Here is a 144,179-nt window from a genome sequence, read left to right as displayed (position 1 = left end):
CATGACTTTACTAAAAATACCCACGACTAAAACATAGCCTTAATCGTGATCCTGTTTCTAACCTTAATGCATTTATTTAGAACACATGTTTTCAAAACCTCCATTATTACATTTGATTCAGATGAGGGCCAGATCCTCATAAATCAGTATAGTTTCTGAAGCTCTGCTATAGTTGACTGTGGTTGCACAAGCACACGTCTTATGTACTTAATTAACAAATGAATGATTGAGATCATTGCATTCTAAACACATATTTCCAGAGTCTCCTTAGTTATTTGTACAGGTAATGACTCTTTCCTGGTCAGGTGCTGATGAGGTTGCCATCTACCTACATTCACTGACCCAGGACAACGAGCCAGAGATGAGCCAGATGGACTCCCAGAGGTGGTCAGAAAGGTAATTGTTACTTCTTTAGAGGAGAATGGTCCACATTGTGGGGAGTGTGTGCGCGCACGCTTATCTAAATAATCGTGTTGTCATAGGTGTGACTTGGAAGCATTGTAAAACTTGACATCATTGGCCAAATCCAGCCTCATATAGGTTGCAAGAGAGGGATTCTAGGCCCAGCCATTCCCATTATAAAACACCTTTTCTTCTGGTTGATAGGAAGGGGGAAATTTTTGCTTAAACATTTTTAACTAAATGTTTTTTCATTGAAATGTGCTGCATTGTCAAACCGAAATGTATTACGGAGATGTATTGATTCGACAAAGTTTTTGCTGAGCAGGAGGAGACCCAAATTGAAAGCCTGATGTTTTTGATTCAATTTCATTTTATGAAAGTATTTGAAAGGCTTATGTTTTCATTCCAATCTAGAATAAAACAAATTGTGAAACTCGAAAGGGGTCAAAACAGAATTGTCTCCCTATGGCCGGCTCTATTTAGAACAAAAGGAGAGACATCGTTTTCAGATGGAAATGATTTTCCAGTTAATGGTGTCCCTTTAAAGGAAAAAGAGAACATTTGCTTGGGGAAAACTCTTTTTGCCATTTTAGTAGAGTTGCTGTTACACAGATCCACACCCTTGCCTGAGTTCACCTATAAAATTCTAGAACGCAAGATAGTCCTAATAATTCCCCATTCTGTTATTCAGTGAGTAAATGCCATTTTACTTTCTAAATTATTACCCGCTGTCATCTCCATCTTGAATTGAGCAAGATCAGATTGATTGGAACAATAAAGTAATTTAATCAACTGTGGTTAATGGCTGTTGTTTATTTTTCAGGCTTTGCTGATATTCCTACTGGGAAAACTAACCCTGTGTTTTGCGCAGAACAGCGCTAAACCTAAAGACCAGTGCCCGTCTTGCTGCTCAAAGCCAAAATTTGTCACCATATGGCCAACGTTTACAAAAAGGCAGGTCAGCTAATTTTGCCAAGATCTCTAAACCGACAGCTGGTGGCAGCAAATCACCAAAGGTAACTGATCGTCAAAATGTATCTGAATGTGCAGGGCCTGGGAAATCCACATAATGTATTTATCTCTCCAAGTGAGTTTGAAGATATGCCGTGTTATTCATACCTCCTTTATATCTGCCATGAATATAGTGAAGACAAGGTCATCAATGTAAATAAAATGAATAAAGCTTGGCACATAACAAAGATCTGGGCATAATGGTAAACTTAAAATTGTTGGTATGATCAAATCTGTGATCTCATGCCAAGTGCTCATTAACTTGGTAAATGGGAATGAGGTCAATCTTCCCACTTCAATGCTCATCCCAAATATTTGATTATTTCTTGAAAGGCCTGGATGCCTAGAGCAGGGGGTGTGTGCGCGTGCATATATGGATTACACGCAAAAGCACTCAAAAATTCGTATATGCTGGAATTAAGGCTCCTTGTCCCAATCTCCCTGCTCAGCCAGCCCCAGTTCTCTTAGACTCATAGACTTTAAGGTCAGAAGGGGCCATTCTGATCATCTAGCCTGACCTCCTGCACAACGCAGGCCACAGAATCTCACCCACCCACTCCTGTAACAAACCCCTAACCTGTGTCTGAGTTACTGAAGTCCTCATATGGTGGTTTAAAGACCTCCAGGTGAGAGAATCCTCCAGCAAGTGACCCATGCCCCATGCTGCAGAGGAAGGAGAAAAACCTCCAGGGCCTCTGCCAATCTGCCCTGGAGGAAAATCCTTCCTGACCCCAAATATGGCAATCAGTTAAACCCTGAGCATGTGGGCCAGACTCACCAGCCAGACACCCAGGAAAGAATTCTCTGTAGTAACTCAGATCCCACCCCATCTAACATCACATCACAGACCACTGGGCATATTTACCTGCTAATAATCAAAGATCAATTGCCAAATTAATTGCCAAAATTAGGCTATCCCATCATACTGTTCCTCCATAAACTTATCAAGCTTAGTCTTGAAGCCAGATATGTCTTTTGCTCCCGCTTACTCCCTTGGAAGGCTGTTCCAGAATTTCACTCCTCTAATGGTTAGAAACCTTCGTCTAATTTCAACTCTAAACGTCCTAGTGTCCAGTTTATATCCATTTGTTCTTGTGTCCACATTGGTACGAAGCTTAAATAATTCCTCTCCTCCTGATATTTATCCTTCTGATATATTTATAAAGAGCAATCAGATCTCCTCAGCCTTCTTTTGATTAGGCTAAACAAGCCAAGCTCTTTGAGTCTACTTACATAAGACAGGTTTTCCATTTCTTGGATCATCCTAGTAGCCTTTCTCTGTCCCTGTTCTAGTTTGAATTCATCCTTCTTAAACATGGGAGACCAGAACTGCACAAAATATTCCAGATGAGGTCTCACCAGTGCCTTGTATAACGGTACTAACCCTCCTTATCTTTACTGGACATATCTCACCTGATGCATCCTAAAACCGCATTAGCTTTTTCATGGCCATATCACATTGGCAGCTCATAGTCATCTTGTGATCAACCAATACTTCAAGGTCCTTCTCCTCCTCTGTTACTTCCAAATGATGCGTCCCCAATTTATAACCAAAATTCTTGTTCTTGATCCCTAAATGCATGACCTTGCACTTTTCACTGTTAAATTTCATCCTATTACTATTACTCCAGTTTACAGGGTCATCCAGATCTTCCTGTGTGATATCCTGGTCCTTCTCTGTGTTAGCAATACCTCCCAGCTTTATTAGCACATTCCCACTTTGTTCCAAAGTCAGTAATAAAAGATTAAATAAGATTGGTCCCAAAACTGATCCCTGAGGAACTCCACTAGTAACCTCCTTCCAGCCTGACAGTTCACCTTTCAGTATGACCTGGTGTAGTCTCCTTTAACCAGTTCCTTATCCACCTTTCAATTTTCATCTTGATCCCCATCTTTCCAATTTAACGAATAACTTCGTGGAACCGTATCAAGTGCCTTACTGAAATCGAGGTAAATTAGATCCACTGCGTTTTCCTTTGTCTAAAAAATCTGTTACCATCTCAAAGAAGGAGATCAGGTTGGTTTGGCACGATCTACCTTTTGTAAAACCATGTTGTATTTTGTCCCAATTACCACTGACCTCAATGTCCTTAACTACCTTCTCCTTCAAAAATTTTTCCAAGACCTTGCATACTACGGATGTCAAACTAACAGGCCTATAGTTACTTGGATCACATTTTTCCTTTTCTTAAAAATAGGAACTATGTTAGCAATTCTCCAGTTGTCCAGTAGAACCCCGAGTTTATTGATTCATTAAAAATTTTGCTAATGGGCTTGCAATTTCATGTGATAGTTCCTTTAATATTCTTGAGTGAAGATTATCTGGGCCCTCCAATTTAGTCCCATTAAGGTGTTTGAGTTTGGCTTCTACCTCGGATGTGGTAATATCTACCTCCATATCCTCAGTCCCATTTGTCATCCTACCATTATCCCTAAGCTCCTCATTAAAGACTGAGGCAAAGTTTTTGTTTAGATATTGAGCCATGCCTAGATTATCCTTAACCTCCACTCCATCCTCAGTGTTTAGCGGTCCCACTTCTTCTGTCTTTGTTTTCTTCTTATTTATACGGCTATTGAACCTTTTACTATTGGTTTTAATTTTGCAAGGGCCAACTCTACATGGCTTTTGGCCTTTGCCTTTCTAACGTTATTCCTACATGTTCTGACCTCAATAAGGTAGCTTTCTTGCTGATCACTCCCGTCTTCCACTCCTTGTAGGCTTTCTGCTTTTCTTAATCATCTCTCTGAGATGCTTGCTCATCCAGCTTGGTCATCAACTCCTGCCTATGAATTTTTTCACTTTCTTGGAATGCAGGCTTCTGATAGTTTCTGCAACTTTGACTTGAAGGAATTCCAGGCCTCCTCCACCTTTAGATCCACAAGTTCTTCAGTCCAATCCACTTCCCCTAACGAATTTCCTTCATGCTTTAAAGTTAGCCCTTTGAAATCAAAACCCTAGTCCCAGATCTATTTTTGTTTATCCTTCCATCTAGCTTGAACTGAGTTAGCTCATGATCACTGAACCAAGGTGGTCCCCTACAACCATTTCTTCGATGAGGTTCTCACTACTCACCCAAACCAAATCTAAATGGCATCTGTTGATTCTTCAACTACTTGGTAAAGGAATCCATCAGCTATCACATCCAGAAAAATCTGAGCCCTATAATTATTACTAGCACTTGTCCTCCAGTCTATATCTGGGAAATTAAGGTCTCCCATAATCACACAATTCCCATTAATGTTTACTTCATTAAAAACATGAGAGATCTCTATCCATATCCAAATCAGATCCTGGTGGTCTCTAGCTAGCCCCAAGCACCTCAGGGGAGGTTCTAGTAGCTTTCTTTCCCATTGTGATTTTTGCCTACATAGACTCTGTCTTATCCATTCCATGACTTCTTATTTCTTTACAGTTAACCTCATCGTTGATATACAATGTTACTCCACCACCTTTGCCTTAATTTCTGTCTTTCCTAAACAGCACATAGCCTTCAATACCTGTACTCCAGTCATGACTACTATTCCACCATGTTTCTGTTATCCCTATAATATCCGGTTTCACTTCCTGCACCAGAAGCTCTACTTCCTCCATTTTGTTACCTAGGCTCCTCGCATTAGTGTACCAACATCTTAATTTTGCCATTTGGCTTCACTGACATTCTTTACCTGGTTAGGCACAGACATTCTACCCCCAGTATCACTTATTAGACTGGTATCTACACTACCCTTCCTCCTTATTTCCATTCTCCGACCCATGGCTGTATCCTTTCTTACTTTGTTTTCTTCCCTCTCAATGCTAAGAAGGGAGATTACCCTTTATGGGAATTTTGGAGATTACCTGGACATCTCCCAACCATCTTCCCCAAATTCCTAGTTTAAAGCTCTATTAATCAGTTGTGCCAGCCTCCATCCTAGAAGTCTATTTCCCTCCTTACTCAGGTGAAGTCCATCCCAAGAGAACAGTCCTCTGTCAATGAATGCTTCTCAGTGGCCATACATCCCAAAGCCCTCCTTATAGCACCACTGCCTGAGCCATCTGTTGATCGCCATAATCTTTTCACACCTTTGTTGCCCTTCTCTAGGAATAGGCAGAATCCCACTGAAGATCACCTGAGCCTCAATTTCATTAAGCGTCTTCTTCATTTTCTAACTCTGCAAACCTGTTCCTGAGCTCTATTTCTCCTTCACTGGCCTGTCTTTTTCTCTGCCTGGTTCTCTTAGTCACGTGCTTCCACCGTCCACTTTCCTCACCCAGCAGTCTCCCCTCAGAATTCTTTGGTCCTGCTTCCATCTGCAAGACTGAGCTTTTCCCTTCAGCCTCCTCATGTCTTTGCTCCATCATCCGCTCGAATCCCCTTCTAAACTCGACAGAGTTTCCACCTGCATCTCCAGTCCTCGGATCTTTTCTTCCATCAGCTCTATCAGGCGGCACGTCAGGCAGACGAAACTCTTTTCAGGTACCCCCTCCAGGATCATGTACAGGCAGCAGCTTCCATATCCAGTCAGCCTCATTCTGTCTTTCACTGCTGCCTCTGTATCGGTCATAGCCTTCCCACCTAAAACCTGTAAGTCCAGGAAACACAAACCAAAGCAAACCACCACCACCTACAGCAAAACAATCCCCCAACAGGCACCAGAACGCTGGCAGAACACCACCCACTCCCTTCACTAGCCTGTCAATTCCTCTCCTTAAGTCTCTTAGTCTCCCCTGCAAATTCCCCCTACAAACTCCCTTCTCCTCCTCCTCCTCTTAGCTCTGTGTCTTCTCTCAGTGTCTCTCTACATTCCTTTCCCCCTTCCCCGGCCTTCTCTCATAGTCTTCCAGTCCTAGCATTGCCTACCAGCTCCCTGTCCTTGGCCCCCTCCCCGCACTCCCATTCCAGTCCCAATCTTGGCATACTCCTTGTCCCAGTCTGCCCCTCCCGCCCCTGCTCCTCCATTTGTCTTTTGTCCCCTCTGCATTTGAGTCCAGTATCTTCCTCCATCAGCATGCTTGTGCAGCAGCTTGGAGGGGTCATTGGGAGTTTATTGAGAGAAAAGTTCCTGCTCTCAGTTCTGGTGCCTGGACCAAAGCAGCTGGGAAGAACTGTTGCAGGGAAACTCTGGCTTTGATCCTTAGAGGCCTGGGCTGGAGCATATCAATTGCTCTGCGGGGTGGCACAGTGTGCCGTGTTTTCACATCCAGGAGCTGTGTGGAAATGGCGCATGTGCAGTCAGTCTGTGGGGAATAGCTCATGCACAATTTGGTTAGCACTAAGAGCTGTGCGAGATTCAAGTATACTCAGCGAGGACGAAATCTTCAGAGATTTTAGCTGCTACAAGTCTAAGAATTCTCTCTGAGTATCTGTGAACTGTGATTTTTTCAGGTTTATAATTTGGCCAAATGTGGGCAGGTTTTCATGGGGATGGCAAAGCACATTCTCTGCACAAAGGCCACCCTGCCAAATTACAAGTCCCTGCTCCAACACATGGAGTTTTTTAAAGAAAAGTTGCCAGAATATTTTAATATGAGAAAAATGTAGATTTCCCTAGCCTTGGTCTTGGGAATAGCTTAACCATTTTGGCTGAAATTCTGCCTCTGTCCCCCACCCCTGAAAATTTCAGCCCAAGCAATTAAAGTTTGTAAGTTAGAAGCAGCAGAAAACAGGGTCTTCTTGTAATGGGAGGAGTCAGGTACCCTTAATAATAATGGTCCTATTAGCTTGCCAGTAATATATGTTGGTAACAATTCTGTTTTTACTGGCACTAGAAGGATAAGCCCTGATGCTCACCTCTCACACAGGACCCACATCAGTGTAAATGGGATGAGAATTGGGGCCAATTACCTAGACTATCAGAAGCTTTGCATTCCAGGATTTCAATGGTCATGAAGCACACATATATAACTACTGAGTTTTTAGCTAACTGATGCTAAAATCATGTCAGAATTTGGTGAGTGCAGGGAAGCTAGGAGTGCAGAGACAAGGACGATTGTAATAGCAGTGGGGACTGGAATTTGAGAGAACCAAAAATGTACACATTGTGAAATTTTTCAACAGTTTTACAAAGCTAGTGTTGACCATCACAACAAACATATTGTGAAGGTTATGTTAAATATTTAGAATGACATGACATTCTCCTGAATATTTCATAATACGTCTGGACAGGATATCCTCTGCAGGCCAGTGTAAATGCTTCAGGACTAAACAACTTTTTCAAGTGCTATCATATTTACAGAGAGAGAGATAAACTATAGGACATTTACAAATTCATTATGAAATATCAGTAATTAAACTTAAATTACATATCTCAAAATACAGTTCTGCAGATTAGTGATTGAGCAAGAAGAGACTAGACAAGGAACTCCTGTGTACTACTCCTTAGCTTTGCCTATACCTTGTTAAATTATGTGATTTGTGATTTGTAAAGCATGGATGATAATGCCCATTCTATCTTGAACATGGTGAGAGTAGGTAGTTGCTGTAAAGCATTCTGCATAGCGCTGTTGTATTTTCAGGTGATAACTATAAACATTGAAGATTCTTGCTTTTAGCGTGTGTCTGCTAATTCATATTATTCAGTCGCTTGGAATGGGTCTTTCACTTCCTGCTGGTAATTAACAAGGTTCTCCAATACCACTAAAGCATGAGAATTTTTCTTTGTATTGCAGGTAGATGATACTCATCAGTGCCAAGCAGAAACAGCTATTGAACCCATGGAATCTAGTTCAAGATCTTCTCCTTGCATGAAGAAGCAAAACACACAAGCTGTTGTTGAGAACTTGAGGGAGAATCTCAACACACACCAAGGCAGATGTTCCTTGAGAGCACACAAAAACTTCACACCTTGATCAAAAGCTTCTGTGAACAAGACAAAAACTAGTAATGGTACAGTAAACCTGAGTAGTATAAGTGAAGTATACCATGGAAACAAACCCTAACCGCACCCTTGACCCCTTAAACTCTGCCCCTTGGACCATAAACCCCACTCACCTGTCACCCAGAAGTCCCGCTCCGGGAGTATTAATCCCAGGGTCAAGATGCCACATGACCGAGAAGCAAGGTGTGTCACGTGACCATCCTCTACCACTCAGGAAGGGTTTCAGCCACTGAGGACCACCCTGGAGAGGAGATTTGACCAATCAAGGCAAGTTCTGGGGTGGAGTGACCCATCTCTGGATGTGGGTCATGTGACCCTCTAAGAACTCCTCCTACTTCCTCTACCAATCAGGATGGGGATCACCTGATAGGACCTCCCCTCAGAGGAGATTTGACCAATCAGAGTGAGTTCTGGGGTGGGGTGACCTGTTTAAAGTGGGTCGTGCTGACCCCCCTCTAAGAACTCCCCTCCCAACGCCCTCTGCCAATCAGAGAGCAGCACCATTACCCCCATGGGAGTCCCAGCTCCGGGCAGAGGAGGCCATCTCTGACCAAGGACACGTGTTTTAGAAATTGTGGAAGGCTACTGAGAGAAACGTGGACTCCTTTACCACCTCATGAGAACTTGGACTTTGTTTTAACCTCCGAGCACCTTTTAGAGCTTGTGTGGAGAAAGCGCTACCTCAATGGATGTTGTCTCAAGGAGGACCCTTGACTCCAACTGGTTGGGTTCTTACACTGTTTGTTTTCTGAAAATCTCTCAACAGCTTAACGATGCTGTGACAGTACCTCCTATACGGCTTTTGACAGTACTCTCCCATAAGGCTTTATGGAAATAATGCTTAGAATGTGTTTTATGGAACTATGCTTAGAATGTGTTTTATGCTATATATGCCATGTAACACATCTCCATAAAGGTTATGATCTAATGAATGTATTAATCCTATTGGTATGCATGTATCATTTTGTATTCAAAGTTATGAATGTTGGCTGTGTACCGCTTGATTTCTAAATAACCTTAGTAGAGCATTTGGTCAGTTCCTGGGGAAAGGAATGTTGAAATTAAGTACCTAATCAAGAAACACTGAAAGGACAATGGATCTTGGAATGCTCAATCCACATAAGAAGTCTACTTGAGGAAGTTCAAGGTAGTATGTAAACAATGGATGCTCCTGTAAAAACTGTGAGTCATGCATGGACATGTGGCTTGCCCAAGTGACTCCAAAACTCCATCTTGGAGCTGGACTTGGCACTGGAGTGAGGAGGGGTCTCCACCCCAAGAGAAAGTCTATTTAAACCCCTAGGAGAGCCCTCCATTTTGGCTTCAGCTGGCTAAAGAGACAGCCCCATCTCCTCCCTGGGATACTTGAAAGAAATTGGAACAAAAGACAGTGAGTGCAGGGGTGAGTGATTGCTGGACCCAGGCTAAAAGGAGATTAGTCTGTAAAAGGAGCATTGTGGAACTGGTGAGGATCTTATCTGTATTCAGTTTGATTAGATATAGATTTGCACATTTTCTTTATTTTGCTTGGTGACTTACTTTGTTCTGTCTTTTTACTACATGCATCCACTTAAATCCTCCTTTCTGTCTTTAATAAAATCACTATTTACTTATTAATTAACTCAGAGTATGTATTAATACCTGGGGGAGCAAACAACTGTGCCTATGTCTCTATCAGAGTTATAGAGGGCAAACAATTGATGAGTTTATCCTGTATAAGCTTTATACAGGGTAAAAGGGATTTATTTGGGTTTAGACCACATTGGGAGTTGGGCATCTGAGTTTAAAGATAGGAACACTTCTGTTAGCTGTTTTCAGGTAAACCTGCAGCTTTGGGGCAAGTAATTCAGACCCTGGGTCTGTGTTGGAGCAGCCGGGAGTGTCTGGCTCAGCAAGACAGGGAGCTGGCAGGGAAAGCAGGGCTTGAAGTAGTTTGGGAACATCAGGTGGCAGCTCCCAGGAGGTTTCTGTGATCCAGCCTGTTACAGTGGCGTAGTCAGCAGAATCTGTGCACATCTGATTGCTTTGAGGTACTGGTAGTGATTTTAAGTGAGTTTTGAGTGTGGTCGTGGCTGAAGAACAGCCCAAGTGGTTACTGGTTTGTTATTTTCTATTTGCTTATTTTGGGTAAGGGAAGTAGGGACAGAAAAGGAAGCAAATAAAGTAAGAGACAAGATCTGAAGATGCTAAAACTGCACAGGGTGCAAATTGCCCAGAAAGGCTGAACACTGGGCACTGTGAAAGTCTCTGTTAATGAAGAATCCTGAGCTGAGTGCATCCACTTTCAGTGAACTGCAGAGGATGTGGCCCAGAAGAAGAAAGCAGGAAAATGACTAGCAGTGAAGCTGCTTACAAACTAGAGTTAGCTAGACTGGAAGCAAAAGAGAAAGAAAATGAACATAAACGACTAATGGAAAGGAGGAGGCTGCCCACGAGAGAGCAATGGAGGCAGAGACAGCAAGGGTGGAGGCAGAAGCAGCTTCCCACAAGAGAGCTATGGAGGCAGAGACAGCAAGGATGGAGGTAGAAAAGCCAGGGAAGAGGCTGTCCACGAGAGCTATGCAGGCCCAGAGAAAGGCCCAGAAGCATGAACTGGCTGTAACGGAGTCAAAGAGACAAAACCCTCCACCTGCTGGCTCCACTTCCCAAAAATTCATAAATAGAACAACTGTGTCCACAGTATGAGAATCCAGCGAGATCGCGAATATTTCATCACCTTCAAGAGACTGGGCACCCTGCATGCCATCCCTGAAGATCAAAAGATGACCACATTGATAGCAAAATGGACTGGTAGAGCTCTGGACATATTCAGTAAGATGCCTATTGATGATGCTTCAAACTACAGTAAATTTAAGGATCTGGTTTTGAAAGAGTTTCAGATTACACCTGAAACCTACAGGTGAAATTCAGGAGTCTTAAGAGGGATCTGGATTGAGTAATGTAGTTTATGCCAATGAAATGAGAGATTTGGTAGACAAGTGGGTGTGGGAAGGGCATTACAAGCTTCCAAGGGATGTGTGATCTGGTTACTCAGGAACACTTCCTGAATATGGGCAGGGAAGATGTAAAACAGTATTTGTGGGACAAAAAGGTAAATGCAGTGGGTGAATTAGCTGGGTATGCAGACTCTTATGAGCAAGCACAAGCTGCAATCAAACATAAACCACTGGGAGAGGGGTACAGGGTTGGGAAAGCAGAATCACCGTTTTACCCTGGGAAAGGAGGCTGGGGAACCTCCCAATTCCCCTGAACTCGTCCCAAATTTCCTGTGCAAGCAGAGGAGCCCAAGAGGTGCTATGATTGTAAGTCAACTGAGCACCTGAGGACTAAGTGTCCCTTTCTGAGTAGAAACAAGCAACACATGAAGCTGTGGCTTCTCAGAGCCAGGCTGTGGCCTCTTTCCACACTGGATTTGTAAAGCTTGCTTCCACACAACCAAGCAATGAGCATATGCATGCTGTTAAAATGAATGGTGCAGTGCTTCTTGGACTGAGGGACACAGGTGCTGAGATTTCTGTGGTCAGGAGGGACCTTATCCAGAAGAAGGATCTGTTGCCAGGTAAAATGGCAGAATTAGAGCTGTTAGCGGGTTACAAAGTCTTTGCACCTTTAGCTAAAGTACACATGCAAACTAAGGATTTGCAGGCTGAACCAACTGTTGCAGTGGCACCAGGGGCGGCTCTAGGCACCAGCGGCCAAGCGCCGGCAGAGCGGCATCCTGGGAGGGCGTCATTTGGCTCGGTGGAGCTCCCGCCGGCATGACTGCGGCAGGTCCGCTCGTCCGGGCTCCAGTGGACCTGCCGCTGGCATGCCGGCGGGAGCTCCACGAGCCAAATGCCGCCTCCCAGGATGCGAGCCGCGGGAAGGGGACCCGGCGGGACTGGGAGGGAGGCGCGGCGCTCCGCTGCTTGGGGCAGCGTGATTTGTAGAGCCGCCCTGGGTGGCACACAATTTTGCACCGTTTCTATTGGGAAACAATTTCTTTAGTGTGGCAGAATCTGTCCCAGGGCTGGTTAGCAGTCGGGGTCGGTGCGGAGTGAAGTCACATGGACTGCTGGGAATAGGAGGTGTCTCCTAGATTCCTCTGCAGCAGTAAAGAATGCAGCTTTGGGGCAGGGATGGTTGTGGCCAGTTTCTGTAGTCCCGGGGCTCAAGGAAAGTTCCAGAGGAGGGGCTGGATGAAGGCAGCTCCTGTCCCGTAATCATCTCCCCAGGGAGGGGAGGAACCACCTTGTAACAGGGGGGCCACCACAGCTGCTGACTGCCAGGAAATTGCAGGTCAGCAGAGGGCAGGACCTGCCCTGGGGTGCATAGAGAGGTGTGTGCCAAAGGTGGAAGTTGTGGTCCTGGTGACCACAGTGGTGGAAACAGACCCCAAGATCGCTGTAGCTGGAAGCAAACCCAACCTGAGTGAAAAGGGGGGAATTTTGCTGGCCAGTGAAAAGTCTGCCATAGCTGGTAGCTGTGAACCCACAGTTGGACCAGGGTCACCTTCCTTTCGGGGACACAGGAGTGTCTGACCCAGAGGGGAGCCCAGAGAGGAAGCCCAGATGGAAGGGGGCAGAGAGTCCGCCCACCTTTTGTGGGAAGGACTTTCCCAGGAGGAGGGTGAAAGTTTGCATTTAAAATGCCAGCCCCTTCTCCTATGGTTCATGTTGTAAAGAAACCTGAGGTCAGATCTCCTGAACGGGGAGTCCATCCAGCTGGCCTGTTGGGAACAGAAAGTGGGGTGCCCAAGGGGTCCAGAGCCCCCCATTGAAAGGTGGTGTTCTTGCTGCACCTGTAAGAGATAAAACTCTCTCTCCAAGATGGGGGTGGTGGTGGGAATCTCTGCATGGGTGGCACTTCACAAGGGAGTGCGGTCCAGCCCAGAGACATTCCAGAGGGAGGGGCCGAGGGCAGGCATGGTGGCAGTGCACCCTCTCCTTGGCAAAGGCTCAACCACATGCCTGAATTAAAAGCCTTCTCCAAAGAGGCAGAGTGCCTACCAGAGGCTACAGAGAGCTGGGAAAATGCAATAGACACTAAAGGAGTCAAACTGAGTGAACGAAGCCTGTCCACCGTAGATTTGCTGTTAACCTTGTGTCTTTTGCTAATTCACCTATGGGATAAAACAAAGGAATGCGTACTAGTGTTAAACCCTTTAAAGATGTGGGACATACCTGCTTTGTGGAAGACACTGTTGTACATGCTAGGGATGGTGACAGGAGAGCCCCACAAGCAAGTTACTTTTCAGCCTACCCCTGTAAACAGTCTGGAAGCTTGGAACAGCAGCAAAAGCATAACAGCCCCATGCTGCTGTGTAGAAGGGGAAACTGAGGCACACTGCCTCATGGCATTGGTGGCTAATTGCCAAAACGCCTCCGCTGTAACAGATATCGCTGTCTGCGTTCTGTTAACAATACTAAACCCCAACCTGTTTTCTGGCATCTGAGGATCAGGACCCCCAAAACTGGCTAGGACCCTTAGGAATGACATCATATGGTTTAAAGGTACTTGAAAGGAGTGTAACCAAAAACAAACAGGGATTTTACATGTACTGCCTCCGCGATGAACAGTGTCCAAATCTCTGGCAGTAAGCTCAGGGGGAGGGTGTGACGGTACCTCCCATAAGGCTCTATGGAAATATGCTTAGAATGTGTTTTATGCGACATATGCCATGTAACATATCTCCATAAAGGTTATGATCTACTGAATGTATTAATCCTATTTGTATGCATGTATCATTTTTGTATTCAAAGTTATGTTGGCTGTGTATCGGCTTGATTTCTAAATAACCTTAGTAGAGCATTTGGTCAGTTCCTGGGGAAATTAAGTACCTAATCAAGAAACACTGAAAGGACAATGGATCTTGGAATGCTCCAATCCACATAAGAAGTCTACTTGAGGAAGTTCAAGGTAGCATGTAAACAATGGATGCTCCCTGTAAAAACTGTGAGTCATGCATGGACATGGGACTTGCCCAGGTGACTCCAAATCTCCATCTTGGAGCTGGACTCGGCACAGGAGTGAGGAGTGGATCTCCACCCCCAAGAGAAAGTCTATTTAAACCCCTGGGAGAGCCCTCCATTTTGTCTTCAGCTGGCTAAAGAGAGAGCCTCCACCCCCACCCCAGGATACCCGAAAGAAATGGGAACAAAGGACAGGAGGTGTGAGTGATTGCTGGACCCAGGCTAAAAGGAGATTAGTCTGTCAAAGGAGCATTGTGGAACTGGTGGGGATCTTATCTGTATTCAGTTTGATTAGATATAGATTTGCGCATTTTAATCTGTATACAGGGTAAAATGGATTTATTTGTGTTTAGACCCCATTGGGAGCTGGGCATCTGAGTGTTAAAGACAGGAACACTTCTGTTAGCTGCTTTCAGGTAACCCTGCAGCTTGGGGCAAGTAATTCAGACCCTGGGTCTGTGTTGGAGCAGATGGGAGTGTCTGGCTCAGCAAGACAGGGTGCTGGGGTCCTGAGCTGGCAGGGAAAGCAGGGTAGCAGTAGTCTGGGCACATCAGGTGGCAGCTCCCAGGGGTTTCTGTGATCCCACCTGTCACAGATGCCTTTCTAGAGGCCTTTGAGAACTTACATGTCGGTAGCCCTGTGGGAGTAAGTCTATCATGCATAAGCTGTTTTGCTCACGTCTGAGACACAGATCTCAAGAGGGAAATCTGGAAAAGGACAAAATGGACTTCCTTATGGTAGGGGTCACCCCACTAAAGCTCCCAACTTCCGGGGGGGTGTAATATAGTTATTTAACAGAGCCGTCTGTGGAGACATAGAATCATAGAACTTAAGATCAGAAGGGACCATTATGATCATCTAGTCTGACCTCCCGCAAAATGCAGGCCACAAAAGCTGACCCACCCACTCTTGAAATAATTCTCTCCCTTGACTCAGCTGTTGCAGTCCCCAAAACCTGGTTTAAAGACTTCAAGTAGCAGGTAATCCTCCAGCAAGCGACCCCTGCCCCATGCTGCGGAGGAAGGTGAAAAACCTCCAGGGCCACTGCCAATCTACCCTGGAGGAAAATTCCTTCCCAACTCCAAATATGGCGATCAGCTGAACCCCGAGCATGCGGGCAAGACTCTCCAGCCAGACACTCGGGAAAAAGACTTTCAATATCCCAACATTGACCCTCGGTACTAATTACCAGTGGCGGCACGTTATTGACCTATTGACTAAATAGTGTTATCCTATCAAACCATTCCCTCCATAAACTTATCAAGCTTAAACTTAAAGCCAGAGAGGTCCTTCGCCCCCACTGTTTCCCTCGGTAGGCTGTTCCAGAATTTCACTCCCCTGATGGTTAGAAACCTTCGTCTAATTACAAGCCTAAACTTCCCGACTGCCAATTTATATCCATGTCATGTACCATGTTTTACTCACACAAGTATGGAGCGGGGGACACATTCGTATTGACACATTTAAATAAGTTTTATTAATCGCCTGCTTGAACACAACCTTGTGGCGCCGCCTGTAAAAATGGATGCCATGACCCCTACCATAAGGGAGTCTGAGCTGGTTCCTGTTGTCAGTAGCTACTGGTGTGATGCTCCCTGCAATGGACACAGATCAGTCAGTGGTGGGGATTTCCACTGCACCCTAGGCTGGACAAAGATGTGCTCTCCGGTACGTATTCTTATACACAGGTGCAGAACAGATTACTCATCACTCCTGATGCATTGAGGTGCAGCCCCTTTGCGCATTACTGCCTTTCTCCTGGCACAGGTCGTTTCGAACAAATCCTTCCATTATACAGTCTGTCCATCATATTATCCTTTCCTATTGTCTATTCATCATATTGTGCTTTTATACTGTCATTAGGCTGGGTCTGCCTGTTCCTTGTTATCTGTGTGGGATGTGTTCGTACCCAGCTGTTCTGGTGCTGTTTTGGCATACGTTCCTAAGAACATAAGAACGGCCGTACCTGGTCAGACCAAAGGTCCATCTAGCCCAGTATCTGTCTACCAACAGTGGCCAATGCCAGGTGCCCCAGAGGGAGTGAACCTAACAGGCAATGATCAAGTGATCTCTCTCCTGCCATCCATCTCCATCCTCTGACGAACAGAGGCTAGGGACACCATTCCTTACTCCATCCTGGCTAATAGCCATTACTGGACTTAACCTCCATGAATTCATCCAGTTCTCTTTTAAACGCTGTTATAGTCTTAGCCTTCACAACCTCCCCAAGTAAGGAGTTCCACAAGTTGACTGTGCGCTGCGTGAAGAAGAACTTCCTTTTATTTGTTTTAAACCTGCTGCCTATTAATTTCATTTGGTGACCCCCTAGTTCTTGTATTATGGGACTAAGTAAATAACTTTTCCTTTTCCACTTTCTCAACATCACTCATGATTTTATATACCTCTATCATATCCCACCTTAGTCTCCTCTTTTCCAAGCTGAAGAGTCCTAGCCTCTTTAATCTCTCCTCCTATGGGACCCTCTCCAAACCCCTGATCATTTTAGTTGCCCTTTTCTGAACCTTTCTAGTGCTAGAATATCTTTTTTGAGGTGAGGAGACCACATCTGTACACAGCAGCTGAAACCCTTCCTCTTCTAGCAGCCCTCTTTTTGCCAATTTCTGTGAGCAGGGCCTGCCTCTGGCTCACAGCCTAAATTTGCTTAGCAACATCTTGACCCTTACTTCAGATCAGGCCTCAGGCCTCATCTCACTACAATTCATTCTTCCATTTTGTCCTTTTCCAGATTTTCCTCTTGAGATCTGTGTCTCAGGCATGAGCAAAAACAGCTGAGGCACGATATATTTTTTCCCACGGGCTACCGATGTGTAATTTCTCAGAGGCCTCTAGAAAGGCATCGTCAAGCTGTTGAGAGATTTTCAGTAAAGAAACAGTGTAAGCACCCTACTGCTTGTTGTTAATTTATGCAATCCCTGGTTCTTCTTCGAGTGATTGCTCATATCCATTCCATGTAGGTGTGTGTGCTCCGCGTGCACTTTCGTCAGAAGACTTTTACACTAGCAACTCAGTGGGTCGGCTGGGCGCCCCCTGGAGTGGCGCCACCATGGCGCCGGATATATACACCAGCCGACCCACCCACTCCTCAGTTCCTTCTTACCGCCCGTGTCGGTCGTTGGAACAGTGGAGCGCGGCTTAGCTGACCTCCACTTCCCTAGCTACTCATAGTTTCTCTCGTTAATTATAGTTCAGATTTCTATAGTAGTATAGTTAGAGTATTTAATTCAGAGGGTTCGGGATTATCCCTTCCCCACACCCGGTGCCGGGTACGATGCCCAGTCCACAGGGTTTTAGAATGCTCGGCCGGCCACAAGCCGATGCCGACAAGAGATCCTCTCCTAAGTACCTTGAGGAATCTTACCTAACAGATAAGTGCCGCTTTTGTAAGGCCTTTAATCCGAGAACAAAAGGGGAGCGGGACTTTCATCTCAAGCAGCTCCTGAGGGAGGCAGCTCTTGCTCCTCTGCTCTCGGCACCGAGCGCTGGTTAGTCTTCAATGAGCGCTCCCTCGGCACCGGATCGCCGGTACCGCCAAGGCCTCTCGGCACCGGCCGTCGCTGGCTCCGGCGCCCACTCGGCATGGATCCTCTCCTGGAGTATGAAGAGGCACAAGATTCTTGCTGCGTCGAGCCGCCTGCTCTGCAGCCCGAGCGCTATGCTGGTCGGATCGCCCGGCACCGATGTCTGCCGCGGCACCGACAATATCCACACCGTTAACTCCGGCCATGCAAGAGCCGTCGAGTCCGGTGCTGGAAAGCTCCCCGGTACGAACCGTGGTCGAGCTCGCTATTAAGCTGCATCAGAGCCGCCTGCTCCGCAGCCCGAGCGCTCTCCTAAGTTGCACTGCCCGGCACCTATACCTGCTGCGGCAGCGACGGTATCGGCACCGTTCACTCCGGCCATGCAAGAGCTGTCGAGTCTGGTACCGGAAAGCTCCCCGGTACAAGCCGTGGTTGAGCTTACTCTCCAGCTGCGTCGGAGCCGCCTGCTCCGCAGCCTGAACGCTATACCAACTCGGTCTGCCCGGTTCTGATACCTGCTGCGGCACCAACATTATCGGCACCGTCGACTCCGGCCACGCAAGAGCCATCGAGTCCAGCACCGCCGGTGCGGGTTATATTGTCGATCGGCAAGCCTGCCTTGCTCAGACCACCCTCCGTCGGCACCTCAGAGCAGCAGCGTTCACGATCGCGGTCCCGCAGATGTTCTTGGTCCCGTCGCCAAGCCAGGTGCCGGCACCGCTCACGGTCCTGGCACCGTTTTCCATTTCAGTACTGGTCGTACTCGCGGCACCGATCAGCGTCCCGTTCGCCGACCTGGCACACTCGGTGCCGATCCAGCTCCTGGCACCGCTCCAGGCTCTGGACTCCCGTAGCCACTCCCGGCATCCAGCCTCGAGATTTCGGTCGACCTCCTGGCACCGCTCCGGTCGCAGGTCCCATTTTCGCTCCCGATACCAGTATGCCTCCCGGTACCGATCCCCGGTACCGCGTTGAGACGACATCAGCTAGAGAGGTAGACTATGCCCAGGGCTTTTAGCTCCTCCATGGCCATCCATTCGGGTGTGCACACCAGAGTCTCCCACGTGCCCCAGGGCCAGGACCCTAACCCCCATCAGTGGCTACCCTGTATGTCTCGGGCGTGCCGTCAGGCCAAGGGCCTACCTGTGATCCGATCTCGCTCTGTTCTGTCAGAGCACTGGGTGCCAGAGGCGACGGTTGGCCGTCCCCCTCCGACCGGTATGGAGGAAGCCCAGTTCAGCCACCGGATTCCCACATCCCACCGGATCAGGAGGTCGTCCAGGAGCGTGAGCCCACACAGGACCCACTTGTCCCTGGCCTTTCTTCTTCCTCCTCCCCACATGAGGCGTTGGCAGGAGCGTACTCCTTCGGCCTCCCCCTAATCGGCTTGGGGGCCCATCAGGACCTCCCGAGACGAGTGGCGTTCACTATGAATCTCCAAGTGGTCACTATCCCGCCCGTGGGCTCGGGAGTCGAATGCGTGTGCATGGTATCCTCCAGGGGTGACGGGTACCTATAGGTACATCTTTCCCCTGCTCCCTTGCCACTTAGTCCGTCAATAACATGCAACGCCATGGCCGACATGGCCTAAATTCAAGGAGGCTAGGCAAATGGACTCCCTGGGCCATAAGATGTACTCGGCAGGCGCCCTACAACTTCGCCTTGCAAACCAGCAAGCCCTGCTCAGCCGTTACTATGGGCGGCGCTGGGAGACTTTACAGAGTCGGTTTCTCTGAACTTCTGTCAGGGGTTTGATGCCCTCCTGGAAAAATGGAACGAAAGTGGTGAGAGCTTCCCTCCAGGCCTTGTTGGATGTAGCTGACTCCGCAGCCACGACTCTGGCCTCGGGTGTGGCCACGAGGCACATTTCATGGCTCCAGTTATTGAGCCTCCCCTCGCAGCTGCTGCACACTATACAGGACTTGTCCTTCAATGACAAAGGCCTGTTCTCACAGCTGACCCTAGGCTGCAAGGCCAAAGGACAGCAAGGTCACTATGCACTCCCTCTCGGCCAGGGGGGGCAAGAGGGGCAATTTGCCCCAGGCCCCGCGTCCCGCAGGGGCCCCCGTGGCTCCGGTTGAGCTCCCGCTGGCATGCCGGCGGCAGGTCTACCGGAGCCCGGGATGAGTGGACCTGCCACAGGCATGACTGTGGAGGGTGCGCTCGTCCCGCAGCTCGGCTGGATCTCCCGCAGGCATGACTGCGGCAGGTCCCGGCGGGAGCTCAACCGGAGCCAAATGCCGCCCCCCAGGGAAAGGGCCGCCCCTGAGCGGGGGCCCCCCGCCGCCGAAGACCCCGGGCCCCCGGAATTCTCTGGGCGGCCCTGCTCTCGGCATATGCATACCGATGTCTCACCGCCGACCTTTCCGCCCAGCCTCACTGCCCTTACCCTGCGCCTAGACAAAGACAGGGCTTTGCCAGCAGGCGTCGTTGAGGCAATCGTAGGCGTTGGTCGGGACCCCAAAGGGGCCAAAATCAGGGTCCTCCTAACCACCAATCGGGCAAAAGCCTATCCCTCCTCGTCCATCTTAGGCACCCCTCTCACAAGCAATTCCTTTTGCAAGACGTGCGGACGCTCCTCACCATCGGAGCTATAGAGGAGGTCCTAAGGACGAATGGGGCAAAGGGTTCTAGTCCCTCTGATTCCTGATCCCCAAGGCGAAGAGAGGTCTCAGACCTACCCTAGACCTGCGGGAGCTCACCAAGTTCATGATAGACCTGGAGTTCCGCATGGTGTCCATGGGACCGTCATCTCATCCTTGCATCCCGGAGACGGGTATTCCGCCCTCGATATAACGGGCGATATTTTCACGTCGCCACTTATCCTCCACACAGAAGGTACCTCCGGTTTGTGGCCAACCGTCATTTCCAGTTTACGGTCCTCCCGGCTGGCCTCTATACAGCCCATGTGTATCCACAGTGTCTGGCTGTAGTCGCCACCTCTCCGCCACCGTCGGATACACGTTCTCTATATCTAGACGATTGGCTCATTCCAGGGACCACCGGGGCCCAAGTTACCACTCATGTGGGCGTCGACAAGGTCCTATTCCTGCGTTCAGGCCTGATGATCCATAAAGAGGAATCCACCTGATTCCCACACAGGGAATAGACTTAACTGGGGGCCACCCTGGACTCCAGTATCGCACAGCCTGCTTACCTACGCCTTGGTTTCACGCGATGGTAACCATTGTACAAGGTCTATGGACCTTCCTGACAACTGTGGCTTGAACTTGCCTAGGTTTCCTGGGTCACATGGCTGCCTGCACGTTCATAACCAAACATGCCAGGCTGCGCCTCCGTACACTTTAATTGTGACTCACCTCAGTGTACCACCCGGCCAAAGGTGACATGGTCATGGTCGCCTCGATCCCCCCGAGCGTCCTAGGCTCCCTCGACTGGGGGTCGACGCCCTCCCTGATGTGTGCAGGGATGCTGTTCCATCCACCTCACCCTCGGTGGCCCTCATGATGGACGCCCCATCTCTCGGCTGGGGTGCTTACTTGGGTCAGTTTCACACTTAAGGCCTTCGATTGGCTCACCAGCTGGCCTTGCACATCAATGTCCGGGAGTTGAGAGCAGTCTGCCTTGTGTAACAGACGCTTCAGCAGCACCTGCAAGGCTGTTGTGTCTCGGTGTTCACAAACAACACAACGGACACGCGTTGCATAAACAAGCACGGAGGAGCACGGTCCAGCTCCGGGACTCCTGCACAGCCCAATTGATGGACCTGGTACCGTCCTTTCTCCCAGTGGTCCGGAGCACTCTGGCTGATCGCCTCAGCAGATCCTTCCTGTCTCTCAAGTGGTTGATTCCGCCGGATCTTATCCATTCCTTTTCCGGAAGTGGGGTTTTCCCCGCATAGTCCTCTTCGCTCTTGCGAACGGAACGAGAGGGAAGTTCTGCTCATTCCAAGGCCTCTCCCCGGGCTCGATCTTGGCTGCTTTTCTGATGCCGTGGGCGAGCCCTCTGCTGTACGCTTTCCCACCGTGCCCGCTGGTTCACAGGGTCCTGCTAAAACTCTGCAGGGACAGAGCGCACGCTATCATGATCGCTCTGGCGTGGCCTAGGCAGCACTGGTACACCATGTTACTAGACTTGTCGATAGCCAACCCTATTCCCCTGCCTCTTTGCCCAGACCTCATAACGCAGGATCACGGCAAACTTCACCACCCAGACTAGCAATCCCTGCATATCACAGCATGACTGCTGCAGGTCTAAACCGATCGGAGTCACGTTGCTCTGCCTCGGTTCTACAGGATTCTCCTGGGTGGTAGGAAGCCTTCCACTTGGTTAACGTATCTGGCCAACTGGAAGTGTTTCTCTTGCTGCTACGAAACACAATGTTTCTCCCACCGAGGTTCCGATACATTTCATCTTGGATTACCTCTGATCTTTCAAACATCAGCGCCTGGCGCGATTCATCATTAAGGGCCTCAAGGGCTTGGGGCATTTATACCCCCAGTTTTGCTGCCCCACCAAACCTGGGTCTTCAACCTGGTTATAAGCAGTCTTATGCCTGCCCCATTCGAGCCACTGACAACATGCTCGCTGAGATACCTGTCCTGAGAGAGAGTTTTTTCCTTGTAGCCTTTGCATCGGCCAGACAAGTCTCCAAGCTTCAGGCTCTCACGGTGGACCCACGGTGCACTATGTTTCGCAAGGACAAGGTGCGGTTGTGATCACGTCCGGCCTTCCTCCCTAAGGTGCAGTTGACCTTTCCTATCATCCAGGATATCTTCCTTCCGGTCTTCTTTCCGAAGCCACATTCATCGCGAAGGGAGCACATTTGCCCTCCCTAGACGCCGTAGGGCGCTCGCTTGTTATGTCAAGCGGACAAGCCCTTTCGTACGCCCCAACTCTTCGTTGTCTTGGCAGACCAGATGAAGGGCCTACCTGTCTCCTCCCAGAGGTTTTCATCTTGGATGACGTCATGCATTTGCACCTCCTGTAACTTGGCCCATGTTCCATCGAGCCACCTTACTGCTCATTTGGAAAGGGGTCAGGCTTCTTCTGCTGCCTTCCTGACTCACATACCCTTCCAGGGGCTATGTTGTGCTACTACCTGGTCCTCGAACTGGACCTTTGCCTCTTTGGTCTAACTGTCCAGAGATCATGCAGCCTTTGGCTCAGCAGTTTGCATTCTGCAACATCTCACTCCGACCCCACCGCCTACGTAAGGCTTGGGAATCACCTACATGGAATGGATATGAGCAATCACTCGAAGAATAAAAGACGGTTACTCACCGTTGTAACTGTTGTTCTTCGAGATGTGTTGCTCATATCCATTCCACACCCACCCTCCTTCCCCACTGTTGGAGTGGCCGGCAAGAAGGAACTGAGGAGTGGGTGGGTCGGCTGGTGTATATATCCGGCACCATGGTGGCGCCACTCCAGGGGGCGCCCAGCCGACCCACTGAGTTGCTAGGGTAAAAGTCTTCCGACGAACATGCACGCGGCACGCACACACCTACATGGAATGGATATGAGCAACACATCTCGAAGAACAACAGTTACAATGGTGAGTAACCATCTTTTCCTAGCCCCATTACAGCCCATCCTCGACCGTCGCTTCTTAATCATTCATTTAACCGAGCGACGTCTTTTCCATTCACCTTGTCTGCCGGTGACTCCCCCAAGCCATGATCACCTTCCACCTCGAGGGGGGTGGACAATGAGAGGCCTTCACACTAATTGGGATGCCTAACAAAGTTTTCGGGGTCGGATTCCAATGTATCCATCATCGTTGAGTCAAAGGGTCCTCCTTGGAACTGTCACCGAGGTAGCGCTTTCTCCACACAATTCCAAAGGTGCTCGGAGCTAAAACAAAGTCCAAAGTTCTCAAAGGGATGGTAAAGGAGTCCATGTTTCCTCTCAGCAGCCTTTCCACAACTTCTAAAACATGTGTCCTTGGTCAGAGATGGCCTCCTCTGCCCAAAGCTGGGACTTCTGGGGCAATGATGCTGCTCTCTGATTGGCAGAGGGCGTTGGGAGGAGTTCATAGAGGGGTCACACAACCCACTTCCGAACAGGTCACCCCGCCCAGCACTCACTCTGATTGGTCAAATCTCCTCTCAGGGTGGTCCTATCGGGGCGAACCCCATCCTGATTGGTAGAGGGAAGTAGGTGGAGTTGGCGGCAGGTCCTTCCCTCCGAGAGAGACCCGCTGCTGAATTGCCGCCGAAGACCCGGCCCTGCCCCAGGCTCCCTGAATCCTCTGGGCGGCCCTGTTTCTAGCTGTCACAGTTCCTCAACTGTGTATAAATCCACTGACTTTGTTTGAGAAAGATCCAGGGTGGAAGCCCTCCCTATTAAAACCCACACCGCCTCTGTCACTGCTAAGCAGTTCTTTACATGCACCTGGGATGGCCACTGCTCTTTGGTGAATCGGGCCAGCCCCAGTGTGTGTCAGGTAGAAATCCTGAATGAAAAAAATGGGAAACCCTGGCGAAAATGGTTTCATTCTTCACAGCTCAAAGTATGGAAGGATAAACCACCTGACCCTGTCTTCTCCATCCTATTGGCCACCCATCTTGGCCAGCAAGAAGGAACGGCTTTGGGCCATTGGAAAATAAGCATCAAGTGGGCTGGTCAGTGCCTACCCCGATGTTAAGACAGGAAAAGGCCAGAAAAATCCTTGACTTGTTATGCCCACCCTCACGTAGGTCACCGCTTCGTGATCACTCTGTAATATTGATCCCAGATTCTCCCAATATATACGGGGGGAGCGTGGGAAGTTTTTCTCTCTTCTCTGCCCCCTCACAGGGCCCATCCATGAGCCATGACATCCTTGTTCATAAGTGTCTGGAGTCTCATGCTGTCCAGGCTCTATGCTGTACCTGTGACCCCTCTGAGCCTCTGGAGGTGCTTGCCAGCTGGAGCCCAGGAAGCTAAATTGCTGTGCCACATGCATGGATTCTGTGGGAATGGGAGCAACCCCCTGGCCCTGCAGCGTCACTATCAGTTCGAAGGAGACAAACACACTCAGTGACAGCCTCCTGGGTGGTGAAAGGTGCAGTGTAGCCTTGGTTTCCTCTGCTGTTTGGGGAACAACCATGCCCCTATGTGTCATCATTGTCATTGGAACTCAGACACCTCCGTTACCTGGAGAGGAACTGCAGCTGTCTCTGATCACACCAGCAGGCAAGAATATCACATGGTTCCTCGTAAACTGCTGAACTGGACTTTAGCTGCACATGACTTGATTCAGCAAGGTCCCCCAGACTGGACAGTTCCATTAAAGGACACACATTGTGACAAGCTCATGCCAGCAATTTGGTGTAAATTCTATAGGCACATTGCCATTTCAGAGAGATTTCATGAGCCCGGTTTGTACAGAGTGGATTTGGGACAACAACAAAAAACAGCTTTAAATTCCAACCCTCTGATCACAAACTGTGCTCCTTCTGACATTTAAGAGCCCCAGTTTCAGGACGCCAGGTGTTAAAATTGGATCAACAAGAACATTTGGTTCTTCCACCTCAGACTTCTCTGAAGGAGGGTCAAATCCACTTAAAGGGCATGAATAGCTCTCACATTGCACCTGCATGCTCTCCTGATTGAAACTAGCCATAAGGATTGGGATGAATGGGTAACCTGGGAATATTCTCACTCTTCCTTCAGTGTTATCCACGCAGAAGGGTCTGTTATTGTCTATGTTGGCAAAGCAGGTATGTGTGTAAGGACAAGATGTAATATTGTGTTGATTAATGGGCACTGGGTCCAACCCATGGGGCCTTATGCTAATCGCTGTTTCTATAATATAACCATCATTGTTGGTTGTGATATTACATTTACTGTGCCTATATGGACTGTACAACAGTTAAATCCCTATCCTGAGCTCTACAAGGAGGTTTCTCCCATTTCACTGGGAATGGGTCTCGTTGCCATTAAGGTAAAAACACAGGCCATCACTCTTGGTGGGAGACTTTGCTTGGGTGGAGCCCCAGTGCAACAGGTCTTTTAAATCTCATGCTTCACCCCATTTGGTGATCACTGGTTTCCAAATTATACTAGCAATTGGTCTGATTCTGCTGGTTTGTTGGATACAACGACTGATGCAGCGGCTGCAATGGATGGAAGATCAGACCCGGTACCACGGCGTTAAGGATGCGATGGGGATACTCACTCAGTGCAAGTACCCCATCAACGGGGGGACTTGATAGCAGCCAGCTCTGTGTTTTGGGGAACCAGGGCACAGTATCTAGCCTGTCTGACTCATGAAAGACACCCCCCTCCAGTCTCTGTTTGAGCCAAAACCAATCAGAGAAAAGGCTTGCAGAGAACAATGAAGGGCATTGGGAGACACACCTAGACCCCTCCTAACAAGGGTGACAAGATTAAGACATCTCTATTTGCATACAGAATGAAGAACAGAGACAACTCCTCTAGCCTCATCTGCATGAAAGATGGGACAGGGATTAGCATAACGAATGAGGAACAGAGAACCTCACTAAACTTTGAGACCAGAAAAACAGGGACACAGTGCATCATGGGAATCCCTGCTCCAGGTGCTAATGAACCTACGCCTGCACACACTCAGCTTAGCAATTATCAGACCAATTCTAGTAATAAATCTTCAATTGATATCCCAAAATACTGAAGGAGCCTAGTTGCATTGTGAGCTCCCTGGAAGAAAACACTACCCATAGCCAAGAGTGATCAGTTCCTATTGTCTAGCTTAAAAAAACCCTTGAGTCATCAGTTTACCCACAAAGAAATCTAGTGTTCTCCCTTGAACTACTGTATTTTCTCTACAAAAACCCCATACCTGTGCCCAAGTCAGTGTTCTGATGTATAGACCCAAACTCTGCATCAGTTCCACTTGGACACCATCTCCTGACTGATCATGTTGAGGGCTCTGCCAGTCTCCAGCACTCAGGACCCAGAGCTACCACCATCACCTGGGAACCCCGACCAGTTCAAGCCTCATGGAGTGGGTGAGATTTCTCTCTCTCTCTGTTTTCTTTTCTACCACAGGTATTAACCTTTAAAATGTAACTGTTATATTTATTTAGCCCTCCTTGTGCAGTTATCACTATTATTCAATACATTACTTTTATGGTTCAGCTGGTTGCTTCTCTCTCTCTCTGAATTTTACTCTTTTGTGTTTTCAGCTTCCCCCATTAATTCTGCAGCAACGCTTCCTTTACCTAAGCTAAAGATCCCTGTAGCGCCCAAAAATACTGTGGGCTTTGCTCATTAAGTGGGTTACTACCAGTACAATTGTAACGTGAAAGTGGGATAGGGACGTGTTAAACTTGGGGCACATAAGGGGGAGGGGCAGCTGAAAGTGCTGCTCAACCCAGCCCATTGAGTACAGTGACACATGAGGGGATCAGCTGGAGGGTGCTGATTGACCCGGTCCACTCAGTCTTAGTGTGTTCATCTAATTCTAGGGCTGGAGGAACCCAGCCCTGGGGAACCTAGGTCCTGCAGGGTAGCTCCATTGGGAGGGGCCTTGCAGAAGGGAAAAGTAGAGCTCCATATGAACACACAAATGACATAAGCAGCATATTAACAGATTTACAGCACCCTCCTTCCCACCCAGAAGAGTGACCTAATAAATGGGCATAGCCCAAAGTAACGGGCACATCTGGTAACATGACCATCTTGGATAATAGCCAATGATGGACCCATCCTCCATGACCTTATCTCATTCTTTTTTGAACGCCTTGTATAGTTTTGGACTTCAACACCCCTTGCCAATGAGTTCCATAAAGTGACTGTTCACTGTGTGAAGAAGCATTTCCTTACATTTGTTTTAAAACCAGCTGCCTATTAATTTCATTATGTGACCCTGGTTCTTGTGTTACATGAAGGAAGCAATAACTCTTCCTTATTCACTTTCTCCACTTATCATGATTTCTCAACATTTGCCATGACAACTACAGCCCACCTAGTAACTTAGTTCATTCATGCCCAACAGTACACATATCTAGCTCTCAACTGAATTAAATGCATTTACCAAACCTCATCCTATGCTGCGTTTTGAAGCGCCGCTATTCAAAGGAACACTGGGCTGCCCTGTTGTGTACACCACTGCAGCAGTTAATGCTAACTATACATCGCACTGTTCACAAGAATTTACTAGTCCTGTAAGGATTTTTCTTGAGAAGGCGAAGAAATGCTTTAACGCCGTCCATCTTGCTGATTTTTCTGCTTCGCTCTATTGTCTGCTGCTGATATTGATTGCACGCACCTGTGTCACATGTACATTGGAATATAATTCCACATAGTCCTACAATCCTTAGAAGATGATCCGAGAGGGAAGTAGAACATGTACTAAACTGGATTTTCTTTGCATTAGGAATTACAAAGGTGCTCATTTTACAAATGAAAACTTGTCAGAACAAGGTAAATGTGCTCTGTCCTGAAGAAAAACTTCTTATTGCTTCTCAGTGTAGATTACAGCCCTTCTTGGCACCATCTCTATAGATTTGCCTCTGTGACTGGTTTTGCCTGCCTGCTTCGTGTTCCCGTTCATTAGGACTTAGGCCAACTTGACCCTTGTAATGGCTTTAATTCCCTTCACTACTATGAAGGAAAACATGGCCTACCTAGCAACAGCCTTATTAAGCAAGATCTGCTGAGGCTTTCAATCCTCTGTGGAGAGTTCAGTTGTTCAAAACAAGTTTTTAAATTTTCTGGTGATGCTGATGAGTATTTGGTTGTCTTCTATAAAATGTGGATTATATTATAATCTCAACCATGATAGTACTGAAATTGATTTTATAAACCCTAGGTAAATTCCTGGATTTGCAGCATAATGGAACTGGTAAGACTGCGGTTCCAAAGATGGTACAGTTCTATATAAAACTTTTCAATGTATAATGTGCTCAGAAACTGAACAGCATTTTGAAAAGCTAGCGTGGTAACTTTAAAACAATTCAGTGTCCTCAAATGTGTTTGCATTGTTTTGTCTTCTTTGCATGCCTGACAAGCTGTCAGATCTTTATGCAAATGCTTCTGAGATTGATCTGTGCACTGCAAAGCCCACAGCCCTCAGTGTTCTGGGCCCACCCCACTCACTGGATCCTTTGAGTCTGCAGCTTCAGCTCTGAAGGGTTAAAATCCACGTGCTGTTTGCATAACAACATGGTACACCTCTACCCCGATATAACACGACCCGATATAACACGAATTCGGTTAGAACGTGGTGAAGCAGCGCTCTGGGGGGGGCGGGGCTGCGCGCTCCGGCGGATCAAAGCAAGTTCGATAGAACGCGGTTTCACCTCTAAGGCGGTGAGATTTTTGACTCCGAGGACAGCATTATATCGGGGTAGAGGTGTATATGGATTGCGTCCGCTTAGAGGCCCAAAGTCCAGAGTCTGGTCAAGAGGCCAGAGGCCTAGCAAATAGTGATCAGCTACGAGAAAGCAGAATAAACAAAAGATAACCTTGGCCCTAGGTCATTAATTTGTTATTAATGCAGATTTCCATGGAAGGATATGACTAATACTTTAATGGCAGAATATGGCCCCAACATTCTCATTAGCCATCCTTAGACCTGACAGGTACATCTTAATGTCTCCAAAGAAACTTAGAGACAGACTATTAAAAAAAGACCTGCTGAATGAATAAAATGAGGTTTAAAATTAACTTTGTAAACCAAATACAGTAGAACTTGCTTATATTGAACTCAGCTGTAATGAAACTTCATGTAAGTTTTGCCATTGACGTCAAAAGGATCTAGGGTCTGACTTTTTTCCAAAGTCTCAAATTGCCTCTATGCATTTCAGTGAATTTGCACTCCTGCTACACAGAAGCTACTCTATGTTTATAGGGCCAGATGGCATACCCCCCAACACACAGCCTGAATCCTATACCATAATGCATTTAAGCATATGTGGAGCTCTAAGTGTGTGAATAGTCCCATCAAAGTCAAGGAATTTGTAAGGAAAACATGGCACTCTTCCAAGTTGCAAAGGCAAAACCCACTTCACAACCACTACTTCAGTACCAGAGCTTCACTCCTGTTCACTGGCAGGAAGATGGTGCATAGATATGACTGCAGGTAGGAAAAGATGCCCAGCTTCTTGTCCTGCCTTGCTGCCAAGCATCCCGCCTCCTGTGTGGTTAGGTCTGGGATGCTGTGTTTCTGACAGGGGTCCCCAAACTGTCTTGCACGGGGAGGGCAGTAGAATTTTCCCCCATAGCGAAATCCCACTGTGGTAATCCTTTGGGAACAGAAATTATCACCAAATGACCAAATAAGTATTAAAACTGCACTGCAAGCCTGTTATCAGGCTGAGCAGAGACAGAAAGGGAGGAGAAGTTGCCACAAGTGAGCCATGAGAGGACTAAGGGGGAGTCACTAACTCCAGACTTCATGCAACTGCTTTTCATTAAGGGTGAAGGACTAGCCTTTCAGACAGGAAGTGCCCCTGCACTTGAAGGGGAATAAAGGAAGTGCCCCCCCAAGAGATGGGGCTATTTTGGCAGTCAGGCCTTTTCCTGTTACACTGAAACAACTCTGTCGATGGTGATGTATTTTTGTGAAACAACCAAATTTCCCCACAGGTATGTTCTTGTCATATCTATATTTAGATTGGCTAAAGCTCTTTGTAGTAGGAATATGTTTGTTTGTTTATCATGTAACTTTGACTTCTTCACCTGCACTCTTCCCAACCATCCATCTCTGCTGAACCTACTTTTAGCATATCCCACCTTTTGAGCAGCTTTCAGCAGACACTGTATATGATTGATTTTGCCATTCTGCCAGTAATATGTCCCCTCACTCTCTCTGTAATTAACATGTAATAGACAAGTTTTGACAACACTTTCCTGTACTGTTTTACTTCCCTGTGTTGCACACTTTAGAACTTCTGAGTTTGTGCAGATTCTCCTTTTAGATTCTCCTGTTGTAACCCCTCCTATTATTTAATCCTGTCCATGCTGGGTGGTGGTATGTTTTGTCAGAAGTGAGCTGCATTCGAGTGTGTTTGTTCAGTAAAGTTCAGAACTGCTACAATCCTGACACTTCAAACTGTTCAAATGTCAGCTTCAATTCTGAGGGAAAAATGATCACACACAATATTCAAACAGTGTGCGGTGCCGGTTACAACAAATGCATAGGAGGTCATGACTCTACAGAATAGATGCAGGAGCGCTAGAAGGCCTCAAGAAAAGGAGTTCCTCTACACAACAATTTTTGTTGTACCCCACCAACGGAAACGTTGTTGTTCTTTCTGGATTTTAAAAAGCCTCTCATAAAAATGCCACATCTGGTAGCATTAGCGCTGAGTGCAGAGAAAGTGGGTGCCACGGCACAGCTAGACTCCTTTCTAAGAAAGCGATAGACGTCAGTCAAGAATGTTACCAGCGATTGCCTCATTTGGAAAGTGATAGCTAAAAAGTGTATGCAGTTGACAGATTGATGGTCCCTAATGGGACTGAACTAGAAATGAACTCCACTTCACATGTGTGGGTCCCCGCCACTCCCTGGGAGTGTGCTAGGGTGACCAGATGTCCCGATTTTATAGAGACAGTCCCAATCTTGGGGTCTTTTTCTTATATAGGATCCTATTAACCTCCACCCCATCCTGATTTTTCACACTTGCTGTCTGGTCACCCTAGGGTGTGCACATGTGTGTGGGTACCAGCTGCTCTCTTCTCCCATCATTGAAGCAGGTGTGCAGGGTTACTGCCCAGGGAATTGCAGGGCACCAGTGGACATGGGGCTAGCTGCAGGCAGGGCAAGGGGTGCAGCAATGGCTGGAGACAGGGGTGGGCTGGCTGGCTTCAAGCAGGGCCATAGGGGGGTGTGGCATAGATTGGCAGTGCTGAAGACAGAGGAGTGCAGGAATGGCTGGCTTCAGGCAGGGGGCGTGCAGCAGGGGTTGGCTGGAGACAGGGCAGGGGGTGCAGGTACAGGGGGTACAGACCACCCGGTATGGTAAGTGCTCCCTCCTCCTCCTTCCCCCACCAGAGTAACAGCAGCCACCTGGGGCTCCCCTGCTTCCACAGCCCTGGCCATGTACACAGCTGCCGGAGCCCTGGGGAAGCGGCGGGGCTCCAGTGGCTATTTAAAGGGCTGGGGCGATAGAAGCAACGGGGGCCACGGACTTTTTAAGTAGCCCACAGATCCCAACAGCCCTACCCCATGGCTCCAGCAGTGTGGCAGTGGTGGCAATTTAAAGGGCCCCCAGGCCCTTTAAATTGTCCCCTGGAGAAGCCGGGCCACCCCGGTACAGTGCACTGACTCTTGCCAATACACCGAACCGGGGCTTGGGCGCAAGACCCTCTTAGGGGCAGGGCCCAATTCAGGGGAATTGGTTGAATTAGCCTAAAGCCTGCCCTGCCAGTATATCCAGGACATTAGTAGCACACTTTTCCCCCACCAATACCTAGTAGTTGCACTGTCATCTCCCATAGCTACTTAGGTTGCAGCTTTATTGTTAAACCTAAATTGGGAAGAAAGACGACTGATTCAGAACTTCTTTAATGGTTACTTTATCGCTAAAGGGTGTAGTGGGGTGTAGACTTGGAGAGAGGAAGGTTTCTATGATGTAGGCAAGATCAAGTATTTTATCCAAAACCAGAATACTAATGGCGCTGGTCTTCTTGGTGTCTGACCTTGAGCTATTGTCAAAAGTTTGAGGGTGACTCGTCTCCTTCCTCAAATTTTGGTTGAGGATTCTATTGATAAAGGGATTGGCCTCAAATACCTGGTTGTAGGACTCTGCCACGGTGTAGTTTTCATCTTGGATTGCCTGGTCCTAATTATAGTAAAGCATGCACTTTAGTCTTTGTAATTATATGTTATAACTCTGTTGCTTTTATGAAGGCAGGAGTAAAAGAAAAGTAAGTGCAATATTTTCATACTAAACTAACGCTGAAAATGTTCATATTTTAAATCTGACTCCTAATCTTAATTTTTGATTAATTTTCTTATGGATTTATTTATTATGGTGGGATACTGCTATAGGGAAGTACACTTCTCCTATAGGTCATAAGGATCCTATCTGTCTGAAACTGGCTGCTCTTTCTTTCTTTGATCTGCAGAGTGACTGATGCTTTTCAGACATCAGTTGTGGGTACAGAAGGGTTTCATTGCATCTTCTCTCTTGGCACCAGCTACTGTTCTCCCTTCTTGTTGTATTGATAGTGGGTGTGTGTGTGTCTCTCCTTTCTTTAAAATCATATATGCTAGGGACAGTCTTGTCCTCTTCTCCTCTCCTGATGTCAGTGTAGATGCAGGCGGTGCAAAATGTACTACAGTCATATAGTATCTCAAATGCAAAGCTACATTTCAATGATCTGAGGTTTGAAGAACAATGTGGAACTAGCTGTTTTACGGGATGTCTCGATTTCATTCCTGTAGTAACATAACTGGTGATAGGAAAGCAGGGAGAGAGAGAGAGGTGTGTGCTCTGCAAGGCTGCTGGCCACGGGGCCAATGGGTGTGGGTGGGCTGGGTAGGATCGCGGGAGTCACATCTCAGGGATCTGCCCCGCTACCCAGCACTGCTCCAGCTATGAGCTGTCTCCACTGCCTGGGACCTGTGGGGTCCCACCTGCCTCCCTGGGGGAAGAGCCACCTGGGACCGGTGCAGAGGCTGGGCCAGTCTCAGCCACTCACAGGGAACAGTCGGGGAGGGGGGAGGCTCAGCTGGGTCCTGAGAGAGCCTGGTCCAGGTAGGCTCTGCTCCTGCTCCAGCCTGGCTGCTTCCACCACTCCCAAGAGGCCAGAGTTATCCTGCCCCAGGACCAGTTCTGGCTGTGCTGCCATCTCAGCCTCGCAGCCACAGTCACCTCCCATCAGGGCCGGCTACTGTGGCTGGGGGCTAGGGTTTGGGAGAGTAGGACTCTAGGGGGTCTGGGTAGGTGCTGGACACTGGGGTGGGAGATCTATGTGTTGGGGGCCTGTCAGTGGGGAGATCTGTGTGTGTGGGGTGCTGGGAAGTGTGGGGGTCTGTGCGGGTCACTGCAGTTGTGGTGGTGGGGGGCACTGGACAGTGAGGGGATCTGTAGGGGGGCTCTGGGTGGGAAGGTGTGGGGCACTGTGCAGTTGTGGGAGGGCTGTGGGGGGTCTTCAGCTGGGGAGCACTGGTCAGTGAGAGGATCTGTGGGGGTTCTGAGTGGGTGGGGGAGTGATCTGGGAGTGCACTGGGCAGGGGTTGTGGGGGTCTCTGGATGGTGCAGCACTGGCTGAAGGGAGTCAGAGGGGTTCAGGGCAGGGGATTTGTGGGGGTCTCTGGGTGGTGTGGCACTGGGCATAGGGAGTCGGAGGGGTGCTGGGCAGGGGGTTTGTGGGGGTCTTTGGGTGGTGTGGCACTGCGCGTAGGGAGCCAGAGCGGTGGTGTGGCACTGCGCGTAGGGAGCCAGAGGGGTGCTGGGCAGGGGTTAGCATGGTGCAGCATGGGCCCACTCCCAAGGGGAAGAAGCACAATGGCAGTGCAGGGCTGGGCTGGACAGCGTGGGTCTGGTTTGTAAACAGTGCCCTTGTACTGGGCTGGGTGGAGTGGGGCTGTCCCTGCCGTGCCATGACTCATATCCCATTGCCCCAAGTCAGCCCCTCGCTCTGAGGACTCTGCCCCCATGCCTCATGTCCCCATTTCCCCCAGGGGGACCCACAAATATGTTTAGCACCGGGCCCACAACAGGTTAATCTGGCCCTGTTTGGGGTGCAGGCTCTGGGATGGAGTTGGGGGTGCAGGAGGGTTGCAGGCTATGGGGAGTTTGAGTGACGGGTGCAGGCTCTGACCTGGGGCAGGGGATTCGGGTACAGGAGGGGGTACAGACATGTGGGCTCTGGGAGGGAGTTACCAAATCGGCACGTTGTATAAGAGAAAGGAGCTGCAGGGATTTCATATAGACATAGAAAATGATAGAAGACACTTTTACATAGTCAAAATGTGAGAGGCAGAGTTTGAGGGAGGGGGCGTCTGTACAATATTTCCCGCATTCAGTCTCCTGGCTGGAGCAGTAACAGCCCCGCAGCACTTGTACAGGATAGAGAGGAGCCGCGCTGTCTACCCTTTGACAGTGTAGGAATCGGGCTGCCTGTGCCTTTAAGACCCAGCCCCAGGAACCCGCCCCCTGCTCCAGGGCTGACACGGGGCACAACTGAAAACAGCCTGTGCCCCCCCCCCCCAGCCCCGACACCCCCAGATCTGCGAGCGCAGTAGGGGGCTCATCCCGAGGGGCCACTGTCCCCCCCACTACCCCCTCCCTAAACGGGGGTTTTGTCCCCGCACAGGGTCTGGCAGCGTCTCCCCTGCGCTTAACCACGGCTACCACCCCCCACCCCCGATTTTTCCCCTTCAGCCTCTCTCCTGCCGCTGCCCACAGCAGCTTGACCCCTTCTGGCCAGTAAATTTGTGTCCCCCCCTCAGACCCTGGCAGTCCCCCCGCTGCGATTTGCCCCCTTGAGCATTTTAAACCTCCCCAAAGAGCAGGCAGCAAATGGTGAGTAGAAGTGAGGGCAGAGAGAGGGCAGTGGCGACAGCGCAGGTTACTGGGCATGCTCAGTTCGGCCGCGCATGCTCAGTGCAGCCAAAGTAGCGAATCGGGCGCGGTTCATGTTTCTGTCGGTACAAGCGGTGCGTCTGTTCTAACTGTGCACATCTGCCCCCCCCCCGCACCCCACCCGGACTGACCCTGCAGCTGGGCTCCTACTTACCTCAGTGGGACTCTTGCCTAGAGATCAGCTGCCTGGCATGGTGCCTACAAAGCCTGCTGGTCTTGGCTAGACAGGCGAGAAGCTGCGCCTGTTCCTTTCCTTACGTCTTTCTTTCCTTCCTCTAATGCCTATTTCAAGGGCGGGGGGGACATCCCCACAATACAAGTTGCTCAGAAAGCTCTGCCAGCTCTTCACCCTACTTCACCTCAGGGCAGTGCCCGGGCGAGGGGAGTGAGGCACTTGCCTCAGGTGCAGAAACTGGCGGAGAAAGAAAAAAAAAAAGCCGCTGGCCCGGAGATATTTATAACCCAGGTGATCCCCCTCCCTGGCCCCACCTGCTGCCCCCCCACGCCTCCCATGAGTGCCCCCGGCCCCACCTGCTGCCCCCCCCACGCCTCCCATGAGTGCCCCCCGGCCCCACCTGCTGCCCCCCCACGCCTCCCATGAGTGCCCCCTGGCCCCACCTGCAGCCCCCACGCCTCCCATGAGTGCCCCGGCCCCACCTGCTGCCCCACGCCTCCCATGAGTGCCCCCGGCCCCACCTGCTGCCCCCACGCCTCCCATGAGTGCCCCCGGCCCCACCTGCTGCCCCCACGCCTCTCCTGAGTGCCCCCGGCCCCACCTGCTGCCCCCACGCCTCCCATGAGCCCCCGGCCCCACCTGCTGCCCCCACGCCTCCCTGAGTGTCCCCCGGCCCCACCTGCTGCCCCCACGCCTCCCATGAGTGCCCCTGGCCCCACCTGCTGCCCCCACGCCTCTCCTGAGTGCCCCGGCCCCACCTGCTGCCCCCACGCCTCCCATGAGAGCCCCCGGCCCCACCTGCTGCCCCCACGCCTCCCTGAGTGTCCCCGGCCCCACCTGCTGCCCCCACGCCTCCCATGAGAGCCCCGGCCCCACCTGCTGCCCCCACGCCTCCCTGAGTGTCCCCGGCCCCACCTGCTGCCCCCACGCCTCCCATGAGTGCCCCTGGCCCCACCTGCTGCCCCACGCCTCCCATGAGTGCCCCCGGCCCCACCTGCTGCCCCCACGCCTCCCATGAGTGCCCCCGGCCCCACCTGCTGCCCCCCCACGCCTCTCCTGAGTGCCCCCCGGCCCCACCTGCTGCCCCCCCACGCCTCCCATGAGAGCCCCCGGCCCCACCTGCTGCCCCCACGCCTCCCTGAGTGTCCCCGGCCCCACCTGCTGCCCCACGCCTCCCATGAGTGCCCCCGGCCCCACCTGCTGCCCCCACGCCTCCCATGAGTGCCCCCGGCCCCACCTGCTGCCCACCCCACGCCTCCCATGAGTGCCCCCGGCCCCACCTGCTGCCCCCACGCCTCCCTGAGTGTCCCCTGGCCCCAACTTCCTCCCACCCCCACGCCTCCCATGAGTGCCCCCGGCCCCAACTGCTGCCCCCACGCCTCCCCTGAGTGCCCCCGGCCCCACCTGCTGCCCCCACGCCTCCCTGAGTGCCCCCGGCCCCACCTGCTGCCCCCACGCCTCCCATGAGTGCCCCCGGCCCCACCTGCTGCCCCCACGCCTCCGCTGAGTGTCCCCGGCCCCACCTGCTGCCCCCACGTCTCCCATGAGTGCCCCCGGCCCCACCTGCTGCCCCACGCCTCCCATGAGTGCCCCCGGCCCCACCTGCTGCCCCCACGCCTCCCATGAGTGCCCCCGGCCCCACCTGCTGCCCCCACGCCTCCCTGAGTGTCCCCGGCCCCAACTTCCTCCACCCCACGCCTCCCATGAGTGCCCCCGGCCCCACCTGCTGCCCCCACGCCTCCCATGAGTGCCCCCGGCCCCACCTGCTGCCCCCACGCCTCCCTGAGTGTCCCCCGGCCCCAACTTCCTCCCACCCCCCTCCTTCTGGACAGAGCAGCTCCATGCTGCCTCCCTGCAGCAATTGCTGCCGCAGGGTCCTAGTGCCCCCCATTTCCTGACCCTGAGCCTGCCCTTCCACCTCAGACTTTTCATTTTCCAACGAGACCCTCCAGCAGCACAGAGCCCCTCTCCTCCGCCCGCAGTCACTGCTCCTGCCCCATGCTGGGCAAGAAGGCAGCCCCATCCTCGCCCTCAGTGAGGTTACAGTCAGGGGCAACAGCAGGGGCAGAGGCGCATGCAGCACCTCCTGGCACCCACCACAGGGGAAGTGAGGGAGATTCCTGGACCTGAGAGGGTCCTAGGAGCCAATGCAGTGACAGTGGTGGAGGTGAATGTGCTGCTGGGGGGGCAGGAAAGGGGGGCTCCTCCCCCAGAGCTTGCTGCTGCCAGCAGGGAAGGGCTGGGAGTCCTCCTCTGGCCCCTGTCCCAGAGCAGCCTGCCTGCACCCCAAACTCAGCCCCAGCCCTGCCCCACCCCAGAGCCCACCCCCCCAGTCAGAGCTTTCCCCCTCCACTGCACCCACTGCCCCCACCCCCAACCCGGCCACGCCAGTCCCAACCAGAGCCCTCAGACCCCGGCATGCTGCCCCACTCCCCAGCCCTGAGCCCTCCCATTCCCAGCCCCAGACGGAGCCCTCACCCCTACACTCGCCCTGAGCCCTCCCATTCCCCAGACCTCCCATTCCCAGCCCCAGACAGAGCCCTCACCCTGAGCCCTCCCACACTCCAAACCTCTCACCTTCAGCCACAGTCCTCACCCCTGCACCCGGTCCCTCTGCACCCCTTCCATCCCCAAACTCCCTCCCAGAACCTGCACCCCCACCCACCCTACCCCCACCCACCCCCCAACACACGTCCAGAGCCGGCCCCCCCATCCCCAGCCCCAGCCTAGGGCCTGCACCCCAGACCGCCTCCCTCACCCAAACTCCCTCCCAGAGCCGTGGGCAGAGTTTGGGCAGAGCGGGTTCTGGGCACCACCAAAATTTCTACAAACCTGCCACCCCTGATCCTGGCTGCAAACCTGAACTCCCAGCATTCTCAGGACACATGCTGATCCCTAGTGGCCACTGCTGATATCCAGCACCTCCCTCCTCTCTTAACCTGTGAGTCCCTCTCTGCATTGGAACTAGACTGGAACCAAAGACCATCTTGGAAGCAACATTACCAGCCCAAGCAGTCAAAAATCATGAGTTGACCCCCCCAAAATCACAGGTTTTACTGCCGCCACTTCATTCATTCTTCGGCGGCAGGCCCTTCCCTCCGAGAGGGACTGAGGGACCTGCCGCCGAATTGCTGCAGAAGAGCCAGCCCTGGGGGAGGGTGCAATTTTATATTCTTGCCTGGGGCTCAAAAATACCTAGTAACGGTTCTGCATCAGGGGTCTCAAACTCAAATGACCATGAGGACTAGTACATTGTCCTGAGGACTGCATTTACTGACACACACCCCCCCCATGCCTCCTTCGGCCCCACCCCCATTCCAACCCCTTCCCCAAAATCCCCCCCAACTCTGCCCCCTCCCTGTCCCCAGGGGGTGCAGGAGGGGTGAGGGGTGTGACAGGGGGCTCAGGGCAGGGTGTGGGGTGAAGGAGGGATGCGGGGTGCAGGGTGAAGCAGGGGGCTCAGGGAAGGGGGTCAGGACCGTGGATGCTGGGTGCGGCAGGGGTCTCTGGGCTGGGGGTGGGGGTGCCGCTGGGGTTTCTGGGCTGGGGTTGGGGCCTGGTGGGGTGCGGGGTGTGGCAGGAGGTCGGGGTGCAGCAGGGGGGTCAGGGCAGGGGGTTGGGGTGCAGGAGGGGTGTGGAGTGCAGCAGGGGGTCGGGCCAGGAAGGGTGTGGGGTGCGGCAGGGGGTCGGGATGCAGGAGGGTGCGGCAGGGGTTGCTGGGTGCGGCAGGGGTTTCAGGGAAGGGGGTCAGGCCAGGAGGGGTTCGGACAGACTGCGATCTAGAAACACATGCCATTGTGCCAGTACTCACTTCTTATTTACAGACCCGGTGCCCTCTCCTCGCTTCACAGGCAGGCATTTTTTCAGGGCTTGGGGAGGTGTTGTTTGACTAAATGGAAAAAGAGAGAGAAGAAAGGCCCAGACCCAGGATGGGTTTGCTGCTGCTGTGCTCAGATTCCGCGCGGAGCGGAGCCTGGCGTTCTCCCTGTCCCTGGAGAGGTGTGTACGATCATGTGTGTGTGTGATCACCCTGTAAGAGAGAGATCGCTCTGTGTGTGTGCGATCAGCCTGTCTCTTGTGTGTGATCATGACCATGGCTGCGTGTGTAAGATCACCCTATCTGTGTGAGATCAGTGTGTGTGTGTGTGTGTGAGAGAGAGAGAGATCACCATCTGTGTATAATCATCCTGTGTGAGATCGCTGTCTGTGTGTGTGAGAGATCACCGTGTGTGTGTAACCCCGTGAGATCGCCATGTGTGGGATCACTGGGTGTCTGTTATCACGCTGTGTGTGTGATTCGCCCAGGCACCAGGTGTGTGTATCAGCCTCTTTCGGTGTGTGGCTGCCAGTCCCTGAAGTGTCTCTGTCACAATCTCAGTGTGTTTGTCTCTTTTGGTCTGTGTGTGTGTGTGTGTGTGTGTGTGTGTGTGTATCTGCGTCCCGCTCTCGGTCAGTGTGGGCGGGGGCCTGTCTTCTCGGCCCTCTGTCTTTCTCTCATGTGCATCTCAGCCCCGGTGCCTGCTTCTCACACGGTGTCTGTGCCCCCTGCTCTGTCACTTTGTCTCAGGCACTGGGCATGGGGTGCCTGACTCTGGGTGCAACTGTGTGTGTGTGTCCTTGCTCTCCGCCTCTCTCTGTGTGTGTGGGCACCCGCTCCTCTCCTCATTCTCTTTCTCCCGGTGTACCCCAGCCGCTGGGCGCGTCTCCCCTCCCTCCATCCTGCTCCAGCGCCAGGAGCAGCTGCACCTCATCTCGGTGAGCTGCTCGGCATTTCTACCCGGCCCCTTCGCTCAGCCGTGCAAGGACCAGGCTGAGGCAGATGCTGCAGGGATGAAGCGGGGAGAAGGAGGTTAAGGGAAGAGGTCCGCCTAGGAAAGATAAATCCCAAACTGGTGGGCGCTGACTTGGGAGCCCCCGGGGGAGCGCAATGGGGTGGAGGAAAAGCCAACAGCCACCCCCACCACCGAGACACAAGACCTGCTCCTGGTCTTCGCCACGGCCCCTAGGGGATCTTCCTCCCACAGCTTCCCCAAGGGAACTTTTGAAGGGGACGAAATATCACTGTAGCGAGCAGAGAGCCCTCAGGCCAGGCTTGGGAAAGTTTGAGTGTAGTGAGCTCCCACATCCCGGGGACCCCGTCTATTTCTTCCTCCGCCGCAGCTCTGCGTTGTAGTCTCTGAGTCGGTACTTTGCTGGGAGGAGTTTATCACCTGGGATCAGAGAGTCACCGCTTGGTACCTCTCCCATACCATGAACAAGCTTCAGCTTGCTTCCCCTTTAAATCGGCACTATAAAGGAGAGACTCCGCTTCCACTGAGCTTTTAGCCCTTGAGATGCGCGAGATTATTGTTATGTTTGTCACAGACTGATCTGAGGTCTCCTGGTTATCTGTCACCTGTGACATTACCCTTGGGTCCCTTTCACAAGTGGTTAATTGGTGGATGCCCCTGCAGGGTAAAATGTATGGCTACAGTACCATCCATCTGCCACCCTTCCTCCCTGGCCAAAAACAAAAAAAAGAACAAATACAAATATTCAAGAAGCAGGAATAATAAATTGGTTTGGGTCACAAACATTTGAAGCCAAAGGCTGTCTCCTTAAAACTGCAGAAGTACGGCATTCCTCCCATAGTTCATAGGCCATAATCCTCCTTGAATCAGAAACACTGTCCCTGAACTGACTTATTTTAATGCCTCTCCCTATTAAAGTGACATCATACAATTGGACAACTGGATACATTGCTGAGTTCCCCAGAACTCTGATTGCAGCAGTATCCATCATGCCAGTCTTCTCTAGGGCATTTGTGTCTCTACAAGACTCAGTGTATAACTGTAAATCTCATCTGCTGTTTCAGTCTGAGCTTTGCAGCTCACTGGCCACCACTGTGGCCTAGCAAAACAGTTGTTGAGTAATAAGAGACATTGGGCCAAATCCTAAAAAATCCAGTTGCAAGTTGTGCTTAAATCACACAGTACCGTTTCCTTGCCTTAAGAGCCCAATCCTGAAACAATACAAAACAGGGAAGTAACTTCATTCATGCAAGTATTTTACTCAGATTTGTCACCTGCGTAAACTGACTCATTAGCTTAAACAATTGCAGGATTGGGCTCTAATACTACTGAGGAAAGCAAGGGTTTGCAGGGTCAGGTCCCCTTTTAGTAGAGAATCCAGAGAGCCTGGGGGGTCACTGCTTATTTACATGACCCAGCTCTCTTCCTTTAGCGCGTGGAACATTTCATACATAAAACAGCACCATCTTTTCCCCACTCCCCTAAGCCTGTACAAATGCTTTCTGTTCTTCTCATGTGGCAAATAATCATTTCATAGGATTCCTTCCAATCCCTGTGGGATAAAGAGCATGAACACTTTCTTCCACACAGTGCTGAGACAGTAAGGAATAATATGGAAAATAGTACCACATGCCTTTCTTTAGTTATCTAACTATTTTGAATGGGATTCTTTTTCCTGAGTCCTTACAAAGTGCTCAAATGGGGCCAACTCCACTGCCCATAATTTGAAATCGGTGGGAACCTTCCAACGACTTCAGTGGGTTTGGATCAGGCCCTAAATCAATACGTTTTGTGAAACAGGTAGAACCTATTTTGATTACCCAAGAAACTCCACTCCAGGAATGACTGTATTGTACCCACAAATCTGATACCTGAGAAGCAGGCTCTAGGAAATTAATATCAATCTGTCAACTGCATACACTTTTAGCTATCACTTTCCACCTGAGGCAATCGCTGGTAACATTCTTGACTGACGTCTATTGCTTTCTTAGAAAGGAGTCTAGCTGTGCCGTGGCACCCACTTTCTCTGCACTCAGCGCTAATGCTACCAGATGTGGCATTTTTATGAGAGGCTTTTTAAAATCCAGAAAGAACAACGTTTCCGTTAGTGGGGTACAACAAAAATTGTTGTGTAGAGGAACTCCTTTTCTTGAGGCCTTCTAGAGCTCCTGCATCTATTCTGTAGAGTCATGACCTCCTATGCATTTGTTGTAACCTGCACCGCACACTGTTTGAATATTGTGTGTGATCATCGCTATGGGGGAAAATTCTACTGCCCTCCCCGTGCAAGACAGTTTGGGGACCCCTGTCAGAAACACAGCATCCCAGACCTAACCACACAGGAGAGGCGGGATGCTTGGCAGAGCAAGGCAGGACAAGAAGCTGGGCATCTTTTCCTACCTGCAGTCATATCTATGCACCATCTTCCTGCCAGTGAACAGGAGTGAAGCTCTGGTACTGAAGTAGTGGTTGTGAAGTGGGTTTTTTTGCCTTTTTGCAACTTGGAAGAGTGCCATGTTTTTCCTTACAAATTCCTTGACTTTGATGGGACTATTCACACACTTAGAGCTCCACATATGCTTAAATGCGTTATGGTATAGGATTCAGGCTGTGTGTTGGGGGGTATGCCATCTGGCCCTATAAACATAGAGTAGCTTCTGTGTAGCAGGAGTGCAAATTTACTGAAATGCATAGAGGCAATTTGAGACTTTGGAAAAAGGTCAGACCCTTTTGACGTCAATGGCAAAACTTACATGAAGTTTCATTACAGCTGAGTTCAATATAAGCAAGTTCTACTGTATTTGGTTTACAAAGTTAATTTTAAACCTCATTTTATTCATTCAGCAGGTCTTTTTTTAAAATAGTCTGTCTCTAAGTTTCTTTGGAGACATTAAGACGTACCTGTCAGGTCTAAGGATGGCTAATGAGAATGTTGGGGCCATATTCTGCCATTAAAGTATTAGTCATATCCTTCCATGGAAATCTGCATTAATAACAAATTAATGACCTAGGGCCAAGGTTATCTTTTGTTTATTCTGCTTTCTCGTAGCTGATCACTATTTGCTAGGCCTCTGGCCTCTTGACCAGACTCTGGACTTTGGGCCTCTAAAAGCGGACGCAATCCATATACACCTCTACCCCGATATAATGCTGTCCTCGGGAGTCAAAAAATCTCACCGCATTAGAGGTGAAACCGCGTTCTATCGAACTTGCTTTGATCCGCCGGAGCGCAGCCCCGCCCCCCCCAGAGCGCTGCTTCACCACGTTCTAACCGAATTCGTGTTATATCGGGTCGTGTTATATCGGGGTAGAGGTGTACCAAGTTGTTATGCAAACAGCACGTGGATTTTAACCCTTCAGAGCTGAAGCTGCAGACTCAAAGGATCCAGTGAGTGGGGTGGGCCCAGAACACTGAGGGCTGTGGGCTTAGAGACGATCCGAGAGGGGAAGTAGAACATGTACTAAACTGGATTTTCTTTGCATTAGGAATTACAAATGTGCTCATTTACAAATGAAAACTTGTCAGAACAAGGTAAATGTGCCTGTCCTGAAGAAAAACTTATTGCTTCTCAGTGTAGATTACAGCCCTTCTTGGCACCATCTCTATAGATTTGCCTCTGTGACTGGTTTTGCCTGCCTGCTTCGTGTTCCCGTTCATTAGGACTTAGGCCAACTTGACCCTTGTAATGGCTTTAATTCCCTTCACTACTATGAAGGAAAACATGGCCTACCTAGCAACAGCCTTATTAAGCAAGAGCTGCTGAGGCTTTCAATCCTCTATGGAGAGTTCAGTTGTTCAAAACAAGTTTTTAAATTTGAAGGGGAATAAAGGAAGTGCCCCCCCAAGAGATGGGGCTATTTTGGCAGTCAGGCCTTTTCCTGTTACACTGAAACAACTCTGTCGATGGTGATGTATTTTTGTGAAACAACCAAATTTCCCCACAGGTATGTTCTTGTCCTTCCATACTTTGAGCTGTGAAGAATGAAACCATTTTCGCCAGGGTTTCCCATTTTTTTCATTCAGGATTTCTACCTGACACACACTGGGGCTGGCCCGATTCACCAAAGAGCAGCGGCCATCCCAGGTGCAGAAAATTTAAAAACTTGTTTTGAACAACTGAACTCTCCACAGAGGATTGAAAGCCTCAGCAGCTCTTGCTTAATAAGGCTGTTGCTAGGTAGGCCATGTTTTCCTCCATAGTAGTGAAGGGAATTAAAGCCATTACAAGGGTCAAGTTGGCCTAAGTCCTAAAGAACGGGAACACGAAGCAGGCAGGCAAAACCAGTCACAGAGGCAAATCTATAGAGATGGTGCCAAGAAGGGCTGTAATCTACACTGAGAAGCAATAAGAAGTTTTTCTTCAGGACAGGGCACATTTACCTTGTTCTGACAAGTTTTCATTTGTAAAATGAGCACATTTGTAATTCCTAATGCAAAGAAAATCCAGTTTAGTACATGTTCTACTTCCCTCTCGGATCGTCTTCTAAGGATTGTAGGACTATGTGGAATTATATTCCAATGTACATGTGACACAGGTGCGTGCAATCAATATCAGCAGCAGACAATAGAGCGAAGCAGAAAAATCAGCAAGATGGACGGCGTTAAAGCATTTCTTCGCCTTCTCAAGAAAAATCCTTACAGGACTAGTAAATTCTTGTGAACAGTGCGATGTATAGTTAGCATTAACTGCTGCAGTGGTGTACACAAAAGGGCACCCCAGTGTTCCCTTTGAATAGCGGCTCTTCAAAACGCAGCATAGGATGAGGTTTGGTAAATGCATTTAATTCAGTTGAGAGCTAGATATGTGTACTGTTGGGCATGAATGAACTAAGTTACTAGGTGGGCTGTAGTTGTCATGGCAAATGTTGAGAAATCATGATAAGTGGAGAAAGTGAATAAGGAAGAGTTATTGCTTCCTTCATGTAACACAAGAACCAGGGGTCACATAATGAAATTAATAGGCAGCTGGTTTAAAACAAATGTAAGGAAATGCTTCTTCACACAGTGAACAGTCACTTTATGGAACTCATTGGCAAGGGGTGTTGAAGTCCAAAACTATACAAGGCGTTCAAAAAAGAATGAGATAAGGTCATGGAGGATGGGTCCATCAATGGCTATTATCCAAGATGGTCATGTTACCAGATGTGCCCGTTACTTTGGGCTATGCCCATTTATTAGGGTCACTCTTCTGGGTGGGGAAGGAGGGTGCTGTAAATCTGTTAATATGCTGCTTATGTCATTTGTGTGTTCATATGGAGCTCTACTTTTCCCTTCTGCAAGGCCCCTCCCAATGGAGCTACCCTGCAGGACCTAGGTTCCCCAGGGCTGGGTTCCTCCAGCCCTAGAATTAGATGAACACACACCCCACCCCCTAAGACTGAGTGGACCGGGTCAATCAGCACCCTCCAGCTGATCCCCTCATGTGTCACTGTACTCAATGGGCTGGGTTGAGCAGCACTTTCAGCTGCCCCTCCCCCTTATGTGCCCCAAGTTTAACACGTCCCTATCCCACTTTCACGTTACAATAGTACTGGTAGTAACCCACTTAATGAGCAAAGCCCACAGTATTTTTGGGCGCTACAGGGATCTTTAGCTTAGGTAAAGGAAGCGTTGCTGCAGAATTAATGGGGGAAGCTGAAAACACAAAAGAGTAAAATTCAGAGACAGAGAGAAGCAACCAGCTGAACCATAAAAGTAATGTATTGAATAATAGTGATAACTGCACAAGGAGGGCTAAATAAATATAACAGTTACATTTTAAAGGTTAATACCTGTGGTAGAAAAGAAAACAGAGAGAGAGAGAGAAATCTCACCCACTCCATGAGGCTTGAACTGGTCGGGGTTCCCAGGTGATGGTGGTAGCTCTGGGTCCTGAGTGCTGGAGACTGGCAGAGCCCTCAACATGATCAGTCAGGAGATGGTGTCCAAGTGGAACTGATGCAGAGTTTGGGTCTATACATCAGAACACTGACTTGGGCACAGGTAGGGGTTTTTATAGAGAAAATACAGTAGTTCAAGGGAGAACACTAGATTTCTTTGTGGGTAAACTGATGACTCAAGGGGTTTTTTTTTAAGCTAGACAATAGGAACTGATCACTCTTGGCTATGGGTAGTGTTTTCTTCCAGGGAGCTCACAATGCAACTAGGCTCCTTCAGTATTTTGGGATATCAATTGAAGATTTATTACTAGAATTGGTCTGATAATTGCTAAGCTGAGTGTGTGCAGGCGTAGGTTCATTAGCACCTGGAGCAGGGATTCCCATGATGCACTGTGTCCCTGTTTTTCTGGTCTCAAAGTTTAGTGAGGTTCTCTGTTCCTCATTCGTTATGCTAATCCCTGTCCCATCTTTCATGCAGATGAGGCTAGAGGAGTTGTCTCTGTTCTTCATTCTGTATGCAGATAGAGATGTCTTAATCTTGTCACCCTTGTTAGGAGGGGTCTAGGTGTGTCTCCCAATGCCCTTCATTGTTCTCTGCAAGCCTTTTCTCTGATTGGTTTTGGCTCAAACAGAGACTGGAGGGGGGTGTCTTTCATGAGTCAGACAGGCTAGATACTGTGCCCTGGTTCCCCAAAACACAGAGCTGGCTGCTATCAAGTCCCCCCGTTGATGGGGTACTTGCACTGAGTGAGTATCCCCATCGCATCCTTAACGCCGTGGTACCGGGTCTGATCTTCCATCCATTGCAGCCGCTGCATCAGTCGTTGTATCCAACAAACCAGCAGAATCAGACCAATTGCTAGTATAATTTGGAAACCAGTGATCACCAAATGGGATGAAGCATGAGATTTAAAAGACCTGTTGCACTGGGGCTCCACCCAAGCAAAGTCTCCCACCAAGAGTGATGGCCTGTGTTTTTACCTTAATGGCAACGAGACCCATTCCCAGTGAAATGGGAGAAACCTCCTTGTAGAGCTCAGGATAGGGATTTAACTGTTGTACAGTCCATATAGGCACAGTAAATGTAATATCACAACCAACAATGATGGTTATATTATAGAAACAGCGCTTAGCATAAGGGCCCCATGGGTTGGACCCAGTGCCCATTAATCAACACAATATTACATCTTGTCCTTACACACATACCTGCTTTGCCAACATAGACAATAACAGTCCCTTCTGCGTGGATAACACTGAAGGAAGAGTGAGACTATTCCCAGGTTACCCATTCATCCCAATCCTTATGGCTAGTTTCAATCAGGAGAGCACATGCAGGTGCAATGTGAGAGCTATTCATGCCCTTTAAGTGGATTTGACCCTCCTTCAGAGAAGTCTGAGGTGGAAGAACCAAATGTTCTTGTTGATCCAATTTTAACACCTGGGGTCCTGAAACTGGGGCTCTTAAATGTCAGAAGGGAGCACAGTTTGTGATCAGAGGGTTGGAATTTAAAGCTGTTTTTTGTTGTTGTCCCAAATCCACTCTGTACAAACCGGGCTCATGAAATCTCTCTGAAATGGCAATGTGCCTATAGAATTTACACCAAATTGCTGGCATGAGCTTGTCACAATGTGTGTCCTTTAATGGAACTGTCCAGTCTGGGGGACCTTGCTGAATCAAGTCATGTGCAGCTAAAGTCCAGTTCAGCAGTTTACGAGGAACCATGTGATATTCTTGCCTGCTGGTGTGATCAGAGACAGCTGCAGTTCCTCTCCAGGTAACGGAGGTATCTGAGTTCCAATGACAATGATGACACGTAGGGGCATGGTTGTTCCCCAAACAGCAGAGGAAACCAGGGCTACCCTGCACCTTTCACCACCCAGGAGGCTGTCACTGAGTGTGTTTGTCTCCTTCGAACTGATAGTGACGCTGCAGGGCCAGGGGGTTGCTCCCATTCCCACAGAATCCATGCATGTGGCACAGCAATTTAGCTTCCTGGGCTCCAGCTGGCAAGCACCTCCAGAGGCTCAGAGGGGTCACAGGTACAGCATAGAGCCTGGACAGCATCAGACTCCAGACACTTATGAACAGCAGGGTGCTGGCACACCAGTGGGATGTCATGGCTCATGGACGGCCCTGTGAGGGGTCAGAGAAGATAGAAAAAGTTCGCTCTCTCCACAGGTATATATTGGGAGAATCTGGGATCAATATTACAGAGTGATCATGAAGCGGTGACCTACGTGAGGGTGGGCATAATAAGTCAAGGATTTTTCTGGCCTTTTCCTGTCTTAACATCGGGGTAGGCACTGACCAGCCCACTTGATGCTTATTTTCCAATGGCCCAAAGCCGTTCCTTCTTGCTGGCCAAGATGGGTGGCCAACAGGATGGAGAAGACAGGGGCAGGTGGTTTATCCTTCCATACTTTGAGCTGTGAAGAATGAAACCATTTTCGCCAGGGTTTCCCATTTTTTTCATTCAGGATTTCTACCTGACACACACTGGGGCTGGCCCGATTCACCAAAGAGCAGCGGCCATCCCAGGTGCATGTAAAGAACTGCTTAGCAGTGACAGAGGCGGTGTGGGTTTTAATAGGGATGGCTTCCACCCTGGATCATTCTCAAACAAAGTCAGTGGATTTATACACAGTTGAGGAACTGTGACAGCTAGAAACAGGGCTACCCAGAGGATTCAGGGAGCCTGGGGCAGGGCCAAGTCTTCGGCGGCAATTCAGCAGCGGGTCTCTCTCGGAGGGAAGGACCTACCGCCAAATGCAGACGAAGAATGAAGTGGTGGCAGTAGAGCAGCCTAAGTACAGCCGATCGCGGCTTTTTTCTTTTTCTTTTTTTTTTGGCCCCCGCCGCTTGTGGCGCTCGTACTCACCGGCTGGCGCTCCGAGGCTTTGGCAGCACTTCAGCAGCAGGTCCTTCACTCGCTCCGAGTCTCCCGCGTCACTGAAGGACCCGCTGCCGAAGACCCGGAGCGAGTAAAGGGCCCACTGCCGAAAACCCAGAGCAGCTTGCGGGGCCCCTGCAGGGCCCGGGGCCTGGGGCAAATTGCCCCACTTGCCCCCACTCTGGGTGGCCATGGCTAGAAACTGAACCAAATTTCTCAGCACCTACACTCTTGCTTGCTACAGGCAATGATTCATTCTGAGCTAACTCAGTCAACTCACTTCCACACCCTTCAGTTGCAGCAAACTGCTTGCAAAAGCTACATGAGGTTTTAGACAACGGACATATCCTCCATCAGCATAAGCTGAGAGCATGGGTGGCAAGTTTGTAGAAATTTTGGTGGTGCCCAGAACCCGCCGCCCAACTCTGCCCCCCCAAACTCTGCCTCCCATCTGCCTAAGGCTTTGGGAGGAGGTTTGGGGGTAGGTGTGGGGTGCAGATCCAGGGCTGGGGATTAGGGTGCAGAAGGGGTGCAGGGTGCAGGCTTTGGGATGGAGTTTGGGTGCTGGGTGCAGGCTCTGGGCTGGGGCAGGGAGTGGGTGTGCAAGAGGGGGTGAGGGGTGCAGGCTTTGGGATGCAGTTTGGGTGCAGGCTGGGGGTGGGGGCATAGGAATGGGTGAGGGATGCAGGCTCTGGGAGGGAGTTTGGGGGTGGGAAGAGGTGTGTGGGAAGGGGGAGGGGGTGCACCCTCTGGGAGGGAGTTTGGGGATAGGAAGGAGTGAAGGGGTGAGGGCTGTGGGGCTGAGGATGAGGGATTCATGATGCAGGGGGGGCTCAGGGCTGGGGCTGAGGATTAGGGTGCGGGGGATGAGGGCTGGGGCTGAGGATTAGGGTGCGGGGGGATGAGGGCTCTGGCTGGGGATGAGGATTTGGGTGTGTGTATGTGTGTGTGTGTATCTATCTATCTATCTATCTATCTATCTATCTACCTAGTTTCTTGTCTGGTGAAAAAAATTTCCCTGGAACCTAACCCCACCCATTTATATTAATTCTTCTGGGGAAATTGGATTTGCTTAACAACGTTTCACTTCAAGTCATATTTTTCAGGAATGTAACTACAATGTTAAGCGAGGAATTACTGTACTGCAATGTTGCACGGTAGCAAAACATGGGTGCTGACAGAGGAGCAGGAACTGTCTGGAGAGGGTGATGGAAAGAAGAATTCTGGGAATTTCAATCCACCACAAAGTCCCCAATGAAGAGATCAGACAGCAGAGTGGAGTGCTGGGCATTGTTGTTGAGAGCATGCATAGTAGAATGCGATAGGCCTGGCATATAGTGAGGCTCACTGACAATCGATGGACTGCAGCTGCACTCGGCCAAACTCCAAAGAGATGGGAAGATGTTATCATGAAAAGACATGGCCGCACATGGAGAAGGAAGGCCATGATACGAGAAGAATGGAAGACGTGTTGTGATCGGCGCAAATGAGACGACGGCTGAAGGACTGATCGATCAAGGTGAATTTCTAGTAATAAATAGTCTCAAAAATGTGTTTTGGAAATTTAATGAAACATTGATATACAGAAGGAATACTGCTAATGTAATGTGTGGTTTGGTACTTAACTGAATTTCTATTAAATTTTATTTCAAACAAGTTTCTACACAATTATTTACAGAACATTGTACAACAATCACCTATATTAACAACATGTTGAGAAATAAAAATGGATCTGTCCATTCATTCAACACAGCTTTACTGACATAGTTATCAGTAAATGTTTAACAAGATGTGTAAAAATGATTTCGTGTTGAAAGTATTATACAAATTATTTTGACAAAAAATAGTGAGCATATAGTTTTCATACCCCTCTAAGAATTCCTTCCACTGCCCTCTACCCATCAAGATGGGTTTTGTCCCATTAGCAGTGCCCTGAGAGGAGATTTGACCAATCAGGGTGAGTTGTGGGGTGGGGTGACCTGTTCGGAAGTGGGTCGTGTGACCCCTCTAAGAACTTCTCCCACCATCCTCTACCAATCAGGAAGGGTTTCAGCTGCTGGGGACCACCCCAAGAGGAGATTAGACCAATCAAGGCAAGTTCTGGGGTGGAGTGAGCCATCTGGAAGTGGGTTGTGTGACCCCTCTAAGAACTCCACCTACTTCCCTCTACCAATCAGGATGGGGTTCGCCCCGATAGGACCACCCTGAGAGGAGATTTGACCAATCAGAGTGAGTGCTGGGGCGGGGTGACCTGTTCGGAAGTGGGTTGTGTGACCCCTCTAAGAACTCCTCCCAACGCCCTCTGCCAATCAGAGAGCAGCATCATTGCCCCAGAAGTCCCAGCTTTGGGCAGAGGAGGCCATCTCTGACCAAGGACACATGTTTTAGAAGTTGTGGAAAGGCTGCTGAGAGGAAACATGGACTCCTTTACCATCCCTTTGAGAACTTTGGACTTTGTTTTAGCTCCGAGCACTTTTGGAATTGTGTGGAGAAATCGCTACCTCGGTGACAGTTCCAAGGAGGACCCTTTGACTCAACATTGATGGATACGTTGGAATCCGACCCCGAAAACTTTGTTAGGCATCCCAATTAGTGTGAAGGCCTCTCATTGTCCACCCCTCGAGGTGGAAGGTGATCATGGCTTGGGAGTCACCGGCAGACAAGGTGAATGGAAAAGACGCCGGTTAAATGAATGATTAAGAAGCGACGGTCGAGGATGGGCTGTAATGGGGCTAGGAAAAGATGGTTACTCACCATTGTAACTGTTGTTCTTCGAGATGTGTTGCTCATATCCATTCCATGTAGGTGTGTGCGTGCCGCGTGCATGTTCGTCGGAAGACTTTTACCCTAGCAACTCAGTGGGTCGGCTGGGCGCCCCCTGGAGTGGCGCCACCATGGCGCCGGATATATACACCAGCCGACCCACCCACTCCTCAGTTCCTTCTTGCCGGCCACTCCAACAGTGGGGAAGGAGGGTGGGTGTGGAATGGATATGAGCAACACATCTCGAAGAACAACAGTTACAACGGTGAGTAACCGTCTTTTATTCTTCGAGTGATTGCTCATATCCATTCCATGTAGGTGATTCCCAAGCCTTACGTAGGCGGTGGGGTCGGAGTGAGATGTTGCAGAATGCAAACTGCTGAGCCAAAGGCTGCATGATCTCTGGACAGTTAGACCAAAGAGGCAAAGGTCCAGTTCGAGGACCAGGTAGTAGCACAACATAGCCCCTGGAAGGGTATGTGAGTCAGGAAGGCAGCAGAAGAAGCCTGACCCCTTTCCAAATGAGCAGTAAGGTGGCTCGATGGAACATGGGCCAAGTTACAGGAGGTGCAAATGCATGACGTCATCCAAGATGAAAACCTCTGGGAGGAGACAGGTAGGCCCTTCATCTGGTCTGCCAAGACAACGAAAGTTGGGGCGTACGAAAGGGCTTGTCCGCTTGACATAAAAAGCGAGCGCCCTACGGCGTCTAGGGAGGGCAAATGTGCTCCCTTCGCGATGAATGTGGCTTCGGAAAGAAGACCGGAAGGAAGATATCCTGGATGATAGGAAGGGTCAACAGCACCTTAGGGAGGAAGGCCGGACGTGGTCACAACCAGACCTTGTCCTTTCGAAACATAGTGCACCGTGGGTCCACTGTGAGAGCCTGAAGCTTGGAGACTTGTCTGGCCGATGCAAAGGCTACAAGGAAAAAACTCTCTCTCAGGACAGGTATCTCAGCGAGCATGTTGTCAGTGGCTCGAATGGGGCAGGCATAAGACTGCTTATAACCAGGTTGAAGACTCAGGTTTGGCGGGGAAGCAAAACTGGGGGTATAAATGCCCCAAGCCCTTGAGGCCCTTAATGATGAATCGCGCCAGGCGCTGATGTTTGAAAGATCAGAGGTAATCCAAGATGAAATGTATCGGAACCTCGGTGGGAGAAACATTGTGTTTCGTAGCAGCAAGAGAAACACTTCCAGTTGGCCAGATACGTTAACCAAGTGGAAGGCTTCCTACCACCCAGGAGAATCCTGTAGAACTGAGGCAGAGCAACGTGACTCCGATCGGTTTAGACCTGCAGCAGTCATGCTGTGATATGCAGGGATTGCTAGTCTGGGTGGTGAAGTTTGCCATGATCCTGCATTATGAGGTCTGGGCAAAGAGGCAGGGGAATAGAGTTGGCTATCGACAAGTCTAGTAACATGGTGTACCAGTGCTGCCTAGGCCATGCCAGAGCGATCATGATAGCGAGCGCTCTGTCCCTGCAGAGTTTTAGCAGGACCCTGTGAACCAGCGGGCACGGTGGGAAAGCGTACAGCAGAGGGCTCGCCCACGGCATCAGAAAAGATCGAGCCCGGGGAGAGGCCTTGGAATGAGCAGAACTTCCCTCTCGTTCCGTTCTCGCAAGAGCGAAGAGGACTATGCGGGGAAAACCCCACTTCCGGAAACGGAATGGATAAGATCCGGCGGAATCAACCACTTGAGAGACAGGAAGGATCTGCTGAGGCGATCAGCCAGAGTGCTCCGGACCACTGGGAGAAAGGACGGTACCAGGTCCATCAATTGGGCTGTGCAGGAGTCCCGGAGCTGGATAGCTCCTGCAAAGAGGAGGACCGTGCTCCTCCGTGCTTGTTTATGCAACGTGTCCGTTGTGTTGTTTGTGAACACCGAGACACAACAGCCTTGCAGGTGCTGCTGAAGCGTCTGTTACACAAGGCAGACTGCTCTCAACTCCCGGACATTGATGTGCAAGGCCAGCTGGTGAGCCAATCGAAGGCCTTAAGTGTGAAACTGACCCAAGTAAGCACCCCAGCCGAGAGATGGGGCGTCCATCATGAGGGACACTGAGGGGTGAGGTGGATGGAACAGCATCCCTGCACACATCAGGGAGGGCGTCGACCCCCAGTCGAGGGAGCCTAGGACGCTCGGGGGGATCGAGGCGACCATGACCATGTCAGCTTTGGCCGGGTGGTACACTGAGGTGAGTCACGATTAAAGTGTACGGAGGCGCAGCCTGGCATGTTTGGTTATGAACGTGCAGGCAGCCATGTGACCCAGGAAACCTAGGCAAGTTCAAGCCACAGTTGTCAGGAAGGTCCATAGACCTTGTACAATGGTTACCATCGCGTGAAACCAAGGCGTAGGTAAGCAGGCTGTGCGATACTGGAGTCCAGGGTGGCCCCCAGTTAAGTCTATTCCCTGTGTGGGAATCAGGTGGATTCCTCTTTATGGATCATCAGGCCTGAACGCAGGAATAGGACCTTGTCGACGCCCACATGAGTGGTAACTTGGGCCCCGGTGGTCCCTGGAATGAGCCAATCGTCTAGATATAGAGAACGTGTATCCGACGGTGGCGGAGAGGTGGCGACTACAGCCAGACACTGTGGATACACATGGGCTGTATAGAGGCCAGCCGGGAGGACCGTAAACTGGAAATGACGGTTGGCCACAAACCGGAGGTACCTTCTGTGTGGAGGATAAGTGGCGACGTGAAAATATGCGCCCATTATATCGAGGGCGGAATACCCGTCTCCAGGATGCAAGGATGAGATGACGGTCCCATGGACACCATGCGGAACTCCAGGTCTATCATGAACTTGGTGAGCTCCCGCAGGTCTAGGGTAGGTCTGAGACCTCTCTTCGCCTTGGGGATCAGGAATCAGAGGGACTAGAACCCTTTGCCCCATTCGTCCTTAGGACCTCCTCTATAGCTCCGATGGTGAGGAGCGTCCGCACGTCTTGCAAAAGGAATTGCTTGTGAGAGGGATGAGGAGGGATAGGCTTTTGCCCGATTGGTGGTTAGGAGGACCCTGATTTTGGCCCCTTTGGGGTCCCGACCAATGCCTACGATTGCCTCAGCGACGCCTGCTGGCAAAGCCCTGTCTTTGTCTAGGCGCAGGGTAAGGGCAGTGAGGCTGGGCGGAAAGGTCGGCGGTGAGACATCGGTATGCATATGCCGAGAGGGAGTGCATAGTGACCTTGCTGTCCTTTGGCCTTGCAGCCTAGGGTCAGCTGTGAGAACAGGCCTTTGTCATTGAAGGACAAGTCCTGTATAGTGTGCAGCAGCTGCGAGGGGAGGCTCAATAACTGGAGCCATGAAATGTGCCTTGTGGCCACACCCGAGGCCAGAGTCGTGGCTGCGGAGTCAGCTACATCCAACAAGGCCTGGAGGGAAGCTCTCACCACTTTCGTTCCATTTTTCCAGGAGGGCATCAAACCCCTGACAGAAGTTCAGAGAAACCGACTCTGTAAAGTCTCCCAGCGCCGCCCATAGTAACGGCTGAGCAGGGCTTGCTGGTTTGCAAGGCGAAGTCGTAGGGCGCCTGCCGAGTACATCTTATGGCCCAGGGAGTCCATTTGCCTAGCCTCCTTGAATTTAGGGGCTGGTACCTGTCGGCCATGGCGTTGCATGTTATTGACGGACTAAGTGGCAAGGGAGCAGGGGAAAGATGTACCTATAGGTACCCGTCACCCCTGGAGGATACCATGCACACGCATTCGACTCCCGAGCCCACGGGCGGGATAGTGACCACTTGGAGTTTCATAGTGAACGCCACTCGTCTCGGGAGGTCCTGATGGGCCCCCAAGCCGATTAGGGGGAGGCCGAAGGAGTACGCTCCTGCCAGCGCCTCATGTGGGGAGGAGGAAGAAGAAAGGCCAGGGACAAGTGGGTCCTGTGTGGGCTCACGCTCCTGGACGACCTCCTGATCCAGTGGGATGTGGGAATCCGGTGGCTGAACTGGGCTTCCTCCATACCGGTCGGAGGGGGACGGCCAACCGTCGCCTCTGGCACCCAGTGCTCTGACAGAACAAAGCGAGATCGGATCACAGGTAGGCCCTTGGCCTGACGGCACGCCCGAGACGTACAGGGTAGCCACTGATGGGGGTTAGGGTCCTGGCCCTGGGGCACGTGGGAGACTCTGGTGTGCACATCCGAATGGATGGCCATGGAGGAGCTAAAAGCCCTGGGCATAGTCTACCTCTCTAGCTGATGTCGTCTCAATGCGGTACCGGGGATCGGTACCGGGAGGCATACTGGTATCGGGAGCGAAAATGGGACCTGCGACTGGAGCGGTGCCAGGAGGTCGACCGAAATCTGGAGGCTGGATGCCGGGAGTGGCTACGGGAGTCCAGAGCCTGGAGCGGTGCCAGGAGCTGGATCGGCACCGAGTGTGCCAGGTCGGCGAACGGGACGCTGATCGGTGCCGCGAGTACGACCAGTACTGAAATGGAGAACGGTGCCAGGACCGTGAGCGGTGCCGGCACCTGGCTTGGCGACGGGACCGAGAACATCTGCGGGACCGCGATCGTGAACGCTGCTGCTCTGAGGTGCCGATGGAGGGTGGTCTGAGCAAGGCAGGCTTGCCGATCGACAATATAACCCGCACCGGCGGTTCTGGACTCGACGGCTCTTGCGTGGCCGGAGTCGACGGTGCCGATAATGTTGGTGCCGCAGCAGGTATCAGAACCGGGCAGACCGAGTTGGTATAGCGTTCAGGCTGCGGAGCAGGCGGCTCCGACGCAGCTGGAGAGTAAGCTCAACCACGGCTTGTACCGGGGAGCTTTCCGGTACCAGACTCGACAGCTCTTGCATGGCCGGAGTGAACGGTGCCGATACCGTCGCTGCCGCAGCAGGTATAGGTGCCGGGCAGTGCAACTTAGGAGAGCGCTCAGGCTGCGGAGCAGGCGGCTCTGACGCAGCTTAATAGCGAGCTCGACCACGGTTCGTACCGGGGAGCTTTCCAGCACCGGACTCGACGGCTCTTGCATGGCCAGAGTTAACGGTGCGGATATTGTCGGTGCCGCCGCAGACATCGGTGCCGGGCGATCCGACTTAGCATAGCGCTCGGGCTGCGGAGCAGGCGGCTCGGACGCAGCAAGAATCTTGTGCCTCTTCATACTCCAGGAGAGGGATCCATGCCGAGTGGACGTCGGAGCCAGCGACGGCCGGTGCCGAGAGGCCTTGGCGGTACCGGCGATCCGGTGCCGAGGAGCGCCCTTGAAGACTAACCAGCGCTCGGTGCCGAGCGGAGGAGCAAGAGCTGCCTCCTCAGGAGCTGCTTGAGACGAAAGTCCCGCCCCTTTGTTCTCGGATTAAAGGCCTTACAAAAGCGGCACTTATCTGTTAGGTGAGATTCCTCAAGGTACTTAGGAGAGGATCTCTTGTCGGCATCGGCTTGTGGCCGGCCGAGCATTGTAAAACCGTGTGGACTGGGCCCCCCTATGAATTAAATATTCTAACTATACTACTATAGAAATCTGAACTATAATTAACGAGAGAAACTATGAGTAGCTAGGGAAGTGGAGGTCAGCTAAGCCGCGCTCCACTGTTCCAACGACCGACACGGGCGGTAAGAAGGAACTGAGGAGTGGGTGGGTCGGCTGGTGTATATATCCGGCACCATGGTGGCGCCACTCCAGGGGGCGCCCAGCCGACCCACTGAGTTGCTAGTGTACAAGTCTTCCGACGAACGCACGCCGCGCGCACACACCTACATGGAATGGATATGAGCAATCACTGAAGAAGAACCAGGGATTGCATAAATTAACAACAAGCAGTAGGGTGCTTACACTGTTTCTTTACTGAAAATCTCTCAACAGCTTGACGATGCCTTTCTAGAGGCCTCTGAGAACTTACACATCGGCAGCCCCGTGGGAAAAAATATCGTGCATCAGCTGTTTTTGCTCATGCCTGAGACACAGATCTCAAGAGGAAAATCTGGAAAAGGACAAAATGGAAGAATGAATTGTAGTGAGATGAGGCCTGAGGCCTGATCTGAAGTAAGGGTCAAGATGTTGCTAAGCAAATTTAGGCTGTGAGCCAGAGGCAGGCCCTGCTCACAGAAATTGGCAAAAAGAGGGCTGCTAGAAGAGGAAGGGTTTCAGCTGCTGTGTACAGATGTGGTCTCCTCACCTCAAAAAAGATATTCTAGCACTAGAAAAGGTTCAGAAAAGGGCAACTAAAATGATCAGGGGTTTGGGGAGGGTCCCATAGGAGGAGAGATTAAAGAGGCTAGGACTCTTCAGCTTGGAAAAGAGGAGACTAAGGTGGGATATGATAGAGGTATATAAAATCATGAGTGATGTTGAGAAAGTGGAAAAGGAAAAGTTATTTACTTAGTCCCATAATACAAGAACTAGGGGGTCACCAAATGAAATTAATAGGCAGCAGGTTTAAAACAAATAAAAGGAAGTTCTTCTTCACGCAGCGCACAGTCAACTTGTGGAACTCCTTACCTGAGGAGGTTGTGAAGGCTAGGACTATAACAGCGTTTAAAAGAGAACTGGATAAATTAATGGAGGTTAAGTCCAGTAATGGCTATTAGCCAGGATGGAGTAAGGAATGGTGTCCCTAGCCTCTGTTCGTCAGAGGATGGAGATGGATGGCAGGAGAGAGATCACTTGATCATTGCCTGTTAGGTTCACTCCCTCTGGGGCACCTGGCATTGGCCACTGTTGGTAGACAGATACTGGGCTAGATGGACCTTTGGTCTGACCCGGTACGGCCGTTCTTATGTTCTTAGGAACGTATGCCAAAACAGCACCAGAACAGCTGGGTACGAACACATCCCACACAGATAACAAGGAACAGGCAGACCCAGCCTAAGGACAGTATAAAAGCACAATATGATGAATAGACAATAGGAAAGGATAATATGATGGACAGACTGTATAATGGAAGGATTTGTTCGAAACGACCTGTGCCAGGAGAAAGGCAGTAATGCGCAAAGGGGCTGCACCTCAATGCATCAGGAGTGATGAGTAATCTGTTCTGCACCTGTGTATAAGAATACGTACCGGAGAGCACATCTTTGTCCAGCCTAGGGAGCAGTGGAAATCCCCACCACTGACTGAGCTGTGTCCATTGCAGGGAGCATCACACCAGTAGCTACTGACAACAGGCACCAGCTCAGACTCCCTTATGGTAGGGGTCATGGCATCCATTTTTACAGGTGGCGCCACAAGGTTGTGTTAAAGCAGGCGATTAATAAAACATATTTAAATGTGTCAATACGAATGTGTCCCCCGCTCCATACTTGTGTGAGTAAAACATGGTACATGACATGGATATAAATTGGCAGTCGGGAAGTTTAGGCTTGAAATTAGACGAAGGTTTCTAACCATCAGGGGAGTGAAATTCTGGAACAGCCTACCGAGGGAAACAGTGGGGGCGACCTCTCTGGCTTTAAGTTTAAGCTTGATAAGTTTATGGAGGGAATGGTTTGATAGGATAACACCATTTAGTCAATAGGTAAATAACGTGCCGCCACTGCTAATTAGTACCGAGGGTCAATGTTGGGATATTGAAAGTCTTTTTCCCGAGTGTCTGGCTGGAGAGTCTTGCCCGCATGCTCGGGGTTCAGCTGATCACCATATTTGGGGTTGGGAAGGAATTTTCCTCCAGGGTAGATTGGCAGTGGCACTGGAGGTTTTTCACCTTCCTCCGCAGCATGGGGCAGGGGTCGCTTGCTGGAGGATTACCTGCTACTTGAAGTCTTTAAACCAGGATTTGGGGACTGCAACAGGGAGTCAAGGGAGAGAATTATTTCAAGAGTGGGTGGGTCAGCTTTTGTGGCCTGCATTTTGCGGGAGGTCAGACTAGATGATCATAATGGTCCCTTCTGATCTTAAGTTCTATGATTCTATGTCTCCACAGACGGCTCTGTTAAATAACTATATTACACCCCCCCGGAAGTTGGGAGCTTTGGTGGGGTGACCCCTACCATAAGGAAGTCCATTTTGTCCTTTTCCAGATTTCCCTCTTGAGATCTGTGTCTCAGATGTGAGCAAAAACAGCTGATGCATGATAGACTTACTCCCACAGGGCTACCGACGTGTAAGTTCTCAAAGGCCTCTAGAAAGGCATCTGTGACAGGTGGGATCACAGAAACCCCCTGGGAGCTGCCACCTGATGTGCCCAGACTACTGCTACCCCTGCTTTCCCTGCCAGCTCAGGACCCCAGCACCCTGTCTTGCTGAGCCATGCATGACTCACAGTTTTTACAGGGAGCATCCATTGTTTACATGCTACCTTGAACTTCCTCACTTAGACTTGGGATTGTGCATTCCAAGATCCAAGATCCTTTGTCCTTTCTTCATTTTTATTGAATAGGAACTGACCAAATGCTCAAGTAGACTTCTTATGTGGATTGGAGCATTCCAAGATCCATTGTCCTTTCAGTATTTCTTGATTAGGTACTTAATTTCCCCAGGAACTGACCAAATGCTCTACTAAGGTTATTTAGAAATCAAGCCGGTACACAGCCAACATTCATAACTTTGAATACAAAAATGATACATGCATACGAATAGGATTAATACATTCATTAGATAATAACCTTTACGGAGATGTGTTACATGGCATATGTAGCATAAAACACATTCTAAGCATATTTCCATAGAGCCTTATGGGAGGTACCGTCACACCCTCCCCCTGAGCTTACTGCCAGAGACTTGGACACTGTTCATCGCGGAGGCAGTACATGTAAAATCCCTCTTTGTTTTTGGTTCCACTCCTTTCAAGTACCTTTAAACCATATCATGTCATTCCTAAGGGTCCTAGCCAGTTTTGGGGGTCCTGGTCCTCAGATGCCAGAAAACAGGTTGGGGTGTAGTATTGTTAACAGAACGCAGACAGCGATATCTGTTACAGCGGAGGCGTTTTGGCAATTAGCCACCAATGCCATGAGGCAGTGTGCCTCAGTTTCCCCTTCTACACAGCAGCATGGGGCTGTTATGCTTTTGCTGCTGTTCCAAGCTTCCAGACTGTTTACAGTCTGAAAAGTAACTTGCTTGCTTCAGTTTACAGGCTGAAAAGTAACTTGCTTGAGGGGCTCTCCTGTCACCATCCCTAGCATGTACAACAGTTTCTTCCACAAAGCAGGTATGTCCCACATCTTTAAAGGGTTTAACACTAGTACGCATTCCTTTGTTTTATCCCATAGGTGAATTAGCAAAAGACACAAGGTTAACAGCAAATCTACGGTGGACAGGCTTCGTTCACTCAGTTTGACTCCGTTAGTGTCTATTGCATTTTCCCAGCTCTCTGTAGCCTCTGGTAGGCACTCTGCCTCTTTGGAGAAGGCTTTTAATTCAGGCATGTGGTTGAGCCTTTGCCAAGGAGAGGGTGCACTGCCACCATGCCTGCCCTCGGCCCCTCCCTCTGGAATGTCTCTGGGCTGGACCGCACTCCCTTGTGAAGTGCCACCCATGCAGAGATTCCCCACCACCCCCATCTTGGAGAGAGAGTTTTATCTCTTACAGGTGCAGAAAGAACACCACCTTTCAATGGGGGGCTCTGGACCCCGTGGGCACCCCACTTTCTGTTCCCAACAGGCCAGCTGGATGGACTCCCCCGTTCAGGAGATCTGACCCTCAGGTTTCCTTTACAACATGAACCATAGGAGAAGGGGCTGGCATTTTAAATGCAAACTTTTCACCCTCCTCCTGGGAAAGTCCCTTCCCACAAAAGGTGGGCGGACTCTCTGCCCCCCCTTCCATCTGGGCTTCCCTCTCTGGGCTCCCCTCTGGGTCAGACACTCCTGTGTCCCCCGAAAGGGAAGGTGACCCTGGTCCAACTGTGGGCTCACAGCTACCAGCTATGGCAGACTTTTCACTGGCCAGCAAAATTCCCCCCTTTTCACTCAGGTTGGGTTTGCTTCCAGCTACAGCGATCTTGGGGTCTGTTTCCACCACTGTGGTCACCAGGACCCCAACTTCCACCTTTGGCACACACCTCTCTATGCACCCCAGGGCAGGTCCTGCCCTCTGCTGACCTGCAATTTCCTGGCAGTCAGCAGCTGTGGTGGCCCCCCTGTTACAAGGTGGTTCCTCCCCCTCCCCTGGGGAGATGATTACGGGACAGGAGCTGCCTTCATCCAGCCCCTCCCTCTGGAACTTTCCTTGAGCCCCGGGACTACAGAAACTGGCCACAACCATCCCTGCCCCCAAAGCTGCATTCTTTACTGCTGCAGAGGAATCTAGGAGACACCCTCCTATTCCCCCAGCAGTCCATGTGACTTCACTCCGCACCGACCCCCGACTGCTAACCAGCCCTGGGACAGATTCTGCCACACTAAAGAAATTGTTTCCCAATAGAAACGGTGCAAAATTGTGTGCCACCCAGGGGCGGCTCTACAAATCACGCTGCCCCAAGCAGCGCGGAGCGCTGCGCCGCCCTTCCCCAGTCCCGCGGCGGGTCCCCTCTTCCCGCGGCTCCGGCATCCTGGGGAGGGCGGCATTTGGCTCCGGTGGAGCTCCCGCCGGCATGCCAGCGGCAGGTCCACTGGAGCCCGGGACGAGCGGACCTGCCGCAGTCATGCCGGCGGGAGCTCCACCGGAGCCAAATGACGCCCTCCCCAGGATGCCGCCCCAAGCGGGCGCTTGGCCCGCTGGTGCCTAGAGCCGCCCCTGGTGCCACCGTTGCAACAGTCGGTTCAGCCTGCAAATCCTTAGTTTGCATGTGTACTTTAGCTAAAGGTGCAAAGACTTTGTAACCCGCTAACAGCTCTAATTCTGCCATTTTACCTGGCAACAGATCCTTCTTCTGGATAAGGTCCCTCCTGACCACAGAAATCTCAGCACCTGTGTCCCTCAGTCCAAGAAGCACTGCACCATTCATTTTAACAGCATGCATATGCTCATTGCTTGGTTGTGTGGAAGCAAGCTTTACAAATCCTGTGTGGAAAGAGGCCACAGCCTGGCTCTGAGAAGCTGCAGCTTCATGTGTTGCTTGTTTCTACTCAGAAAGGGACACTTAGTCCTCAGGTGCTCAGTTGACTTACAATCATAGCACCTCTTGGGCTCCTCTGCTTGCACAGGAAATTTGGGACGAGTTCCAGGGGAATTGGGAGGTTCCCCAGCCTCCTTTTTCCCAGGGGTAAAACGGTGATTCTGCTTTCCCCCAACCCTGTACTCCTCTCCCAGTGGTTTATGTTTGATTGCAGCTTGTGCTTGCTCATAAGAGTCTGCATACCCAGCTAATTCACCCACTGCATTTACCTTTTTGTCCCACAAATACTGTTTTACATCTTCCTGCCCATATTCAGGAAGTGTTCCTGAGTAACCAGATCACACATCCCTTGGAAGCTTGTAATGCCCTTCCCCCACACCCACTTGTCTACCAAATCTCTCATTTCATTGGCATAAACCACATTACTCAATCCAGATCCCCTCTTAAGACTCCTGAATTTCACCCTGTAGGTTTCAGGTGTAATCTGAAACTCTTTCAAAACCAGATCCTTAAATTTACTGTAGTTTGAAGCATCATCAATAGGCATCTTACTGAATATGTCCAGAGCTCTACCAGTCCATTTTGCTATCAATGTGGTCATCTTTTGATCTTCAGGGATGGCATGCAGGGTGCCCAGTCTCTTGAAGGTGATGAAATATTCGGCGATCTCGCTGGATTCCTCATACTGTGGACACAGTTGCTCCCATTTATGAATTTTTGGGGAAGTGGAGCCAGCAGGTGGAGGGTTTTGTCTCTTTGACTCCGTTACAGCCAGTTCATGCTTCTGGGCCTTTCTCTGGGCCTGCATAGCTCTCTCGTGGGCAGCCTCTTCCCTGGCTTTTTCTACCTCCATCCTTGCTGTCTCTGCCTCCATAGCTCTCTTGTGGGAAGCTGCTTCTGCCTCCACCCTTGCTGTCTCTGCCTCCATTGCTCTCTCGTGGGCAGCCTCCTCCCTTTCCATTAGTCGTTTATGTTCATTTTCTTTCTCTTTTGCTTCCAGTCTAGCCAACTCTAGTTTGTAAGCAGCTTCACTGCTAGTCATTTTCCTGCTTTCTTCTTCTGGGCCACATCCCCTCTGCAGTTCACTGAAAGTGGGATGCACTCAGCTCAGGGGATTCTTCATTAACAGAGACTTTCACAGTGCCCAGTGTTCAGCCTTTCTGGGCAATTTGCACCCTGTGCAGTTTTAGCATCTTCAGATCTTGTCTCTTACTTATTTTGCTTCCTTTTCTGTCCCTACTTCCCTTACCCAAAATAAGCAAATAGAAAATAACAAACCAGTAACCACTTGGGCTGTTCTTCAGCCACCGACCACACTCAAAACTCACTTAAAATCACTACCAGTACCTCAAAGCAATCAGATGTGCACAGATTCTGCTGACTACGCCACTGTAACAGGCTGGATCACAGAAACCTCCTGGGAGCTGCCACCTGATGTTCCCAAACTACTTCAAGCCCTGCTTTCCTGCCAGCCAGCTCCTGTCTTGCTGAGCCAGACACTCCCGGCTGCTCCAACACAGACCCAGGGTCTGAATTACTTGCCCCAAAGCTGCAGGTTTACCTGAAAACAGCTAACAGAAGTGTTCCTATCTTTAAACTCAGATGCCCAACTCCCAATGGGGTCTAAACCCAAATAAATCCCTTTTACCCTGTATAAAGCTTATACAGGATAAACTCATCAATTGTTTGCCCTCTATAACTCTGATAGAGACATAGGCACAGTTGTTTGCTCCCCCAGGTATTAATACATACTCTGAGTTAATTAATAAGTAAATAGTGATTTTATTAAAGACAGAAAGGAGGATTTAAGTGGATGCATGTAGTAAAAGACAGAACAAAGTAAGTCACCAAGCAAAATAAAAGAAAATGTGCAAATCTATATCTAATCAAACTGAATACAGATAAGATCCTCACCAGTTCCACAATGCTCCCTTTTACAGACTAATCTCCTTTTAGCCTGGGTCCAGCAATCACTCACACCCCCTGCAGTCACTGTCTTTTGTTCCAATTTCTTTCAAGTATCCCAGGGAGGGGGAGATGGGGCTGTCTCTTTAGCCAGCTGAAGCCAAAATGGAGGGCTCTCCTAGGGGTTTAAATAGACTTTCTCTTGGGGGTGGAGACCCCCTCCTCACTCCGGTGCCAAGTCCAGCTCCAAGATGGAGTTTTGGAGTCACTTGGGCAAGCCACATGTCCATGCATGACTCACAGTTTTTACAGGGAGCATCCATTGTTTACATACTACCTTGAACTTCCTCAAGTAGACTTCTTATGTGGATTGGAGCATTCCAAGATCCATTGTCCTTTCAGTGTTTCTTGATTAGGTACTTAATTTCAACATTCCTTTCCCCAGGAACTGACCAAATGCTCTACTAAGGTTATTTAGAAATCAAGCCGGTACACAGCCAACATTCATAACTTTGAATACAAAAATGATACATGCATACCAATAGGATTAATACATTCATTAGATCATAACCTTTACGGAGATGTGTTACATGGCATATATAGCATAAAACACATTCTAAGCATAGTTCCATAAAACACATTCTAAGCATTATTTCCATAAAGCCTTATGGGAGGTACTGTCAAAAGCCGTATAGGAGGTACTGTCACAGCATCGTTAAGCTGTTGAGAGATTTTCAGAAAACAAACAGTGTAAGAACCCAACGGTTGAGTCAAAGGGTCCTCCTTGGAACTGTCATTGAGGTAGCGCTTTCTCCACACAAGTCTAAAGGTGCTCGGGGTTAAAACAAAGTCCGAAGTTCTCATGAGGGTGGTAAAGGAGTCCACGTTTCCTCTCAGTAGTCTTTCCACAATTTCTAAAACACGTGTCCTTGGTCAGAGATGGCCTCCTCTGCCCGGAGCTGGGACTTATGGGGTAATGGTGCTGCTCTCTGATTGGCAGAGGGCGTTGGGAGGAGTTCTTAGAGGGGGTCACACGACCCACTTCCAAACAGGTCACCCCACCCCAGAACTCACTCTGATTGGTCAAATCTCCTCTGAGGGAGGTCCTATCAGGGTGAACCCCATCCTGATTGGTAGAGGGAAGTAGGAGGAGTTCTTAGAGGGATCACATGACCCACATCCAGATGGGTCACTCCACCCCAGACCTTGCCTTGATTGGTCAAATCTCCTCTCGGGGTGGTCCCCAGCGGCTGAAACCCTTCCTGAGTGGTAGAGGATGGTCACGTGACACACCTTGCTTCCGGTCATGTGGCATCTTGACCCTGGGATTAATACCCCCCGGAGCGGGACTTCTGGTGACAGGTGAGTGGGGTTTAAGGGGTCAAGGGGCAGAGTTTAAGGGGTCAAGGGGTGCGGTTAGGGTTTGTTTCATGGTATACTACTTATACTACTCAGGTTTACTGTACCATACAGTTTTTGTCTTGTTCATTTTGATCAGGTAGTTTTTGTGTGCTCAAGGAACATCTGCCTTGGTGTGTGTTGAGATTCTCCCTCAAGTTCTCAGCAACAGCTTGTGTGTTTTGCTTCTTCATGCAAAGAGGAGATCTTGAACTAGATTCCATGGGTTCAATAGCTGTTTCTGCTTGGCACTGATGAGTATCATCTACCTGCAATACAAAGAAAAAAATTCTCATGCTTTAGTGGTATTGGAGAACCTTGTTAATTACCAGCAGGAAGTGAAAGACCCATTCCAAGCGACTGAATAATATGAATTAGCAGACACACGCTAAAAGCAAGAATCTTCAATGTTTATAGTTATCACTCTGAAAATACAACAGCGCTATGCAGAATGCTTTACAGCAACTACCTACTCCTCACCATGTTCAAGATAGAATGGGCATTATCATCCAGGCTTTACAAATCACAAATCACATAATTTAACAAGGTATAGGCAAAGCTAAGGAGTAGTACACAGGAGTTCCTTGTCTAGTCTCTTCTTGCTCAATCACTAATCTGCAGAACTGTATTTTGAGATATGTAATTTAAGTTTAATTACTGATATTTCATAATGAATTTGTAAATGTCCTATAGTTTATTCTGTAAATATGATAGCACTTGAAAAAGTTGTTTAGTCCTGAAGCATTTACATTGGCCTGCAGAGGATATCCTGTCCAGACGTATTATGAAATATTCAGGAGAATGTCATGTCATTCTAAATATTTAACATAACCTTCACAATATGTTTGTTGTGATGGTCAACACTAGCTTTGTAAAACTGTTGAAAAATTTCACAATGTGTACATTTTTGGGGTTCTCTCAAATTCCAGTCCCCACTGCTATTACAATCGTCCTTGTCTCTGCACTCCCTGCACTCCCCACCAAATTCTGACATGATTTTAGCATCAGTTAGCTAAAACTTCAGTAGTTATATATGTGTGCTTCATGACCATTGAAATCCTGAATGCCAAAGCTTCTGATAGTCTAGGTAATTGGCCCCAATTCTCATCCCATTTACACTGATGTGGGTCCTGTGTGAGAGGTGAGCATCAGGGCTTATCCTTCTAGTGCCAGCAAAAACAGAATTGTTACCAACATATATTACTGGCAACGCTAATAGGACCATTTATTATTAAGGGTACCTGACTCCTCCCATTACAAGAAGACCCTGTTTTCTGCTGCTTCTAACTTTACAAACTTTAATTGCTTGGGCTGAAATTTTCAGGGGTGGGGGACAGAGGCAGAATTTCAGCCAAAATGGTTAAGCTATTCCCAAGACCAAGGCTAGGGAAATCTACATTTTTCTCATATTAAAATATTCTGGCAACTTTTCTTTGAAAAACTCCATGTGTTGGAGCAGGGACTTGTAATTTGGCAGGGGGTGGCCTTTGTGCAGAGAATGTGCTTTTTGCCATCCCCATGAAAACCTGCCCACATTTGGCCAAATTATAAGCCTTTGAAAAAAATCACAGTTCACAGATACTCAGAGAGAATTCTTAGACTTGTAGCAGCTAAAATCTCTGAAGATTTCGTCCTCGCTGAGTATTCTTGAATCTCGCACAGCTCTTAGTGCTAACCAAACTGTGCATGAGCTATTCCCCACAGACTGACTGCACATGCGCCATTTCCACACAGCTCCTGGATGTGAAAACAGGGCACACTGTGCCACCCCGCAGAGCAATTGATATGCTCCAGCCCAGGCCTCTAAGGATCAAAGCCAGAGTTTCCCTGCAACGGTTCTTCCCAGCTGCTTTGGTCCAGGCACCAGAACTGAGAGCAGGAACTTTTCTCTCAATAAACTCCCAATGACCCCTCCAAGCTGCTGCACAAGCACGCTGATGGAGGAAGATACTGGACTCAAATGCAGAGGGGACAAAAGACAAATGGAAGAGCAGGGGCGGAAGGGGCAGACTGGGACAAGGAGTATGCCAAGATTGGGACTGGAATGGGAGTGCGGGGAGGGGCCAAGGACAGGAGCTGGTAGGCAATGCTAGGACTGGAAGACTATGAGAGAAGGCCGGGAAGGGGAAAGGAATGTAGAGGAGACACTGAGAGAAGACACAGAGCTAAGAGGAGGAGGAGGAGGAGAAGGGAGTTTGTAGGGGGAATTTGCAGGGGAGACTAAGAGACTTAAGGAGAGGAACTGACAGGCTAGTGAAGGGAGTGGGTGGTGTTCTGCCAGTGTTCTGGTGCCTGTTGGGGTTGTTTTGCTGTAGGTGGTGGTGGTTTGCTTCGGTTTGTGTTTCCTGGACTTACAGGTTTTAGGTGGGAAGGCTATGACCGATACAGAGGCAGCAGTGAAAGACAGAATGAGGCTGACTGGATATGGAAGCTGCTGCATGTACATGATCCTGGAGGGGGTACCTGAAAAGAGTTTCGTCTGCCTGACGTGCCGCCTGATAGAGCTGATGGAAGAAAAGATCCGAGGACTGGAGATGCAGGTGGAAACTCTGTCGAGTTTAGAAGGGGATTCGAGCGGATGATGGAGCAAAGACATGAGGAGGCTGAAGGGAAAAGCTCAGTCTTGCAGATGGAAGCAGGACCAAAGAATTCTGAGGGGAGACTGCTGGGTGAGGAAAGTGGACGGTGGAAGCACGTGACTAAGAGAACCAGGCAGAGAAAAAGACGGGCCAGTGAAGGAGAAATAGAGCTCAGGAACAGGTTTGCAGAGTTAGAAAATGAAGAGGAAGCTTAATGAAATTGAGGCTCAGGTGATCTTCAGTGGGATTCTGCCTATTCCTAGAGAAGGGCAACAAAGATGTGAAAAGATTATGGCGATCAACAGATGGCTCAGGCAGTGGTGCTATAAGGAGGGCTTTGGGATGTATGGCCACTGAGAAGCATTCATGGACAGAGGACTGTTCTCTTGGGATGGACTTCACCTGAGTAAGGAGGGAAATAGACTTCTAGGATGGAGGCTGGCACAACTGATTAAGAGAGCTTTAAACTAGGAATTTGGGGAAGATGGTTGGGAGATGTCCAGGTAATCTCCAAAATTCCCATAAAAGGGTAATCTCCCTTCTTAGCATTGAGAGGGAAGAAAACAAAGTAAGAAAGGATACAGCCATGGGTCGGAGAATGGAAATAAGGAGGAAGGGTAGTGTAGATACCAGTCTAATAAGTGATACTGGGGGTAGAATGTCTGTGCCTAACCAGGTAAAGAATGTCAGTGAAGCCAAATGGCAAAAATTAAGATGTTTGTACACTAATGCGAGGAGCCTAGGTAACAAAATGGAGGAAGTAGAGCTTCTGGTGCAGGAAGTGAAACCAGATATTATGGGGATAACAGAAACATGGTGGAATAGTAGTCATGACTGGAGTACAGGTATTGAAGGCTATGTGCTGTTTAGGAAAGACAGAAATTAAGGCAAAGGTGGTGGAGTAACATTGTATATCAACGATGAGGTTAACTGTAAAGAAATAAGAAGTCATGGAATGGATAAGACAGAGTCTATGTAGGCAAAAATCACAATGGGAAAGAAAGCTACTAGAACCTCCCCTGAGGTGCTTGGGGCTAGCTAGAGACCACCAGGATCTGATTTGGATATGGATAGAGACCTCTCATGTTTTAATGAAGTAAACATTAATGGGAATTGTGTGATTATGGGAGACCTTAATTTCCCAGATATAGACTGGAGGACAAGTGCTAGTAATAATTATAGGGCTCAGATTTTTCTGGATGTGATAGCTGATGGATTCCTTTACCAAGTAGTTGAAGAATCAACAAGATGCCATTTTAGATTTGGTTTGGGTGAGTAGTGAGAACCTCATCGAAGAAATGGTTGTAGGGGACCACCTTGGTTCGAGTGATCATGAGCTAACTCAGTTCAAGCTAGATGGAAGGATAAACAAAAATAGATCTGGGACTAGGGTTTTGATTTCAAAAGGGCTAACTTTAAAGCATGAAGGAAATTCGTTAGGGAAGTGGATTGGACTGAAGAACTTGTGGATCTAAAGGTGGAGGAGGCCTGGAATTCCTTCAAGTCAAAGTTGCAGAAACTATCAGAAGCCTGCATTCCAAGAAAGGGGAAAAAAATTCATAGGCAGGAGTTGATGACCAAGCTGGATGAGCAAGCATCTCAGAGAGATGATTAAGAAAAAGCAGAAAGCCTACAAGGAGTGGAAGACGGGAGTGATCAGCAAGGAAAGCTACCTTATTGAGGTCAGAACATGTAGGAATAACGTTAGAAAGGCAAAGGCCAAAAGCCATGTAGAGTTGGCCCTTGCAAAGGGAATTAAAACCAATAGTAAAAGGTTCAATAGCCGTATAAATAAGAAGAAAACAAAGACAGAAGAAGTGGGACCGCTAAACACTGAGGATGGAGTGGAGGTTAAGGATAATCTAGGCATGGCTCAATATCTAAACAAAAACTTTGCCTCAGTCTTTAATGAGGAGCTTAGGGATAATGGTAGGATGACAAATGGGAATGAGGATATGGAGGTAGATATTACCACATCCGAGGTAGAAGCCAAACTCAAACACCTTAATGGGACTAAATTGGAGGGCCCAGATAATCTTCACTCAAGAATATTAAAGGAACTATCACATGAAATTGCAAGCCCATTAGCAAGAATTTTTAATGAATCAGTAAACTCGGGGGTTCTACTGGACAACTGGAGAATTGCTAACATAGTTCCTATTTTTAAGAAAAGGAAAAAATGTGATCCAAGTAACTATAGGCCTGTTAGTTTGACATCCGTAGTATGCAAGGTCTTGGAAAAATTTTTGAAGGAGAAGGTAGTTAAGGACATTGAGGTCAGTGGTAATTGGGACAAAATACAACATGGTTTTACAAAAGGTAGATCGTGCCAAACCAACCTGATCTCCTTCTTTGAGATGGTAACAGATTTTTTAGACAAAGGAAAACGCAGTGGATCTAATTTACCTCGATTTCAGTAAGGCACTTGATACGGTTCCACCGGGGAAGTTATTCGTTAAATTGGAAAAGATGGGGATCAAGATGAAAATTGAAAGGTGGATAAAGAACTGGTTAAAGGGGAGACTACAACAGGTCATACTGAAAGGTGAACTGTCAGGCTGGAAGGAGGTTACTAGTGGAGTTCCTCAGGGATCGGTTTTGGGACCAATCTTATTTAATCTTTTATTACTGACTTTGGAACAAAAAGTGGGAATGTGCTAATAAAGCTGGGAGGTATTGCTAACACAGAGAAGGACCAGGATATCACACAGGAAGATCTGGATGACCCTGTAAACTGGAGTAATAGTAATAGGATGAAATTTAACAGTGAAAAGTGCAAGGTCATGCATTTAGGGATTAAGAACAAGAATTTTGGTTATAAATTGGGGACGCATCATTTGGAAGTAACAGAGGAGGAGAAGGACCTTGAAGTATTGGTTGATCACAAGATGACTATGAGCTGCCAATGTGATATGGCCATGAAAAAAGCTAATGCGGTTTTAGGATGCATCAGGTGAGATATTTCCAGTAAAGATAAGGAGGGTTAGTACCGTTATACAAGGCACTGGTGAGACCTCATCTGGAATATTTTGTGCAGTTCTGGTCTCCCATGTTTAAGAAGGATGAATTCAAACTAGAACAGGGACAGAGAAAGGCTACTAGGATGATCCAAGAAATGGAAAACCTGTCTTATGTAAGGAGACTCAAAGAGCTTGGCTTGTTTAGCCTAATCAAAAGAAGGCTGAGGGGAGATCTGATTGCTCTTTATAAATATATCAGAAGGATAAATATCAGGGAGGGAGAGGAATTATTTAAGCTTCGTACCAATGTGGACACAAGAACAAATGGATATAAACTGGACACTAGGACGTTTAGAGTTGAAATTAGACGAAGGTTTCTAACCATTAGAGGAGTGAAATTCTGGAACAGCCTTCCAAGGAGTAGCGGGCAAAAGACATATCTGGCTTCAAGACTAAGCTTGATAAGTTTATGGAGGGAACGGTATGATGGGATAGCCTAATTTTGGCAATTAATTTGGCAATTGATCTTTGATTATTAGCAGGTAAATATGCCCAGTGCTCTGTGATGTGATGTTAGATGGGGTGGGATCTGAGTTACTACAGAGAATTCTTTCCTGGGTGTCTGGCTGGTGAGTCTGGCCCACATGCTCAGGGTTTAACTAATTGCCATATTTGGGGTCGGGAAGGATTTTTCCTCCAGGGCAGATTGGCAGAGGCCCTGGAGGTTTTTCACCTTCCTCTGCAGCATGGGGCACGGGTCACTTGCTGGAGGATTCTCTCACCTGGAGGTCTTTAAACCACGATATGAGGACTTCAGTAACTCAGACACAGGTTAGGGTTTGTTACAGGAGTGGGTGGGTGAGATTCTGTGGCCTGCGTTTGCAGGTCAGGCTAGATGATCAGAATGGCCCCTTCTGACCTTAAAGTCTATGAGTCTAAGAGAACTGGGGCTGGCTGAGCAGGGAGATTGGGACAAGGAGCCTTAATTCCAGCATATACGAATTTTTGAGTGCTTTTGCGTGTAATCCATATATGCACGCGCACACACCCCCTGCTCTAGGCATCCAGGCCTTTCAAGAAATAATCAAATATTTGGGATGAGCATTAAAGTGGGAAGATTGACCTCATTTCCATTTACCAAGTTAATGAGCACTTGGCATGAGATCACAGATTTGATCATACCAACAATTTTAAGTTTACCATTATGCCCAGATCTTTGTTATGTGCCAAGCTTTATTCATTTTATTTACATTGATGACCTTGTCTTCACTATACTCATGGCAGATATAAAGGAGGTATGAATAACATGGCATATCTTCAAACTCACTTGGAGAGATAAATACATTATGTGGATTTCCCAGGCCCTGCACATTCAGATACATTTTGACGATCAGTTACCTTTGGTGATTTGCTGCCACCAGCTGTCGGTTTAGAGATCTTGGCAAAATTAGCTGACCTGCCTTTTTGTAAATGTTGGCCATATGGTGACAAATTTTGGCTTTGAGCAGCAAGACGGGCACTGGTCTTTAGGTTTAGCGCTGTTCTGCGAAACACAGGGGTTGGTTTTCCCAGTAGGAATATCAGCAAAGCCTGAAAAATAAACAACAGCCATTAACCACAGTTGATTAAATTACTTTATTGTTCCAATCAATCTGATCTTGCTCAATTCAAGATGGAGATGACAACGGGTAATAATTTAAGAAAGTAAAATGGCATTTACTCACTGAATAACAGAATGGGGGAATTATTAGGACTATCTTGCGTTCCTAGAATTTTATAGGTGAACTCAGGCAAGGGTGTGGATCTGTGTAACAGCAACTCTACTAAAATGGCAAAAAGAGTTTTCTCCAAGCAAATGTTCTCTTTTTCCTTTAAAGGGACACCATTAACTGGAAAATCATTTCCATCTGAAAACGATGTCTCTCCTATTGTTCTACATAGAGCCGGCCAGAGGGAGACAATTCTGTTTTATGACCCTTTCGAGGTTTCACAATTTGTTTTTATTCTAGATTGGAATGAAAACATAAGCCTTTCAAATGCTTTCATAAAATGAAATTGAATCAAAAAACATCAGGCTTTCAATTTGGGGGTCTCCCTCCCTGCTCAGCAAAACTTTGTCCGAATCAATACATCTCCGTAATACATTTCGGTTTTGACAATGCAGCACATTTCAATGAAAAAACATTTAGTTAAAAATGTTTAAGCAAAATTTCCCCCCCTTCCTATCAACCAGAAGAAAAAGGAGTTTTATAATGGGAATGGCTGGGCCTAGAATCCCTCTCTTGCAACCTATATGAGGGCTGGATTTGGCCAATGATGTCCAAGTTTTTACAATGCTTCCAAGTCACACCTATGACAACACGATTATTTAGATAAGCGTGCGCGCACACACTCCCCACAATGTGGACCATTCTCCTCTAAAGAAGTAACAATTACCTTTTCTGACCACCTCTGGGAGTCCATCTGGCTCATACTCTGGCTCGTTGTCCTGGGTCAGTGAATGTAGGTAGATGGCAACCTCATCAGCACCTGACCAAGGGAAAGAGTCGTTACCTGTACAAATAACTTTAAGGAGACTCTGGAAATATGTATTTAGAATGCAATGATCTCAATCATTCATTTTTTAATTAAGTACATAAGACGTGTGCTTGTGCAACCACAGTCAACTATAGCAGAGCTTCAGAAACTATACTGATTTATGAGGATCTGGCCCCTCATCTGAATCAAATGTAATAATGGAGGTTTTGAAAACATGTGTTCTAAATAAATGCATTAAGGTTAGAAACAGGATCATGATTAAGGCTATGTTTTAGTCGTGGGTATTTTTAGTAAAAGTCATGGACAGGTCACGGGCAATAAACAAAAAGTCAGGGCCCCGTGACCCCTCCATGACTTTTATTAAAAATACCTGGGACTAAATCTTACCGCCTGGGAGAGGGGACGCTCCTGAAGACTGCTGGGGAGTGGAGAGAGAGAGCAGGGCAATGCTGGTGCTGGGGGGGAAGGGGTGGCTCAGGGCCCCACCACCACGAGTCCCAGACTGCTGCTCCAGGGACCGTGCCTGGGGCTGACTGAGCAACGGCCAGTGCGGCTGGCTCCTGGGCTTCCCCAGCTGCTGGGATCCTGGGATCAGCTGCACCAGCACTGCAAAATTCACAGAGGTCACAGAAACCGTGACTTCCACGAATGATTTGCAGCCTTACAATCATTCTAGTATAGCATTTCCTTCTTCAACTACCCCATACTTGGCTTGTGCTCCTTTAATAGAGCATTATGGTCAGCAATTTATTTCGGCAACATTTCTTTTTCCTTCCCCAGCTGCTTACAGGATTGCATCCATGTCTTCAGTTTACTGTCAGCGAATCCATTTTGCTTCTTCAGTTGATCTAAAGCCTTCAGATTGTCTAGGAGAAAACCACAGCAAACACATCCTAAGGGTACGTCCAGACTACCCGCCCTATCAGCGTGTAGCGATCGATTTATCGGGGATTGATATATCGCGGCTCATCTAGACACGATATATCGATCCCTGAACGCGCTCCCCATCAATTCCAGAACTCCATCGGAGCGAGCGGCGGTAGCGGAGTCGACGGGGGAGCCGTGGACATCGATCCCGTGCCGTGAGGACAGAAGGTAAATAGATCTAAGATACTTTGACTTCAGCTACGCTATTCACGTAGCTGAAGTTGCGTATCTTAGATCGACACTCCCCCCCACAGTGTAGACCAGCCCTAAGGGTGGGAAGGTGTCATGAATAGTTAATAAAGGGTTAAAGCATAGTACCTGGTGGGCACCTGACCTGAGGACCAATCAGGGAAGAGATTTTGAAACTCCTCGGAGGGAACTTTTTCTCTCTGTTTGGGGGGGTCTTTGTCTTTGGCCGTTTGGAGTTCAAGAGACCAGACGAGTTAATCAAGTCCCTACAAGTTCCACCTTTCTAGACTAATTTCTTCTAGTCAAGATAGTGAGTATTAGAAAGATACTTTGTGTCCTTATCTAATAATCCTATGTTTGCAATTCTGTGTGTTTGTTATTGATTATTCTTAATTCTGCTTGTACTGGTTGTACTGAGAAAGAGAGAGGATTCTCTCCAGAACTTAGCAAGGTTATACCCTATGAGTGCCCAGCTTGGATTCATAGAGATTCGGTATTTTCTTTTGTTCTCTTAATAAATTCTTTCCTTTTCTTTGGACTTGGTTAATTCCTTCCTTGGGGAAATTCAGGGGAAGGGGAGGGGGAAGTGTGCTGCTTCCCTGTGTGTAGAGATTCAAGGCGGTTGAATCCAGGCATCTCTGTCTCCGGAGCAGGCTGGAGAGAGGGAAGAGGGGGGAGGGGGAAGGTTCCTCCTCTGTGATTTGATCTGTGTTCCCAAGGGGGGAAACAGGTGTCCTGCCCACGGAATTGACCGGGTGGTGGCAGCCGAAGGAGACCTACCCTAGGATTTTGGGGTGGGGAAGACATGCTGGTCCTCACTTTGAAACCGCCCAGTTTCAAGTGAGGGTTCAGACCAGGACATGGTGGCAGCGGAGTTTGAACCCATTGTTACAAGGAGTTTTTTTTCAGCTGGGCTACGCTGAAGGGAGCTATTCTCTTTTTCTTTCTTGTTGCTTGGACAGGCAGCTTGAGGAAAAGGCAGTTTTGTAGCAGTTTCAGGGTTAGAAGATTTTCAGTTTCTTCCAGGGCTTTCTGTTACAAAGCCCCCCTGTGGAGCGGTGTTTTCGTCCATTGTGAGACGAGATACCACTCAGGATTCCTAAGGTGGGGGGAAGTGCTCGCCAAAGTACATTCCCATCCAGCAGGAAAAACAGGTTTGGGGGGGGGAGACAGAAACCCTCCAGCCAGGTTTTTTTTTCTCCCTGTGTCTTTTGAAAGGATCAGGAGACAGGAGAACAGATCCCTGAGGAAATAGACCAGATTTTTCTCAGGGGTATTGTTAGCAGCAGCCTTTCAGCTGGGCTGCTGAGTACAGCAACTCAGAGCAGAGGGAGACAGAGGAATTTTTTTTTACTCTTTCCCTCTTTCTCAGTACAAAACAGTAACATTACACAAACCACAATTTGCTATACAAAGGATTGATTTCTCTTTCTTTACTCAAGTTATCATAGCCAGGGTTAGGGACTGTCAAACACCAGAGACAGTTCACTGACTGCATAGGGGTGTGGCCAGCACCAGAAGGCACACAATCATGAGTACTGGTGAAACAATTAGCAAACTCGACCTGGCCAGGCTGCAGGCTGAAGAAAAACAAAAAGAACATCAAAGACAGATGGAACTAATTATTGCAGAAAGGGCCAGGGAAGAAGCTAACCACAAGAGGGAGCTGGAGAAACAAGAGGCTGAGCACAAGAGACAAATGGAAATCCTGAGGGAGACCCACCAGCAGGCTCTGGAATTAGCAAAGACTAAGCAGCAGGAGCCAACCAATCCAACCCCTCTTCAACCTACTGATCAACCTTCTCGGAGAAAATTTCCCGCCTACAGGGCAGGGGATGATGTTGAGGCCTTTTTAGAAAACTTTGAGAGGGCCTGTATTGGATACCATCTTCCTAAAGAACAATACATGCTGGAGCTGAGGTCACAGCTCAGCGGACAATTATCCCTGGTGGCAGCTGAAATGCCTAGAGACCTGATGGACGACTTTCCACTGTTCCTAACCAAGGCCAGACTCAGAATGGGCATCACCCCTGATCACGCCCATCAGCGTTTCAGAGTCCAGAAATGGAAACCAGAGATGTCATTTCCAGAGCACGCCGCTTACCTGGAAAAACACTATTTCTCCTGGATATCAGGATCCATAGTTAAGGAGCTAGACGACCTACACCTCCTGATATTGATGGAACAGTTCCTAGATGGTGTTCCTGAGAACATTAGACGCTACATCCAAGATGGTAAACCAAAAACTCTCACTGAGGCAGGAGAGATTGGAGCCAGATGGATGGCATCGGTAGACAATACGAAAGCTACTGCCAAAGGGAGCGAATCACACAAGGTACCCACCGAGACTAAACCTTACCATCGAGGGCCAATCAAGCCCACACCTACAACCCAAGCACAGTCACACCCTACCTCTTCTTCTACCTCACCAGTTTCCAGTAAACCAACACAACCCCGTGACCCATCAAGTGGGCGATGTTTTGGATGCAATGAACTGGGGCACATCAAAGCCAAATGCCCAAAGAACCTGAACCGGGTCCAACTCCTTGCACCTGCACACCAAGGAACCCCGGAATTAGATATCTCTCAAATACCCATATGCTTTAGGGAAACTTTGAGAGTGGACGGAAAGGAAGTTATCGCATGGAGAGACAGTGCAGCACATGTGTCAGCTATCCACCGAACCTTCGTGGACCCCAAATTCATCAACCAGAAAACCAAAGTGACAGTCCGCCCCTTCATGTCAAAACCTGTAACATTGCCTACAGTGCGTTTACCTGTCCAGTACAAGGGCTGGTCAGGGACGTGGACTTTTGCTGTCTATGACAATTATTCTGTCCCCATGATTCTGGGCAACCACTTGGCCCATCACGTTGAGCCGCCAGAAACAGAGGGAGTGGTTACACGCAGCCAAGCCAGACGAGCTGCTGCACCCATCCCTGTTCCTGAGCCATCCACCAGGACCCCGTCTGTGTTACCAGAGACCCAGACAGAGGTGGTGGAACCGGATCCCAGGCCAACACCGACAGCAGCCATAGTACATCCAGTCCCAGAACCGGAACTGGAAGAGCACCCAGCGCCAGCACCGGCGCCAGCTATTACAACTCCACCGCCAGAGGGCGACAACGGGCCTGAACTGGAAAAACCAGCAGACAACCCTACCCAAGAGGCTCAGCCGGAGCCTGAAATGACACCTTGTGCACCAGCGGAGAGCGGTTCACAGTCAACGGAAACAACCTCATCACCTACATCGCTCCCAGAGGAACTGGTGTCTCCCGCCTCAAGGGAACAGTTCCAAGCAGAGCAGGAAGCCGATGACAGCCTCAAGAAAGCATGGGCGGCGGCACGCAGCAACCCACCGCCTCTCAGCTCTACTAACCGATCCCGGTTCGTTGTGGAGCAAGGACTGTTATACAAGGAATTTCTTTCTGGTGGACACCAGGAGGGCTGGCATCCTCAAAAACGGTTGCTAGTTCCGACCAAGTACCGGGAAAAGCTCTTAAGCTTAGCCCATGATCACCCTAGTGGCCATTCTGGGGTGAAGCGAAGCAAAGACAGGTTGGGAAGGTCCTTTGACTGGGAGGGGATGGGCAAGGCGGTAGCCACTTACGTCCGGTCTTGTAAGGTATGCCAAACGGTAGGAAAACCCCAAGACCAGGTCAAGGCCCCTCTCCAACCACTTCCCATAATGGAGGTCCCATTTCAGCGAGTAGCTGTGGATATTATGGGTCCTTTCCCAAAGAAGACCCCCAGAGGAAAGCAGTACATACTGACTTTTGTGGACTTTGCTACCAGATGGCCGGAAGCAGCAGCTCTAGGCAACACCAGGGCTAACACTGTGTGCCAGGCCTTGACTGACATTTTTACCAGGGTGGGTTGGCCCTCTGAAATTCTTACAGATTCGGGAACAAATTTCCTATCAGGGACCATGAAAGACCTGTGGGAAACTCATGGGTGCATCACTTGGTTGCCACCCCGTACCATCACCAACCTACTGGCCTGGTGGAAAGGTTCAATGGAACTTTGGGGGCCATGATCCGTAAATTCGTACATGAACATTCCAATACTTGGGATCTAGTGTTACAGCAGTTGCTGTTTGCCTACAGGGCTGTTCCACATCCCAGTTTAGGTTTCTCACCATTCGAGCTGGTGTATGGCCATGAGGTTAAGGGGCCATTACAGCTAGTGAAACAGCAATGGGAGGGGTTTACGCCTCCTCCAGGGACTAACATTCTGGACTTTGTAAGCAACCTTCAAAACACCCTCCGAGACTCTTGGGCCCTTGCTCGAGAGTGCTTAAAGGATGCTCAAGCGGAGCAAAAGGTCTGGTATGATAGACACACCAGAGAGCGTTCCTTCAAGGTTGGAGACCAGGTCATGGTCTTGAAGGCGCAACAGGCCCATAAGATGGAAGCATCCTGGGAAGGACCATACGTGGTCCAGGAGCGCCTGGGAGCTGTTAACTACCTCATAGCATTCCCGGATTCCTCTTTAAAGCCTAAAGTGTTTCATGTTAACTCTCTAAAGCCCTTTTATCCCAGAGAATTACAGGTCTGTCACTTTACAGTTCAGGAAGGAGATGACACCGAGTGGCCTGCAGGTGTCTACTACGAAGGTAAACGAAATGGTGGTGTGGAAGAGGTGACCCTCTCCACAACCCTGCAATGTCAACAGCGGCAACAGATCAAGGAGCTGTACACTCACTTCGACACCTTGTTCTCAGCCAACCCAGGACGGACTGAGCAAACCTGCCACTCCATTGACACAGGTAATGCTCACCCAATTAGAACACCACCCTACTGGGTGTCACCTCATGCCAAAGTTGCTATTAAACAGGAGATTGACAACATGTTGGAGATGGGTATCATCCGCCCTTCTACCAGTGCATGGGCATCTCCAGTGGTTCTGGTTCCCAAGCCAGATGGGGAAATACGCTTTTGTGTGGACTACCGTAAGCTAAATGCTGTAACTCGTCCAGACAACTATCCAATGCCACGCACTGATGAGCTATTGGAAAAGTTGGGACGTGCCCAGTTCATCTCTACCATTGATTTAACCAGGGATACTGGCAGGTACCACTGGATGAACCTGCCAAGGAAAAATCTGCCTTCATCACCCATGCAGGGGTGTATGAATTTAATGTGCTTCCATTCGACTGCGGAATGCACCTGCCACCTTCCACCGGCTGGTGGATGGTCTACTAGCGGGATTGGGAGACTGTGCAGTTGCATACCTCGATGATGTGGCCATTTTTTCTGATTCATGGCCCGAACACCTAGAACATTTGAAAATGGTTTTTGAGCGCATCAAGCAGGCAGGACTTATTGTTAAGGCCAGAAAGTGTCAAATAGGCCAAAACAGAGTGACTTACCTAGGGCACCAGGTGGGTCAAGGAACCATCAACCCCCTACAGGCCAAGGTGGAGGCTATCCAACAGTGGCCTGTCCCAAGGTCAAAGAAGCAGGTCCAATCCTTTTTAGGTTTGGCCAGATATTACAGGCGATTTGTACCACACTACAGCCAAATCGCTGCTCCACTAACTGATCTGACCAGAAAAACCCAGCCAAATGCAGTTAAGTGGACTGATGAGTGTCAGAAAGCCTTTACCCTGCTTAAGGCGATGCTCATGTCGGACCCTGTATTAAGGGCCCCAGACTTTGACAAACCCTTCCTAGTTACCACTGATGCATCTGAACGTGGGGTAGGAGCGGTACTAATGCAGGAAGGACCGGATCACAACTTCCATCCTGTCGTGTTTCTCAGCAAGAAACTGTCTGAGAGAGAAAGCCACTGGTCCATCAGTGAAAAAGAATGTTACGCCATTGCGTATGCCTTGGAAAAGCTACGCCCATACGTTTGGGGCCGGCAGTTCCAGCTACAAACTGACCATGCTGCGCTACAGTGGCTTCACACCAACAAGGGAAACAACAAGAAACTTCTCCGCTGGAGCTTAGCTCTCAAGACTTTGACTTTGACATTCAACACATTTCAGGAGCTTCCAACAAAGTTGCTGATGCACTCTCTCGTGAAAGTTTCCCAGAATCAAGTGGCTAAACACTGTTCTTAATATGTTTTCATGCTTAGTAGTCGATGTAATAGTGCATGTGTTTTATCACTCTGGTTGTTTTACAGTTCTAGGAAGAAATCGCCGCCAGTGGATCCCACTGTGACGATTTGGGGGGCGTGTCATGAATAGTTAATAAAGGGTTAAAGCATAGTACCTGGTGGGCACCTGACCTGAGGACCAATCAGGGAAGAGATTTTGAAACTCCTAGGAGGGAACTTTTTCTCTCTGTTTGGGGGGGTCTTTGTCTTTGGCCGTTTGGAGTTCAAGAGACCAGACGAGTTAATCAAGTCCCTACAAGTTCCACCTTTCTGGACTAATTTCTTCTAGTCAAGATAGTGAGTATTAGAAAGATACTTTGTGTCCTTATCTAATAATCCTATGTTTGCAATTCTGTGTGTTTGTTATTGATTATTCTTAATTCTGCTTGTACTGGTTGTACTGAGAAAGAGAGAGGATTCTCTCCAGAACTTAGCAAGGTTATACCCTATGAGTGCCCAGCTTGGATTCATAGAGATTCGGTATTTTCTTTTGTTCTCTTAATAAATTCTTTCCTTTTCTTTGGACTTGGTTAATTCCTTCCCTTGGGGAAATTCAGGGGAAGGGGAGGGGGAAGTGTGCTGCTTCCCTGTGTGTAGAGATTCAAGGCGGTTGAATCCAGGCATCTCTGTCTCCGGAGCAGGCTGGAGAGAGGGAAGAGGGGGGAGGGGGAAGGTTCCTCCTCTGTGAATTGATCTGTGTTCCCAAGGGGGGAAACAGGGGTGTCCCGGCCCACGGAATTGACCGGGTGGTGGCAGCCGAAGGGGAGACCTACCCTAGGATTTTGGGGTGGGGGGAAGACATGCTGGTCCTCACTTTGAAACCGCCCAGTTTCAAGTGAGGGTTCAGACCAGGACAGAAGGCAAGAGAAAAGATTTAAAGACTGATGTTTATACAACCTACTCATTAATTGTACGTATTACTTCCTTACAAAGGGGACAATTCCTTTTGCCTTTTTGGGACCCAGCGCATACGGAGTTTCCAAGTATTATTCCTGAGCAGACTATGTCGGGTTCTCATCTCCTTGAGAATCCTCATGCTCCTGATCAAGCCTTCTCACAATGGAGTCAGGGCTTCCAATGGGTGTGTTTATGGACGCATGCATGGCACTAGTGCGCTGGTCCAACAAAGCCCCGTCCCCTCACAGAGCAAGGGTTGGTGGCTTGGAGCAGCAAGACATAGGTTACCCTCTAAGCCCCCTAAAAAGCTGCCCCCTGAACTACTTGGACTTAGCTTGATCTTGCAGGGCTTTTCTAGCACTGCAATAGCGGTCAAAGGGAGTTACTGAGAGGTGCCGTGTTTGCGGATCCACAGAACTTACTTGAGGAAAGGGAAAGAGGAGCAAGAAGTTGAAATGAAATCAATATGGCAGAAAAATGAACAATAATTAATTAGAAGACAAAGTGTTGGGAGAAACTGAACCGCCAACTTGTTCTGCTGGTGGACACAATTTCTGGTGGCCTGAGGTGAAGGGTGGAGCTTAGTCCGGGGACCTTCAGCAACAACACTGATCCACCTCCCAGTTCTACAGGGGAGAGGAATCACCTCTTTGTTACCAGTGAGGAGAAAACCTGGGCCACAGAACAGACAAAACGTGCACAATTTTATCACGTTTTCAGGTGTCCTGCTAAAGACCTCCTGTATCTTTGATAGCCAGAAGTTGAGAAGATAACAGATTTAATCACATTTCCATGCTACTAATGGAGAAGTTATAGCAAATGTTATCTTAGAATAGAGAATAGATATTAAAAAGGACACAATTTAATATTTGGGCTCTTAAAAGCTAAATGCCTCATTAACTGTCAGCAAAGGATATTGATATTGCTCTTATCTGGCATTGATAACAGAGACTGAAAATAACATGGCTTTGTTAGTTTCCGTATTGTACCATTTCAACCAAGATATAGGACAAATCATTTGAAATAGTTTCCATTTTCCCTGTCATGAACTAAGTAACGTGCTACTGATTCATTCTTTCTTTTTATTACCTTGCTCAGTTGCTCATTTTCTTGAAGCGAGTTGTTAAGTTGCTCTTGAAGTTTCTTTTGCTCTGCCTTGATGTTTACTATTTCCTTTTTTAAACAAGCCAACTCGGCTGCAGATAGATTTTGGAGATGAGCGATCTCAGCTTGTTTAAGTTGCAACTCTGACTGCACTTTCTCAAGTTCCTCAGTCAAATCTTGATTTTTCCCCTCTAAATCCCGAATCTCAGCTTCTTTCTTTTCAAATTGTATTTCCTGAGACAAACTCTTCTCTATAGTAATAAAAAAAAAGTGCTTAATTTGTGAAAGCAAACTATGTCAAATATGCAATATTAGCTTTTATGGATAACACTATAAAATGGCAATATTGCCAATTTTCAATTTTTCACCTAGCAATACATTTTCTTAGTATTTCAGAATATAATTACTTCTGTGTTCTAAAACTGCCTTTATTCCCAAACCATGACATTGGATAGCTGAGACAATTTTAGCATTGCCAGAATTCAGTTTTGCAGAAAGAACATACTGCTAGTCAAATCGCTCTATGCTTCACAATTGTAACTCTTTCTACAGCCCATCTTCCCTGAGGTCCGATGGCTTGTACTCTGAAACTCATGGTTGACAGATAACAGTACCAATGGCTAGATAAAGAATGTTGGTGCCCTATTTGTCCATTTTCCTCTCTTTAAAATCCAGCATATATAAAAATGTTCAAGGTGTTTGATGAACTGATGTATGGAGTAAAATTAAGAGACATGGGCAATACAAGAGATTTCCTGTATTGCAAAGAGAATTCTATTGAATAACATCAATTTACCATATGAAACAAGACTACGCATTCCCTTCCTACAGGACAAGGAAAATTCAATGTCTCCAAGACCCAGAACTTGGTGAGAAAGAGGAGCAGACAGAGGGGAAGGGAAATGATAGCAATCAACAGTTATTTGAAATATATCAACACCTAGGGTGGAGAAGGATTATTTAGGGTGGTGATTCAAAGGGGGGGTGTGGCAGGCCGGTTGCCCGCTCTAGCCCTGAAGGGGTTGGAACAACCCTGCAGAGGGCTGTGGCTGGGGAAAGCAGCAAGCCTGGGCTGATTGGGGAGGCAGCTACAGCTGGGCCAGTCCCCAATCAGGCCACAGCTGGTCCTTATAAAAGGGCTGTGAGCCAGGCACTCAGTCAGTCTCCCTCTAGCTCTGAAGGGAGAGGGACCTGGCTGCTGGGGTACTAGAGTGAAGCAGGGCTAGGGAAAGCTCCAGACTGGCAACTCCCCAGGCCGCAGGGCCTTGTCCTAGTCCCACAGAGGTACTGAGTTGCAGGGAAAGGCAGCAGGTCCAAATCCCCCAGCCAATGATGAGTGGCCATTACAGACTGCAGTCAGCTTCAGTGAAAGGGGGCTAGATGGTACTGGCAGTAGCCACTGAGACAAGGTGGAGAATAGGGGGTGGGGATTCCCTGGGGTGGGGAGACCCAGATAGTGGATTTCTGCTGGGAGCAGGAGCCTGACGGGGAGGGCACTGGGGTCTGGGAGGGACATGGGGGCCAGTGAGGAGAGGGATAGTGACCAGCAGAGGATGCTCCAGCTAGAAATGAGCTCAGTCCCTGGATGACCAGAAGGAGGCACTGCAGGGGTGAGAGGATAGTCAGAGACTTGTTAGAGAGGAAGAACTGTCCGGGGGTTAAGGGTGACAGCCTAGGACTCTGAGCACCCACATTCAGTTATGTTTCAATTAAGACGAGGTATTGTTGGTTGCAGTGCACAGCTACAGCACAAACATCTTCTGACTTATTTTTTGTTCATAATTATTCCCTTCAGAAAATGGAGATAATGCTACCATTTGACACCTTAAGAACCACAGCTAGAAGATAGCGAAAGCAAGAAAATGGACTTAGAAGGCGTTACATTTTATTAGCTAGCCGAAAGTGCTGCCACTTGCCAAGAATAAGATCAAAACACAAAGCACTTATTTGGATGGCCTCATGGATTGGAGAGTGCAAAATACTGATTAAAATGGGAGCAGGACTGGGTCCATACATTTAATTTTGAAATCTCATTAAGTAAGGTTAGACTTCTACAGGGATAAGCTGGAGCAGTCTCCTTCTTTACAATGGCTATTTAGCAGAATTACCTGTTCTCTTAAACCTCAATCTGCAAATTGCATTTTCCCAACCAAATAGACAAATGTAGGGAAAAGTCAAATTACGGCTCGGCAGGTAACATTTCACCACGTTTAAGCTTGATGGATAATAGTTTGAGGTATATTTGTTTGCTTGGGATTTTAAAACACAGGAGCACATTGTAGTATTTAATATGCTGACCATATAGTTCTCTTTGGGACATATTTATTCCTCATTTTAAATTGCTTTAAAACCATATAATTTTATGAGTTAGTACTATATATTTGTATAAAGAAGTTCCATCTCAGTTTGGAAAGAGAATTGCGTGTATTAGCTGAAAGTTAATTTAACTATATCACACAATGGGAACTTTTTTTTCTTGGGTATTCTTCAAATCACCATTGATAATGAGGTTTAAAGAACCTCCACACTGAAGTAATAGTTTGCAACAGGATTTAAATAGGTAGAAATGTGTATCTCACTTTTCATCTCTTCCGCATAATTCTGGGTCTCCTTCAGAAACTGTTTAGCTGTTTTCAGTTCTTCTTGCAGCTGATGGATTTCTTGAGATTTTTGATCAGACTGGCAGCGAAGAAGGTTTTTTTCCTCCATTTCCTACAACAAAACATTAGTTACAAAACAGTTGATTAAGTCAATAAACTGAGAGTAGTGTGATGTGGAATACTACCCATCTGAGTCCCATGAAGACTCTGGAAACATATACATGAGTTTGGAACACAAACGGCACTCTTGGCAGTCCTCAGAGGGCAGAGAATCCTTTTGGGACGTCTCCCAGCTGGCACAGATCACAGCAGTACTTAGGTGGCTCAGGATATGGAACCAGGGAGCTGCAACCAGTTCTCTGGTGCCTGCCTATAGCAGATCTTGACACAGGATAGAATTCAGCCCACAAAAACTGAGCATCAGTGAAGTTAAGTGACTTGCCCAAAGCCACAGAGGGGAGTCAGTATCAGAACACAGGAGAACTTTCCAGTTCTAGCTCCTGTTCTCAGACCACCCATCTCTCAGTGTGGATGAGTCAAATATATGAAGTTGCTCTTGGTAGCAAGGTAGCATTTGATGTAAAGTATTATTAGTCAGTAATACCTGGGGGCTCGGGATAGTACATTTTCTAAGCATCTTTTTTTCCAAATATTTTAAGAAAAGTTAAAATACCCCATACAACTATGTCCTACCTGGGAACTGAAATAAAAGTTATTTCTAAGAAACTAACTCCTTCCACCCAACTCCTGCATTGCTGGGTAACAGATGGCATGGCACTGGTGGGACTCTACTGGAAGCAAGCCATCATTTCTTCATCTACTTACTACGAGCAGATGGGCACCAGTGCGCAGAAGCCAAATTCAAGAAAAGGGAGGGTCTGGATGGAAAACAAATTAAAACCTTGCCGACACAGCAAGTCTGTATTTTCAGCTATTTAAACAAGTCACCCAAAGAACATAACTAAAACCGTTGATGCTTCTAGTTATTTTCCTTTTGTCTCACAACCTTCTAGTCCAAACTGTCCAACTGCTATACCGTAACAAACACACACACACACTCTATCAATCATTCTAAAAGACACAGGTGTCAAGCGACAACATTTTCAGACAATGCTGATGTATGACAAATGTTTCAAAGCTGTATGAATTCTCAGCTTCGTGTGTTCAAAATATCAACAAAATTCAAGGGGTTTAAATGGCTGAAACGCACAGCCCTCTTGCTGTGACTCAGCACAAGTGGCTCTGATTAAGAAGCATTCAACAAAAAGCTGGAACCAACAACCTAACATAGCTGCACAAAAAAAATCCCATGATCTGATGCAGGACGTTCACAAAACCATTTACAAGAAATGCATTCTCCTACCTTAATCTGGTAAGGCTACATCCCATCATTTGTATTTACAATTTGGCCTCAATCGCATAGGCCATCATTAACTCTTGCTTGAATCATCGCAATCCAATGTATTTAGACTTGAATGCTTCTGCCCTGCAAAATCTGCAAGAGTTACAGAACACAGCAGCACACCTCCTCAGTAATACAGGTTCACTTGAGTACATCAGTCCTATGTTTCACTCACTCCGCTCATTCCCCAACAGAACACTGAATCAAATCTCGGTCTTTATTTTCAAAGCTGTAAAGGAAATGGGCCCAATATACCATCTTACTCTCTCAGACTTCAGTAGCTGTGTTCCTCAGGAACAACTGTCTACACATCAGAAGTAAAACTAGCAGATGCAGCAGACAGGGCTTTTTCAGGAGCTGGCCCAATACTATGAAATTCACTCCTGCAAAAACTTAGAATGACAACTAACATCACCATTTTTCATATTTACACTCCCCGCGCCCGCTCCCGCACTCCACACTTTGCCCTCTGGGACAGTGGTTTTCAACCTCTTTTCCATTTGCAGACCCTAGAAAATTTCAAATGGAGGTGCAGACCTCTTTGGAAATCTTAGATATAGTCTGTGGACCCCCACAGGCCACGGCTTGAAAACCACTGTTCCGTTGTAACGACAACCTTTCGAGAACCCCTTAGACATTCTGCAAACTCCCAGAGGTCTGTGCACCACAGGTTGAAAAGTGCTCTGGGGGATATGGGAGAAATAGAAACCTCAAATAACAGATGCTAGTCACTTAATTATTCTTAACTCTGGAAAGCTTTCAGATACAACAGCAATTGGCACAATAGAAGAACTTAAAAAAACCCAGTCGCTGATGTTGCTTCTACGACTATTTTGAGTTCTCTTCCCTTTCATTTTCCTTCTAATGCCAAATTAAAGGAAAAATCTTTTAATCTACAATCAAGGTTTTTTAAAAATCAAAAGTTACAGCCAGATGCTTTTTGTGTAAATTGAAATAACTTTACTGATTTCAATGGAGCTATGCTGATATATGCCAGAGCAGGATCTGGCTTCATAGTTAGAATTTTGTTGATAATGCTAGTCTATAGTCCTTGAAAAAGTTAAAATGTACAAATCATTTGGGGGATTTTCTCTTGCTTTAAATTGATTGTGTGACCAAAAAAGTACCCACTCCTCCATGAAATCTTAGAATTAGGCAAAACACACTTATACTTAGGAAGCAGCTACTGATTCTAGAAGTTCCAAATGAACTCAGATATTTAATATAGTCTATTTTTTAGGACTAAACAAAGAGTCTCTTGAACCATACTACATAATTAGATTAAACAAATAATTCCATATGAACTGTAACCCTATCTGTAGTATGCTGGTGCAAAATCATTTTTTTAAACTCTGACCATACAACCAATTTTTGGCCTGGAGTCAGTCCATATGGAATCAATTGCAAAAACTGCAAGATCGGGGCCTTATCTTGTATCACAGCTATAGGTCTTGTGACAGGGTCGGGCCAGAGGGCTACAGGAGAGTGATCCTATTGGGATTCAGGAACTGGGGAGCCCACTGCTAAAAGATCCCCCCAGCCTTAAAGGGGGGATCAACAAGACCTGGAAACCAAGTGGTTTCAGGGGACAACTAATGAAATAACAGGGACAGACATGCTGTCAAAGGCTCAAACGAAGGGAACCAGATGGGGACACCGAGCAGAGAACCCCGGACAGCGCCCACTGCTCCTCGAAGGCATGAAGGGAGTCAGTGGATGCGTCCCAGAGGATTTCTGCCCGGTTGCGTGAATGGATGGAGGACCGGAAAGAGGCCCCACAGTTACAGGAGACTCCATCGGCCAACGTCCTCTCCCTGGTTTTATAGATGGCCATTTTAGCCAGGGCCAGGAGGAGGTTGACCAGGAGGTCCCGTGACTTTGTGAGGCCACCGATAGGCAGTGCATAAATAAGGAAATGAGGGGGAAAGTGCAGCCAGAAATGCAACAGGATATCTGTGAGGAGACAGAATAGAGGCTGCAGCTTGGCGTACTCCAGGTAAACGTGCACCAGAGTCTCCCTCACGCAGCAGAAAGGGCAGGTGTCCAGGATGGGGGTGAACTGCACCAATTACACGCTCGTGCTCAGACCCCTGTGAAGAAGCGACCAACTGACATCCCCGGCGGGCCTTGGGAGCAGGGTGGAGTATAGGCTGGCCCACCGGGGCTCCTCACCCTCTAGAGGTGGCAGGAGGTCCCTCCACTTTGTGTCAGGGTGGGACGCAAAGGTGAGGAAGTGCAGAGTGTGGAGCACGAGCGCGTATAGATGTTTCCTTGGTGTGGTCTGGAAATGAACCGGCTTTAAGTCGTGCAGCTGGCTTATGATGAAGGGGCACGGAGGCCGGTTGGGTCCATGGGGCAGGGGCCCGCTACAGGAGAATGAGAGAAGGCAAATATATTAGCCCCCGATTAAGCAGGTCCCTTTTCCCTGGGTAAGATAACAGGGGCAGTTCCAGAAAAATCAGGAATTTGCTGGAACCAATGAAGGCAGGCAGGCTAATTAGGACACCTGGTTTAAAAAGGACCTCACTTCAGTCAGTGAAGGGTGCGCAAAGTGCTGAGAGTGAGAGGGCCTGCGGCTGGAGCACTGAGGAGTACAAACACTATCTGGCATCACGAGGAAGGTCCTATAGTGAGGATAAAGAAGATGTTGGGAGGAGGCTATGGGGAAGTAGCCCAGGGAGTTGTAGCTGTCACACAGGTGTTACACGTAACACTGTAGACAGCTGCGATCCACAGGGCCCTGGGCTGAAACCCAGAGTAGAGGGAGGGCCTGGGTTCCCCTCATTCCCCTCCCTCCTACTGGATATAAGAGGAGTTGACTTGGACTGTGGGTCCCACCAGAGGCGAAGATCCCTGGCCTGTCTCCCTGGCCCACTAGGTGGGTCAGCAGAGACTGTGGGGATTGTTCTCCTTCCTTTTCCCCATGCTGGCAAGTGATGTGGTTAGCTGAGTGAATGGCAGGTTTGAGCCATAAAACTGGCCAAACTGAGGGCTGCCCTGAATATCTGAGGTGAGCAAATCCGCCAATAAGTGCAGGACCCACCAAGGCAGAGGAGGAACTTTGTCACAGTCTTTTAAGATGCTCCAAAAAAGGACAGCCAGAATAAGACAGTATCGAAACACAACTTCTGGTGGAAATACACTATTCTCCAACATAGAGCTTGCAGAGTTCCCCTGGGAGTCAGTAAGGCATAAATGGCACCAGTTCTTACTGATTTCCAGTTTAAATTATTAATTATTCCAGTTCCTTTGACTGGTTTGCTAGTAAAGCCTGTTCTGCTCTGCACAGCTTCTGTGTTAAGCTCACTGGAGTCCTTTTCCAAACAGTGTTTCACTGCTATTGCCTATGAGGAAAACACATCACATTTTATTTGTAGTTATATTGAATCTATTTTAAAAAATAAAAATTCCTGATGTCCCTTTAAATGATGAGCTCCAGAGATACCTTAGAAAACAAAGCCAAAAGAATAAGCTACGTTCTGCTTCCTCCTACAGAAAGAGAAGTTTGGAGTAACTGTTGACTTCTGTGTTGTATAACTAAGAGCAGAATTTGGCCCTAAACCTTGAAACTCAGCATGATGGCTTTAAAAAAGTGCAATTAAAAAAAGCCCAAATATCTGAAAAATCCATCCTCCTTTCACTGTCCAGTCCTGGGTTCTAGATTCTGTATCATACCAAAACCAGAACAAGTTAAGGTAACACAAATCTTTAACTCAAGACTGGGCAAGGTTATGAAAAATATGTTCAGGCACATTTTCAAGTATATAGTTGTAATGTATAAATATAGTCATAATTTAAGCAATAGTCATAGTACAGTCTGGTAATCATTGGGAATCCTAACCAGTGCTTTCTTTTAAGCTCAATCATAAGGGCAGCAGATTTAACACTTGCTCTCCATATTTTTTAACATAACATATTTTGTCAAAGCGAGCACCTATTGGTTTTAGAAGATCCTTCCCCATTCCCACTCAGTCCTCAGCTGCTCATTTGAGAGGTAACATTTAGGTGTTGGACTGACGATCAGCTATCACCAAATATGCCATTGAACAGCCAACAAACAGAAAGGATCAATACCAAACTAGACTCAATTCGGTACAATCCAAATACCAAGAGATTGACAAATTGTTGTGTATTTGGTTGTCATGGTTTTTTTTACTATGGCAACTGAGTTAGACTATTAAGGGATAGCTCAGCCGGTTTCAACCGGCTGAGTGAGCTCTCTGTGTCTGTAAATAAAATGGTGGTTTGGTTAGCTGTCTGCTGTCTGGCCTCAAGTGATTTCTTCCTAAACCGGCTGCCCCCAAGGATATAACACAAATTACTCTACCTTTTCCACTTACTATATACTCAAGGAATAGGTTACATGTTGTGAAAAACCAGTATTTGTACATCTTAATTCCCCATATTTATGGACCAACAAAGACATTCAGCTTGCACCTCTGTCTCCATAACCACATTCTTCAGGGGCAAGGGAAATTAGTGTCGTGCTATCCTCTATCTTAAATTTATCACCTGACTTTATATCGCAAGGATAGGCAACTTATGGCATGTGTGCCACAGACGGCACACGAGCTGATTTTCAGTGGCACTCACACTGCCTGGGTCCTGGCCACTGGTCCAGAGGCCTCTGCATTTTAATTTAATTTTAAATGAAGCTTCTTAAACATTTTAAAAACCTTTTTTATTTTACATATACCAATAGTTTAGTTATATATTATAGACTTATAGAAAGAGACCTTCTAAAAACGTTAAATTGTATTACTGGCATGCGAAACCTTAAATTAGAGTGAATAAATGAAGACTCGGCACACCACTTCTGAAAGGTTGCCGACCCCTGTTATGTCGCTATCTAAACCAGGAAGTTAACAAGATCATAACTGTACCACCACCAAATTCTAACTGGTTTTCAACCTTTTAAACCTGTTTTATAACAGTCATAATAGCTTCATAGTACTCCAAATTAAAAAGGAAGTAAAAAATGAGAATGAAATAACCTAGTTCCATTCTAGAAAGGAGTAGGCTTTTCTGGATAAAAACCTATAGATGTCCAAGTTTGAGTATGAATCGAGTGTTTCAAGAGTAAACCTGGAAAGAAGAGTATGTGTAGAGAAAATACTAACCACCTCTGTAGAAAAGGTTTGATTAATGTGCTCACAGAGCTAGGATGACACATAGCTATGCCGGACAGCTATCGTGGACAAATTTAGAACCTCTGTATGAAGTCAGTGTAGACCATGTCTATCATAAATAAAAAAGCAGTTTTCTATTAGAGAGTGTGGATAGAAAAGAAGCAGTGCTCATATCAGAACAAGGCTAAAGGGAACGGTTGTAGGGCATTACCCCCAGATTGCCTTTGGGCCCATCTGCTACCTCAGTTTACCTTTAATCTTGCATCAAACCAGATATCACATGTGGTGATTTTACAGTAGTGCTCTCTTCCAGGTTGTTTTATTATCATAACACAAGACTCAAACATATCCTTAACCAGCCTCAATTATTCTTTTCCGCATATAATGCCTCAAGTTTTTCCAGGTCTTGATCAGAGCAGGCCCATCCTTGTGGTCCCGCCCCTCTCCTAGCTGGGACTTCTGCATCCTGCAAGTCCATCAATGGAGGCTTATCCCTGCACAGTTTCCAGTTCCTTGTAATTCTCTTCCCCCAAAAGGCTTTTGCCTTGGAGTTCTGGAAAATTGTCACCTGTCCTCTTCACAGGCTCTCTGCCTGGGCACTAACGAGAGAGAGTCTCTCTCTGAACTTTTGGGGCAGAGGGGGGGTCTCTCTCTCTTGAATGACCACAGGCTGCCCTTTTACCTGCCAGCAGGCCCGGTTTAGATGCATGCTTCTGTCACATGACCCTTGTATTTATTCCCATCATACAGGGAGATGGGCTAAACCTGACAAAAGGTGCAGCTGTGCCCCAGTCTTTTAATGGACCAGCTCACCCTGTGACAGGAACATACCACAGCTTGCTCTGACCTGTGATATATTTAGTTGCACTTAAATATTAGTCATGTATAGATCTTCAAACACAATAAAGAGGACAGTTAAATTTTACATAAAATAAAAACTCAGCATCACCACTTCCATTTGAATATTATATTAAAAATCCTACTTTGTTGAGTTCTGCTCGTAGAGCATCGTTGGCTTGCTGCAAGTCCTGGTTTATCTGGTCGCACGGCAGATCCCCTGTCAGTAAGTCATGTAGCTGATGAAACACTTCTTAGAAATGTAGAAGACTGGGGGGGGAGGGGTAGGAGAGAAACACACTCTAGTTACATGTTTCTTGTCAAGTTACTATAACTATTAACACTGGAAAACGCAGGGGAGGGGCTGTAAATTGCCTCTTAAAAAAGTTACTAATTACACTAAAGCGCTCTCTGACAGAAGCAAAAAGAGTTTAAAACCCATTTTTAAGTAAAGCATAAATTCTGTTATGGCCACTAATGGCCATGACTCACTTTGGCCAATCAGAGTAGCCTACTTCATCTGCTATACCAAGACAGGTGGATCAAAAAATACTAGCAAATAATGGAATGAAGCTTATATATCGATTCAAAAGTAGATCTCCATAACAACATCGAGCATTACAACTAAGCAACCAGACTAATCCCCAATAATCATGATCCTTTGGGGTGCGGGGAATTCCCTTCTTTGCTATGATTACATGTTTAGCTTATTGCTGTCAAAATGTTTTCATGAGGAAAATGCCTTAGTTATTTTCAATTTGACTTAACACATGACTGGGCAGCAACAGAAGTTTGGTAGAGGGGCATTGACTCCTCCCGCCTCAGGTCTGGGGGAGCAGAACTTCACTAATGCACACCTCTTAAGATCCTTAGGAATCTAGCCCATCTCCTGCAACCATTAGGAGATGCAAAGTAGATATCCATCTGGGTATAATTCGTTTTTGAGGCTTCTTCCAGGCCCCACGGTCCTTATGGTTGGGGCTCTACATGAATTTGAGAGGGGATTTATATGAGGGAATAGGGCTATGAGGGGCACGGGACTTTTAGTCGGGGGTGTTGGGGTTGGTAAGGAAAAGAGAGGGCTGAGTGGGGGAGCAGAAAGCAGAGGAAGATAGGGAGGAAAGCACTAGTGGCGTCTCCTGGCAACAAACCTCTCTGCCAAACTTCTCTTGGCAGCAGCTGCAGGACTCCTCTAACAAATCATAGCAGGTTTGTCAGCTGGAGAAGGTAGTGAAGTGCTAGTGCTTCCCCTCAGCTTTCTCCTAAGCACCCTCCTATCCTCCAGCAAGACACCTGCTCCATCCCATGTCCTCAAGCACCCCCACAGCCTGTTCCCACTCTCATTGCCAGCCAGAGACCCATCCTATGAAGTCCCCACCCTCTTGGATCCCAGTGATCCATTTCCCCAAATCTTTATGTCTCCCCACCCCCTTATTATACCCAGCCTCTCTGCCCTCAGACCCTTTCCAAAGGCCCACTCCTACCCTGGCTTGGCCTGCCAGGAGCAGAAGAATGCAGGCGGGGAGGGTCAAACTCAGGAAGAAGTGAGCAAATTATTAGCAAAATGTTCAAACTTTTTTCTGATTTTATTTTTGTCATCGAACTATAAATTAGAGGTGAACAAATTGGTAGCCTGCCTGCCCAGCCTACCTTGAAGAAATACGGATTCACTTCCTCTTACCAAGTTATAACCACCAGACTACTATTATCAACAGCTAGGGAACATGGCTTTAGTCAACTTAATTCGTGGTAGGCCAGTAAATTGTTTCACTAACAAATACAGATCCATTCAAGGAACTGAGAGGGCGTGGGACCAGCAGGGCCCCATGTACCGGCGCATAAGCACAGGGCTCCAGAGGTTGCCAAAGCCGGCCCTGGGGGTACCATTACGGGGAAAAAATTCTGACAGCGTGCATGTATGCGCGCACACATCAAATATGGAATCATCAGCGTTTTTTCTTCTACATGGACAAATACTCAATGAACAACTTGTTCACTCTGGTAATAGCGGTCTGGAGGCAACTTTAAACTTGTGAAAAAATGGGTCTCCTCTTACCTTTTCCTTTTCTTTTCTTTTCTTTTCTTTTCTTTTCTTTTCTTTTCTGTTCTAAGGACCGACGATTATTTTCGACAAATTGTCTCTGATGACTCAGTAGGTCGTCCATTTTTTGCTCCAACATTTCACGCTATACAGAGTTTAATCATAAATCACAGTGATGCAAGGGTAATATTTATTATTTGTACTACAATAGCAATCCCGCCCCCGCAATCAGGATTGAAATCCCACTTTAGTAGGCAGTGTTTAAAAAAAAAACAACAACAAAAAACGACATACATACGAGGAAGTCATGGTCTCTGCCCCAAAACTGCTTACAGTGTTCCATGACTTAGTAAACACTCACACAGGTATCCCATACCAAACTGAGAACAGATTACACTTGGCTAGAAGACAAGTGTGTGCTAAAGTTTTAATAAGTGAAGTGGAGAGGGCCTATTCACAGGTCAAAAGTTCTCATCGTTAACTTACTTGAACATCTGTATACAAACATGGTAATAACCCTGGATTGACTCATTGTCCCTGGCCTCAACCTACTCGCAGCCAAGACCTTCTCTCAATGTGGTCCTCACAGAGGTAGCAAAGAACAGCCATTACCGTACCTCTGCAGAGTCAAATTCTTAACCCCCATTCATATGATGGTATAATCTTCAGCATCCCGTATATAGGATGTAGGAAGCAGCAGAATTTTCTAACAAGCAGCAGCATTTTCTAACATTCTTAAGTAGGCAGCAGAATCTGCATACATAGATAAAATCCCTGACAGCAAAGAGTAGGTGACAACCATCACACTTACAGAAGACATATGTGGTGGTGCCTTTCCCCAGGGCAACATAACTTCTTTAATCTAAGTGTGTATGGAGGGGCAGAAAGGGGATGGGAAAAGAGTTAAGCTAAAGAGAAATATGAAGAATCGTGGAATCCATGACTTGCATGAGCTACAATGTTCTACCCAATGCACACGGAAATTGTGGAGCTGCAACAATTGGCAGAGGCCAAAACATTCAGCTGGACTAACTTCCCCATGTTAAATAGGGTGAAAAGCCAATGATTTTCAAAGAAGGAGACAGCGGTGCTGTTAAAACGTCTTTTTATGACACTTTCAAATGGCTTTAGGATATATAAAATATCTGTGTTTCTTAGATATTTGTTATCGTTATTCACTCTACATAATAACAATACTGCATTGCTGGCTGCCTCATTAGAGAGCTGGCCTGCTATTTGTTCAGTCTATCAGAGCAACTTATCCATAAAGGAAAACTTTTCAAGGTGCAGATCTTCCCCACAGCACACACCCACGTAACTGGTATTAAAAAAAAAATTAAAAAAAATGAAAAGGTAGGGGAAAAAGGAACCAATCACTAATCCCAAAAGTCATAGAGCAGCAGATGATCCACTAGTTTCCATGGTTCTCCTGCTACGTTGTCCAGTATATCAATGCAGTGGCTGACCCACTAAACCCAACAACCACTTCATGCAGTGGCAAGGAAGCTCCTGCAGAGAAAGGAAGTGCTGTGCAGGCTGCTGAAATCTTGCCCACCCTATCCCATATAGCAAAGTGTAGGCCTCTTCATGGATATGGAAAGATGGGGCCAAATAAGGATTTGCCTCTTAATGAAAGGCTGGGTTTGACTGGCTTTATTTCTTTACTCTTATCAGTGTACACCTCTTTGGCATCTGTTTTAGCTAGAAAAAAAAAATCCATTTTATATGATTAACACACGTTTGCTCCACTAATGCAAATTATTTCAACGTTTCAACTATATCAGTACTATAGCCACAGAAATTTCTTGGCTTCCTTGCACTGAATACAAGAGAGCCTTTTCCCCCTTGATTCTTCTGCAGCAAAACAGAGAGGTCTTGGAAGGACCCAAGATCTTGCATTCTGAGCACTTTAAAACTCTTCAGTAAGGTGTGTGAATTCTTTCCTGTCATGGAAGGGATCCAGAGGTACCACCCGAATTTAGAGGGTCCAAAGGATAGAGAAAAAATCTGTCCTGGATCATGCAGGTCTGTGACTCTAAGTGGACAGCACTGTTCTCTTTTCTTGTTTATGTACCAGCCTCACAGACTGCAATACAGTTCTACTAATAGGCTTTATTAACTTCTGCCTGTGCTGGTGCTGCATAAGCAAAAGTATGAGATGTTTTAGCTCATATAAAGCTATTTAAATCTTTTAAGGGCATAGGGAAATGGTGGACTTAAATATACAGTAGAACCTCAGAGTTACCAACTCGGGAATGGACGTTGTTCGTAACTCTGAACAAAACATGATGGTTGTTCTTTCAAAAGTTTACAACTGAACATTGTCTTAACATAGCTTTCCAACTTAACTATGCAGAAGAAAAAATGCTGCTTTCCCTTCATTTTTTAGTAATTTAACACAGTACAGTGCTGTATTTGCCTTTTTTAGCCGGGGGTGGGGTGGGGTAGAAGGGATGTGTCTCTGCTGCTGCCTAATTATGTTCTTCCGGTTCCAAACGAGATTTGTGTGGTTGACTGATCAGTTTGTATCTCTGGTGTTTGTAACTCTAAAGCTCAACTGTAAATTATGGAGCCACCATTAGCAAGCACATACATAGTTAAGCTTTGTTGGAGAACTGTGTAATGAATTGTATTAGTGAAATGTGTACTAAGTAATGTTAGAGAAATTATTATATACAATTCTGGAAGAAAATAGGAATGTTTGCTTTTTGTATGTAGTTCTGCTGCTTGAGATTGTCAGATTTTGCTGAAACAGTCTGTAAATCAGAAAATTGGTTTTTGTGTCTCATTTATACTGTTCTTGACCAAGCAGATAGCAGGGTAGAGAAGAGAGCTGTTAGATTTCAGTAAGTCAGGTACAATCCCTCATCCCCCCACCCATCCATTCAATCAGCTAACAAGTTTTTTTTTTAATCACAATATTAATAAAATTCACTGCTTGTTCTCTCACCTTATTCTTGGCTTTGATTATTTCAATGACAGAAGACCCCAAACTCTTCATATATTCCATAGTTACTAAAAAGCTCTCAACAGTCACATCTAGAGGTTATGGTGACAGAGCTATGCCAGTTACTCAGGTGATTTACAAATAGCATCATTGTGACATCAGAAGTACCAACCAATCAATCTTTCCTGTGCAATTTGCTCAGTAACTCAGGTGATTCATAAGTAGCATCATTGTGACATCAGAAGTGGCAACCAATCAATCTTTCCTCTGCACTTTGCTATCAGTCAGTGAAGTGGAGAGGGCCTATTCACAGGTCAAAAGTTCTCATTGTTAAATTACTTGAACATTTGTATACAAACATGGTAATAACCCTGGATTGACTCAATGTCCCTGGCCTCAACCTACTCCCAGCCAAGACCTTCTCTCAATGGGGTCCTCACAGAGGTAGCAAACAACCGCCATTACCGTACCTCTCCAGAGGAAAATTCTTAACCCCCATTCACATGATGGTATAACCTTCAGCATCCTGTATATAGGATGTAGAAAGCAGCAGAATTTTCTAACAAGCAGCAAAATTGTACAAGTCAGGTACAATCCCTCATCCCCCACCTGCCTATTCAACCAGCTAACAAGTAAAAACTCAAGGCCACAGAAACAGATGAGTACGAAGAATAAAAATTGCAGTTGTAATATAAGTACAACTGCATGCAGCCAGGGAGCATGACAGCAAGGAATAGCTGCGATGGGAACTACACAGATATAAGTAAGTTTTAGCAGGATTAGCAATAAATGTATTAATCTGGGTTAGTTATTGTGATTTATGCAGGCGAATCTTTTAATCAGGGCCGGCTCAAAACCCCAGCACGCCACGCACGCGCATGGGGTGGCATTTTCCCAGGAGGGCGGCAGGCGGGTCCGGCGGACCTTCCGCAGTCATGCCTGCGGAGGGTCTGCTGGTCCCGCGGCTCGGGTAGACCTCCCGCAGGCATGACTGCAGACGGTTCCCTGGTCCCGCGGCTCGGGTGGACTTCCCGCAGGCATGCCTGCGGAAGCTCCACTGGAGCCGCGGGACCAGCGCACCCTCCGCAGGCACGTCCCCCGGAGCCGCGGGACCGGCGCCCGGCAGCGCGCCCCCGTGGCATGCCGCCCTGCTTGGGGTGGCCGGATTACTAGAGCCGCCCCTGCTTTTAATTAGGGGGTTAGAGTAGAATATATATGGATAAAGACACAGATGAGGTAGCTTCCTCTACTGAGTCTGCGCAAAGTTACAGAACAGAGGATTAAAAAATAGATGATTGACATAATAGTGGAGAAGAGACAGAGGAAAAATAGCGAAGCATAGCAGAGATGTGAGAAGAGTCACCCTGTCCCCAAGAAAGATAACTTGAGCACTTCCTTGTCTTGCCTTATCTTTTTTTGCATGTTTATGTAATTCATATGTGATAGTAGCATTGTCTAAAAATATATATAATAAAGGCTAAATTAAATTGTTTAAGCCTAAATTGAAGTGGATTTGGTTTTCACCCAACAGGTTGACGTTTGCATTTAAAGTGGAACTAAAAATCCCGGTTTCACAGTATAATAAATGAATCTACTTTCCCAGTTCAGCAGAGTTACACTTTAGATTACATTAATTTTTTGCATAAAATAGTTTCTTACTTTGCCAGAGACATTTTTTTTTAAAAAAAATCACAATATTAATAAAATTCACTGCTTGTTCTCTCACCTTATTCTTGGCTTTGATTATTTCAATGACAGAAGACCCCAAACTCTTATTATATATTCCCTAGTTACTAAAAAGCTCTCAACAGTCTCAACAGAGGTGATGGTGACAGAGCTATACCAGTAACTCAGGTGATTTACAAGTAGCATCATTGTGACATCAGAAGAACCAACCAATCAAACTTTCCTGTGCAATTTGCTCAGTAACTCAGGTGATTCATAAGTAGCATCATTGTGACATCAGAAGTAGCAACCAATCAATCTTTCCGCTGCACTTTGCTATCAGTCAGTGAAGTGGAGAGGGCCTATTCACAAGTCAAAAGGTCTCATTGTTAACTTACTTGAACATCTGTATACAAACATGGTAATAACGCTGGATTGATTCATTTTCCCTGGCCTCAACCTACTCCCAGCCAAGACCTTCTGTCAATGGGGTCCTTACAGAGGCAGCAAAGAACAGCCATTACCGTACCTCTGCAGAGGCAAATTCTTAACCCCCATTCATATGATGGTATAATCTTCAGCAGCCTGTATATAGGATGTAGGAAGCAGCAGAATTTTCTAACAAGCAGCAGCATTTTTTATATTCTTAAGTAGGCAGCAGACTCTGCATACATATATAAAATCTCTGACTGCAAAGAGTAGGTGACAACCATCACACTTACAGAAGACATATGTGGTGGTGCCTTTCCCACAGCAACATAACTTCTTTAATCTTAGTGTGTATGGAGGGGCAGAAAGGGGATGGGAAAAGAGTTCAGCTAAAGAGAAATATGAAGAATCGTGGAATCCATGACTTGCATGAGTTATAATGTTCTACCCAATACACACGGAAACTGTGGAGCTGCAGCAATTGGCAGAGGCCAAAACATTCAGCTGGACTAACTTCCCCATGTTCTCAGGCATTCCTGCACCCCTCAGAGTTTCTCCACTAATCTCAACTCAGAGTGCCTGCAAAGTTCAGTAGCTCCACCAGAACCTCCAGTTCTCCTGGTAACCACAGAACCTGAGGGACCCCTATCATACTTCTAAGTACTACAATGTTCCCCATTTCTTAGCTCCCCTATTGTTCTCTGCATAACACCGGGAGCTCTCTGCCAGCTTTCTTTCTTTGCATGGGAAAGATTTCAAAATGTCTTAAAGAAATTATCAAGAAAATCCCCAGGCAGAAACCAAACAAAACAAATCATTAAACTCTGTGAGTAAAGTTGACAGTACATGTAAGTTTGTTTTTTTTTAAATTCGTAATGCTGCAGTTATGAAAAACAAATAAAATGAAGCATTAGAAACCAAGGTAATTCAGAGTTAAGATCAAAATAAAAGACAGCCTAACATTTGAAAAGTAGGCAAGATCAGGGCCGGCTCCAGGCACCAGTGTAGCAAGCAGGTGCCTGGGCAGCCAATGAAGAGAGGGGTGGCACGTGCAGCAGTTCGGCGGCAATTCGGCAGTGGGGCCGTCACTCCCGCTTGGAGCGAAGGACCTGCTGCCGAATTGCCGCCATAGAAGAAGCGGCGGTAGAGCTGCCACCAATCGCGAATGCGGCTTCTTTTTATGATTATTTTTTGCTGCTTGGGGCGGCAAAAACGCTAGAGCCGGCCTTGGTTCAGATGCAAGCCTGTGACAACTGTCAGTAGGAACACCGCATGTGTCCAAAAGACACTTTGTCCGGACATAAGATAAGCATAAGTTGGGTCTGCATAAAAGCTTGGAGTTCTCCATCCTTCTCTTTGAGGAGATCTTAGTCTGGAATCATCTCTGGACTCTTCCGTGCCCTGTACCTTTTTCACAGAAAGCTTCTTGTCCAACGTGCCAGATTTTGAAAGAGGATGTTGCTGATGAGGCCCAGGAAGTGAGGGACCCAGTACTAGCACTCTAAGGAGCAGAGAAGACATTTACAGGATGGTTATCTGACCCAGGGCCTGAAGCTACTCTCATTGCTTTACCCATTAAGTACATCTGGAGCAGGGCTTCTCTAGATTTGCAGGTCCTGCAAGTGAAGGACTTGCAAATATGTATTTTGTCTGGGGGAATGTTCCCGGAAAATGCCAAACATTACAGGGTATAGTGCCCGTGTTTGATGGGCAGTATGTAAATCCAGGGGACTTAAAAGAAGCCATCCTGACACCAGAAAGAAATAGCTATTCTGGTTAAAAAACCAAAATGCCAATGGGCAACCACTAGCTATCTCTATCTACACGCTGCACAGATTTAAAAAGAGCCAGGTATTTTGTTAGCACTGCTCACTGCCCATGTTCATCTCAAAGCCAGGAGGCATGAGAGGAACTGAGTGGTGGCTGGCCTGCTCCACCCTTTTATGCCCTCGGTGCAGGATATGAGGATGCTCAAGGTGCATGAGACTCTGAACATGGGTGAGTGGGGTGCATTGCACCCCGTCAGCAAACTGTGGAAATGGATAACCACTCGAAGGGAAAAAAGTTGCAAAGGGACAGCAGTGGTCTGTTCATTATATCAATAATACACTGGCTTTTACAAATTGTCCTGGAGCCAGTACAAAAAGCCCTTGATCAAAACACCAGTTCAGTAAGGAGATCTTATCTCGCAAACTCTTATGTGAAGGACTTGAAAACGGCACATTTTCCAGGAAGAAAGATTAGAGGCTAGAGTCACTGAAAAGGCAGAGTTGAGGTGGTTTGAGAGCCTGAATTATACATTTCCAAATTGATAAATGTTGGGTTGCAATTTACGTTTAACTTAACTTTGAATTTCCCGTATTTTTAATACTTGTTATTTTTAATTACTACAAATTTATTGTAAGGCACTCTCATCCTTGACTCGAGTTTATCCAAGTATTGAGCCTGCGATAGTTTAGAATCCAAGTAACTTTCCCCTGAATTTATGGCAGTTTAGGCTGAAAATATTAAACTATATGACAGTGTCCCTTTAAGGTCACAATGTGTGGGTGCCTCAGTTTCCCCTGCAAAGTGCCAACTGACGGTGTTGGGGACAAAGAGATCAGGTGGCCTCCTTGTCCGGAAGAGACACAGAGGCCAGATGAGGGAGTGTCAGTTTGGAGCTGGCTGGGAAAATTGGGAGAGGCCCAGAACTTGGGTCTGGGCTCCCCACCCCCCCAGATGGACCTGACTGAGGGGGTCCTGTTTTCTGTACCTACAAGCTCTGTTTTAGACTGTATCCCTGTCATCTAATAAACCTTTTGTTTTACTGTCTGGCTGAGAGTCACATCTGACTGCGGAGTTGGGGTGCAGGGACCTCTGGTTGCCCCAGGACCTGCCTGGGCAGACTCGCTGCGGAAAGTGCATGGTGTGGAAGGGCATGCTGAATGCTCTGAGGTCAGACCCAGGAAGGTGTAAGCTTCTTGCCCTGGAGACAGTATGCTCAGAGAGGAGGCTCCCCCAGAGTCCTGACTGGCTTTGTATGGAGTTGTTCCAAAGCATCCCAGCATCCCCTTCCACACCATGCACTTCCCGGAAGTCTGCACAGGCACTGACACTCCCTCCTCTGGCCTTTGTCTCTTTTCCAGGCATTAGGAGGCCACCTGATCTCTTTGTTCTCCAACACCTTCAGTTGGCACCTTGCAGGAGAGTGGCCCAGGCCATCAGTTGCCTGGAGGCAGGGTTGCAGCCATTCTCTGTGAAGACGGCATCACACTGGCCCTCTAGGGCTTTACAACAATCACACCCCCTTATCCCACCATCTAGAGCCTTAAGAAATGCATTGGGGAAACTGAGGCACACAGGCAGTATTCAGAGAAAACACCTGTATACGACCAGTTACATACTTTGAAGGGTGTAGAATAATCAAATATTGTGCTAAATACAATGATACTCCAAACACCTTCAGTTGGCACCTTGCCGGAGAGTGGCCCAGGCCATCAGTTGCCTGGAGACAGGGTGTCGGCCATTCTCTGTGCAGACAGCATCACACTGGCCCTCTAGGGCTTTACAACAATCACACCCCCTTATCCCACCATCTAGAGCCTTAAGAAATGCATTGGGGAAACTGAGGCACACAGGCAGTATTCAGAGAAAACACCTGTATACGACCAGTTACATACTTTGAAGGGTGTAGAATAATCAAATATTGTGCTAAATACAATGATACTCCAAACACCTTCAGTTGGCACCTTGCCGGAGAGTGGCCCAGGCCATCAGTTGCCTGGAGACAGGGTGTCGGCCATTCTCTGTGCAGACAGCATCACACTGGCCCTCTAGGGCTTTACAACAATCACACCCCCTTATCCCACCATCTAGAGCCTTAAGAAATGCATTGGGGAAACTGAGGCACACAGACAGTATTCAGAGAAAACACCTCTATATGACCAGTTACATACTTTGAAGGGTGTAAAATAATCAAATATTGTGCTAAATACAATGATACTCCAAACTGACCACCAAATTTAAGTTGCATGTTTTTCCCCTCAGGTGAGGGTTCTGGGGTGGAGCTGGGTGGAGGGTTCAGTGCAGGAGCGTGCTCGGTGCTGGGGCTGCAGGCTTTGGGGTGAGGCAGGGCTGAGGATGAGGAACTTGGGGTGCAGACAGGCTGCCCCAGGGCTAGGGCCAGAGAGGACTCCCCATCACCACCACTGGCAGCAGCAAGCTCCAGGGGAGGGACCCCTCCTGCCCCCCACGGCACACACACTCTGCACATGCTCCTAGGGCCCCTCTCAGGTCCAGAAAGCTCACTCCCCTCCCCTATGATGGGTACTGGGGGGGGCATAGGTGGCCTTCCATGTTGCTGCCCCTCACCATAACTTCACTGTGGATGGGGCTGCCCCTTGCCCAGCATGGGGCAGAAGTGGGGTAGGCAGGGTGGTGGCTGGCTATGGGACGGGGGAGCAGGGTGTCATAAAATTCACCCAAGCCCCAGCTGCTCAGGTCTAGGAAGCCTCCCTCTCCCATCCCTCCTGTGGCGGGTGGGTTGGTGGAGTGCTGGGGAGGGCATTGCCTTCACATGTGGCTTCCTGCCTCCCCTGTGCAGCCTGCTGTGCCTCACTGGGGTAGGAGTAGGGGCTGGGACTAGGGCTGGGGCAGGGGGGGAATCATAGGGTCAAACAATCAAACATAATAAAAAATCATAGGGTCAAACACTCACGGAAGCCCCAACAGCTGCTAAGGTGAGTGATGTCTGTCTCCTGGCCCGTTTGTGTCTCCTCCAGGTAGGGGCAGGAGAGGAGAGGGAGGAGGCCCCCTCTCCTCCCCTCCCCCTCCTGAGTGCTTCAGCAGCAGTTAGCATTCCTCTTATGCTAATGCTGCAGCCCTTAGGCTACGGCAGCAGCAGCAAAGGAGAGAGAGACGCGCTGTGCGCTCTCTTTCCATTCAGGCAGGGAAGCTCCGGGGAGGGGGAAAAATCTAGCTCCAAATATTGGTGGAGCAGAGCCCCTGATTATGAATATTCCTGGGGCTTTAGCTCCAAGAGCCTATATAAGTTGGCGCCCATGAACACACGTACATCCTAACTAATTATGTTCTATAACAAAATATTCAGGTAAAATTTTCATTCAAAATAATTGAAATTCAGTTTTGCTGGCTGGTGAATCGGGGGCTTGAGGGATTTAGTAGTAAGTGCTCAGAGTTGGAAATGCTTACCAGTGTTGGGGACTCTGGTACCCCAAACGGCAAAGTTCGTTGTCTGACCGCGAGAGACAGGCAACACCAGCAAAGTTCAAATATAATGCTCTTTATTGAAGAGTGCACACGACAATAGAGAGCGAGCTCATCTCCAAAGAGAACCAGCTAACCTCTTTACAAAATAACCTAGGTTTATATAGACAGTTCCGTCGCATCATCATAATTGCAATTACCTAGTTAAGTAGTCACTCCCCTTCTTTTGAAACTAGAAACTGTTACCATACATTCATTTTTATGTTCTACAAGATTAAATGTTTTACATGATTTATGATACTTTAACAATCACTAATCAATCTAAAATGTAATTGTCAGGAATAGACATAGAACAGAAACAGGGAGTACTGCACAGGGAGTTTGGAAGTTTGGAAACTTGGCTTCTTATGAGTTCTTTAAACGAATTGTTTCTACCTCAGTACGTTTGGTACCATGCTAGGAATACAGTCCCTTTCTTATCTCATGGTTGCTTAACTTTGTGAGAGACAGACCTGTAACTCCTGGGACTTTCCACTTATGAATTACCCATAAACCTCTGTTAGGGTGTTAGCCTGACTTTGTTCAGGTTGACACAACTGGCTTTGGGTTACATTTTATTTAGGCCTAACACCAGTGACAAGGTACCATCACACAATTTGCTTGAGTTTAGGGTTGTGAAATTCAGACTCTACAATATAAAACAAAAACACTCAGATTTCATGGACACCAAAAGAAGGTACTGCCAAAAACTTGCATTTGGCTACCTAGCTGGAGTTGGAGATCCCCAGTCCTTGTTCTCATTTGAAAGCTGAGATTTCAGATGCTTTTGGAAGAGGCAAAGCATTCTGGCTATGGTGTTCCTTGAGAAAGTGGCTGCTCCAGTTATGTAGGAGTTAAAGTGGAGAGAAGCAAGATGTGACTTTAGGCTGAGATTTTCAAATGTGTGGTGAGTCCCATTAGCAAGAAGTTAGGTGTCCAACTCCCACTGATTTTTCTTTTGAAGCTCCTTTGAACCTTAATGCCTGATTTTTAATTCATGCTACAAATGAATGTTAATGCCAGGGGAGCGACGGGAAAAAATTCTTCATTCAGGAGATATTACAATATACATTTGTACCCCTGGTATTGGTCCCTCAGTCTAGTGGTTGCAATTTCATTGTGGCACTGAGTTCCAGATCTCAGTTTTCAGTCTCTGAACGGTTCGGTTTTAGAAGAACTCCCGTTGAGTTGTTGTCTTAATATATCACTAGAGATTAATGAGGGCTGTTGCTTTTATCACCCTTGTCTAATATTAGGCATAAGAAATGGAAAGGGAAAGATTATGTATGAAATGAGGCAGATTATTAGCAAATATTCACTGTCAATTTGTAGGTTTTAAGTTTGAAGAACTCCAAGAACAATACAATAAAGAAGTTGAAGAAAGAAAAAAGCTGAGAAATATCCAGATTAAAGTATGGGGCTAGAGTATCTCAGCATTAGAATCTCATTTAATGTGTGACATGGAGAAAGGTGCAGTTCTTCAAAATTAGCCATATGATTTTTCAGGGAAAGTGGTAACATTAAATGTGCTCATTGTTCATACCATTGAGATTAAAGTGTAGATTTAAGAAGAGTAAGCAGGGGGTATGGTTAATTTACTGACAGCATTTTTGAAAAGTTAGTACTAATTAGAATACACAAAAGGACTTTTAAACATATTGTTTTCATGTAAATAATCACACGACTGAGAATTTCTCAATACTTAGTTATCACGAGGGATAGAATTTATATGGAATGTATATGTTTTTGCATTTAAAATCTGAAAATGATCTCTTATGTTTTCTGTTTTAAAAGCAAAACAAACAAAAAACCTAACCTACTCAACTTGGGCACAGTTGTTTTACCACCTTAAGAATATTTATACTACTTCAACATGCTTACATCCTTTTTTTAGGAAACGTGTACTGAAAACCTACAAACAAAATTAATGAAATACGTGTACAATCACTTTCTAGTAAATTTAGAAGTTGATTTACACGATAAACTCAGTGTAAATATCCAGGAATATTCCCATTACTGTTTTTCAGTAGGTGCTTCCTTTGTAGCACTTTTAAAGACTGATAGCGCTCTGTAGCGAGGCGAAGACTCACCGCTGTGGCACCTCCTGCTGTTCGTCTCTTTCCAGCCTTTGGAGCGCTCTCTGCCGGTGGATGTCTCGCCAGCCTCAGGCCCCATGTCCCTCCCAGACCCCGGTGCCCTTTTCCTCGGGGTTCTGCCCCAGCAATACCCCCACTCTCTCTGGGTCTCCCCTCCCAGGGGAGCTCCCAACCCTCTAAAACCACCTTGCCTCAGTGGCTACTGCCAGTCATCCTCTTGCCCCCACTCACTGGGGCAGACCGCAGTCTGTAATGGCCACTCATCATTGGCCAGGGGTTAGGACCAGCTGCCTCTGCCTATTCCTGGGCTGCCCTCTGCAGCACCAGTACCTCCATAGACCTCCATCAAGACCCGCAGCCTGGGGAGTTGCAAGGCTAGAGCTCCCCAGCTCCCCTTGCCCTTTCCCCCAGCTCTGCTCTGCTTCGGGTACCTTGCTTGCAGACAGCTCACCCCTCTCCCTCCAGGGCTGAAGAGAGATTCCTTCAGGTGCTGGCTCACAGGCCTCTTATCAGGGCCAGCTGGGCCCTGATTGGGTTGGCCACAGCTGTGGCTGCTTCCTTAATCAGCTTCGCTTGGCTGTTTTGAAGCCCTGCTTTACTGGAGGGGGGAAGCTGCTCCACTACTGATGTCAGGGATTACATTCTTGTGAATTTTGGGGAGCAGTATTGGGGCCCTTAGTGCTTTAGTCAAAAACCCCATTCAAATGTTAGACATATTGGAAAACCAAGTTCAGTAAGTACCAATAGCAGCTTTTTTGTATTTTTAGAACAGAATGGTCTGATCCAGTAGGGCCAATGGTCCATCTAGCCCATTATCCTGGCTTCTGGATGGTGGCAGATGCTTCAGAGGGAATGAACAGAACAGGGCAATTTATTGAGTGATCCCTCCCCTGTCATCCAGTCCCGGCTTCTGGCAGTCAGAGGTTTAGGGAAAGAAAAATATCTGATATTAGAGCCAAAGCATGTTTTTTGAGTCCAGGGATTTTGTAAAAGTAAGTGCAAATAAATGAGTGTCTCTCTCTTGTGTGTGGAATGATTTACATGTAGAATTCTTGCTAATGGGATCACCACACATTTGGAGATGACTAGAGCCCACAGTCTAAAATGTAGCTATATTTGTCCACAGAACACAAATGAGGATCCGTTCTAATGCACAGTAAGTCTAGAACGAAATACAAAAATGAATATTATGCCTGTCAACAGCTAGCTTGACAAAACCGATCTGATCGTGAGGAATGTGCAGGGAAGGTACCTCAATGTTAACTGATACGATGCCTCTCTTAAAAAAACAAAACAAAAAACTTGATATACTAAATATAAGGAACCACAGGTCAAACTTCTTGCCATTGAGATGCTGGCCAGCTTAGATATATCTGAACTGCAGATAGTACTCCCCCAACCCTCTTCAGCTGCCTGTGATGTTAATCAGCAAAGTATTCCAGTCAGTTGACTGCTGGGGGTATAAAAGCAGACTGGTATAAATCACATAGTACTTTGTGCTGATGGACGATCTGTGTCGCGGACTCTGTTATCCAAAATTGCAACTGACAGCTTGACCAATTGCCCTAACTTATTTCCACCATACAGTAGTGAATTAATTCTCTTATGAATTGTCAGCTATGTAAAGGTAGATATGCTTTCCCCCACTCTTTTAAAATAGAAAATAAATCATTCTCATCCTCAAAGTACTAAGAGTCACAGAAAGATTGCTCGGCATCAGGCTTCTTCATCAGTGTTCTTGTGGCAACAAGAAAAGACACACAACTGTCCTTCATCCAGCAGTCAAGAAACCCTTTAAAGAGAGGTTTTACTTCATCCCATTTTCCATGGGGATAAGAGGCAATTCCTAGTCACAGTGGCTTAAGATCAAAGAAGACAGATTTCAACAACAAGTTCCCTGAAAATTGTGGTAATTCTTCCGTCATCGAGCAGTTAAAAACACAGAACCAAGGTATCTTGCAAGTGTAGTTATTACTTTAAATCTACTTTGTAAATAAGAACATCTTATTTTTTTAAAGAGAATTAAAACCCTCTGTGTTTAATGACTTCATTGAAGACTGTTTTATATATAAAAGGGGAGTAAAATACCTACTCAACGTGTAAGACTTTTGGAGATCTCTGGGTAAAAAACCCTATATACATGTTTATTAATTATTTTCTTGGTTTATAAAGTTTTTCCAGTATGAAAAAATTAACTGAGCTCAGAAACTGACTTGTTTTATTGTGTTTTTGAATTTAATTCTTTGGTAGGTTCTGTAGAGTAATCTGTTCTATCAAGAAGTAATTTTTCAGGGAGATCCTTGCCTGCTTAAACTAGAACCATAGTAGAATGAGCATCTGGAGCTTCTTCAACTGAGAAGTCTTCTGAGCTTAAGCTCTCTAGTGTAGCCACTCTAAGCCGATGGGCTAGAGGTCTAGAGGTCTCCCGTTGGCTTAATTCCTCCGGGCCCCGCAAGCGGTGGCAGCTATGTCTCCTGTCAAAACACCGACGCTTAACTCTGTGTAAGTTATGTCGCTCAGGTGGGTGACTAATTTCACACAACTGAGCAACAAACCTTATGTCGACTTAAGCTGTAGTGTAGCCCTAGTGTCAGTGCAGCTGTGCAGGATACCCACTTGGAAGTCTTTGTAAACATTTAATAAACACTATAGGAAGAACCTTATCTTCAGCAGATAAGGTGACAGGTGACTTAAGGCCATTTCATGTCTTCTGCTCTGCCATTCTGTCTTTGGTCTTCAGATTTCTGTCTTTGGTCTGTCAGTAAATTTTGTTACCTTGTTGGAAGTGTTTGGGACAGTGTCTGTATCCTCCATTTTTTTTTCAGTGAATGGATGGGTCTCCTTTCTTAGATTTCTGCTTTAATCCAATTAAGCCAAAATCATTGGCAAGTGGTCTTTGAAAAAGATGATTTTTTAAATGGTAATGCTGTTCTGCAGGACAGTTATCTCAATTCAAACACTCACCCTTTGCTTACTGTTAGTTTAAATGGGAAGAGTTTTCATTCAAGGCTTAGTTTATGTGCACGGTCACATTGTAAAGTTAATTGCAAACCTAAGATGAAGTTTCAGCTTTGGAAGCCTGAAGGGTTGGTTGGTTGGTTGGTTTGTTTGTTTGTTAGTTTGTCTGGGGTTTTTTGGGGGGTGTTGGGGGGGGGAAGAAGGGGATGGGGCAGGGAGAAGGGTCAGTGACCGAAAAAAGGAAAATTCTCAACTGCCATTGGCTGCCATCTGTTTGTTCGCAGATAGAGTACCAGTGGAATAGGTCCTCATAAAAGAATGATCAGATCATTCATTTCACATGCTAATAATCTGAAATTGATGACTACTGTTCTTCATGTGCAAAATTCCATTGAAGTCTGTGGAAAAGAAACTATAGATTCTGAGCCTCCCCAAACACACACACGTGTATCATGAAAAAAACAGTTTTGATTTTTAGATAAGTGGTTTTAGTGATGTGAAAAAAAAGACCCTATATGATATTTACAAAAGGCCCCTTCCAAAAAGGGAGACATGCATTGAATAAGTTAAATGAACACTATTGGGTTAAATTTGGCCCCAAATATAGGTTTCTAATAGCTTTTCTTCAGAAGCAGCTTTTTCAAAACTTAAGACCAAATAGAAATGTTTTAATAATGTTTTAGAAAATTCCAGTGGAGGTAGTTCTTATAAACAAAGAGCAGTGATTCTCAAGCTTTGGTACTGGTGACCCCTTTCACATAGCAAGTCCCCCACCCCCGTATAAATTAAAAACACTTTAAAATATATTTAACACCATTATAAATGCTGGAGGCAAAGCAGGGTTTGCGGTGAAGGCTGACAGTTTGAGACTCCCCCACATCATAGCCTCACGACCCCCTAAGGGGTTGCAACCCCCAGTTTGAGAACCCCTGACAAAGAACCTCTGCAAAATTTGTGGCCTAAACACTGCAGTGTTGTGCCAATGCATAAGAATCAGAAAATGAAGCTAGTAAAAAACAAAGTGAAACTGATCTACAGCCACTATCCAAGTTCAAAAAATAAATATAAATTGTGCCAACCAGACTTTTAAAGGCCTTTCAATTTTTCCAATATGATAATAGATTTTTAAAATGTTTTTATATTGCTACATATTTAACCTGATAAGCAGTTTTAAATAGTTATTTTCTAATTTGCATCTTATCAAGTGTCTAATTAGAATGTGTAGGCTGCTTTAAAGTACTAATACTGTAAGTACAGTGAAACCCCGTTATAACGCGATGTTTGGGGTCCAAAAAATTCCATGGCGATAAATGCAGGGTCGCGGTATAGCGGGGTTTCAAGCTGGTCAGTTTAAGTCAGTGGTCCCCAATGCGGTTCATTGATGTGCTCTGCCTAGTGCCCCTAGTGCCTAGTGCCTGAGCAGGGGAGAGAAGCCGCGGCCCCATGCCTACCGGGGACAGAGAGCACTGGCGCCCACAGCCCTGGAGTTCTCTATCCCCAGCAGGCGTGGGGCCACGGCTTCTGTCCAAACGGACCATGAAATCTGGTCTTTTGTGTACTTTTATCCTATTCTATACAGATTTCATGGGGGAGACCAGTGTTTCTCAAATTGAGGGTCCTTACTTCTGTGCTGCCTTCAGAGCTGGCCTTCCAGCTAGCAGCTGCCACTCTCCGGCCTCCCAGCTTAAAGGCGGCGCCGTCAACACCAGCAGCACAGTGGTAAGGGTAGCAGCACCACAACCCCCCACCCCTCCGCAGTAACTTTGTGACACCCCTCCGCCCACACACACAATACCTTTTTGGATCAGGACCCCTACAATTACAACACTGTGACATTTCAGATTTAAATAGCTGAAATCATGACATTTATGGTTTTTAAAAGCCTATGACCGTAAAATTGACCAAAATGGACCATAGGCCCCTACCAATAATATTCCATAGAGGAAGATTGACACCTGGTGGCCAATTGTGACCTTAAAGGGACACTGTCATATAGTTTAATATTTTCAGCCTAAACTGCCATAAATTCAGGGGAAAGTTACTTGGATTCTAAACTATCGCAGGCTCAATACTTGGGTAAACTCGAGTCAAGGATGAGAGTGCCTTACAATACATTTGTAGTAATTAAAAATAACAAGTATTAAAAATACGGGAAATTCAAAGTTAAGTTAAACGTAAATTGCAACCCAACATTTATCAATTTGGAAATGTATAATTCAGGCTCTCAAACCACCTCAACTCTGCCTTTTCAGTGACTCTAGCCTCTAATCTTTCTTCCTGGGAAATGTGCCGTTTTCAAGTCCTTCACATAAGAGTTTGCGAGATAAGATCTCCTTACTGAACTGGTGTTTTGATCAAGGGCTTTTTGTACTGGCTCCAGGACAATTTGTAAAAGCCAGTGTATTATTGGTTTAATAAACAGACCACTGCTGTCCCTTTGCAACTTTTTTCCCTTCGAGTGGTTATCCATTTCCACAGTTTGCTGACGGTGTGCAATGCACCCCACTCACCCATGTTCAGAGTCTCATGCACCTTGAGCATCCTCATATCCTGCACCGAGGGCATAAAAGGGTGGAGCAGGCCAGCCACCACTCAGTTCCTCTCATGCCTCCTGGCTTTGAGATGAACATGGGCAGTGAGCAGTGCTAACAAAATACCTGGCTCTTTTTAAATCTGTGCAGCGTGTAGATAGAGATAGCTAGTTGTTGCCCATTGGCATTTTGGTTTTTTAACCAGAATAGCTATTTCTTTCTGGTGTCAGGATGGCTTCTTTTAAGTCCCCTGGATTTACATACTGCCCATCAAACACGGGCACTATACCCTGTAATGCTTGGCATTTTCCGGGAACATTCCCCCAGACAAAATACATATTTGCAAGTCCTTCACTTGCGGGACCTGCAAATCTAGAGAAGCCCTGCTCCAGATGTACTTAATGGGTAAAGCAATGAGAGTAGCTTCAGGCCCTGGGTCAGATAACCATCCTGTAAATGTCTTCTCTGCTCCTTAGAGTGCTAGTACTGGGTCCCTCACTTCCTGGGCCTCATCAGCAACATCCTCTTTCAAAATCTGGCACATCGGACAAGAAGCTTTCTGTGAAAAAGGTACAGGGCACGGAAGAGTCCAGAGATGATTCCAGACTAAGATCTCCTCAAAGAGAAGGATGGAGAACTCCAAGCTTTTATGCAGACCCAAGTTATGCTTATCTTATGTCCGGACAAAGTGTCTTTTGGACACATGCTGTGTTCCTACTGACAGTTGTCACAGACTTGCATCTGAACCAAGGCCGGCTCTAGCATTTTTGCCGCCCCAAGCAGCAAAAAATAATAATAAAAAGAAGCCGCGTTCGCGATTGGTGGCAGCTCTACCGCCGCTTCTTCTATGGCGGCAATTCGGCAGCAGGTCCTTCGCTCCAAGAGGGAGTGATGGCCCCACTGCCAAATTGCCGCCGAACTGCTGCACGTGCCACCCCTCTCTTCATTGGCTGCCCAGGCACCTGCTTGCTACACTGGTGCCTGGAGCCGGCCCTGATCTTGCCTACTTTTCAAATGTTAGGCTGTCTTTTATTTTGATCTTAACTCTGAATTACCTTGGTTTCTAATGCTTCATTTTATTTGTTTTTCATAACTGCAGCATTACGAATTTAAAAAAAAACAAACTTACATGTACTGTCAACTTTACTCACAGAGTTTAATGATTTGTTTTGTTTGGTTTCTGCCTGGGGATTTTCTTGATAATTTCTTTAAGACATTTTGAAATCTTTCCCATGCAAAGAAAGAAAGCTGGCAGAGAGCTCCCAGTGTTATGCAGAGAACAATAGGGGAGCTAAGAAACGGGGAACATTGTAGTACTTAGAAGTATGATAGGGGTCCCTCAGGTTCTGTGGTTACCAGGAGAACTGGAGGTTCTGGTGGAGCTACTGAACTTTGCAGGCACTCTGAGTTGAGATTAGTGGAGAAACTCTGAGGGGTGCAGGAATGCCTGAGAACATGGTAAGTTAGTCCAGCTGAATGTTTTGGCCTCTGCCAATTGCTGCAGCTCCACAGTTTCCGTGTGTATTGGGTAGAACATTATAACTCATGCAAGTCATGGATTCCACGATTCTTCATATTTCTCTTTAGCTGAACTCTTTTCCCATCCCCTTTCTGCCCCTCCATACACACTTAGATTAAAGAAGTTATGTTGCTGTGGGAAAGGCACCACCACATATGTCTTCTGTAAGTGTGATGGTTGTCACCTACTCTTTGCAGTCAGGGATTTTATCTATGCATGCAGATTCTGCTGCCTACTTAAGAATATTAGAAAATGCTGCTGCTTGTTAGAAAATTCTGCTGCTTCCTACATCCTATATACAGGATGCTGAAGATTATACCATCATATGAATGGGGGTTAAGAATTTGCCTCTGCAGAGGTACGGTAATGGCTGTTCTTTGCTGCCTCTGTAAGGACCCCATTGAGAGAAGGTCTTGGCTGGGAGTAGGTTGAGGCCAGGGACATTGAGTCAATCCAGGGTTATTACCATGTTTGTATACAGATGTTCAAGTAAGTTAACAATGAGAACTTTTGACTTGTGAATAGGCCCTCTCCACTTCACTGACTGATAGCAAAGTGCAGAGGAAAGATTGATTGGTTGCTACTTCTGATGTCACAATGATGCTACTTATGAATCACCTGAGTTACTGAGCAAATTGCACAGGAAAGTTTGATTGGTTGGTTCTTCTGATGTCACAATGATGCTACTTGTAAATCACCTGAGTTACTGGTATAGCTCTGTCACCATCACCTCTGTTGAGAGCTTTTTAGTAACTAGGGAATATATGAAGAGTTTGGGGTCTTCTGTCATTGAAATAATCAAAGCCAAGAATAAGGTGAGAGAACAAGCAGTGAATTTTATTAATATTGTGATTTTTTTAAAAAAAAAATGTCTCTGGCAAAGTAAGAAACTATTTTATGCAAAAAATTAATGTAATCTAAAGTGTAACTCTGCTGAACTGGGAAAGTAGATTCATTTATTATACTGTGAAACCGGGATTTTTAGTTCCACTTTAAATGCAAATGTCAACCTGTTGGGTGAAAACCAAATCCACTTCAATTTAGGCTTAAACAATTTATTTTAGCCTTTATTATATATGTTTTTAGACAATGCTACTATCACGTATGAATTACATAAACGTGCAAAAAAAGATAAGGCAAGACAAGGAAGTGCTCAAGTTATCTTTCTTGGGGACAGGGTGACTCTTCTCAAATCTCTGCTGTGCTTGGCTATTTTTCCTCTGTCTCTTCTCCACTATTATGTCAATCATCTATTTTTTAATCCTCTGTTCTGTAACTTTGCGCAGACTCAGTAGAGGAAGCTACCTCATCTGTGTCTTTATCCATATATATTCTACTCTAACCAGGGGCGGCTCTACAAAGTAGGCTGCCCCAAGCAGCTCGGAGCGCTGCGCCGCCCTTCCCCAGTCCCGCGGCGGGTCCCCTCTTCCCGCGGCTCCGGCATCCTGGGAGGCGGTATTTGCTCGGTGGAGCTCCGCCGGCGTGCCTGCGCCTGGTCCACGGAGCCCGGGGACGAGCGGACCTGCCGCAGTCATGCCTGCGGGAGCTGAACGAGCCGCGGAAGACGGACCCGCCGCAGGCATGACTGCGGCAGGTCCGCTCGTCCCGGGCTCTGGTGGACCTGCCGCAGGCATGCCGGCGGGAGCTCCACCGGAGCCAAATGACGCCCTCCCCAGGATGCCGCCCCAAGCGGGCGCTTGGCCCGCTGGTGCCTAGAGCCGCCCCTGACTCTAACCCCCTAATTAAAAGCAGGAGCGGCTCTAGTAATCCGGCCGCCCCAAGCAGGGCGGCATGCCGCAGGGGGCGCGCTGCCGGGCGCCAGTCCCGCGGCTCCGGGGGACGTGCCTGCGGAGGGTGCACCCAAGCCGCGGGACCAGGGAACCATCTGCAGGCATGCCTGCGGGAGGTCCACCCAAGCCGCGGGACGAGCGCCCCCTCCGCAGTCATGCCTGCGGGAGGTCTGCTGGTCCGGCGGCTCCGCCTGCCACCCTCCTGGGAAAATGCCGCCCCACGCGCGTGCGTGGCGTGCTGGGGTTTTGAGCCGGCCCTGATTAAAAGATTCGCCTGCATAAATCACAATAACTAACCCAGATTAATACATTTTTTGCTTATCCTGCTAAAACTTACTTATATCTGTGTAGTTCCCATCACAGCTATTCCTTGCTGTCACGCTCCCTGGCTGCATGCAGTTGTACTTATATTACAACTGCAATTTTTATTCTTCGTACTCATCTGTTTCTGTGGCCTTGAGTTTTTACTTGTTAGCTGGTTGAATAGGCAGGTGGGGGATGAGGGATTGTACCTGACTTGTACAATTTTGCTGCTTGTTAGAAAATTCTGCTGCTTTCTTCATCCTATATACAGGATGCTGAATCATCATGTGAATGGGGGTTAAGAATTTTCCTCTGGAGAGGTACGGTAATGGCGGTTGTTTGCTACCTCTGTGAGGACCCCATTGAGAGAAGGTTTTGGCTGGGAGTAGGTTGAGGCCAGGGACATTGAGTCAATCCAGGGTTATTACCATGTTTGTATACAAATGTTCAAGTAATTTAACAATGAGAACTTTTGACCTGTGAATAGGCCTTCTCTACTTCACTGACTGATAGCAAAGTGCAGAGGAAAGATTGATTGGTTGCCACTTCTGATGTCACAATGATGCTACTTATGAATCACCTGAGTTACTGAGCAAATTGCACAGGAAAGATTGATTGGTTGGTACTTCTGATGTCACAATGATGCTATTTGTAAATCACCTGAGTAACTGGCATAGCTCTGTCACCATAACCTCTAGAGGTGACTGTTGAGAGCTTTTTAGTAACTATGGAATATATGAAGAGTTTGGGGTCTTCTGTCATTGAAATAGTCAAAGCCAAGAATAAGGTGAGAGAACAAGCAGTGAATGTTATTAATATTGTGATTAAAAAAAAAAACTTGTTAGCTGATTGAATGAATGGGTGGGGGAATGAGGGATTGTACCTGACTTACTGAAAGCTAACAGCTCTCTTCTCTACCCTGCTATCTGCTTGGTCAAGAACTGTATAGATGAGACACAAAAACCAATTTTCTGATTTACGGACTGTTTCAGCAAAATCTGACAACCTCAAGCAGCAGAACTACATACAAAAAGCAAACATTCCTATTATCTTCCAGAATTGTATATAATAATTTCTCTAACATTACTTAGTACACATTTCACTAACACAATTCATTACACAGTTCTCCAACAAAGCTTAACTATGTATGTGCTTGCTAATGGTGGCTCCATAATTTACAGTTGAGCTTTAGAGTTACAAACACCAGAGATACAAACTGATCAGTCAACCACACAAATCTCGTTTGGAACCGGAAGAACATAATTAGGCAGCAGCAGAGACACATCCCTTCTACCCCACCCCACCCCCCACAAAAAATGCAAATGCAGCACTGTACTGTGTTAAATTACTAAAAAATGAAGGGAAAGCAGCATTTTTTCTTCTGCATAGTTAAGTTGGAAAGCTATGTTAAGACAATGTTCAGTTGTAAACTTTTGAAAGAACAACCATCATGTTTTGTTCAGAGTTACGAACAACGTCCATTCCCGAGTTGGTAACTCTGAGGTTCTACTGTATATTTAAGTCCACCATTTCCCTATGCCCTTAAAAGATTTAAATAGCTTTATATGAGCTAAAACATCTCATACTTTTGCTTATGCAGCACCAGCACAGGCAGAAGTTAATAAAGCCTATTAGTAGAACTGTATTGCAGTCTGTGAGGCTGGTACATAAACAAGAAAAGAGAACAGTGCTGTCCACTTAGAGTCACAGACCTGCATGATCCAGGACAGATTTTTTCTCTATCCTTTGGACCCTCTAAATTCGGGTGGTACCTCTGGATCCCTTCCATGACAGGAAAGAATTCTCACACCTTACTGAAGAGTTTTAAAGTGCTCAGAATGCAAGATCTTGGGTCCTTCCAAGACCTCTCTGTTTTGCTGCAGAAGAATCAAGGGGGAAAAGGCCCTCTTGTATTCAGTGCAAGGAACCAAGAAATTTCTGTGGCTATAGTACTGATATAATTGAAACGTTGAAATAACTTGCATTAGTGGAGCAAACGTGTGTTAATCATATAAAATGGATTTTTTTTTGCTAGCTAAAACAGATGCCAAAGAGGTGTACACTGATAAGAGTAAAGAAATAAAGCCAGTCAAAACCAGCCTTTCATTAAGAGGCAAATCCTTATTTGGCCCCATCTTTCCATATCCATGAAGAGGCCTACACTTTGCTATATGGGATAGGGTGGGCAAGATTTCAGCAGCCTGCACAGCACTTCCTTTCTCTGCAGGAGCTTCCTTGCCACTGCATGAAGTAGTTGTTTGGTTTAGTGGGTCAGCCACTGCATTGATATATTGGACAACGTAGCAGGAGAACCATGGAAACTAGTGGATCATCTGCTGCTCTATGACTTTTGGGATTAGTGATTGGTTCCTTTTTTCCCCTACCTTTTCATTTTTTTTAATTTTTTTTTTTAATACCAGTTACGTGGGTGTGTGCTGTGGGGAAGATCTGCACCTTGAAAAGTTTTCCTTTATGGATAAGTTGCTCTGATAGACTGAACAAATAGCAGGCCAGCTCTCTAATGAGGCAGCCAGCAATGCAGTATTGTTATTGCGGTAGAGTGAATAACGATAACAAATATCTAAGAAACACAGATATTTTATATATCCTAAAGCCATTTGAAAGTGTCATAAAAAGACGTTTTAACAGCACCACTGTCTCCTGCTTTGAAAATCATTGGCTTTTCACCCTATTTAACATGTGGAAGTTAGTCCAGCTGAATGTTTTGGCCTCTGCCAATTGTTGCAGCTCTACAATTTCCGTGTGCATTGGGTAGAACATTGTAGCTCATGCAAGTCATGGATTCCACGATTCTTCATATTTCTCTTTAGCTTAACTCTTTTCCCATCCCCTTTCTGCCCCTCCATACACACTTAGATTAAAGAAGTTATGTTGCCCTGGGGAAAGGCACCACCACATATGTCTTCTGTAAGTGTGATGGTTGTCACCTACTCTTTGCTGTCAGGGATTTTATCTATGTATGCAGATTCTGCTGCCTACTTAAGAATGTTAGAAAATGCTGCTGCTTGTTAGAAAATTCTGCTGCTTCCTACATCCTATATACAGGATGCTGAAGATTATACCATCATATGAATGGGGGTTAAGAATTTGCCTCTGCAGAGGTACGGTAATGGCGGTTCTTTGCTACCTCTGTGAGGACCCCATTGAGAGAAGGTCTTGGCTGGGAGTAGGTTGAGGCCAGGGACAATGAGTCAATCCAGGGTTATTACCATGTTTGTATACAGATGTTCAAGTAATTTAACAATGAGAACTTTTGACCTGTGACTAGGCCCTCTCCACTTCACTGACTGATAGCAAAGTGCAGAGGAAAGATTGATTGGTTGCTGCTTCTGATGTCACAATGATGCTACTTATGAATCACCTGAGTTACTGGCATAGCTCTGTCACCATAACCTCTAGATGTGACTGTTGAGAGCTTTTCTTATTATAGTCTAGCTTCTTTACATGAGTTTGAAATCCGATTGAATTGCAGATTATATTAGTAAATATGTTCAAAATAGTTCAGTAATCTTTTACTGATCAATGTGCCGATTCTCTGTAAATTTAAAGTTGCATTGGATTTATCTCCTGTGCCTAAACACTTATTAAAACTTTAGCAGACACTTGTCTTCTAGCCAAGTGTAATCTGTTCTCAGTTTGGTATGGGATACCTGTGTGAGTGTTCACTAAGTCATGGAACACTGTAAGCAGTTTTGGGGCAGAGACCATGACTTCCTCGTATGTATGTCGTTTTTTGTTGTTTTTTTTTTAAACACTGCCTACTAAAGCGGGATTTCAATCCTGATTGCGGGGGTGGGATTGCTATTGTAGTACAAATAATAAATATTACCCTTGCATCACTGTGATTTATGATTACACTTTGTATAGCGTGAAATGTTGGAGCAAAAAATGGACGACCTACTGAGTCATCAGAGACAATTTGTCGAAAATAATCGTCGGTCCTTAGAACAGAAAATAAAAGAAAAGGAAAAGGTAAGACGAGACCCATTTTTTCACAAGTTTAAAGTTGCCTCCAGACTGCTATTACCAGAGTGAACAAGTTGTTCATTGAGTATTTGTCCATGTAGAAGAAAAAACGCTGACGATTCCATATTTGATGTGTGCGCGCCCACATGCACGCTGTCAGAATTTTTTCCCCGTAATGGTACCCCCAGGGCCGGCTTTGGCAACCTCTGGAGCCCTGTGCTTATGCGCCGGTACATGGGGCCCTGCTGGTCCCACGCCCTCTCAGTTCCTTGAATGGATCTGTATTTGTTAGTGAAACAATTTACTGGCCTACCACGAATTAAGTTGACTAAAGCCATATTCCCTAGCTGGTGATAATAGTAGTCTGGTGGTTATAACTTGGTAAGAGGAAGTGAATCCGTATTTCTTCAAGGTAGGCTGGGCAGGCAGGCTACCAATGTGTTCACCTCTTATTTATAGTTCGATGACAAAAATAAAATCAGAAAAAAGTTTGAACATTTTGCTAATAATTTGCTCACTTCTTCCTGAGTTTGACCCTCCCTGCCTGCATTCTTCTGCTCCTGGCTGGCCAAGCCAGGGTAGGAGTGGGCCTTTGGAAAGGGTCTGAGGGCAGAGAGGCTGAATATAATAAGGGGGTGGGGAGACATAATGATTTGGGGAAATGGATCACTGGGATCCAAGAGGGTGGGGACTTCATAGGATGGGTCTCTGGCTGGCAATGAGAGTGGGAACAGGCTGTGGGGGTGCTTGAGGACATGGGATGGAGCAGGTGTCTTGCTGGAGGATAGGAGGGTGCTTAGGAGAAAGCTGAGGGGAAGCACTAGCACTTCACTACCTTCTCCAGCTGACAAACCTGCTATGATTTGTTAGAGGGGAGTCCTGCAGCTGCTGCCAAGAGAAGTTTGGCAGAGAGGTTTGTTGCCAGGAGACGCCACTAGTGCTTTCCCTCCCTATCTTCCTCTGCTTTCTGCTCCCCCACTTAGCCCTCTCTTTTCCTTACCAATCCCAACACCCCCGACTAAAAGTCCCGTGCCCCTCATAGCCCTATTCCCTCATATAAATCCCCTCTCAAATTCATGTAGAGCCCCAACCATAAGGACCGTGGGGCCTGGAAGAAGCCTCAAAAACGAATTATACCCAGATGGATATCTACTTTGCATCTCCTAATGGTTGCAGGAGATGGGCTAGATTCCTAAGGATCTTAGGAGGTGTGCATTAGTGAAGTTCTGCTCCCCCAGACCTGAGGCGGGAGGAGTCAATGCCCCTCTACCAAACTTCTGTTGCTGCCCAGTCATGTGTTAAGTCAAATTGAAAATAACTAAGGCATTTTCCTCATGAAAAACATTTTGACAGCAATAAGCTAAACATGTAATCATAGCAAAGAAGGAATTCCCGCACCTCAAAGGATCATGATTATTGGGGATTAGTCTGGTTGCTTAGTTGTAATGCTCGATGTTGTTATGGAGATCTACTTTTGAATCGATATATAAGCTTCATTCCATTATTTGCTAGTATTTTTTGATCCACCTGTCTTGGTGTAGCAGATGAAGTAGGCTACTCTGATTGGCCAAAGTGAGTCATGGCCATTAGTGGCCATAACAGAATTTATGCTTTACTTAAAAATGGGTTTTAAACTCTTTTTGCTTCTGTCAGAGAGCGCTTTAGTGTAATTAGTAACTTTTTTAAGAGGCAATTTACAGCCCCTCCCCTGCGTTTTCCAGTGTTAATAGTTATAGTAACTTGACAAGAAACATGTAACTAGAGTGTGTTTCTCTCTCCTACCCCTCCCCCCCCAGTCTTCTACATTTCTAAGAAGTGTTTCATCAGCTACATGACTTACTGACAGGGGATCTGCCGTGCGACCAGATAAACCAGGACTTGCAGCAAGCCAACGATGCTCTACGAGCAGAACTCAACAAAGTAGGATTTTTAATATACTATTCAAATGGAAGTGGTGATGCTAAGTTTTTATTTTATGTAAAATTTAACTGTCCTCTTTATTGTGTTTGAAGATCTATACATGACTAATATTTAAGTGCAACTAAACATATCACAGGTCAGAGCAAGCTGTGGTATGTTCCTGTCACAGGGTGAGCTGGTCCATTAAAAGACTGGGGCACAGTTGCACCTTTTGTCAGGTTTAGCCCATCTCCCTGTATGATGGGAATAAATACAAGGGTCATGTGACAGAAGCATGCATCTAAACCGGGCCTGCTGGCAGGTAAAAGGGCAGCCTGTGGTCATTCAAGAGAGGGAGACCCCCCCCCGCCCCAAAAGTTCAGAGAGAGACTCTCTCTCGTTAGTGCCCAGGCAGAGAGCCTGTGAAGAGGACAGGTGACAATTTTCCAGAACTCCAAGGCAGAAGCCTTTTGGGGGAAGAGAATTACAAGGAACTGGAAACTGTGCAGGGATAAGCCTCCATCGATGGACTTGCAGGATGCAGAAGTCCCAGCTAGGAGAGGGGTGGGACTACAAGGATGGGCCTGCTCTGATCAAGACCTGGAAAAACTTGAGGCATTATATGCGGAAAAGAATAATTGAGGCTGGTTAAGGGTATGTTTGAGTCTTGTGTTATGATAATAAACCAACCTGGAAGAGAGCACTACTGTAAAATCGCCACATGTGATAGCTGGTTTGATGCAAGATTAAAGGTAAACTGAGGTAGCAGATGGGCCCAAAGGCAGTCTGGGGGTAATGCCCTACAACCGTTCCCTTTAGCCTTGTTCTGATATGAGCCCTGCTTCTTTTCTACCCCCACTCTCTAATAGAAAACTGCTTTTTTATTTATGATAGACATGGTCTACACTGACTTCATACAGAGGTTCTAAATTTGTCCACGATAGCTGTCCGGCATAGCTATGTGTCATCCTAGCTGTGTGAGCACATTAATCAAACCTTTTCTACAGAGGTGGTTAGTATTTTCTCTACACATACTCATCTTTCCAGGTTTACTCTTGAAACACTCGATTCATACTCAAACTTGGACATCTATAGGTTTTTATCCAGAAAAGCCTACTCCTTTCTAGAATGGAACTAGGTTATTTCATTCTCATTTTTTACTTCCTTTTTAATTTGGAGTACTATGAAGCTATTATGACTGTTATAAAACAGGTTTAAAAGGTTGAAAACCAGTTAGAATTTGGTGGTGGTACAGTTATGATCTTGTTAACTTCCTGGTTTAGATAGCGACATAACAGGGGTCGGCAACCTTTCAGAAGTGGTGTGCCGAGTCTTCATTTATTCACTCTAATTTAAGGTTTCGCATGCCAGTAATACAATTTAACGTTTTTAGAAGGTCTCTTTCTATAAGTCTATAATATATAACTAAACTATTGGTATATGTAAAATAAAAAAGGTTTTTAAAATGTTTAAGAAGCTTCATTTAAAATTAAATTAAAATGCAGAGGCCTCTGGACCAGTGGCCAGGACCCAGGCAGTGTGAGTGCCACTGAAAATCAGCTCGTGTGCCGTCTGTGGCACACATGCCTAAGTTGCCTATCCTTGCGATATAAAGTCAGGTGATAAATTTAAGATAGAGGATAGCACGACACTAATTTCCCTTGCCCCTGAAGAATGTGGTTATGGAGACAGAGGTGCAAGCTGAATGTCTTTGTTGGTCCATAAATATGGGGAATTAAGATGTACAAATACTGGTTTTTCACAACATGTAACCTATTCCTTGAGTATATAGTAAGTGGAAAAGGTAGAGTAATTTGTGTTATATCCTTGGGGGCAGCCGGTTTAGGAAGAAATCACTTGAGGCCAGACAGCAGACAGCTAACCAAACCACCATTTTATTTACAGACACAGAGAGCTCACTCAGCCGGTTGAAACCGGCTGAGCTATCCCTTAATAGTCTAACTAAGTTGCCATAGTAAAAAAAACCATGACAACCAAATACACAACAATTTGTCAATCTCTTGGTATTTGGATTGTACCAAATTGAGTCTAGTTTGGTATTGATCCTTTCTGTTTGTTGGCTGTTCAATGGCATATTTGGTGATAGCTGATCGTCAGTCCAACACCTAAATGTTACCTCTCAAATGAGCAGCTGAGGACTGAGTGGGAATGGGGAAGGATCTTCTAAACCCAATAGGTGCTCGCTTTGACAAAATATGTTATGTTAAAAAAAATGGAGAGCAAGTGTTAAATCTGCTGCCCTTATGATTGAGCTTAAAAGAAAGCACTGGTTAGGATTCCCAATGATTACCAGACTGTACTATGACTATTGCTTAAATTATGACTATATTTATACATTACAACTATATACTTGAAAATGTGCCTGAACATATTTTTCATAACCTTGCCCAGTCTTGAGTTAAAGATTTGTGTTACCTTAACTTGTTCTGGTTTTGGTATGATACAGAATCTAGAACCCAGGACTGGACAGTGAAAGGAGGATGGATTTTTCAGATATTTGGGCTATTTTTAATTGCACTTTTTTAAAGCCATCATGCTGAGTTTCAAGGTTTAGGGCCAAATTCTGCTCCTAGTTATACAACACAGAAGTCAACAGTTACTCCAAACTTCTCTTTCTGTAGGAGGAAGCAGAACGTAGCTTATTCTTTTGGCTTTGTTTTCTAAGGTATCTCTGGAGCTCATCATTTAAAGGGACATCAGGAATTTTTAATTTTTTAAAATAGATTCAATATAACTACAAATAAAATGTGATGTGTTTTCCTCATAGGCAATAGCAGTGAAACACTGTTTGGAAAAGGACTCCAGTGAGCTTAACACAGAAGCTGTGCAGAGCAGAACAGGCTTTACTAGCAAACCAGTCAAAGGAACTGGAATAATTAATAATTTAAACTGGAAATCAGTAAGAACTGGTGCCATTTATGCCTTACTGACTCCCAGGGGAACTCTGCAAGCTCTATGTTGGAGAATAGTGTATTTCCACCAGAAGTTGTGTTTCGATACTGTCTTATTCTGGCTGTCCTTTTTTGGAGCATCTTAAAAGACTGTGACAAAGTTCCTCCTCTGCCTTGGTGGGTCCTGCACTTATTGGCGGATTTGCTCACCTCAGATATTCAGGGCAGCCCTCAGTTTGGCCAGTTTTATGGCTCAAACCTGCCATTCACTCAGCTAACCACATCACTTGCCAGCATGGGGAAAAGGAAGGAGAACAATCCCCACAGTCTCTGCTGACCCACCTAGTGGGCCAGGGAGACAGGCCAGGGATCTTCGCCTCTGGTGGGACCCACAGTCCAAGTCAACTCCTCTTATATGCAGTAGGAGGGAGGGGAATGAGGGGAACCCAGGCCCTCCCTCTACTCTGGGTTTCAGCCCAGGGCCCTGTGGATCGCAGCTGTCTACAGTGTTACGTGTAACACCTGTGTGACAGCTACAACTCCCTGGGCTACTTCCCCATAGCCTCCTCCCAACATCTTCTTTATCCTCACTACAGGACCTTCCTCGTGATGCCAGATAGCGTTTGTACTCCTCAGTTCTCCAGCCGCAGGCCCTCTCTCTCTCAGCACTTTGCGCACCCTTCACTGACTGAAGTGAGGTCCTTTTTAAACCAGGTGTCCTAATTAGCCTGCCTGCCTTCATTGGTTCCAGCAAATTCCTGATTTTTCTGGACCTGCCGCTGTGAGCTTCCCCAGGGAAAAGGGACCTGCTTAATCGGGGGCTAATATATTTGCCTTCTCTCATTCTCCTGTAGCGGGCCCCTGCCCCATGGACCCAACCGGCCTCCGTGCCCCTTCATCATAAGCCATCTGCACGACTTCAAGCCGGTTCATTTCCAGACCACGCCAAGGAAACATCTATACGCGCCGTGCTCCACACTCTGCACTTCCTCACCTTTGCGTCCCACCCTGACACAAAGTGGAGGGACCTCCTGCCACCTCTAGAGGGTGAGGAGCCCCGGTGGGCCAGCCTATACTCCACCATGCTCCCAAGGCCCGCCGGGGATGTCAGTTGGTCGCTTCTTCACAGGGGTCTGAGCACGAGCGTGTAATTGGTGCAGTTCACCCCCATCCTGGACACCTGCCCTTTCTGCTGCGTGAGGGAGACTCTGGTGCACGTTTACCTGGAGTACGCCAAGCTGCAGCCTCTATTCTGTCTCCTCACAGATATCCTGTTGCATTTCTGGCTGCACTTTCCCCCTCATTTCCTTATTTATGCACTGCCTATCGGTGGCCTCACAAAGTCACGGGACCTCCTGGTCAACCTCCTCCTGGCCCTGGCTAAAATGGCCATCTATAAAACCAGGGAGAGGAGGTTGGCCGATGGAGTCTCCTGTAACTGTGGGGCCTCTTTCCGGTCCTCCATCCATTCTCGCAACCGGGCAGAAATCCTCTGGGACGCATCCACTGACTCCCTTCATGCCTTCGAGGAGCAGTGGGCGCTGTCCGGGGTTCTCTGCTCGGTGTCCCCATCTGGTTCCCTTCATTTGAGCCTTTGACAGCATGTCTGTCCCTGTTATTTCATTAGTTGTCCCCTGAAACCACTTGGTTTCCAGGTCTTGTTGATCCCCCCCTTAAGGCTGGGGGGATCTTTTAGCAGTGGGCTCCCCACTTCCTGCATCCCAATAGGATCACTCTCCTGTAGCCCTCTGGCCCGACCCTGTCACAAGACCTATAGCTGTGATACAAGATAAGGCCCCGATCTTGCAGTTTTTTCAATTGATTCCATGTGGACTGACCCCAGGCCAAAAATTGGTTGTATGGTCAGAGTTTAAAAAAATGATTTTACACCAGCATACTACAGATAGGGTTACAGTTCATATGGAATTATTTGTTTAATCTAATTATGTAGTATGGTTCAAGAGACTCTTTGTTTAGTCCTAAAAAATAGACTATATTAAATATCTGAGTTCATTTGGAACTTCTAGAATCAGTAGCTGCTTCCCAAGTATAAGTGTGTTTTGCCTAATTCTAAGATTTCATGGAGGAGTGGGTACTTTTTTGGTCACACAATCAATTTAAAGCAAGAGAAAATCCCCCAAATGATTTGTACATTTTAACTTTTTCAAGGACTATAGACTAGCATTATCAACAAAATTCTAACTATGAAGCCAGATCCTGCTCTGGCATATATCAGCATAGCTCCATTGAAATCAGTAAAGTTATTCCAATTTACACAAAAAGCATCTGGCTGTAACTTTTGATTTTTAAAAAACCTTGATTGTAGATTAAAAGATTTTTCCTTTAATTTGGCATTAGAAGGAAAATGAAAGGGAAGAGAACTCAAAATAGTCGTAGAAGCAACATCAGCGACTAGGTTTTTTTAAGTTCTTCTATTGTGCCAATTGCTGTTGTATCTGAATGCTTTCCAGAGTTAAGAATAATTAAGTGACTAGCATCTGTTATTTGAGGTTTCTATTTCTCCCATATCCCCCAGAGCACTTTTCAACCTGTGGTGCACAGACCTCTGGGAGTTTGCAGACTGTCTAAGGGGTTCTCGAAAGGTTGTCGTTACAACGGAACAGTGGTTTTCAAGCCGTGGCCTGTGGGGGTCCACAGACTATATCTAAGATTTCCAAAGAGGTCTGCACCTTCATTTGAAATTTTCTAGGGTCTGCAAATGGAAAAGAGGTTGAAAACCACTGTCCCAGAGGGCAAAGTGTGGAGGGCGGGAGCGGGCGCGGGGAGTGTAAATACGAAAAATGGTGATGTTAGTTGTCATTCTAAGTTTTTGCAGGAGTGAATTTCATAGTATTGGGCCAGCTCCTGAAAAAGCCCTGTCTGCTGCATCTGCTAGTTTTACTTCTGACGTGTAGACAGCTCCTGAGGAACACAGCTACTGAAGTCTGAGAGAGTAAAATGGTATATTGGGCCCATTTCCTTTACAGCTTTGAAAATAAAGACCGAGATTTGATTCAGTGTTCTGTTGGGGAATGAGCGGAGTGAGTGAAACATAGGACTGATGTACTCAAGTGAACCTGTATTACTGAGGAGGTGTGCTGCTGTGTTCTGTAACTCTTGCAGATTTTGCAGGGCAGAAGCATTCAAGTCTAAATACATTGGATTGCGATGATTCAAGCAAGAGTTAATGATGGCCTATGCGATTGAGGCCAAATTGTAAATACAAATGATGGGATGTAGCCTTACCAGATTAAGGTAGGAGAATGCATTTCTTGTAAATGGTTTTGTGAACGTCCTGCATCAGAGCATGGGATTTTTTTGTGCAGCTATGTTAGGTTGTTGGTTCCAGCTTTTTGTTGAATGCTTCTTAATCAGAGCCACTTGTGCTGAGTCACAGCAAGAGGGCTGTGCGTTTCAGCCATTTAAACCCCTTGAATTTTGTTGATATTTTGAACACAGGAAGCTGAGAATTCATACAGCTTTGAAACATTTGTCATACATCAGCATTGTCTGAAAATGTTGTCGCTTGACACCTGTGTCTTTTAGAATGATTGATAGAGTGTGTGTGTGTGTGTGTGTGTGTGTGTGTGTGTGTGTTTGTTACGGTATAGCAGTTGGACAGTTTGGACTAGAAGGTTGTGAGACAAAAGGAAAATAACTAGAAGCATCAACGGTTTTGGTTATGTTCTTTGGGTGACTTGTTTAAATAGCTGAAAATACAGACTTGCTGTGTCGGCAAGGTTTTAATTTGTTTTCCATCCAGACCCTCCCTTTTCTTGAATTTGGCTTCTGCGCACTGGTGCCCATCTGCTCGTAGTAAGTAGATGAAGAAATGATGGCTTGCTTCCAGTAGAGTCCCACCAGTGCCATGCCATCTGTTACCCAGCAATGCAGGAGTTGGGTGGAAGGAGTTAGTTTCTTAGAAATAACTTTTATTTCAGTTCCCAGGTAGGACATAGTTGTATGGGGTATTTTAACTTTTCTTAAAATATTTGGAAAAAAAGATGCTTAGAAAATGTACTATCCCGAGCCCCCAGGTATTAGTGACTAATAATACTTTACATCTAATGCTACCTTGCTACCAAGAGCAACTTCATATATTTGACTCATCCACACTGAGAGATGGGTGGTCTGAGAACAGGAGCTAGAACTGGAAAGTTCTCCTGTGTTCTGATACTGACTCCCCTCTGTGGCTTTGGGCAAGTCACTTAACTTCACTGACGCTCAGTTTTTGTGGGCTGAATTCTATCCTGTGTCAAGATCTGCTATAGGCAGGCACCAGAGAACTGGTTGCAGCTCCCTGGTTCCATATCCTGAGCCACCTAAGTACTGCTGTGATCTGTGCCAGCTGGGAGACGTCCCAAAAGGATTGTCTGCCCTCTGAGGACTGCCAAGAGTGCCGTTTGTGTTCCTAACTCATGTATATGTTTCCAGAGTCTTCATGGGACTCAGATGGGTAGTATTCCACATCACACTACTCTCAGTTTATTGACTTAATCAACTGTTTTGTAACTAATGTTTTGTTGTAGGAAATGGAGGAAAAAAACCTTCTTCGCTGCCAGTCTGATCAAAAATCTCAAGAAATCCATCAGCTGCAAGAAGAACTGAAAACAGCTAAACAGTTTCTGAAGGAGACCCAGAATTATGCGGAAGAGATGAAAAGTGAGATACACATTTCTACCTATTTAAATCCTGTTACAAACTATTACTTCAGTGTGGAGGTTCTTTAAACCTCATTATCAATGGTGATTTGAGGAATACCCAAGAAAAAAAAGTTCCCATTGTGTGATATAGTTAAATTAACTTTCAGCTAATACACGCAATTCTCTTTCCAAACTGAGATGGAACTTCTTTATACAAATATATAGTACTAACTCATAAAATTATATGGTTTTAAAGCAATTTAAAATGAGGAATAAATATGTCCCAAAGAGAACTATATGGTCAGCATATTAAATACTACAATGTGCTCCTGTGTTTTAAAATCCCAAGCAAACAAATATACCTCAAACTATTATCCTTTTAGCTTGTGTATGGACGCCATCAAGCTTAAACGTGGTGAAATGTTACCTGCCGAGCCGTAATTTGACTTTTCCCTACATTTGTCTATTTGGTTGGGAAAATGCAATTTGCAGATTGAGGTTTAAGAGAACAGGTAATTCTGCTAAATAGCCATTGTAAAGAAGGAGACTGCTCCCACTTATCCCTGTAGAAGTCTAACCTTACTTAATGAGATTTCAAAATTAAATGTATGGACCCAGTCCTGCTCCCATTTTAATCAGTATTTTGCACTCTCCAATCCATGAGGCCATCCAAATAAGTGCTTTGTGTTTTGATCTTATTCTTGGCAAGTGGCAGCACTTTCGGCTAGCTAATAAAATGTAACGCCTTCTAAGTCCATTTTCTTGCATTCGCCATCTTCTAGCTGTGGTTCTTAAGGTGTCAAATGGTAGCATTATCTCCATTTTCTGAAGGGAATAATTATGAACAAAAAATAAGTCAGAAGATGTTTGTGCTGTAGCTGTACACTGCAACCAACAATACCTCGTCTTAATTGAAACATAACTGAATGTGGGTGCTCAGAGTCCTAGGCTGTCACCCTTAACCCCCGGACAGTTCTTCCTCTCTAACAAGTCTCTGACTATCCTCTCACCCCTGCAGTGCCTCCTTCTGGTCATCCAGGGACTGAGCTCATTTCTAGCTGGAGCATCCTCTGCTGGTCACTATCCCTCTCCTCACTGGCCCCCATGTCCCTCCCAGACCCCAGTGCCCTCCCCGTCAGGCTCCTGCTCCCAGCAGAAATCCACTATCTGGGTCTCCCCACCCCAGGGAATCCCCACCCCCTATTCTCCACCTTGTCTCAGTGGCTACTGCCAGTACCATCTAGCCCCCTTTCACTGAGGCTGACTGCAGTCTGTAATGGCCACTCATCATTGGCTGGGGGATTTGGACCTGCTGCCTTTCCCTGCAACTCAATACCTCTGTGGGACTTGGACAAGGCCCTGCGGCCTGGGGAGTTGCCAGTCTGGAGCTTTCCCTAGCCCTGCTTCACTCTAGTACCCCAGCAGCCAGGTCCCTCTCCCTTCAGAGCTAGAGGGAGACTGACTGAGTGCCTGGCTCACAGCCCTTTTATAAGGGCCAGCTGTGGCCTGATTGGGGACTGGCCCAGCTGTAGCTGCCTCCCCAATCAGCCCAGGCTTGCTGCTTTCCCCAGCCACAGCCCTCTGCAGGGTTGTTCCAACCCCTTCACGGCTAGAGCGGGCAACCGGCCTGCCACACCCCCCCTTTGAATCACCACCCTAAATAATCCTTCTCCACCCTAGGTGTTGATATATTTCAAATAACTGTTGATTGCTATCATTTCCCTTCCCCTCTGTCTGCTCCTCTTTCTCACCAAGTTCTGGGTTTTGGAGACATTGAATTTTCCTTGTCCTGTAGGAAGGGAATGCGTAGTCTTGTTTCATATGGTAAGTTGGTGTTATTCAATAGAATTCTCTTTGCAATACAGGAAATCTCTTGTATTGCCCATGTCTCTTAATTTTACTCCATACATCAGTTCATCAAACACCTTGAACATTTTTATATATGCTGGATTTTAAAGAGAGGAAAATGGACAAATAGGGCACCAACATTCTTTATCTAGCCATTGGTACTGTTACCTGTCAACCATGAGTTTCAGAGTACAAGCCATCGGACCTCAGGGAAGATGGGCTGTAGAAAGAGTTACAATTGTGAAGCATAGAGCGATTTGACTAGCAGTATGTTCTTTCTGCAAAACTGAATTCTGGCAATGCTAAAATTGTCTCAGCTATCCAATGTCATGGTTTGGGAATAAAGGCAGTTTTAGAACACAGAAGTAATTATATTCTGAAATACTAAGAAAATGTATTGCTAGGTGAAAAATTGAAAATTGGCAATATTGCTATTTTATAGGGTTATCCATAAAAGCTAATATTGCATATTTGACATAGTTTGCTTTCACAAATTAAGCACTTATTTTTTTTTATTACTATAGAGAAGAGATTGTCTCAGGAAATACAATTAGAAAAGAAAGAAGCTGAGATTCGGGATTTAGAGGGGAAAAATCAAGATTTGACTGAGGAACTTGAGAAAGTGCAGTCAGAGTTGCAACTTAAACAAGCTGAGATCGCTCATCTCCAAAATCTATCTGCAGCCGAGTTGGCTTGTTTAAAAAAGGAAATAGTAAACATCAAGGCAGAGCAAAAGAAACTTCAAGAGCAACTTAACAACTCGCTTCAAGAAAATGAGGAACTGAGCAAGGTAATAAAAAGAAAGAATGAATCAGTAGCACGTTACTTAGTTCATGACAGGGAAAATGGAAACTATTTCAAATGATTTGTCCTATATCTTGGTTGAAATGGTACAATACGGAAACTAACAAAGCCATGTTATTTTCAGTCTCTGTTATCAATGCCAGATAAGAGCAATATCAATATCCTTTGCTGACAGTTAATAAGGCATTTAGCTTTTAAGAGCCCAAATATTAAATTGTGTCCTTTTTAATATCTATTCTCTATTCTAAGATAACATTTGCTATAACTTCTCCATTAGCAGCATGGAAATGTGATTAAATCTGTTATCTTCTCAACTTCTGGCTATCAAAGATACAGGAGATCTTTAGCGGGACACCTGAAAACGTGATAAAATTGTGCACGTTTTGTCTGTTCTGTGGCCCAGGTTTTCTCCTCACTGGTAACAAGGAGGTGATTCCTCTCCCCTGTAGAACTGGGAGGCGGATCAGTGTTGTTGCTGAAGGTCCCCGGACTAAGCTCCACCCTTCACCTCAGGCCACCAGAAATTGTGTCCACCAGCAGAACAAGTTGGCGGTTCAGTTTCTCCCAACACTTTGTTTTCTAATTAATTATTGTTCATTTCTCTGCCATATTGATTTCATTTCAACTTCTTGCTCCTCTTTCCCTTTCCTCAAGTAAGTTCTGTGGATCCGCAAACACGGCACCTCTCAGTAACTCCCTTTGACCGCTATTGCAGTGCTAGAAAAGCCCTGCAAGATCAAGCTAAGTCCAAGTAGTTCAGGGGGCAGCTTTTTAGGGGGCTTAGAGGGTTACCTATGTCTTGCTGCTCCAAGCCACCAACCCTTGCTCTGTGAGGGGACGGGGCTTTGTTGGACCAGCGCACTAGTGCCATGCATGCGTCCATAAACACACCCATTGGAAGCCCTGACTCCATTGTGAGAAGGCTTGATCAGGAGCATGAGGATTCTCAAGGAGATGAGAACCCGACATAGTCTGCTCAGGAATAATACTTGGAAACTCCGTATGCGCTGGGTCCCAAAAAGGCAAAAGGAATTGTCCCCTTTGTAAGGAAGTAATACGTACAATTAATGAGTAGGTTGTATAAACATCAGTCTTTAAATCTTTTCTCTTGCCTTCCCACCCTTAGGGCTGGTCTACACTGTGGGGGAGAGTGTCGATCTAAGATACGCAACTTCAGCTACGTGAATAGCGTAGCTGAAGTCGAAGTATCTTAGATCTATTTACCTTCTGTCCTCACGGCACGGGATCGATGTCCACGGCTCCCCCGTCGACTCCGCTACCGCCGCTCGCTCCGGTGGAGTTCTGGAATTGATGGGGAGCGCGTTCAGGGATCGATATATCGTGTCTAGATGAACCGCGATATATCAATCCCCGATAAATCGATCGCTACACGCCGATAGGGCGGGTAGTCTGGACGTACCCTTAGGATGTGTTTGCTGTGGTTTTCTCCTAGACAATCTGAAGGCTTTAGATCAACTGAAGAAGCAAAATGGATTCGCTGACAGTAAACTGAAGACATGGATGCAATCCTGTAAGCAGCTGGGGAAGGAAAAAGAAATGTTGCCGAAATAAATTGCTGACCATAATGCTCTATTAAAGGAGCACAAGCCAAGTATGGGGTAGTTGAAGATGGAAATGCTATACTAGAATGATTGTAAGGCTGCAAATCATTCGTGGAAGTCACGGTTTCTGTGACCTCTGTGAATTTTGCAGTGCTGGTGCAGCTGATGCCAGGATCCCAGCAGCTGGGGAAGCCCAGGAGCCAGCCGCACTGGCCGTTGCTCAGTCAGCCCCAGGCACGGTCCCTGGAGCAGCAGTCTGGGACTCGTGGTGGTGGGGCCCTGAGCCACCCCTTCCCCCCCAGCACCAGCATTGCCCTGCTCTCTCTCTCCACTCCCCAGCAGTCTTCAGGAGCGTCCCCTCTCCCAGGCGGTAAGATTTAGTCCCAGGTATTTTTAGTAAAAGTCATGGAGGGGTCACAGGGCCCTGACTTTTTGTTTATTGCCCGTGACCTGTCCATGACTTTTACTAAAAATACCCACGACTAAAACATAGCCTTAATCATGATCCTGTTTCTAACCTTAATGCATTTATTTAGAACACATGTTTTCAAAACCTCCATTATTACATTTGATTCAGATGAGGGGCCAGATCCTCATAAATCAGTATAGTTTCTGAAGCTCTGCTATAGTTGACTGTGGTTGCACAAGCACACGTCTTATGTACTTAATTAACAAATGAATGATTGAGATCATTGCATTCTAAACACATATTTCCAGAGTCTCCTTAAAGTTATTTGTACAGGTAACGACTCTTTCCCTTGGTCAGGTGCTGATGAGGTTGCCATCTACCTACATTCACTGACCCAGGACAACGAGCCAGAGTATGAGCCAGATGGACTCCCAGAGGTGGTCAGAAAAGGTAATTGTTACTTCTTTAGAGGAGAATGGTCCACATTGTGGGGAGTGTGTGCGCGCACGCTTATCTAAATAATCGTGTTGTCATAGGTGTGACTTGGAAGCATTGTAAAAACTTGGACATCATTGGCCAAATCCAGCCCTCATATAGGTTGCAAGAGAGGGATTCTAGGCCCAGCCATTCCCATTATAAAACTCCTTTTTCTTCTGGTTGATAGGAAGGGGGGGAAATTTTGCTTAAACATTTTTAACTAAATGTTTTTTCATTGAAATGTGCTGCATTGTCAAAACCGAAATGTATTACGGAGATGTATTGATTCAGACAAAGTTTTGCTGAGCAGGAGGAGACCCCAAATTGAAAGCCTGATGTTTTTGATTCAATTTCATTTTATGAAAGCATTTGAAAGGCTTATGTTTTCATTCCAATCTAGAATAAAAACAAATTGTGAAACCTCGAAAGGGGTCATAAAACAGAATTGTCTCCTCTGGCCGGCTCTATGTAGAACAATAGGAGAGACATCGTTTTCAGATGGAAATGATTTTCCAGTTAATGGTGTCCCTTTAAAGGAAAAAGAGAACATTTGCTTGGGGAAAACTCTTTTTGCCATTTTAGTAGAGTTGCTGTTACACAGATCCACACCCTTGCCTGCTTGCATCCGAAGAAGTGGGTATTCACCCACAGCTCATGCTGCAAAACATCTGTTAGTCTATAAGGTGCCACAGGATTCTTTGCTACCCTTGCCTGAGTTCACCTATAAAATTCTAGGAACGCAAGATAGTCCTAATAATTCCCCCATTCTGTTATTCAGTGAGTAAATGCCATTTTACTTTCTTAAATTATTACCCGTTGTCATCTCCATCTTGAATTGAGCAAGATCAGATTGATTGGAACAATAAAGTAATTTAATCAACTGTGGTTAATGGCTGTTGTTTATTTTTCAGGCTTTGCTGATATTCCTACTGGGAAAACTAACCCCTGTGTTTTGCAGAACAGCGCTAAACCTAAAGACCAGTGCCCGTCTTGCTGCTCAAAGCCAAAATTTGTCACCATATGGCCAACATTTACAAAAGGCAGGTCAGCTAATTTTGCCAAGATCTCTAAACCGACAGCTGGTGGCAGCAAATCACCAAAGGTAACTGATCGTCAAAATGTATCTGAATGTGCAGGGCCTGGGAAATCCACATAATGTATTTATCTCTCCAAGTGAGTTTGAAGATATGCCATGTTATTCATACCTCCTTTATATCTGCCATGAGTATAGTGAAGACAAGGTCATCAATGTAAATAAAATGAATAAAGCTTGGCACATAACAAAGATCTGGGCATAATGGTAAACTTAAAATTGTTGGTATGATCAAATCTGTGATCTCATGCCAAGTGCTCATTAACTTGGTAAATGGGAATGAGGTCAATCTTCCCACTTTAATGCTCATCCCAAATATTTGATTATTTCTTGAAAGGCCTGGATGCCTAGAGCAGGGGGGGGGGTGCGCGTGCATATATGGATTACACGCAAAAGCACTCAAAAATTCGTATATGCTGGAATTAAGGCTCCTTGGCCCAATCTCCCTGCTCAGCCAGCCCCAGTTCTCTTAGACTCATAGACTTTAAGGTCAGAAGGGGCCATTATGATCATCTAGCCTGACCTCCTGCACAACGCAGGCCACAGAACCTCACCCACCCACTCCTGTAACAAACCCCTAACCTGTGTCTGAGTTACTGAAGTCCTCATATCGTGGTTTAAAGACCTCCAGGTGAGAGAATCCTCCAGCAAGTGACCCATGCCCCATGCTGCAGAGGAAGGTGAAAAACCTCCAGGGCCTCTGCCAATCTGCCCTGGAGGAAAAATCCTTCCCGACCCCAAATATGGCAATCAGTTAAACCCTGAGCATGTGGGCCAGACTCACCAGCCAGACACCCAGGAAAGAATTCTCTGTAGTAACTCAGATCCCACCCCATCTAACATCACAACACAGAACACTGGGCCTATTTACCAGATAATAATCAAAGAAAAATTGCCAAATTAATTGCCAAAATTAGTCTATCCCATCATACCGTTCCTCCATAAACTTATCAAGCTTAGTCTTGAAGCCAGATATGTCTTTTGCCCCCGCTACTCCCTTGGAAGGCTGTTCCAGAATTTCACTCCTCTAATGGTTAGAAACCTTCATCTAATTTCAACTCTAAACGTCCTAGTGTCCAGTTTATATCCATTTGTTCTTGTGTCCACATTGGTACGAAGCTTAAATAATTCCTCTCCCTCCCTGATATTTATCCTTCTGATATATTTATAAAGAGCAATCAGATCTCCCCTCAGCCTTCTTTTGATTAGGCTAAACAAGCCAAGCTCTTTGAGTCTCCTTACATAAGACAGGTTTTCCATTTCTTGGATCATCCTAGTAGCCTTTCTCTGTCCCTGTTCTAGTTTGAATTCATCCTTCTTAAACATGGGAGACCAGAACTGCACAAAATATTCCAGATGAGGTCTCACCAGTGCCTTGTATAACGGTACTAACCCTCCTTATCTTTACTGGAAATATCTCACCTGATGCATCCTAAAACCGCATTAGCTTTTTTCATGGCCATATCACATTGGCAGCTCATAGTCATCTTGTGATCAACCAATACTTCAAGGTCCTTCTCCTCCTCTGTTACTTCCAAATGATGCGTCCCCAATTTATAACCAAAATTCTTGTTCTTAATCCCTAAATGCATATCTACCTCCCTTGCACTTTTCACTGTTAAATTTCATCCTATTACTATTACTCCAGTTTACAGGGTCATCCAGATCTTCCTGTGTGATATCCTGGTCCTTCTCTGTGTTAGCAATACCTCCCAGCTTTATTAGCACATTCCCACTTTTTGTTCCAAAGTCAGTAATAAAAAGATTAAATAAGATTGGTCCCAAAACCGATCCCTGAGGAACTCCACTAGTAACCTCCTTCCAGCCTGACAGTTCACCTTTCAGTATGACCTGTTGTAGTCTCCCCTTTAACCAGTTCTTTATCCACCTTTCAATTTTCATCTTGATCCCCATCTTTTCCAATTTAACGAATAACTTCCCCGGTGGAACCGTATCAAGTGCCTTACTGAAATCGAGGTACATTAGATCCACTGTGTTTCCTTTGTCTAAAAAATCTGTTACCATCTCAAAGAAGGAGATCAGGTTGGTTTGGCACGATCTACCTTTTGTAAAACCATGCTGTATTTTGTCCCAATTACCACTGACCTCAATGTCCTTAACTACCTTCTCCTTCAAAAAATTTTCCAAGACCTTGCATACTACGGATGTCAAACTAACAGGCCTATAGTTACTTGGATCACATTTTTTCCTTTTCTTAAAAATAGGAACTATGTTAGCAATTCTCCAGTTGTCCAGTAGAACCCCCGAGTTTACTGATTCATTAAAAATTCTTGCTAATGGGCTTGCAATTTCATGTGATAGTTCCTTTAATATTCTTGAGTGAAGATTATCTGGGCCCTCCAATTTAGTCCCATTAAGGTGTTTGAGTTTGGCTTCTACCTCGGATGTGGTAATATCTACCTCCATATCCTCATTCCCATTTGTCATCCTACCATTATCCCTAAGCTCCTCATTAAAGACTGAGGCAAAGTTTTTGTTTAGATATTGAGCCATGCCTAGATTATCCTTAACCTCCACTCCATCCTCAGTGTTTAGCGGTCCCACTTCTTCTGTCTTTGTTTTCTTCTTATTTATACGGCTATTGAACCTTTTACTATTGGTTTTAATTCCCTTTGCAAGGGCCAACTCTACATGGCTTTTGGCCTTTGCCTTTCTAACGTTATTCCTACATGTTCTGACCTCAATAAGGTAGCTTTCCTTGCTGATCACTCCCGTCTTCCACTCCTTGTAGGCTTTCTGCTTTTCTTAATCATCTCTCTGAGATGCTTGCTCATCCAGCTTGGTCATCAACTCCTGCCTATGAATTTTTTTCCCCTTTCTTGGAATGCAGGCTTCTGATAGTTTCTGCAACTTTGACTTGAAGGAATTCCAGGCCTCCTCCACCTTTAGATCCACAAGTTCTTCAGTCCAATCCACTTCCCTAACGAATTTCCTTCATGCTTTAAAGTTAGCCCTTTTGAAATCAAAAACCCTAGTCCCAGATCTATTTTTGTTTATCCTTCCATCTAGCTTGAACTGAGTTAGCTCATGATCACTCGAACCAAGGTGGTCCCCTACAACCATTTCTTCGATGAGGTTCTCACTACTCACCCAAACCAAATCTAAAATGGCATCTTGTTGATTCTTCAACTACTTGGTAAAGGAATCCATCAGCTATCACATCCAGAAAAATCTGAGCCCTATAATTATTACTAGCACTTGTCCTCCAGTCTATATCTGGGAAATTAAGGTCTCCCATAATCACACAATTCCCATTAATGTTTACTTCATTAAAAACATGAGAGGTCTCTATCCATATCCAAATCAGATCCTGGTGGTCTCTAGCTAGCCCCAAGCACCTCAGGGGAGGTTCTAGTAGCTTTCTTTCCCATTGTGATTTTTGCCTACATAGACTCTGTCTTATCCATTCCATGACTTCTTATTTCTTTACAGTTAACCTCATCGTTGATATACAATGTTACTCCACCACCTTTGCCTTAATTTCTGTCTTTCCTAAACAGCACATAGCCTTCAATACCTGTACTCCAGTCATGACTACTATTCCACCATGTTTCTGTTATCCCTATAATATCCGGTTTCACTTCCTGCACCAGAAGCTCTACTTCCTCCATTTTGTTACCTAGGCTCCTCGCATTAGTGTACAAACATCTTAATTTTTGCCATTTGGCTTCACTGACATTCTTTACCTGGTTAGGCACAGACATTCTACCCCCAGTATCACTTATTAGACTGGTATCTACACTATCCTTCCTCCTTATTTCCATTCTCCGACCCATGGCTGTATCCTTTCTTACTTTGTTTTCTTCCCTCTCAATGCTAAGAAGGGAGATTACCCTTTTATGGGAATTTTGGAGATTACCTGGACATCTCCCAACCATCTTCCCCAAATTCCTAGTTTAAAGCTCTCTTAATCAGCTGTGCCAGCCTCCATCCTAGAAGTCTATTTCCCTCCTTACTCAGGTGAAGTCCATCCCAAGAGAACAGTCCTCTGTCCATGAATGCTTCTCAGTGGCCATACATCCCAAAGCCCTCCTTATAGCACCACTGCCTGAGCCATAATCTTTTCACATCTTTGTTGCCCTTCTCTAGGAATAGGCAGAATCCCACTGAAGATCACCTGAGCCTCAATTTCATTAAGCTTCCTCTTCATTTTCTAACTCTGCAAACCTGTTCCTGAGCTCTATTTCTCCTTCACTGGCCCGTCTTTTTCTCTGCCTGGTTCTCTTAGTCACGTGCTTCCACCGTCCACTTTCCTCACCCAGCAGTCTCCCCTCAGAATTCTTTGGTCCTGCTTCCATCTGCAAGACTGAGCTTTTTCCTTCAGCCTCCTCATGTCTTTGCTCCATCATCCGCTCGAATCCCCTTCTAAACTCGACAGAGTTTCCACCTGCATCTCCAGTCCTCGGATCTTTTCTTCCATCAGCTCTATCAGGCAGCACGTCAGGCAGACGAAACTCTTTTCAGGTACCCCCTCCAGGGTCATGTACATGCAGCAGCTTCCATATCCAGTCAGCCTCATTCTGTCTTTCACTGCTGCCTCTGTATCGGTCATAGCCTTCCCACCTAAAACCTGTAAGTCCAGGAAACACAAACCGAAGCAAACCACCACCACCTACAGCAAAACAACCCCCCAACAGGCACCAGAACACTGGCAGAATACCACCCACTCCCTTCACTAGCCTGTCAGTTCCTCTCCTTAAGTCTCTTAGTCTCCCCTGCAAATTCCCCCTACAAACTCCCTTCTCCTCCTCCTCCTCCTCTTAGCTCTGTGTCTTCTCTCAGTGTCTCCTCTACATTCCTTTCCCCCTTCCCCGGCCTTCTCTCATAGTCTTCCAGTCCTAGCATTGCCTACCAGCTCCCTGTCCTTGGCCCCCTCCCCGCACTCCCATTCCAGTCCCAATCTTGGCATACTCCTTGTCCCAGTCTGCCCCTTCCGCCCCTGCTCCTCCATTTGTCTTTTGTCCCTCTGCTTTTGAGTCCAGTATCTTCCTCCATCAGCATGCTTGTGCAGCAGCTTGGAGGGGTCATTGGGAGTTTATTGAGAGAAAAGTTCCTGCTCTCAGTTCTGGTGCCTGGACCAAAGCAGCTGGGAAGAACCGTTGCAGGGAAACTCTGGCTTTGATCCTTAGAGGCCTGGGCTGGAGCATATCAATTGCTCTGCGGGGTGGCACAGTGTGCCCTGTTTTCACATCCAGGAGCTGTGTGGAAATGGCGCATGTGCAGTCAGTCTGTGGGGAATAGCTCATGCACAGTTTGGTTAGCACTAAGAGCTGTGCGAGATTCAAGAATACTCAGCGAGGACGAAATCTTCAGAGATTTTAGCTGCTACAAGTCTAAGAATTCTCTCTGAGTATCTGTGAACTGTGATTTTTTTCAAAGGCTTATAATTTGGCCAAATGTGGGCAGGTTTTCATGGGGATGGCAAAAAGCACATTCTCTGCACAAAGGCCACCCCCTGCCAAATTACAAGTCCCTGCTCCAACACATGGAGTTTTTCAAAGAAAAGTTGCCAGAATATTTTAATATGAGAAAAATGTAGATTTCCCTAGCCTTGGTCTTGGGAATAGCTTAACCATTTTGGCTGAAATTCTGCCTCTGTCCCCCACCCCTGAAAATTTCAGCCCAAGCAATTAAAGTTTGTAAAGTTAGAAGCAGCAGAAAACAGGGTCTTCTTGTAATGGGAGGAGTCAGGTACCCTTAATAATAAATGGTCCTATTAGCGTTGCCAGTAATATATGTTGGTAACAATTCTGTTTTTGCTGGCACTAGAAGGATAAGCCCTGATGCTCACCTCTCACACAGGACCCACATCAGTGTAAATGGGATGAGAATTGGGGCCAATTACCTAGACTATCAGAAGCTTTGGCATTCAGGATTTCAATGGTCATGAAGCACACATATATAACTACTGAAGTTTTAGCTAACTGATGCTAAAATCATGTCAGAATTTGGTGGGAGTGCAGGGAGTGCAGAGACAAGGACGATTGTAATAGCAGTGGGGACTGGAATTTGAGAGAACCCCAAAGGTGTACACATTGTGAAATTTTCAACACTTTTACAAAGCTAGTGTTGACCATCACAACAAACATATTGTGAAGGTTATGTTAAATATTTAGAATGACATGACATTCTCCTGAATATTTCATAATACGTCTGGACAGGATATCCTCTGCAGGCCAATGTAAATGCTTCAGGACTAAACAACTTTTTCAAGTGCTATCATATTTACAGAATAAACTATAGGACATTTACAAATTCATTATGAAATATCAGTAATTAAACTTAAATTACATATCTCAAAATACAGTTCTGCAGATTAGTGATTGAGCAAGAAGAGACTAGACAAGGAACTCCTGTGTACTACTCCTTAGCTTTGCCTATACCTTGTTAAATTATGTGATTTGTGATTTGTAAAGCATGGATGATAATGCCCATTCTATCTTGAACATGGTGAGGAGTAGGTAGTTGCTGTAAAGCATTCTGCATAGCGCTGTTGTATTTTCAGAGTGATAACTATAAACATTGAAGATTCTTGCTTTTAGCGTGTGTCTGCTAATTCATATTATTCAGTCGCTTGGAATGGGTCTTTCACTTCCTGCTGGTAATTAACAAGGTTCTCCAATACCACTAAAGCATGAGAATTTTTTTCTTTGTATTGCAGGTAGATGATACTCATCAGTGCCAAGCAGAAACAGCTATTGAACCCATGGAATCTAGTTCAAGATCTCCTCTTTGCATGAAGAAGCAAAACACACAAGCTGTTGCTGAGAACTTGAGGGAGAATCTCAACACACACCAAGGCAGATGTTCCTTGAGCACACAAAAACTACCTGATCAAAATGAACAAGACAAAAACTGTATGGTACAGTAAACCTGAGTAGTATAAGTAGTATACCATGAAACAAACCCTAACCGCACCCCTTGACCCCTTAAACTCTGCCCCTTGACCCCTTAAACCCCACTCACCTGTCACCAGAAGTCCCGCTCCGGGGGGTATTAATCCCAGGGTCAAGATGCCACATGACCGGAAGCAAGGTGTGTCACGTGACCATCCTCTACCACTCAGGAAGGGTTTCAGCCGCTGGGGACCACCCCGAGAGGAGATTTGACCAATCAAGGCAAGGTCTGGGGTGGAGTGACCCATCTGGATGTGGGTCATGTGATCCCTCTAAGAACTCCTCCTACTTCCCTCTACCAATCAGGATGGGGTTCACCCTGATAGGACCTCCCTCAGAGGAGATTTGACCAATCAGAGTGAGTTCTGGGGTGGGGTGACCTGTTCGGAAGTGGGTCGTGTGACCCCCTCTAAGAACTCCTCCCAACGCCCTCTGCCAATCAGAGAGCAGCACCATTACCCCATAAGTCCCAGCTCCGGGCAGAGGAGGCCATCTCTGACCAAGGACACGTGTTTTAGAAATTGTGGAAAGACTACTGAGAGGAAACGTGGACTCCTTTACCACCCCCATGAGAACTTCGGACTTTGTTTTAACCCCGAGCACCTTTAGACTTGTGTGGAGAAAGCGCTACCTCAATGACAGTTCCAAGGAGGACCCTTTGACTCAACCGTTGGGTTCTTACACTGTTTATTTTCTGAAAATCTCTCAACAGCTTAACGATGCTGTGACAGTACCTCCTATATGGCTTTTGACAGTACCTACCATAAGGCTTTATGGAAATAATGCTTAGAATGTGTTTTATGGAACTATGCTTAGAATGTGTTTTATGCTACATATGCCATGTAACACA

The 144,179-nt window shown here is 46.7% G+C and overlaps 2 long non-coding RNA genes across 9 annotated transcripts; one reads left to right on the top strand and one right to left on the bottom strand.

Annotated features, from left to right (window-relative positions):
• Window positions 1-74,011: 74,011 nt before the first annotated feature.
• Window positions 74,012-100,100, bottom strand: LOC120401250. Of its 5 annotated transcripts, none has more exons than XR_005596356.1 (5): window positions 99,967-100,100; window positions 95,309-95,438; window positions 93,399-93,522; window positions 85,864-85,996; window positions 74,012-74,053 (listed from the first exon to the last, which is right to left on the bottom strand). It is a non-coding gene; the product is annotated as an uncharacterized LOC120401250 (long non-coding RNA). The 5 variants fall into 5 exon arrangements; XR_005596352.1 differs by lacking the exon at window positions 74,012-74,053 and adding an exon at window positions 83,196-83,535; XR_005596353.1 differs by lacking the exons at window positions 74,012-74,053; window positions 99,967-100,100 and adding exons at window positions 83,196-83,535; window positions 98,244-98,304.
• A 9,443-nt stretch (window positions 100,101-109,543) lies between these two features.
• Window positions 109,544-135,218, top strand: LOC120401246. 4 transcript variants are annotated; one of them, XR_005596342.1, is made up of 5 exons: window positions 109,544-109,628; window positions 120,667-120,771; window positions 122,562-122,685; window positions 130,106-130,238; window positions 132,592-132,839. It is a non-coding gene; the product is annotated as an uncharacterized LOC120401246 (long non-coding RNA). The 4 variants fall into 4 exon arrangements; XR_005596340.1 differs by lacking the exons at window positions 109,544-109,628; window positions 132,592-132,839 and adding exons at window positions 115,443-115,500; window positions 135,200-135,218; XR_005596339.1 differs by lacking the exon at window positions 109,544-109,628 and adding an exon at window positions 115,443-115,500.
• The last annotated feature ends 8,961 nt before the right edge of the window (window positions 135,219-144,179 follow it).

This window comes from Mauremys reevesii, linkage group 3, assembly GCF_016161935.1.
Source record: "Mauremys reevesii isolate NIE-2019 linkage group 3, ASM1616193v1, whole genome shotgun sequence".
NCBI lineage: Eukaryota > Metazoa > Chordata > Testudines > Geoemydidae > Mauremys > Mauremys reevesii.
This window is presented reverse-complemented; position numbering and strand designations above follow the sequence as displayed.